At 41.4% G+C, this 144,179-nt stretch overlaps 5 protein-coding genes across 8 annotated transcripts; 1 reads left to right on the forward strand and 4 right to left on the reverse strand.

Moving 5' to 3' along the window:
• Positions 1-10,093: 10,093 nt before the first annotated feature.
• On the reverse strand, positions 10,094-18,044 carry LOC106607355 (SUMO-conjugating enzyme UBC9-B). The gene is made up of 7 exons (XM_014204249.3): positions 17,809-18,044; positions 15,869-15,948; positions 14,086-14,169; positions 13,672-13,744; positions 12,233-12,342; positions 10,914-10,993; positions 10,094-10,686 (listed from the first exon to the last, which is right to left on the reverse strand). Exons 2-7 carry the CDS (start codon positions 15,932-15,934, stop codon positions 10,626-10,628), a joined length of 474 nt encoding a protein of 157 aa, XP_014059724.1. The 5' UTR covers positions 15,935-15,948; positions 17,809-18,044; the 3' UTR covers positions 10,094-10,625.
• A 4,995-nt stretch (positions 18,045-23,039) lies between these two features.
• LOC106607354 (BTB/POZ domain-containing protein KCTD5) lies at positions 23,040-27,745 on the reverse strand. Its single transcript, XM_014204248.3, has 6 exons — positions 27,422-27,745; positions 26,087-26,195; positions 25,786-25,877; positions 25,246-25,341; positions 24,209-24,334; positions 23,040-23,532 (listed from the first exon to the last, which is right to left on the reverse strand). The coding sequence occupies exons 1-6, from the start codon at positions 27,638-27,640 to the stop codon at positions 23,503-23,505; spliced, it is 672 nt and encodes a 223-aa protein (XP_014059723.1). The 5' UTR covers positions 27,641-27,745; the 3' UTR covers positions 23,040-23,502.
• Positions 27,746-28,103: 358 nt separating this feature from the next.
• Positions 28,104-42,204, reverse strand: LOC106607353 (3-phosphoinositide-dependent protein kinase 1). Of its 2 annotated transcripts, none has more exons than XM_014204242.3 (14): positions 42,115-42,204; positions 34,045-34,236; positions 33,848-33,890; positions 33,527-33,664; positions 33,270-33,414; positions 31,959-32,056; positions 31,510-31,585; positions 31,228-31,296; positions 30,674-30,770; positions 30,388-30,561; positions 30,005-30,240; positions 29,651-29,708; positions 29,259-29,411; positions 28,104-29,160 (listed from the first exon to the last, which is right to left on the reverse strand). In XM_014204242.3, the coding sequence occupies exons 2-14, from the start codon at positions 34,132-34,134 to the stop codon at positions 29,047-29,049; spliced, it is 1,491 nt and encodes a 496-aa protein (XP_014059717.1). In that variant the 5' UTR covers positions 34,135-34,236; positions 42,115-42,204; the 3' UTR covers positions 28,104-29,046. The 2 variants fall into 2 exon arrangements, with proteins under 2 accessions (XP_014059717.1, XP_014059718.1); XM_014204243.3 differs by lacking the exon at positions 42,115-42,204 and adding an exon at positions 38,183-38,431.
• Positions 42,205-45,489: 3,285 nt separating this feature from the next.
• LOC106607352 (interleukin-21 receptor) lies at positions 45,490-106,464 on the reverse strand. 3 transcript variants are annotated; one of them, XM_014204241.3, is made up of 9 exons: positions 60,907-61,276; positions 60,466-60,585; positions 60,120-60,228; positions 59,723-59,910; positions 59,167-59,309; positions 58,887-59,058; positions 58,648-58,738; positions 57,898-57,991; positions 45,490-47,451 (listed from the first exon to the last, which is right to left on the reverse strand). In XM_014204241.3, exons 2-9 carry the CDS (start codon positions 60,521-60,523, stop codon positions 46,750-46,752), a joined length of 1,557 nt encoding a protein of 518 aa, XP_014059716.1. In that variant the 5' UTR covers positions 60,524-60,585; positions 60,907-61,276; the 3' UTR covers positions 45,490-46,749. The 3 variants fall into 3 exon arrangements, with proteins under 3 accessions (XP_014059716.1, XP_082832721.1, XP_014059715.1); XM_082976595.1 differs by lacking the exons at positions 60,466-60,585; positions 60,907-61,276 and adding an exon at positions 105,899-106,464; XM_014204240.2 differs by lacking the exon at positions 60,907-61,276 and having other exon boundaries at positions 60,466-60,898.
• On the forward strand, positions 79,123-96,444 carry LOC106607351 (ubiquitin carboxyl-terminal hydrolase 31). The gene is made up of 16 exons (XM_014204239.3): positions 79,123-80,465; positions 80,648-80,779; positions 83,334-83,428; positions 83,533-83,625; positions 84,992-85,127; positions 85,873-86,020; positions 86,183-86,363; positions 86,549-86,660; positions 88,663-88,757; positions 89,681-89,758; positions 92,071-92,200; positions 92,967-93,086; positions 93,375-93,600; positions 93,729-93,887; positions 94,083-94,238; positions 94,432-96,444. The coding sequence occupies exons 1-16, from the start codon at positions 79,902-79,904 to the stop codon at positions 95,904-95,906; spliced, it is 3,900 nt and encodes a 1,299-aa protein (XP_014059714.3). The 5' UTR covers positions 79,123-79,901; the 3' UTR covers positions 95,907-96,444.
• Positions 106,465-144,179: the final 37,715 nt, after the last annotated feature.

Consider the following 144,179-nt stretch of genomic DNA (forward strand, 5'->3'; position numbering starts at 1 on the left):
CCTTCGCTGCCTCTATCTCCTCCAGTGGGCGGCGATACTCTCCCGGCCTTGTCCACAGTCCTGCCCCATCCAGGATCTCCTCCCAGGTCCATGACTCCCTTTTACCACACTGCTTGGTCCGTTGGTGGTGGGTAGTTCTGTAACGGTTGTCTTTGGAAGAAGGAGTAGACCAAAGCGCAGCGTGGTACGTGTTCATGATGTTTATTAATAACTTGAACACTGCAACAAAAAAACAAAGTGGAACAAAACGCAACAGCTCTGTCAGGTGAACACACCAAACAGAAAACAACTACCCACACCAACCCTGTGGGAAAAGGCTACCTAAGTATGGTTCTCAATCAGAGACAACGAATGACAGCTGTCCCTGATTGAGAACCATACCCGGCCAAAACAAAGAAATACCAAAACATAGAAAAGGGAACATAGAATGCCCACCCTAGTCACACCCTGGCCTAACCAAAATAGAACGTAAAACCCTCTCTATGGCCAGGGCGTGACACTTGGGTGATGTTTTTTCCCCCCAACTCAGTTTAGCATAGCTGATGGCCACACGCTGTTAGCTACTTGGCTAATTAATAAAAGGAAAATACCATGTAAAACACATCATACTATGACACTTTCTGTATTTTTTAAGTCAGTGGTGGAAGAAGTATTCAATTGTCATACTTGAGTAAAAGTAAAGATACCTTAATAGAAAATTACTCACATAAAAGTGAAAGTCACCCAGTAAAATAGTACTTGAATAAAAGTCTAAAAGTATCTGGTTTTAAATGTACTTAAGTACAGTGATGGAAAAAGTACCCAATTGTCATACAAGAGTAAAAGTAAAAGTAAATGCTATAAATCAAATCCTTATATTTGTCATGACTCCCGCCGAAGCCGGTCCCTCTCCTTGTTTGGGCGACGTTTGGCGGTCGACGTCACCGGTCTTCTAGCCATCGCCGCTCCACCTGTCATTTTCCATTTGTTTTGTCTTGTTTTCCCGCACACCTGGTTTACACACCCTCATTACTCTATGTGTATATTATCCTCTGTTCCCCCCATGTCTGTGTGTGGTATTATTTTTTGTTACGTGTGTGTCGCTTCAGGCTGGTTTTGCACCGGATATTGTTATAACCCGTGGGTTGGTTATTTTTACCATTTTGTGTAATTTGTGCGCTATCGCTTTGTTCCTTGGGCCGGAGTGTTGTGACGCAGTTGCGTCTGGCTGTTCCTCTGCCTGAATAAAGTGTGCCTGTTCACTCGTCTCTGCTCTCCTGCACCTGACTTCCTTCGACCAGTTGCGCACACTCTGACAATATTAAGCAAACCAGACCGCACACATTTTCTTTTTATTTACAGACAGACAGGGGCACACTCCAACACTCATAGATCAATACTTGTGTTTAGTGAATCCGCCAGATCAGAGGCAATACGGATGACGACGAGTTATATTGATAGGTGCATGAATTGGACCATAATGCTGTCCTGCCTGAGCATTTGAAATGTAACGAGTACTTTTGGGTGTCAGGGACAATGTATGGAAGTACAAATTTTGTTTAGGAATGTTATCAAAAACATAAATAGTAAAGTACAGATACCCAAAAAAACGACTTAAGTAGTACATTCAAGTATTTTTACTTAAGTACTTTACACCACTGATGAAAGTTCTATATATTGAAAACTCGATTGCTAACAAGCAAAACATTTTGGGACTGTATCAATAGTGGACTAACCTGGAGCGCTGGAATTCTCTTCTGATTTCATGGATAGGTAGAATATCCCTCTTGAAAATGAATGTTTTACCTAGACTACTTAACCCAATCCAAATCATCCCGGTCTTATTTTCCAATAAAGTAATAAAATGTTTAAATGGCTGGTTAAGTTCCTTTATATGGAGAAAACACAAGCCAAGACTTAAGATGGCAATATTGCAGCTGCCAAATTCTGTAGGGGTCTTACATCTGGGGTCACACATCAAGTGGTGTGCCCACTTAAGGCATATTACTGACTGGATAACAAATGATGACTCCTCTGGTTAGATATTGAGACTTCTTTTTCAAAATACCCCTTGCAGGATCTTTTATTTTTCAGAAGCTTCAAATCTATAAAAGATAGCTGCAATAATCCCATTACACATAATACCCTCAAAACATGGAATTCAGGGAAGGCCCAAACTAACCTCTGCTCTTACCCCGATTCTTAACAACCCTGATTTTGTAACAGGATTGCTGGATGTTGGCTTTAACCTTTGGCTTAATAAGGGCATAGGCAGACTAAATTATTTATTAGCTGACAAGATTCTAATGTCATTGGAGCAGATGGTTGAGAAATATCAGCTCCCAAAGCAGGACTTTTTCCGCTTTCTACAAGTCAGACATATTTTGAAGAGCACCATCTTGGTTGGCAACCCTGATATGTCTGTCATTGAAAGAATGCATTTTTTCACACAAAGGAAATGTCTGTAAGTTCATTGTATGATGCTTTAAGGCCTTTTTCTACTGTAGACACACAAGGGGTCAAGCCAGTGTGGGAGAATGAACTGTCTGTTACTATTCGACGAGGAGATGTGGGAGGACATTTGGAGATATGCATGGTCCTTTTCCAAATTACAAAGATACTGTTCTAATGTCCTTCAAGAAATTTAACAAATTCTAGTGGTCGACCTAGAATTGGTCCCGGTTTCTTTGCTGTTAGGTCTCCCTTCCTCTACTTCTGTGGGTAAGAGAAGGTTGTAAAACATCCTTACCTTCGCAGAGAGGAAAAACATCCTCTTACATTGGATTGCTGACAAGGTCCCATCTTTTAAAGGCTGGCATAAGATACTATTTCAATGGGTTCCATTGGAATATTTGACTTGTACATTACATTCTAAAACAGATCAATTGTACAAAGTGTGGGAACCTTATCTGAATTACCAATAACCTGATTTATCAGCTATTATGCTGCAAGGATTCTCTTAGAATGGTTGTTTACTTGTCTCATGATTATACTGTACGTTCCATGTATTGGGGATAATTCCTTTATTTAAACCAAGCCTTAGTGTTCAATTTCCATCTGTTTGTTTGTTTTTTATTCTTATTTTATCTTTCTGTTTTATCTCTTAATATGGAAGAAAACTTACAATAAATGAAACAAATACCAAAAGACAGTTTTTGAGTGGTATTTTGGCTCTAGCCTAATATGGGAAGGGCTGCTACTAAACCAGACTTTGGCTCAGAAAATAACCATAGCTGGCTTCCTCCTTGTGAACCTATAACGCACTTGAAGGATGGCCCCCAATACTGCCAGCATGACTTTTAGGGTTCCGTGTTATTTGATGGTGGGCTGTATGGCGTGCTGTTGTGAATAGGCTGCAGGATATCAAATCCCATAATAGGGTAATACATGCTACACCCATCTAAGGACTGGCTCTCTTTTTCCTAGCTTTTGACAGGTTTTCAGATCAGAAGCTTTTTCCCTCTGGATTATGGAGGTTATTTCGCCTGCTTATTCAAATGCTGTCCAAGAGTCCCCGCAGGGGTTCTGAGTCACAGCATGGGTGTTACCACCTCCTGGGCACTGCTCAGAGGTGATCTGTTGAGGACATCTGTGCTGCAACCGTCTGGGCATCCATGCACACATTGTGGGGTTTTGTAATTGGATTATTACAGACTTTTAACTAGTGTACGTGGCCCCAAGCCTCTGTAAGGTCTCTCCTGTGCCTTGAGAGTGAGTATGCCACATTATTCAGTGTGATTGTAGATCATCTTCAGCCTGAGTTAAATGTATTACATGTTCTTCCCCTCAGCCAGGAAACCAAGATTTCATATTGTAATCAGACTTTTTGCAATAGGCCCACAATTACTCTTTTAGAGAAGTGATAAACTACATGAGAATATTGTCAGCAAGGAAAATGTGTTTTTCTTTCACACACAACAACAACACGATGGGAACTTGAGAGGGTCTCCTTCCCAATTCCCATGAACCAGCATGGAGTAAGTGAAATGCACCATCACCAACAACCCTTAGCTTCCCTGTCAGATACTACACATCGCTCTCTCCCTCTCTCTCGTTCTCTTTTGCGCACACATATTAATTACGCGGCTGCTGGGGTGAGGTGCCTCTCCACGTGGAGCAATTATTCCACACACAGCCGGTGAAGAAAAATCTCCAGTCAGGCACCATTTCATGGCACAGGGATGGACACTTCCCAAATAGAACCACTTAGCGCCAGCGGAAAAGCCAAGGCGCAACAGGATCTTGTGATTAGGCTGTTCACATCCATTGACCTGCTGAAGGAAAGGCGATTCAAGGGCACTTTTAATTGACTTCAGTTATGTGGACGGAATTATATTGAACGACAATATAAACACAGCATGTAAAGTGTTGGTCCCTTGTTTCATGAGCTGAAATAAAACATTCCAGAAATGTTCCATACCACAAAAACCTTATTTCTCTCAAATCTTTTCCACAAATTTGTTTACATCCATGTTAGTGAGCATTTCTCCTTTGCCAAGATAATCCATCCACCTGACAGGTGTGGCATATCAAGAAGCTGATTAAACAGCATGATCATTACACAGGTGCAGCTTGTGCTGGGGACAATAAAAGGCCACTCTAAAATGTGCAGTTTTGCCACACAACACAATATCTCAAGTTTTGAGGGAGCGTGCAACTGGCACGCTAACTGCAGGAATGTCCACCAGAGCTGTCGCCAGAGAATTTAATGTTCATTTCTCTACCATAAGCTGCCTCCAACATCATTTTAGAGAATTTGGCAGTGCGTCCAACCCGGCCTCACAACCGCAGACCACGTGTAACCACGCCAGCCCAGGACCTCCACATCCAGCTTCTTCACCTGTGGGATTGTCTGAGACCAGCCACCCGGACAGCTGATGAAACTGAGGAATATTTCTGTCTGTAATAAAGACCTTTCGTGGTGAAAAACACATTCTGATTGGCTGGGCCTGGCTCCCCAGTGGGTGGGCTGGCTCCCAAGTGGGTGGGCCTATGCCCTCCCAGGCCCACCCATGGCTGTACTCCTGCCCAGTCATGTGAAATCCATAGATTAGGGCCTAATGAATTTATTTCAATTGACTGATTTCCTTATATGAACTGTAACTCAGTAAAATCATAAAAATTGTTGCATGTTGCGATTATATATTGCTCAGTACAGTTGTTATTGCTCAGGAGCAATGTAAAGAGTTTGCCATGCCTATAGCGAAAGGAGAGAGGAAAAAAAGAGTGAAGAAGACTGTGGGCAGACAATGGCATTAACAGATGAGTTGGTTATTTTAATATTTCCTCTTTAATAATGAAAATTAATGGCCTGCCCCAGTCACTGACAATTAGAGACTCGGAGTTCAGCAAGGGTTAGACTGTGATTGGACTGTTGCCCATTTAAAGAGCCCCTCTAAACGTAATTGTTTGTCTGCTGCTAGGTGCCTTTCTTCCTAAAGAAAGGGTTCTACCTGGAACCAAAAAGGGTTCTCTAATGGGGACAGCCGAATAACCCTTTAAGAACACTGTTTTTCTCAGAGTGTGCCTGTATCGGAATACATTTTAATGGCTTGTCGCAGCACTTGGCCTCCCGGGTTCCCGGAGTCAGAAATTAGAAATGAAAGCACAGCATTGAAAGAGGATGCAACAAGTCCAGTCAACGGGTCCGCTTAGGCCTTTGAAGTTGCAGCTAGATGGAGCACCTGTACTCCCTCCTCCACCTACTCGTCAGGACAGGTTGTGACTCTCTTCCATTTGCTGATGAACCTAGTATAGTATTCCCTCTCCTGCCTAGTCCCACATCCCAGTTACCAGGTTTCAAAAAGTAAGATTGCTCCACAGCGAATAAGCATGTTTGAATGAATATGCAATTAATTTATTCCATGTTTTATCTGGTTTGTGTTCCATCATGTCAGCTATCCTAACTCTAAATCTGCAGAAGGGAACAAAGGATTGTCCTTGTTTTGTGCTTAGTGATAAGACACAGGGTGACCCTCTGGCCGCTCCGTTTCCACGGCCACATCATTAGTGCACCGCCCCAGCTGGCTGGAACTGTTTGAAGTGGCAGTGGCACAATATCTTTAAAATAACAAGCCCCTTAGTTTAGGGAATAAGGAGGGAAAAATAACTTTGGGCAAAAAATGATTAGCTTAAATCCATGTTTAATGACGCCCCATAAAGCCACCCTGCAGATAGTCATTAACAATCTTCCATTTCACCCAATTTTTGTTCTCACCCTGAAATTATTTTCAGTAGTGCTATTTGAGCTGATCCACATCCCATGTTTTATTAATGTGGGGTTGTCAAAACAGCACAAGTAGCTAACATTGACTTAACACTGACTAAATCAATAGCCATCCACAACACACCACCTTGTCACTGAGGTGTAACCAAGGTTTGTATCATGCTTTTTAACGAGTATGACACCAAGGAGATTTTCTGAAAGTGATTGCCTTAGTGGATGAACTGAGCTGATTAGAAATCTGACTTACAGAATTATGCCACTTCCACTCAAGGAACACCTTATGGCATCGGCTTGGTTCATCAACACAGCGACACTCATTTTGGTTATTATTCATGTACACAGTAAGAGTAGCAATTTGAGGCGGATCAGAGGAAACTAAGGAATAATGGACAACAAAAAAACTTGGCAGTCTGTCAATGACAATCAGACAGAAATGAGTCACTTCAAAACACACAGCCTGATAAACATGTTGGTCATGTAATATCAACACTGATTTGTGTTCCTGAGCAAATCTGGCACAAAACAGGATGTATAGCTGGTGTGCATGACGGTGACTGCACTAATGATATAATTTGCATCACAAAACCAGAAATTTGCATGATGTGTTAATTGCTAGCTGTAACCAGAATGTGAAACGCAATCATAAGGGCCCATGGGGTTAGCGTAGAATGAAGAGGATTCCCTCTTTGAAAAGGTGTGACATGCACACACACAGAAGTCAATTACTATTCCCTAGTTATATTGATTAAAGGGATAAGAACGAGATTTTGGCTATTTTGCCTTTTTCTACCTGCCCAGTCAGATGAACTCATGGATAACATATCTTAGTTGCCAAAATCTCAACGATCCCTGTGTTTAAGGGATAGTGCAACTAGATTCAGTGCGGGATGAGTTTTCCTTGAGCAGATGGTCAGGGGGCCGGAACATAACAAATATTTGCAGACCGCAAGAATCCCAAAAAGACATTTGACAAAACAATTTCAAAACTTGCTAACGATCACATCTCTATTATGCGTGGGAATACTTTGGAACAGATCTCAAATTAAAATCACTTGGAACTGATTTGTTGGTGTTTAAGTCTTATGTGCAAAAAAAATAAAAAATGTACCTAAAAGAATGAATGTAAAAAAATCACAGGCCGCCAGGATCTATAAACCTGTTACATCCACCCTTAAAAGGGTCCCTTATGTAGGGTTACTAGATTGTCTCATAGGTATGGTCTCGTTTGAACGATCCTGACAGTCAACCAAAACCTATTACTAATATAATCCAGTATCCTTACTGTGCACAAACAGCTTTAAAGGTAGACTTTGGGCACGACAAACAGTCCAACTCCTCCACTTTCTCCATTTTCAAACAGAAATGGGGTGTGCTTTTAGTGTTCATTCTGGTCATGCATGCAGAGACCGATGTACAGTTGAAATCAGAAGTTTACATACAACTCAGCCAAATACATTTAAACTCAGTTTTTCACAATTCCTGACATTTGATCCAAGTAAAAATTCCCTGTTTTAGGTCAGTTAGGATCACCACTTTATTTTAAGAATGTGAAATGTCAGAATAATAGTAGAGAATGATTTATTTCAGCTTTAATTTCTTTCATCACATTCCCAGTGGGTCAGAAGTTTACATACACTCTATTAGTATTTGGTTGCATTGCCTTAAATTGTTTAACTTGGGTCAAACGTTTCAGGTAGCCTTCCACAAGTTTCCCACAATAAGTTGGGTGAATTTTGTCCCATTCCTCCTGACAGAACTGGTGTAACGAAGTCAGGTTTGTAGGCCTCCTTGCTCGCACACGCTTTTTCAGTTCTGTCCACAAATGTTCTATAGGATTGAGGTCAAGGCTTTGTGATGGCCACTCCAATACCTTGACTTTGTTGTCCTTAAGCCATTTTGTCACAACTTTAGAAGTATGCTTGGGGTCATTGTCCATTTGGAAGACCCATTTGTGACCAAGATTTAACTTCCTGAATGATGTCTTGAGATGTTGCTTCAATATATCCACATAATTTTCCTACCTCATGATGCCATCTATTTTGTGAAGTGCACCAGTCCCTCCTGCAGCAAAGTACCCCCACAACATGATGCTGCCACCCCCATGCTTCACGGTTAGGATGGTATTCTTCGGCTTGCAAGCATCCCCCTTTTTCCTCCAAACATAATGATAGTTATTATGGCCAAACAGTTCTATTTTTGTTTCATCGGACCAGAGGACATCTTTCCAAAAAAATACAATCTTTGTCCCCACGTGCAGTTGCAAACCGTAGTCTGGCTTTTTTATGGCGGTTTTGGAGCAGTGGCTTCTTCCTTGCTGAGCGGGTTTTCAGGTTATGTTGATATAGGACTTGTTTTACTGTGGATATAGATACTTTTGTATTGTTTCCTCCAGCATCTTCACAGGGTCCGTTGCTGTTGTTCTGGGATTGATTTGCACTTTCCGCACCAAAGTACGTTCATCTCTAGGAGACAGGACACATCTGCTTCCTGAGCGGTATGACGGCTGCATGGTCCCATGGTGTTGCGTACTATTGTTTATACAGATGAACGTGGTACCTTCAGGCGTTTGGAAATTGCTCCCAAGAATGAATCAGACTTGTGGAGGTCTACAGTTTCTTTTCTGAGGTCTTGGTTGATTTCCCCATGATGTCAAGCAAAGAGCCACTGAGTTTGAAGGTTGGCCTTGAAATACATCCACAGGTACACCTCCAATTGACTCAAATGATGTCAATTAGCCTATCAGAAGCTTCTAAAGCCATGACATTTTCTGGAATTTTCCAAACTGTTTAAAGGCAGTCAACTTAGTGCATGTAAACTTCTGACCCACTGGAATTGTGATATTGAATTATAAGATAAAGTGTAAACAATTGTTGGAAAAAATACTTGTGTTATGCACTAAGTAGATGTCCTAACCGACTTGCCAAAACTATAGGTTGTTGACAAGAAATTTGTGGAGTTGTTGAAAAACTAGTTTTAATGACTCCTACCTAATAGGCTGACCACACCGCTCGCATCGCATGCACATTGCAAAATAAATTTAGAAATCTGTTATTCACTTATTGCACACACAGTGCTGGCGCTCATCAACAAGCGTCTGCGGTGCCAAGGGCTAAAATTGAACACCTTTCTATTTCTGATGCAGGCCACGCTGCAAGTTCTGCCTCTCCCATCTCATTGGTTACACCCACGTGGGTGATTGAAAGACAAACTGTTGCGGGGGTCGGTGTGGTAAAACTATGAATGTTTAGATGTCAATCACCATATAAATACAAAGATGAAAAGGCCTGGAAGGACTAGAAACGATTCTGTTGACCATTTTATGTGTGGATTGTCAGAGTAGAGGACCTTGTGCATTTCAGGTAAAATAACTCAATGTTTATATCCAAGGACAAATTAGTTAGCAATAGCAAGCTAGCTAAATAGGACAAATTAGCTAGCAAGTGCAAGCTAAGTAGCTAAATTGCCATAGATGTGTAATGCTTTTTGACCTGTTCCCAAATTAATGTAATTGGTTCTGAGGTTGTTTTGATATTTTAACCTGCGTGTCGTGATCGCGTTGTGTAGGGGGACAAAAGAAAATTATGCACGAAACTATGCACGTGCCCAGCCGGTTTGGGCTCCGTGTTAAGTTTACATAAACTGCCGACTTCAACTGTAGCTGGTTCAATGAGCCAGTAACTCGTCCAGTATGTATTGTCATTTCACAGAATTTGGTTTTTGGACAGAAGCAATTGATAAATGGCACTTATAGCCAAATCTCTTATTCAACCATTTGTTTAAGCATTAAATGACATTGAAAGACTGATTTGATCAGGTACACCGTCTGAAGCCGTTATTTTTACCCAAAGTCAACCTTCAAGAGTAACAAGCATTCAACTGGCAACACAATGCATTGGGAAAGATGGAACCAAGTCCATCGACATGTATTAACACTAGCGTTGTACAAACAGTTTTATTTAAATCTAAATATTTGGACCAAAACAACTTAACAGAGTCTGATGCAGATACACTAAACTACCTTTGAATGGATTCATTGAGGCCTGTTTCTCTATATCTTTATCAGAACATAGAATTATTTTGCCTAACATTGAATACATTAATAAAAATCAACAGAAGTGACTCCCATTTCATACAGTCTTTTCTGACAAGCGTGAGCTCTTGAAAAAGAAATACCACAGTTGGAGTAAAGAAAATCCTTTGTGGTGGCGGCGTAGTCCACCTTCAAATCCAGGACTTCCGAGTCAAAAAAAGCAAAGGGAGTATCAGTATGTGAGTGATGGACAGAAATGGCACACATTCAGTTTTAAAAACAGTCCAGCAGGAAATAGGTGAGCAATGGACATAGTTGGGAGGCAGACAAAAAGGGGGCAGAGACAAAATCCTCAGCAAACCAATTTCAATCTTGCGTAGTCTTGGAGCTTTATGGAGAAAACTTTTTGGCTTGTGCTCGAACCCTTTTTTCATATTCCACTCTGTTTTGGCTGAAATGAAAGAGATGGAGGCATGTTATGAGGAATGGGATATTTCCTAGAAATATCAAGTATCAACTAACAGTTTTTCAACAATGTTGGCAAACAGCTAGACAAACTATTGGCCAGGATGGGCACTAGCTAATGAGAAGATTTTGCCAGCAGCTGTGCGTATCCTACTCCGACTGACATTTGACAAACCTTTCACTTAATTAAAATATCTACTGGCTCAAACCCACCAGTAAATTGTATACGCCTCAGCTTGTGCAGGATCCTGGATATTTGGTTCATTTAGGAGCTCTTGGATTCCTAACAATATCTGTGGATGAAAACAAAGTATATGGCAATTTGTGTTAGCAACCTTCCATGGCTTCAAGTCAATTTCACCAAATAAGTAATCACCATGAAGCCATGCTGCCCTCTGCAGCAAAGCCGTTTACAGTGCAGCCAGAAGTCACCTGTATACATGAGTACAGTTCTTATCCACACTGACACAAAGATCTCATCTAAATGTAGCCACTCCATAAGCATTTGGACAGTAAAGCTAAAATGTTACTCTATAGCCCAGCATTTTGGATTTGAGATCAGTTAACATTTATTTAACTAGGCAAGACCGTTAAGAACAAATTCTTATTTACAATGACTGCCAACACTGGCCAAACCCAGACGATGCTGGGACAATTGTGCTCCACCCTATGGGACTCCCAATCACAGCCGGTTGTGATACAGCCTGGATTTGAACAAGGGTGTCTGTAGTGACATCTAGCACTGAGATGCAGTGCCTTAGACCGCTGCGCCACTCGGGAGACCAATGAGGTGACAGTACAGAAAGTCACCTTTTATTTAAGGATATTTTCCTACATATCCGTTTTACTGTGTATTAGTGAATAATGGTAAGTGCAGTTAGAGGCACAAAGATCTTACCTCTGAAAATTGGTAATCTCCTGTTATTGTAATGGTGAGAGTCACATGTTTTGTTGTAGCCTGACTGGAATCATTATTCATGACTTCTTAAATCATGGCATTCTCAGGATTAATTTACAAGTGTTCAAAAACCTCAACACATGTGGTATTGTGTTTAGATTGCAGATTTTTTTAAATCCATTTTAGAATAAGGCTGTAACGTAACAAAATGGACAAAGTCCAGGTGAATGCATTATCTACGGCAATTACCTCATTCCCCTGCACATCGGCTCTACTGGTACCCAATGTGTATAGCCAAGTTAGCGTTACTCATTGTGCATTTATTAATGCCTTCTATAATTTCTGGATCTTTCTCTGTATTTTTGGAAAAGGGGGTACTAGATAGAGTGCTTTCATTTCTAAATGATTAAAGCAGATCAATATGAAAATACTCAAATAAAATGTGACATTCTGTTCCGTCGCATCATATGAAACATTTGATCTCAAATCCAAAATGCTGGAGTATACAGGCAAATTTTTTATATTAGCTTCACTGTCCAAATACATACTGAGAGGAGTGTATATTACTATTCCTAGGGTTATAGGCAAAGAAAAATCTAAAACCAGAGAAGTGGTCTTGGATGAAAGCTCTTACTTGTTTGATAGTGATGGCTGGCCTCCAGTCTTTGTCCTCCTCTAAAATCGATAGACAGACTGTACCAGAGGGATATACATTTGGATGGAACAAAGGGGGCTCAAATTTGCCTGCCATGAGCGGAGAAAATATAATTATTAGCACAATATGGAAAAATTCCAGATGGCACTTATTTGCAGTTCATTAAACACCGTGATTTTCAATATACATCTCCCTCTATCCACACTGAGGTTGGAATAATACTGAACATTATGATAATGACCTTTTAGTATAAGAGCGGTTTGAAAAGTGACTGAAATTTCAGCCTGTTTTGGTGGGATGTAGTTTAAGCCTGCCTGGTAAAATGCGTTAAAAGACCAATAAGGAGAGTTCAAACAGCTGGTTTTCTGTTTGCCCCCTACCCACTCACACCACCAGTCCAAGCAAAATTGCTCGCCGCAGAAGCTATTTTGGTTTGTTTTCAATAAAAAATGGCCAACAAGGCAAGAGTAAACATGTCATCCCCACTAATGCAGCACCCCCTAGGGGCAATCACTAATTTTGTAAATGACAGATCCATTTGTCAAGATGCATCACTCACCCAAGTTGGGTCAAATAGGTCCCGTGGTGTCAGATATTGCGTGGGTTAGCTAGACCAATTTCCCTGAGCATGTGTGCCAAATTTCATCACTGAGTCAAACAGCAATAAAAACATATGCCCGTTATAGCGTCAATATGAATGCTCTTGCATATGTTGAGTATTGAGTGTTTGCAACATGCGTACCAAATTTTGTTACACTATGAACATGCTTGACTTGACCGACATGTAGTGGACCACATTCACGTAAACATTTTATTTAACTAGGCAAGTCAAGAAAAAAAGTATTTACAATGACGGCCTACTGCGGCCAACGCTGGGCCAATTGTGCGGCGCACTATGGGACTCCAATCCCGGCCGAATGTGATACAGCCTGGATTCGAACCAGGGACTGTTTGTGACGACTCTTGCACTGAGATGCAGTGCCTTAGACCGTTGCGACACTCAGGAGCCATCAATAGTGGCCATGTTTTAGGTACTAGTGTGAAAAATGTTGCATTGAGACCTTTGGCCATAGATGCCATATCATGTTTCATGGAGATCAGTCATTCGGTGCCATAAGAGTAGCACCTCAGTGGTATCACACATTTCTCAATGGCGGACCTTATGGGTCCCAGAGGCAAATTAATTCCTTATGAGGGATCCATGTAACGAATTTCATGACTTTGTCAAATGGGGTGAGGGGCATGAGCTTTTAAAGTTAGCATTTTCTTGTTATAGGTCCACCATCTGGCAATCAGTGTAATATTGTAAATGCTGGATCTATGGCAAGACGCATCATTCACCCACAGTAAGGTACTTAACTGTTAACCAGAAATTAGACAGATAACAGCTGCATTGGACTTTTAAAGAGAAAACATACACTTGGGAGGTGAAGAAGGATAGTCATCCTTGAAGAGCATTCGGAGTTTAAACAAGCCCCCCTCCCATGGGGTCTGTGGAGAGAAATACAGCAATTTGGTCAACACTCCAGTAACTGTAGAGTTGTTTATAGTGAAGCAATGAGAATGTCACACAACTTTGGTAATCAATTAACATTGGTCATCCAGCAGCTATACAGATGTTAGTATCAGCACCTCAGTGCATTTAATATTTCCTACAACCAATTAATACCCTGCTTAGTTTTATTAAAACTAAATCTGATGTCCAGTGTAAAAACACCATACAGTGCCAACTTATTAAGCTGCACAGGAAGTGATTGCTTCCTCCAGTCTGAACATAGTGGTACCTACAATACATAGAGAAAGTTCTGCTCTCACTCCAGAGAGACTCTTACCCCCTTCTTTCCAGGGATGGCACACTCCCAATTCATCAAGTTCATTGTTCCATCTGGGTTTTTTGTTGGCACAGCAACAAACCCCTAGGGAGAGGGAAGAGATATTGTTCAACACGTTAAATGTTTTTATTTATTTATTTATTTCACCTTTATTTAACCAGGTAGGCAAGTTGAGAACAAGTTCTCATTTACAATTGCGACCTGGCCAAGATAAAGCAAAGCAGTTCGACAACATACAGAAACAGAGTTACACATGGAGTAAAACATACAATCAATGATACAGTAGACAAAAATAAGACTATATACACAATGTGAGCAAATGATGTGAGATAAGGGAGGTAAAGGCAAAAAAGGCCATGGTGGCAAAGTAAAAAGTATAGCAAGTAAAACACTGGAATGGTAGAATTATAATTTGAAGTTCAAAGTTAAAATATAAATAATATGGTGCAAAGGAGCAAAATAATAAATAAAATAAATAAATACAGTAGGGGAAGAGGTAGTAGTTTGGGCTAAATTATAGATGGGCTATGTACAGGTGCAGTGATCTGGGAGCTGCTCTGATAGCTGGTGCTTAAAGCTAGTGAGGGAGATAAGTGTTTCCAGTTTCAGAGATTTTTGTAGTTCGTTCCAGTCATTGGCAGCAGAGAACTGGAAGGAGAGACGACCAAAGGAGGAGTTGGCTTTAGGGGTGACCAGAGAGATATACCTGCTGGAGCGAGTGCTACAGGTGGGTGCTGCTATGGTGACCAGTGAGCGGAGATAAGGGGGGACTTTACCTAGCAGGGTCTTGTAGATGACCTGGAGCCAATGTGTTTGGCGACGACTATGAAGCGAAGGCCAGCCAACGAGAGCGTACAGGTCGCAGTGGTGGGTAGTATATGGGGCTTTGGTGACAAAACAGATGGCACTGTGATAGACTGCATCCAGCTTGTTGAGTAGGGTATTGGAGGCTATTTTGTAATGACATCGCCGAAGTCGAGGATTGGTAGGATGGTCAGTTTTACAAGGGTATGTTTGGCAGCATGAGTGAAGGCTGCTTTGTTGCGAAATAGGAAGCCAATTCTAGATTTAACTTTGAACTTTTGATGTGAGTCTGGAAGGAGAGTTTACAGTCTAACCAGACACCTAGGTATTTGTAGTTATCCACAAATTCTAAGTCAGAACCGTCCAGAGAAGTGATGCTGGACAGGCGGGCAGGTGCAGGCAGCGATCAGTTGAAGAGCATGCATTTAGTTTTACTTGTATTTAGGAGCAGTTGGGAGACCACGGAAGGAGAGTTGTATGGCATTGAAGCTCGTCTGGAGGGTTGTTAAGTGTCCAAAGAAGTGTCTAACTCCATGAACTTGCCAACTACAGCCCTGCCCAGAATCAATCCTTAGCCCCTGACCCTCTATGGATGCCTAACTCAATGTGTTTAGTTGGCAGCGCTGCCCTGTTAATGGCTCAGTCACCTGTAACATAGGCTATTTTATTCGTTCCAACAGCCATCAGTTATGCAGTACATGTTCAGATGTAGGCCTATGCTTGTATTGTCCCCCTGTAAGAGTTATGCTGGTGACAAATCTCCCACTTGGGCTCAATAAAGTTTATTCAACCAGGCCAGGGCAGTACAGCTCTGCTTAGCATAGTGTAAAACATTAGGTGGAATAGACTATCCAGAAAACACATTTCCACAAGCAGGTCTTCCAAAATGACACATGCCCTTAAAGAACCAGCTAGGCTTCTACACAAAAGGCACTGTTGACATGAAAATGGCTTCCACCCCAAGTTCCTTGATACTCACAAAAGGATGGTCTTTCCTCCAGGCCTTTCTTTCTTGTGCAAGACGACTTAAGGCTATACCAGACATGACTTGAGGACTCCCTAAATCAAAAACAAGAGATCAACAGTGGTGTACAGCTCTATTGAAATAAACAATGCAGATGTGATGCACAAGTTCAGCCCACAGATCAGTTCAGGTGGTTTTCGTTTCTCTGGCACATGATCAATTCATTTTACTAGTCTCTGGATAACAGCACAGCCAAATGTGGTGCTCAGAAAGCTCACAATGCTGCAACCACTTCAACTAGGTCACATCCACAGGTTCCAAGGGGCACAATCAGACACCTAGCATAAATGTGTTCAATATGAACTCAGTATTTCATATTGTTTATCATTGTAATGCGGCTTGTTGCTCGTGTGTGTAGTAAAAAGGTACCACTGACTTCCATTCAGGTAGGCTCTAAGTTCTCCTACACTCTTAGTAAAGGTGCAATCTGGTTCATCAAATGTACCCATAGAAAACCCTTTTGGATCCAGGAAGAACCTGAAACCAAAGGGTTCCCCTATGGGGACAGCCGAAGAACCGTTTGAGCCCTTTTTCTCCATCTTAGTGTAATGTAAGCATTGACTGCATAAAACAACTTAAAGACCAAACAAACTGAATAATCTGGTGGATACACTGGTGAAAATATTTTACTTCACATTATCTGGGAAGCCTGGTTATTGTAGGTAGCTGGGGGCCCTGTGTGTAGAAAAGCTATAACAAATATTTTAACTAAACAAAGATGGACCACACTCAATTCCAATGGGAACCAATGAGTCATAGTGGGCAGAACAAGCAAGATGGTGGGCAGAGCAAAGCTAGCGAGATCCTATTGGCCAGTTCTAGCATACATCTGAATACTTCCGTTAGGGAACGCCTACTCAAATGCGTGTGTGCAATAACTCAATTCGACTTGCACTCCTAAACAATGCGATTTGATAAACTTTGGCTAAGGCTAAAGTCTACTGATCTTAGTCCACTCTGTTCAAAACATATTCTAGTTTTGGGAAAATACTGTTTTGAGATCAAATGTTTCATCGATGAGAAAATGTGCAGAATATAGGCCAAAATCGATTTCGTTAAATCTTCTCCCACTGCGCGCCAGTGGGCTTCCTCACTACCATATTTGGTAGAGAGGAAACGCCAAGCGATGCTTCATATTTGAAAATCCAATGTAAAATCTGTCTCATTGTTCCATCTGTAGCTATAGTATTGAAGCTTCATACCAGACTAACGCAATTCATTTTTTGAATGTGCTACTATCAATATGCTGACAAAACTGAGAGACCTAAAATATAATGACAGGAGGAACTTTGGCCTTGAGTAATAGGATTTTTTTTTTTTTAATCTCGCAACCGAGATATCTGTTGGCTGTTTAGGTTATCACTCAGCGGAATGGTACAAAGGAACAGGTAACGCTGGTTGCAAATGTAGCGAACTAGCATGTTAGCTATAGCAGCTTTTGTTGACACACATGCACCATAAAGTATGTATTGATTGGATAACTACTGCTGTAAAAGTTACAATTGTTGTCTTTCTGTTGTCCAAAGCGAATATGCAACTCTGCGCAATGTTGGCACGAAAAGCCGCTAAACAAGTATGCAACTGAGAGTGCGCAGCAGTCACATTTCGAGGCTAGGTTAACTACATAGAAGTCCAGTTTAAGATGCCTTAGCCATTTAAATACACATATCCAGCCGAGATAAGAACATGTGACGTTTAAGATTGACGTAAATGCAGGTGTTTCAGTCTTCCGTCTGAATAGTGTAGTTAGCCAGCCAACTACTTTAGCCTAGCTAATAGTAGCAAGCCTTCTGGCGTTCGCTTCATAAACCCCAAACCAAAAAAAAAAAAAAAAAAAAACTTACACCGACTACGGATAAAAAACAAAACATTCTCAGTAGGCGACAAAGACTTACCTTCAGTGTGATAAAAATCACTATCTATATTTTTAAAAGAGCACTCGTGTAGCCCAATTTTTTTTTTATCTAACTCGAGACAAATCTAGCTAGGCTAGTGAAGTTTCCCTCCTGAAAAAAAAAAATGAAATTTAGCCTAGGCTAAATAGGACCTGATTACTTGCTAGTGCCTGAAAACAATTAGCGCCAATGACTTAATATGACAATTAGTTCTCTACAAGGTGTTGCTTATAAAGTAAGAGTGGTTGTAATCAAATTTGCTACCGTCACAAATGTATTATGAGACAGCTATTTAACAAGAACAAACAAGACAAAAACATGAAACAATGAATATTCTGTGAACTATGTGGTGACACAACTAATACGATGAATGTATTATATTTTGCAGAAAATGCAAGGTACGGTGTATGTTGGTACAAATTATATGATCATTTTGAGATTTTAATCATGACTTTCAGGCAAAGCATTGGACAGCTATGCATTTAAAGAGACAGTACATCCAAAGTTAGGGACTGAGTGTAGCCAAAATATTTCGACCCTACCATTATGCTTGTTTACACTGAGCTGCACTGGGGTCTGGCTGCACTGGCTGCAGTAGCTACTGCTAGTTAGCATGAGGACAAAAAAGGGCAGTTTTTCAAAAAAACAAACAGTATTTCCTTCTTCTCGATGTATCAGTATGGATAAAGGAGTTCAGTGCTAGTAGAGCTCACCAGCTTGTAGTCCTAAAACCCGGAAATTAGTTACAATGACGGTCTACCCTGACTCCCAATCACGTCCGGATGTGATGCAGCCTGGATTCGAACCAGGTACTGCAGTGATGCCTCTTGCACTGAGATGCAGTGTCTTAGACCACTGCGCCACTCAAAAATTAGTAGGGAAAGTTTAGGGTCTTGGAATAAACGCAGAAAATAAGGTCTGAGGTGAACACTGGCTTAGGAGATATGATACGTTTTGTTCTATACGATAGTAGCAGTCCGTTAACATGACTTTTATGAATTATGAAGCCTTTGTGCTTTTTTTACAACATAAATTCTTAAACGTTTGCAAAATGTGACGTTAGCTTATAAAGATTATCTCATAGAACAAAATATATAAGATCTCCTAAGCCTGTGTTTACCACAGACCTTATTTTTGCCGTTCATCCAAAAACCCCACAAAAATGACATTTATATTCCTAATAGGCTTTGTCCAACGGGCCACGGCAGGGTTAATGACTACAAAATTACACCATTACTATTTCTCTCTATACCCCATGCCTGCATTGACGTACGTTTTCTGACCCATATCTTACTCTGGCTCAGCTGTCTTAATTTAACCATGATAGCGTTCCATCCCCAGTGCAGCTCACTGTAAAAAAGTGTAATAGTAGGGTTGGAATCTTCTGGCTAGGACTGTGCAAAATCTTAGTTTATGACAATATTTTTGGGAATCACTCGAGAGTATTTTCCTACTTAAATATTGCATTCTGTGTGGAAATAGATAATGATGCATTAATAAGCGTTATAGTAGCTGCTAAACATTATGATGACAATAATCACACTACTTCGTTTCTAACACATACAGATGATCCCTTCATAAACGAGGTTTGTTCACAAAACCTGGATCGTGTTTAGGAGGCTACAACCAGCAACCAGAACGGAACTAGAACATCTTTGGTGCATCGTAGGCTACTGAAACTTTCGTGTTAAATTGATTGACCAGAGTTCCTCGATGTGTTTCTATCTGAACGTTCTACAATGTTGTGCCACAGAGTTTCTAACCCCAGAGGCGCAACATCGCGAGACTTCCGGGAACGATTGCGAAACAGACCAAGCCGGGGTTTGAGAAGTCAATGAGAAAAGTGAAACATTCTTCCTTAGTTGTGCCTTCAGATTTCGAGAGAATGTACAACCTAGATTCGAGTCAATGTCTTAAGTAGTGGAACATGTTTTTACTCCAACCTCGTGAAAGTGACAAACTGACAAGTTAATTTACACAAAAAACAACTTGATATTGAAGGAGTGCCTTTGACAGCATGTATGTGCACAGTCTGGACCATTAGACCCGATGACATTGCCTACAAGTGTGATAGGGGATTTCTATAGAGTACCACCTGAGTGGCGCAGTGGTCTCAGGCACTGCATCTGTTCTAGAGGTGTCACTACAGACCCTGGTTCGATTCCAGGCGGTATCATAACCGGCAATGATTGGGAGTCGCTTAAGGCGGCACACAATTGGCCCAGCGTCGTCCGAGTTAGGGTTTGGCCAGGATAGGCCGTCATTGTAAATAAGAATTTGTTCTAAACTGACTTGCCTAGTTAAATAAAGGTTAAATAAAAACATTTGAAAAACACAGTATGAGTAATACCCATATAGCCTAGTGGTCAAACAGGGAAATGATTACAATTGTTTTTCCACGATTCATTTATCCCATAGGTGATTGTAGAAACACTTAAACTAAGGGCTGTGTTTCATGTAGGCGTACCCTGGCATGACATTTTGATAACAGTGTATATTTTGATAACAGTGTAAATCTCTCTAGGACAATGTTACGTTTATCAATATATTACCCCCCAAAAATGAAACGCTAATTAGCTGCTAATGTGGCTGTCATAAAGAACTGCAAATGCCATGGCGATCTGGACGAGCCTGCCGAATCCAAGCAAAAGGTAAGAATCTCTGGATTAACTATCTAATATTAGCTAAATGTAGTAATGATTAAAATTGGCTACATTTCTTTAAATGGACAATTCTGTGAACGGTCTTGTGCAAGTTTTAAATGGACACAATACCTGTTAGCTAGAGATGACGTGCAGGAGCTTGCTGGGATTTGTAGTCTTGCATGATGTCTACTTTAATGCTAATTAGCATTTTTTTCAGATCTGAGAGAAAATAAAGCTGAATATATTGATAAAAGTCACCTTATCTGAGAGATTTACATGGTTATCAGAACGTCACACCAGGGTAAGCCTTTTCAAAACACAGCCCTTATTTTAATTGTTTCTAAATTTCCCTATAGGAAAAATGAATAGTGGAAAAAACAATTGGAACCATTTATCTGTTTAACCGCTAGGTTTTATAGGTATTATGACACCTCCACTTTGGGGCTCTATGAGTAGCAGTTTCTGCACATCTTCGTACTGTACTGTTTGTGCACTACTGAATGGAGCTTTGTGTTTGAACAGTAGCTCAATATGATTTAACTCTGTGATGGACCAAACTTGAGTCTGTCATTTGATATTTATCTAACTAGGTAAGTCAGTTAAGAACAAATTCTTATTTACAATGATGGCCTACCAGTTTCTAAAGATGCTTAGTTATTACCATATTTCCTTTCAAGTGCACCCTTGCTCTATACAGTGCATCTAACATATTGATGACAGCCATGTGGTTAGTATTTCTCTATGGCTCTGCAACAGTTTGTTCAAATACAATACAAGAGTTGAATTCATTACCATTTATTGATTAAATCCACCAGGTCTAGCATCACCATAATTTCCATTATCCCCAGTCAAAACGTGCTATTACATGTATATAATATAGTATGTATACACAGTAAGCATAAAAAAATATAAAACATTTGATACTAATATAGAGGAACAGCAGTGATCAAATGGAGCAAATAACAATTGTCTGCCTCTGTTCATTTTTAAAATACATTTAACGGAAAACTGGAACAATGTCCCATTAGAAACCCATAGCAGCCTCAGAGGGATCACGTGTCTTGATAAGCATTCTAGAAAATAACGGTCAAACAGGAGCTGAAGTGTCACAGTGGAGTGAAGTGGTGTCCTGCAGAGCTGAGGGCATGGTGGAAGGTGCATCAGGCCATCCATGCAATGGCTGACACCCCCTTCTGTGTTTAAGAATCTGCTGTCAAAGGACACCACACTAGACACACATGGCCCACACTGTTCAGAATGTCTTCACTGTCACTGCAGGGTGGACACAAACAGTGAGCCCTCGTGGTTATGGGCATCACTGCAACAGATTTCACATGCACTGTGAAGCCTCAGAGGCAAAAGAGGCACTTATCACCACAAGACAACTCAGTGACCAAGAAAAACTGTCCACGGAAAATGTTGGAAAACTATCCGTCTGCGTACTAGATAAATGGCTGACAGCAACTATCTGGGATATGTAAACATAGTAATATACAGATGTTTAAACCAGCCAAATTAGAGCATTGTGTCACAAGGGCAAGGTAAGTAAGATCCGGATTATAAAACACTAGACATGTAAACTTTACCTTGACCAGGCAACAGGAGGGGTCCAATTGACCTTTACAGAGATTATTGCTTGTATTCCACTAGTTAAAGCCCGTGTGTGTGTGTGTGTGTGTGTGTGTGAGGAAGAAATAGCATACACTGATAACACATCTGAATATTATTATACTTTCTCTACGTACAACTCCTCATAGATATGCATGTAGACTACCGAATTTCCTTATCCCTGACAAAAGAAATTCAGATTAAGGTTGAAATTCAGACATTGATTTGGTCATTGAACAAAGGCAACATTTTCCAAAAGAAATGTTTTCATATACGGACAATGTTAATGTATTCAATAAGTAGCTCAACCATCTACAAATTGAACCATGGTAATGACTACATTATAATATCCAATCTTTTCATCAATACATGACCAAAGCATTTTAGCTTAGAACGTGTATGATTGAAAACTGCCCGTTTGGTATAATTTTGCTTGGTATACAGCCCTGTCAAAGTTCAATATAGTCAAACCGCAGAAGCGTAAGGATCGTGTATACACACACAAACAAGCAGATATGCACTAATTCATGCAAGAGACAAAAATGCTTTTCTTTCTCACGGAAAACAGGCCCTTCGCAACACCAGCCGATAACAGTCACTGTCATATGTCAATGTGGGAAAAATGTGCCTATCAAATGGCTCTAGGTACAATGTCCTCTAAAACATAACAACGTGTTCCAGTTCCACAGTGGCTGCCTAACAGGTAACCCAACTAAAACCTGCCAGAGTCCAGGGATGGAAGACAAGTTTTAGTCCTTTAACATCTGGCATTCCCTAACATCACCTCAACCTCATTATCATACAGTAACCCTGGTAGAAGTAGTTATAACAATGTCCTCCTTCCCAAAAAAACTGATAATGTGCAGGTTGAATGGATATTTGGAAAGGGCCATAAATAAATCGGTTTAAAGATATGTAAAAAATAAATAAACTGTCAATACAGTCTTCGCCTCTAACAAGACAGTATGAATCTATACAACTCCATATAAATAGTCTTAAATATTTAACTTTTAAAACATGCTTGCCTATTAATTTCTCAGAGGTTTGATTTTTCTATGTGAAGGACTGGCATAATGTAGTACGCACAGATGTTTGAACTAATGTCCCACCAGACAGTGCACACCTAATGCATCTTCCCCAAAACTATTAGAGACCCTGAGTAAACGATGGACCAAGTATAAATGCTGTGGACAATATGATAAGTGTTAAGGCCCTTCTCTCTGTGTGAAGATCTACAGTCCAGTTTAACTATGTAGGCCCAAAAACTGAGTAACGCTATCGATTGCACATTTTGATTTGATGTCTGAAAGAAAAATGGTGTGTAGACTGCAGTTAGCCAGCTTCTTCAGCGTGCCATAACGCTCCTCAGAATGTGATGTAGTTTGTGTCTTTATATCTGGACATCATAGCAGGACGCAATCCTAAGGACTGAACAGTCTCTTCACATTCGAGAGCCTTGTTCTTGAAGAATCTGCAAAAAAAAATGGTCAGAGCAAAATAAGATGTTTAGGCCTATTTCATACTAAACAGTATGTTCCAAAAAACCTTTGACAAAAAGTATTATGAGTTAGCATTTAACAGGCAGGACGAAGCCTAAAATGTTCGTTTTTTGTTGTTGTTGAGGAACGGATTTTTTTTAACCAGGAGACTGGAAAGCGGGGAGACTAAGGCTATGGAGAATTCCATGAACTGCAGAAGCTAGTGACAGGAGGTCATTAAATATTAAAGTAGTTTAAATCATTATCGAGGCATTACTCTTGTCTAGATGATGATTAGCGGGATGCTCTCTAGGTAATGGGCTCATAGGGATGAAGGGGCACTTGGAGAAAGGTTTAAGACCACAATGGCAGGGGTCTAAGCAAAATCTCACCCATTGTCCCCTTACATTCAAAGGTAGATACAGTCATTGGCAAAATGTTTCTAAAAATCCTTGTATTTGTCCTCTGCAGGAAATGCAGCATGCAGAGAAAGGAATTGCAGGATCCATGACCAATAAAAATATTATGCGTGCATTTATGTTAGACAAAGCCATGTGAGACAACATGTATACCAAACTCGGTGTAACTCACAATACATGGTTGTAACAATGGTCAGGACGTTGATGAAAGACATGAAAGATGTTTTTGTTGCAGTGCTGGGATACTCACCTTGGCCTTTTCACTTGGTTCACTGCTTGTGCCGTATGATTGGTTATGTAGCTCCTTAGAGACAACACACAGGAACTCTGCCTGGTCTTCGTTTCCATAGTTATATGAGGAGCCAATACTGACCAACTGAGGAGAAAGAAAAAAGGGGGGAACCAATGAGAAGGGAAATGTTTCTAAGGGACTATAGGAAGCATGCACACATGGGAAATCTAATATTTCTAACAGCTTGCCAGGCACAGTCAAAACAATGTAACAGATTACAGTAGACAATTTCTATTCTACTTAAGGATCATTTTTAAATAAAATGTCAAAGTAACAAACACTGACTTTTATCTAGGACACCTGAGCACTTTGAGCTGTTACATTGCTCATGAATGTTTAGTATCCCTTGGATTAGACCGCAGGGTGAAATCTGTCATTAAGGTGGTAGCTAATTCAAATAAACAGACTCCACTATACAGTAGGCTCCCATTTTCACAAAGCTGCCACAAGCAGAATGCCTAACATTCTGTCACCTTGCTGGCTCCCAAAAAAGGAAACGTGAGTAGCAGCCTGAGCCCACTCATGAGTTCTCTCTGAGGGGAAGACCCTAACACCCTGCAAGGTCTAGAGAGAGGGGGCTAGTAACAGAAATGCACCCAGTACAGGGTGTCCTCCTGAATGAACAGAAACAGCGACATCCCCTTTATCTGCTGTTCCATAAAGATCAGACAAAATCTAACTCTGGCAACCTGGCCTCTGACAGAAACTAGTGTCTGTTTGAACCAGACACAGCCATAGCTCCTTTCGCAAATGGTCAGACTTTCACAAAAAGAAATACAGTACCACAATAACAGCTATGTAACCAAATTATGCTACAAGGTTGTATTTCACAAGGACTACAAATGAGGACAATTATAGTATTTATGTTATACACTGAACTCCGCATCATCCGTGGACAGTTAATCAACTAACACAAGTCTAAGTGCAGCCAAAAGGAACATTTCTGAAAATAGGAGGCAGAACACTCCCCAATCTCTTCCTTTTAAGATAATTACCTGCTCAAACTTCCAACCATCTGACATGGTGGAAACCATTTGTGTTAGCTCCTCTTCTTGGCACTGCAAGACTCTGTAGACATGTTTTATAGGGAGCTGTGGAGAGAGAGAAAGAGGCAATGTTAATTCACATGCAACAGAGCAGCAAGTGCTCTCAATAGGCTACATACGAATCACACACACACACCCCCCCCCCCACAGCAAAGCATAGCCAGTATGTGCCAATTCCTGACCTCATCTACCTGGCAAGGGTAAGGATACTCTGGACTAATGCCAATACATCAACAAGATCTGGAAATCCCAGTAGCTAAGCGGAGCTTGTGCCCAGAGTCATTGCCGTATTAGACCATGTAAACAGAGGTGATCCTTGGGAGGGAGCTTGCTAAGGATGTGCCTCTGGCCAGTAGTTAGAGGGCCTTAGAGGCCCCCCCACTGCCCCTTTAATATCTAGAGCTCTGTATTAGTGATTACAACAGGACAGTCTCAGGGAAGAAAGAAATCACCCAGATAGCAATGGCAATTTTAGTCAAGCCCACACACCTGAACTGTTTTGCAGTCCCTCTCCCTGATTTTGTCTTTAATAAGCCTGATCAAAGAAGGGATATTGTAGAATTCAGCCTCTTCCAGTACACCTTGAGGGGAACAGAATGTATTTAACCAGTTATTAAAACCCCAATCATAGAAAACAACTATGTATGCTAATGAGAACTGCTGTGGTGTTAAATGTAATACGTGTGATTGTTAGCGTGTGACGTGTTGGAGCGAAACGGCAACAAAGATGACAGAATGGCACAACCCTTCAGACACGTCTCAGCATATCCCCAAGACATTATCATCATACCTTCCTCTGCAAGGCCTCTATTGAGCACCAGTTTCCCATGCCTCAGGTAGTTGAGCACTGGACCAAAGTACATTGGGTCCCGGTCTATCAAATAGGCACCCGTTTCATCCTGAAGAAAGAGAAGTCGATAACAATGAGAAAAGCAGACAATCAATAACAAAATCAGGGGAGATACCATTGACGATTTTTGTACAGTGACAAACATCGAAACAGAACTGTGGAATCGCATAGTAAGCCCATAGCCAATCCATGGATACAACAGCTCTGTGTCCAGATCTTGGAGCAGCGCCAACATGGGGTAACTGACATTTAGCAGGTCTCATTATCCCTGAAGAATCACCACAGTGGCCTTGCTCAAGCCTTCACACACACCATCATTAGCAAGAATCAATACAGAGGGCAGAGATACAGCTCCTTACCACATTTCATGTGCCCAGTGTAGACTACAGACATTGGAGACTTTCCCCTCAAATTCAAATGAGGAATGCTAATCAGCATAGTTTCGTAAATATCCTAGATAACTATGGGATGAAACTATTCTGCTGGGATACTGTGATCATTGCAACGGCATCTGTATGACCGAGCCAACTTGTCTTGTAAGGTCTTTTGCCAGCTTTTAAATGTCATTCTCCTGTTAAATGATGCATGGTGACCTTTGAGGGTTGGAAATCAGGATGGTAAACACGTTCAACATGTGGATTATCATACTTTCTCTTACAAGGGCAACGCTCCTTTTCCGGGGGGGCTCATTTGCACAATTGTATATTATAAGCCCATTTATATATATATATATATATATATATATATATATATATATATATATATATATATATATATATATATATATATGTGGTTGGCTAGATAACTAACTTGCCTGTTAGCGAGCTGACAGATACTAGTACTGTACGATATACTACGAGTAGAAACGTGCTGTCTTCCAAATTAATATTTGTTAGTTAGCTACTGTAGATCTGTAGTCAGGAGGGTTATCCAGATTAAAAACAGGAAAACAAACTAACGTTGACTAACTAGCTAAATAACGTTACGTTCTTTGGGAGTTAACGTTGGCCAGCTGAACTAGCTAGCCTGTACTAGTAACGACATTAGTAACGTTAGCTAACGTTGACCATCTAAATTAGCTATCCGTTTGGCTTACTTCCTAGCTAAACAACTAAAATAACTAGCTAACTAGTTAGTAAATCGGTCTAGATATGCTAGCTAGGTAACGTAAGTTAACGTTAGAACATTCACATGGTGTGTAAAACAGACAAAGGTTAGCTAGTTAACATTAGCCAACTAGATAGTAACGTTAGCTTGCCAGACAGATATCCGTACCTTGTCAGAGTCGAGGTCGGGGTCGGCCTGGCACAGACGGTACAGGAACGATTTTGAGTCTCGGCACAACGTTTGCCTCGTTGTGAGAAAGTATGTCCCACCGACATTCAGACGAACCCATTTGGATGCTCCGATCCCAGGTGATTGCATTCTCTGTTCCGGAGACAGGGCGGGACACTGGTCAACTGAGCCGCTGAAGTCAGGGCTCTTCTCCGCCATCCCAGCTCCTCTAACCTGGATGCGTCGCTAGCTAAAGTTACAGGAACTGAGTTGAAGCGGGCCGGGAAACTGGGCCAGGCATCGTTATGAAGTACGGCAATCCAAGTTTGACAACCCCCACCCACCGGTTTCCAGTTTTTATTATACATCCGTCAGATTCCACAGTCAAAATTGGCTACAAATGTTTTATTTTTTGCTCTTAATTTAAGGTTAGGGTCAGGCATAAATTTCGCAGTGTGGTTAAAGTTAAACTTAACTTTAAAATGACATTTTAAGATAATAAATTGTAGAAATGGGCGGAGTTTATAACTTTGTGGCTACTGAAGCTAGTGATGACCACTCCCTGCATCCTTCTCATAATAATCATTTTTGCAGTTGGGACTCCATGACTTAGAAAAAGGTTTGGTCCCCAAATAATCATACTGAGCCTTCACCCAAGCTAAGTATAAATAAACACAGGACGTTTGCCAAAATCCCACATGCTTTTATTACCAAGCCACCTTATATATATATATATGCTGCATTCTTCCAATTATCAATTTGAAACTTGCACACAACAAAATAGGCCAGGCCCACATATATTTATGTAAAACATAACCATGTCACCATCCATAAATAAAATATAGATTACAACAAAAAGTAGCAAAATATCATAATTTACCATTATCAACTATTTACATTCAATTGATTTACATTTAAATTATGTAAACATGGAGCTGGGACATTATCCAAATGATTACCACATTTGAACTGTTTGGATAACATGAGGATGAATCAGCAAAGGATAGAAGCCTAAAACAAATACAAAATATACATCTTACACTTTACTTGCATCCCATTTTGTACATCACAGCAATGGTCGGTAGAATAGACTAACAAAATATCTGTCTAACATTTACAATCAACTTCTCCCAGAACTGAGAACAGCCAAAACAGGCTACAACATCCTCCTTTGCAATTTTGATGAACTGTTCAACCAACATCCAAGTCAACTCCTCATTTCTAAAGCAGCACCAGCCCATGTGGTTTGACCAAAGTTTATTCTCTGCTACAGAAGACAAATAGCTTAAGAGTACCAAGGCCACCATGTCAGACATGAGACCATCCAAGCCTAAGAAATCATCAGTTAGAATAGTTGCAATAGCCATTCTACTTCCTTGAATAATAGGGCCTTTCTATACCAGAATGGCTTTAGATCCAGCTGAATGTATCAAATTCTGCATTACAATGGAACATGCCCTGAACCTGCTGCCCTACAAGAAATTAAATGTGTGGAGTAATAGGGAAACCGACTTGTAAGCTACATTACAGCTAGGTGTTTTAATTCATTTATGAATTAACGCCTTCATTCTCTGTCTCCTGTCATAACAGGGTAAGACCTGTCTTCAAAAGATAGTGCACCCAACCTACATGCATGAGTTAAAATGCGTGTTATAGATCTTTTGCCACACTTCTTGAATTTTGTTGCACCATTTGTCAGCATTCCCGCACGGGTCCATCAGATAGTATGTTCTGTTTGGCTGCAAAGAGGAAGATAGGTCACTGTTACTGATAGTTTTATAAAGAGAGTTTTGTTAGCTAAGGGTGAGCTATTAGTTGCAATAGACTAATTCATTACTGTATGGACAAAGAAGGTCTTGAAGTTCTTGGCCTCTGGGCGCAGTGCGGGGGACCAGGGGATCTCTCCTTTCAAAACCTTGTTAACTGGGTCCACATAGTAAAGGTGTGGTCCCTCAGTCAACAATAGCTGGCGCCGACGTGCAAACAGCCCCTGTAAAAGCAGAGAGCGATTCTCAGACATAAAAAATAAATCCCTTGCCTGTAGGTAAAGTCAGTATAGTTCAAGATGTCCCAAATTGATTCCTGGCAGCAATTGCAAACTACTGCCAGAGGAGGGCAGTATGTTGCTTTAGGGTTGGAAGAGTACAGTATCAAGACATTCACTCCTCCCCTTCAAACTGAAAAATAGAACATTACTGTACAGTATTTTAGGATTACATAAATCCTTACCTTCCTTTTGTCCACTGGTCCCATCTTGAGGATCAAATTATTCTCCACAAACTGATTCCTTAATAGATAAAAAAAAGTGAATTCCCCAAATCTTTCTTGATACAGTTCACAGTATATCATATTATTGTTGGCGTTGTATTGTCTTTAGGTAAAGTGCTTCATGTTTACAAGATATCAAACATAGAATTGTGTAAATATTGTAAGTACACATAGGAATCCCAACAGATGAGCATGAGATCATCAACTACAATATGTGTCAATATTATGGTGAGATAATATTGACAGTTAATCAGTCTTCTGACACTCTGTCCACAAAAACATGTTTTGCTCGCAAGGACATCGCTGCAGGCCTACCAGGGGTTTCTGCTTGTCTGCTTCTCAAGCAGTAGCCGCTTCACCTCAGTGGAAAACCGCAGGTCCAGCTCAAAGGAGTTGTTGTCCAGGTCATGAATGTACTGCTCGATGTTGCTGTTGGGCCTTTGTGCAGGGTTGGAGTTGGGGATGGGACTGGGGTTGGCCACAAACAGTGGTTGAAAGGAGCTGGACTGGACAACCTGCATGTTGCTGAACTGGCTGAGGAGGTCATCATACTGTGGATGGAACCATGTCATGATCAGGGTGTTTTCAGTACAGATTACAAAACAAGGACACGCCAACTTGACATATTGGGGAAACAATATGTCAACAAGGATTTGTGTCACCCTTTAATCATAATATGTCAAGAGGGAAAAACCTACGTTTCCATAATAGTCCTCATCATCCTCAGCCATGGCTGGCAGGTAGGGGGTGAGTTTTGGGGGTGTCTGTAGGTGAAGGTTCTCCCATGTGACGGCCTCAAAGAAAAAATGGGCTCTGAGAGGGTTGTACCCACCCATCTCCTCACAACCTAATCGGTTGGAGGGATCCAAGCACTACCACAAAAATAAAGCAATGCTTAGTTAATAATGAGACTCATTGGGTCTTAGTATGAAACTGAGGAACAACATCCGAATGTATTTTAATAATTCATATGATTAGACTCACTAGAAGCTGTTCCACTAGATCCTTCGCATTAGGAAAGAATTGATCAGGAAATTCATACTCCAGTTTAATAATCTTCTGGAATTTCAGGTAGTCATTCCTGGTGAGCAAATAACATCATCAACCACATGGACAGACAGAAGATCATATGAGAGTGCAAGGCACATGTTAGAACTTGTGTCATAATGATGTCTTCTTTGGGGCTTGATTGCCTGGAAGTGGCAGATGCATACAGTATACACAACTGTCACTGTACTTGGCTTTGAAAGGACTTTGAGGTAAATGTGTTGGTTTATTGTTGAACCATGAAGCTGCTGCCATGTGACAGTGTGACTGGGGTTTCTTCAAGCCTCCAGGCACTCAATGCACAAACAAGTCATAAACACCACAGCCATAACTTCCTGTTATTTCACACAGTGTTTTTAGACAGCGATAACAAATAGACTAAATTGTTTACCAAATCACAAAGTGCGCTTCTGCAATGCCCCTGACAATGATGCTTCTCAAATATTTTACCTGAATAAAAGGAAAATAATAATGTATGACACGCAACTTACCCAGCTCTAAATGGCGGCAATCCTGCAACCAACTGGTAGATGATACAGCCTAAACCCCAAAGGTCAGAGCTAAAAGACACCAGAAAACATGACAGAATCAGTTAACTTTTTTCAGTGTTGAGTTTTATCATAGTGATGTAAACATGGCCAGAAATACACGAGTCTTGTTCCCAGCTGCATAAAGCATGGCAAGCGAGGCTAGAAGTGATACAGTAACAGAGAACTACACAGATAACTTGAATATTGGATTCATATCAGGGTACTGAATTCGAGTCAAACTACCTTTTGCAGGCAGATTTCTGAGTCAGTAGCTCTGGAGAAACATACTCAGCTGTTCCAACAAAGGAATTTGCTCTGTCTGCAAAATAAAACAATCATATGAACTATAAGTATGGACAAATTATTCACATGACACATTTGGTACCTTCACTGAAGATATCTTGAGTAAATTGTGCTTAAAATGGCACTATTGACTCATACCTATTCAAATGATATTCTGAGCACTATATAACTAGCAATTTGCTATAATTTGCTTCCATATCTATGAAGTCCAGAGACCATTGTGCATGTTCCTATAAATAACAAAAACACGTTTGTTAGCCTTTAGAGAGGTATAGATAGATAAGTTAACCGCAATACGATAAGGGGTAAACAAACCAATGTACTGTACTTAGTCTATCAACAAACTGGAGGAAAATTACACAAAGACAAAGCAATATGTGTTAAATTACTTTGTGTACTATCTGATGAGAGTTGTTTTGCAGTTCCAAAGTCTGTTATTTGAATGTGCATGTCCTCATTCAGTAAAATATTCTCTGGTTTGAGGTCCCTGTAAAGAAAAAGCCACACCATTTAAAACCTTCAAATAAAATTCATATCATGACATTTTAACAAACATAATGCAGTGGTAAATCTAAGCGCTGGCGATAGCGCTATAGGTTCAGGGGTGTGTCAGAAATATTTTTGCCATTTTCACAGACGGAATTATAACTACAATAGCTGGCAGTGGCGCAAAAGGGCTAGGTTTTGATGAATGAACAAGTTGTAGGTGTGACGAGGGCTTGGCCACTCACTGGCCAATCAATGCGTTCCATGGCTTAATGCTGCATGCGTTTGTCTCAAGTTCTGTTGGTTATTGACAGTCTTTGTGTTGTCATCACTTCCAATTCAGCTGGAGGCACAGAATATTCTTTCGTCCTGGTCCATTTTGGATTGATACTAAAGTTTATTAAATAGCATAGGCTACAGTAACGAGTCTGCTCAATAGCCTGTTTGGAGTGTTGGAAGTCAACGTTGTTGTAATTGGTTTCAACGAGCCTAGCCTAGCTTATATGTCTTTATGCGTCAAACTTTTCCTGAATAAAAGAAATACAAGGCTCCTGTAAATTGTATTGTATGTGTGAGGCACATCCTCAATAAGCAAAATATAGCTTAGGCCTACCATTGATACTGCATTATAGGACTGAATAATTTAAATACGTTTGGAGGAGTGCGTCTTTGGTAACCAGATGAGAGGCACTCTTTGGAGCTGGGGATCGATACTTGAACAAGTGAAATCAAGTACGCAGGTCGGCATATGTGTGCATGTTTTAGGATGTGCAGTATATTTTCAATTCAAGTGTCTTTACCCATAACATTTGCACGTCTATTCAATACTAGGTTCCTGTCGATTGTATCGTTATCTATGTGCTAGGCAGATTCTCCAAAATGTTTATATAGTATGCAAGTATGTGAATTGTGAATAATGAAAAAGCAGAGGGCAAAAACCTCAAATGTTTACTCAGCGCAAGTGAGCTGATGTTAGATAGGTAAATTGCCGAACCTGGCATTAGGTCTGGAAAATGCCAGTGTGCCAGTTTTTACATGACAAAATTGCAAACTAACGTGCGTTTGACACTTGCGCCTCCTTAGCGGCAGCCGAAAACAGAGCCCACAATTTCTAATCAAGGAACATTATAAAACTTCCATAAAAAAATGATACAAAAATATCAAATAAATTAATGTTTGTCAAACTTAATAATACATTGTGAAATTGGTCTTACCTGTGAATTATGCCTTTAGAATGCAAATACTGTAATGCACATACTATTTCAGCAGAGTAGAATCTAGTGCACGTCTCATCGAATGAGCCTATTTTGCGAATGTATTTCAGTAATTCCCCATTTCTTGCATAGCTTATGCCAAAATCTAACAGCAGGCAGTTAAGGATAATGGTATTAAGATCACAAAATAGATGAGACCAGATATTATTATGCAGAAGTCTTGAAGTAGGCCATGTTCTGATTATTTCAAAGGATACACAACCTTTTCACATCTTGAAATGTGAAGTAGAGCTTGACGATAAATGGATGGTCTAAGCTTGACATGATATCCCTCTCTCGCGTCACGCAATGTGCCTTGTTCTCCTTCCGGATGTGCATCTTCTCCAGAATCTTCACTGAAACACAATTCAAACCGATATGCTTCACTCTGTGTTTATGACTGAATCAAATTCCAGTTTCCTCACTTCAAAGAGCATTATTGTTTAGCACAAATGCATTTAAGTTATAAGAATCCAGGACAGTCACTTGAGGATCATCAGCATCATGCAACAAGAGAAAACATATTTGTAGTGTCTTACTAGCATATTCCTTCCCTGTGGCCTGTTCTCTTGCCAGCACAACCTGAAACAAGTTTGCAATCAACAAAGATTTTTTTTAACAATCCATCAACCCTTTACCAACAATAGAAAATAAAAAGTAATTAATATGACTGCAACTGTAATCTGTAAGCCCCACACACAAAATACAACACCATAGAAAATGTACGAGGACTTACTGTTGAATAGGAGCCTTCTCCTAGAATTCGACCAAATTTAAAGTCCTCTGGCTGCTTTCCAAGCTTTGGGGAGGCTTGAGGGCCCTCCATTCTTAGGTGGAGGAACAAATTGGAGTCCAGGTGATTCTTACCATAGAAGGTGGAGGGGAGGAACACAGGATGATGCTGGACAGAATAGGAACGGCATCATACCTTAAAGGATGTACAGAGACAGAAAAACAACAGTCGCATAACAAAAAAAACGACGCTACACCACACTTTCCCTCCCCTCTCTCTCTCACACACACACACACACACACACACACACACACACACACACAACCACCATACAGCGAGTAACCCACAGCTGATAAACTAGCATGCTGCTTCCGCACAGGGAGGGTTCTTGTTTATGGGTTTTTTTCACGCATGACTACAGGTGCTGTTCCAATTCCTTATAATTACCATTTCATTATTCAAGTAAGACTCCAAGAGAGAAAGGGTCTTTAATATCTGAGATATCTACTGCAGCCCTCATCCTCTACATACAACACATTCTGTCAAAGGTCCCCAAAGCACACACATCCCTGGGTCACTCCTCTTTTCAGTTCGCTGCAGCTAGCGACTGGATCCAGCTGCAACAAACACTCAAACTGGACAGTTTTATCTCAATCTCTTCATTCAAAGACTCAATATGGACACTCTTACTGACAGTTGTGGCTGCTTTGCGTGATGTATTGTTGTCTCTACCGTCTTCCCCTTTGTGCTGTTGTCTGTGCCCAAGAATGTTTGTACCCTGTTTTGTGCTGCTACCATATTGTGCTGCTGCCATGTTGTTTTGCTACCACATTGTTGTCATGTTGTGTTGCTACCATGCTGTGTTGTCATGTGTTGCTGCCATGCTTCTTTATTTAACTAGGCAAGTCAGTTTTAAGAACAAATTCTTATTTACAATAACGGCCTACCAAATGGCAAAATGCCTCCTGCGGGGACGGGGGCTGGGATTAAAAATAAATTAAATAAAAATATAGGACAAAATACACATCACGACAAGAGACAACACAACACTACATAAAGAGAGACTTAAGACAACAACATAGCATGGGGTGGCAGGCAGCCTAGTGGTTAGAGCATTGGGCCAGTAACCGAAAGGTTGCTAGATTGAATCCCCGAGCTGACAAGGTAAAAATCTGTCGTTCTGCCCCTTAACAAGGCAGTTAACCTTAACCCACTGTTCCTAGGCCGTCATTTTAAATAGGAATTTGTTCTTAACTGACTTGCCTAGTTAAATAAATAAATATATATATATATATATATATATATATTTTTTTTTTAAACATTAATAGCTGTTGTTTATCTTATAGAATATTAACCTGGGACAATCATGAAGTTATGGTAGCAAGTTACTTTCATTAATTACTTTTATTAGGCTAAGTGATCGTCGACTTAAGCTACAACAGAACACACAAGGTTTAGAGACACTGGTGAATGAGTCCATTGAGAGAAGCAACCATCAAAACAATAGAAACACAAGCAGCATGGCGCCCATATCTAGCAGCACCTATCCAGTTTTTTTGTGTAGGGCAGGGTTCCCCAACTGGCGGCCCATGGGCCTAATTTGGCCTGCATTTCATTTTATTTGCCCCACCCCCAAGTTTTCTGAGCAAAACCCTCCCCCCAAAATATATATATTTAATTGTTGGACATAAAAGACTAATAACAACAGCAAATCAGCTCCAAGTGATTTTTAATTTTGTAAATCTGTTCCAATAGTATTCCCACCCATAATAGAGATAATGTATATTTCATCGTATACAAAATGTAAGCAATGTTTGAAATGATGTTGTATTGAAATATACAGTACCAGCCAAAGGTTTGGACACACCTACTCATTCAAGAAGTTTCTTTATTTATACTATTTTCTACATTGTAGAATAATAGTCAAGACATCAAGTATGAAATGTTTTTCTAAATGTTTTACAATTTAACCTTTATTTAACTAGGCAAGTCAGTTAAGAACAAATGTTTATTTACAATGACGGCCTACACCGTGATACAGCCTGGAATCGAACCAGGGTGTCTGTAGTGACGCCTGAAGCACTGAGATGCAGTACCTTAGACCGCTGCATCACTCGGGAGCCTGGTTATTTGTGGAAATAACACATATGGAATCATGTAGTAACCAAAAAAGTGTTAAACAAATCAAAATATAACTTCTATTTTAGATTCTTCAAAGTAGCCACCCTTTGCCTTGATGACAGCTTTGCACACTCTTGACATTCTCTCAACCAGCTTCATGAGGTAGTCACCTGGAATGCATTTCAATTAACTGGTGTGCCTTGTTAAAAGTTAATTTGTGGAATTTCTTTCCTTCTTAATGCATTTGCGCCAATCAGTTGTGTTGTGACAAGGTAGGGGTGGTATACAAGAGATAGCCCTATTTGGTAAAAGACCATAAGTTCATATTATATCAAGAACAGCTCAAATAAGCAGAGAAATTACAGTCCATCATTACTTTAAGACATGAAGGTCAGTCAATGCAGAACATTTCAAGAACTTTGAAAGTTTCTTCAAATGTAAAAACCATCAAGCTCTATGATGAAAATGGCTCTCATGAGGACCGCCACAGGAAAGAAAGACCCAGAGTTAACTCTGCTGCAGAGGATAAGTTCATTAGACTTAACTGCACCTCCGATTGCAGGCCAAATAAATGCTTCTCAGAGTTCAAGTAACAGACACATCTCAACATCGACTGTTCAGAGGAGACTGCGTGAATTAGGCCTTCATGGTCGAAATGCTGCAAAGAAACCCCATCTGAAGGACACCAATAAGAAGAAGACTTGCTTGGGCCAAGAAACACAAGAAATGGACATTAGACCGGTAGAAATCTGTCCTTTGGTCTGATGAGTCCAAATTTGAGATTTTTGGTTCCAACTGCCGTGTTGTTGTGAGACGCAGAGTAGGTGAATGGATGATCTTCGCATGTGTGGTTCCCACTGTGGAGCATGGAGGAGGTGGTGTGATGGTGCTTTGCTGGAGACACTGTCAGTGATTTATTTAGAATTCAAGGCACACTTAACCATCATGGCTACTACAGCATTCTGCAGCGATATGCCATCACATCTGGTTTACGCTTAGTGGGACTATCATTTGTTTTTAAACAGGAAAATGACTCAACACACCTCCAGGATTTGTAAGGGCTATTTGACCAAGAAGGAGAGTGATGGAGTGCTGCATCAGATGACCTGGCCTCCACAATCACCCGACCTCAACCAAAATGAGATGGTTTGGGACGAGTTGGACCACAGAGTGAATGAAAAGCAGCCAACAAGTGCTCAGGATATGTGGGGACTCCTTCAAGATTGTTGGAAAAGTATTCCAGGTGAAGCTGGTTGAGAGAACGCCAAGCGTGTCCAAAGCTGTCATCAAGGCAAAGGGTGGCTACTTTGAAGAATCTCAAATATTATATTTATTAAACACTTTTTTGATTACTACATGATTCCTTATGTGTTATTTCATAGTTTTGATGTCTTCACTATTATTCTACAATGTAGAAAATAGTAAAAATAAAGAAAAACCCTTGAATGAGTAGGTGTGTCCAAACCTTTGACTGGTACTGTATATTTGAATAAAACATAATAATTTCAATGTTTGGGCTTCTTGCGGTACATTTTTAGTCTACAAATAATCACATAACAATAATACATTACTGAAAATAAACTCTTTAATCCCACCCCTCAGCCACGCTCAGCCCATCCCACCTATCACCATAGACCACTCTTGTTTGGTTTCCATGTGCCATATATTTTTCAATTGTGCTGTGATGTTTTACATACATTTTGAACCTTTCTTATCGTATAGTATCCACAGACTGTGAGCCAAATATGAAAACCTTTCCTACGAGTGTTATTATATTATTTATTGACTGACTGGTTAAATAAATCAATTGTGCGCCAGTTTTTACATGACGAAATTGCAAACGAACACTTACTAACATGCTTTTGACACTTGCAACTCCTTAGCGCCAGCTGAAAATAGAGCCTACAATTTCTAAACAAGGAACATATAACTTCCATTAAAAGTTATTCAAAGATACAAAAATATCAAATAAATTAACGTTTATCTCAAACTTAATAATACCTTTTGAAATTGGTCTTACCTGTGAATTATACCTTTAGAATGCAAATACTGTAATGCACATACTATTTCAGCAGAGTAGAATCTAGTGCACAAATGATTTGTTATTATTTTCCAACCTCTGACCATCCACTCAAGAAAAAAACAAAAACAGCCTGTGACTGAATCTAGTTGATAATCCCTGGTGTAGGGTACTTTCCACTCCAGACACCTGCCACAGAAAGCAGTGCTACAACAACACCATGACACAACTATAAACCACAGAAACCAGAAGGGTATGTCCCTTTGCACATAGAAATGTACAATTTAGAAGAAAACAGCTCTTACTGTAAAAACAAAAAAGTTAATAATTAACTGGGACAATCAAAGCCATCTGTCCTAGAGACAGGAAATCATAGCCTAGTCTGGCAGTAAACAAGCCAATAAAAGTAAATTACCTGTGTTCTAGGAAACTTAAACACAAGGTCATGAATCTGTATTTTTAAACAACATTATTTTATGAACGGATTAAGATCATTGTGGTTTCCTGTTGTGACACGTCTTGCCTAGGTGAGAAAGAGAGCTTCCTTAAATGTTTGTGTTTAAGCTTATCCATAGAGCCCCACAGTGGAGGTGTCATAATAGCCATAAAACCTAGCGGTCAAAAATGGAAATGGTTAGAATCGTATTCTACCATTCATTTTTCCCATAAGGGATTTTAGAAACACTTAAAATAAGGGCTGTGTTTCGTGTAGGCTTACCCTGGCGTGATGTTTTGATAACCATGTAAATCTCTCTTGGACAAGGTGACTTTTATCAATATATACACTACCATTCAAAAGTTTGGGGTCACTTAGAAATGTCCTTGTTTTTGAAAATTGTCCATTAAAACAACATCAAATTGATCAGAAATACAATGTAGACATTGTTAATGATGCAAATGACTATTGTAGCTGGAAATGGTAGATTTTTTATGGAATATCTACATAGGCGTACAGAGGCCCATTATCAGCAACCATCACTCCTGTGTACCAATGGCACGTTGTGTTGGCCTTCTTTAGACGAGTTGAGTATCTGGAGCATCAGCATTTGTGGGTTCAATTACAGGCTCAAAATGGCCAGAAACAAAGAACCTTCTTCTGAAACTCATCAGTCTATTCCATGCGAGAAATTGCCAAGAAACTGAAGATCTCGTACAACGCTGTGTACTACTCCCGTCACAGAACAGCACAAACTGGCTCTAACCAGAATAGAAAGAGGAGTGGGAGGTGAGGCCCTGTTGCACAACTGAGCAAGAAGACAAGTACATTAGAGTGTCTAGTTTGAGAAACAGACACCTCACAAGTCCTGAACTGGCAGCTTCATTAAATAGTATGGGCAAAACACCAGTCTCAACGTCAACAGTGAAGAGGCGACTCCGGGATGCTGGCCTTCTAGGCAGAGTTGCAAAGAAAAAGCCATATCTCAGACTGGCCAATAAAAATAAAAGATTAAGATGGGCAAAAGAACACAGACACTGGGCAGAGGAAGATTGGAAAAAAGTGTTATGGACAGATGAATCTAAGTTTGAGGTGTTCGGATCAAAGAACATTCGTGAGATGCAGAAAAAAATGAAAAGATGCTGGAGGAGTGCTTTACGCCATCTGTCAAGCATGGTGGAGGCAATGTGATGGTCTGGGGGTGCTTTGGTGATGGTAAAGTGGGAGATTTGTACAGGGTAAAAGGGATCTTGAAGAAGGAAGGCTATCACTCCATTTAGCAACGCCATGCCATACCCTGTGGACGGCGCTTAATTGTAGACAATTTCCTCCTACAGCAGGACAATGACCCAAAGCACAGCTCCAAACTATGCAAGAACTATTTAGGGAGGAAGCAGTCAGCTGGTATTCTGTCTATAATGGAGCGGCCAGCACAGTCACCAGATCCCAACCCTATTGAGCTGTTGTGGGAGCATCTTGACCGTATGGTACGTAAGAAGTGCCCATCAAGCCAATCCAATTTGTGGGAGGTGCTTCAGAAAGCATGGGGTGAAATCTCTTCAGATTACCTCAACAAATTGACAACTAGAATGCCAAATTTTGCAAGGCTGTAATTGCTGCAAATGGAGGATTCTTTGATGAAAGCAAAGTTTGAAGGATACAATTATTATTTCAATTAAAAATCATTATTTATAACCTTGTCAACATCTTGACTACATTTCCTATTCATTTTGCAACTCATTTCATGTATGTTTTCATGGAAAACAAGGACATTTCTAAGTTACCCCAAACTTTTGAACGGTAGTGTATTTTTGGCTCTATTTACTCTCATATTAAAAAATGCTAATTAGCATCAAAGTATACATGCAAAACTACAAATCCGTGAAAGGTCCTACACGTCATCTCTAGCTGACACCTTTGCTAACAAGTCAATTTAAAACTTGCACAGTTCACAGAATTGTCAATTGAAAGAAATGTAGCCAATTTATTCATTACTACGTTTAACTAACATTAGATAGGTAATCCAGAGATTCTTAACTTCGCCTCAATTTGGTAGTCTCGCCCAGATCATCATGGCATTTGTAGTTCTTTATGATAGCCACATTAGCAGCTAATTTGCATTTCAATTTTTTTGGGGGGGGGGGTTAATCCAGGCGAATATATTGATAAATCACCTTGTCCTAGACCTAGAGAGATTGACACGGTTATCAAAACCTCACGCCAGGGTAAGCCTACATGAAACAAAGCCCTTATTTTAAGTGTTTCTAAAATCCCCTGTGTGAAGAATGAATGGTGGAAAAACTATTCGAACCGTCTCTCTGTTTGACCGCTAGGTTTTATGGGTATAATGACTGTGGTACTCTATGACCCTATAATATTACAGCTCTCAGAAGGACTGTAGCCTTCTGTATGTGTGTGGGTAATTGGTCTCCATCAGGGAACTAGATTCAGTAGCGGGCTGTTTTCTTTCTTGTGCGTATGGTCAGGTGGCTGAGACATAATTACAAACAATTCGTAGACTAAAAAGTGACCGCAAGAAGCCCAAACTGACATATTTAACTCAAACAGAATCCTTTCAAACCTTGCTGACATTTATATACGATCAAATACAGTGTATCTTAAATTAAAATAACTTGGAGCTGATTTGCTTTTGTTTTAACAGTCTTTTATGTCCAACAATAAAAAATAAAAAAAACATTTTAAATAAGTTTTTCTTACTCAGAAAACTGGGAACGGGGGGCAAATAAAAATCAAATGTGGGCCAAATTCGGCCAGGAGGCCGCCAGTTAGGGAACCCTGGCCTACATCCTCTGCCAAGAGAACTGACCTTTATGGCACAGGTCGGTGGTAATACTCTAGCAGATAACCAAAACCAACATCATTACTATGTTAAATGAACAATCCTTCTAGCCGACTAAACTCAACGATTTATGATCTATTTGAGCCCTGACTAACGTTAGCGTGGGCAGACTGCAGCTCCGACGTCACATAAAATAACGTTATTTTTTTTTTTTTAACTACGGATTTCAGCACCCAAGAATAGCCCGAATTTACACAGGACAATGTCATTTGTAAATGGGGACTATTCTTTGGATGCTGAAATCCGTAATTAACATTTTTTTTTAACTGACCTCGGAACTCCAGTCCGCCCACAACTAAACGCTGCTCAACTCCATCATCGTTGAGTTTAGTAAGCTAGTGCTGCCACAGTGTGAAAAATGTTGGTCTGTCAATCAATTTAAATTAGACATCTTTGCAAGCCAAATTTGCGAAGACATCTGCACACACGGATGTGCTAAGGTAGCAATATAGCTAACGTTAGCTAGTACCAGTGCTAGCTGCTGACTGTGTTAGACCGAACATGAAAGTGAATCTTACCCGCACAAGCTAAGCTGCCTAGCTAACTGTTAACGTTAGTAGTATAAGATCACCATTGCCTGACTTTCACCATTCCCACAACCAACTGACAGGTAATGCAACACAGGCAGATACTCACTATCTGGCCAGTGGTTGCTTGCTGACATGGATGGAAGTCCTCAAGCAAGCTAGCTACGTACTGGGTTCTTTTCCGAAACGTGACGTCATATCACAACAACACATTTTACTCACGTTCATTTGTAGCACGCGCGTATGTTTTGAAATTGCACCAAGAATGAAAGATGAAGCAAGTTGAAGACCATTGGTGGGCTATACATATATATTGTTGCAATTGCCTCTACTGATAACTATAGCTACTTATCCACTGTTTTGCGAAATAGAAAACGATACATATAAACCATACCAATGTATTATTGTATTTACAATAGCGAACAAGTAAGTAATACAAGACAAATCAAAGGACATAGTAATTACAGGATTATTAAACTACTTTCAAAATATTACATATAGCTGCAATTGTCATCCAAGAAACTGCACCTCGCCAATTTCTCCTATAGATAGTAGCAAGTGTTGAGTCGCAGCATCCTCTGGTGGTTAACTCACATACTGAAGGATCAATGGCTCTAGTGGTGCCATCAGTGCAGACAAATTCTGAAATGAACTGGTCCAAAATAGCTATTTAAGCTATCACACAATTGATATAGTAATTTAAAAAATGTACATTATTTCAAACAGACAAAACACATTTCATTACAGTATAGTATACACAATTCTACATCAGAATTACAAATAAGAAACTGCAAATGATCGTAAGACAACATTATGTAATTTAGGCAATTATAAAGACTATAACACCCCTTGCTCAGTACATTTTCACAACCCAAGAGGTAGGCCGTCTGTGTCCTATTGGCATATGATGTAACATTTGGTAACTTCACTCAGTGGCACAGGTTTCCTCCTTACCTGGTCCCTCTATGCAATAACTCTTCAAGGGATGAGTAGAGACCTCTTTGGGCACAACGGTGGGGATAAAACCTTTAGAGGTTTCGTGTAGGATACAGTAATCAGTGCAGGTGCATTCTGGCTCACTAGATACAGGACTATTAGGCAAGCTGCTGTCAGGGCTGAGTGTTAAGTCCTCGCATCCAGAGTCCCCCTCGCAGGCGACCGAAGGGTCCTTAGAGAAAGAGGTGACCATCGCTCCAAACTGGAGCTCCAGGGGAGAGCAGGGCAGCTGGGTGTAAGGGATGTCCCCTGGACCATTTCCATTTGGACTGTGACTGCAGACTCAGTCCATCTCTGAGGGACCAACATAGGGAGTGTGAACTTGTGCTAGGGGATATGGGGTTGTAGCTGAGCAGTCCTGGTCCTCTGCTATAGGTTTGGCCTCAATAATCAAAGTATCGATGGTCAGGAACTCTTCTGTTTTGTATGTTGGTATCATATTGCACTCTGACTCAAGCCAGTCCTATAGAGAAAAAAATTATTAAAATATTAACTTTATCCCAGGGACCATTTTGAAGACGTTATGAGGACCACTTTGGGGAAATAATTAATTAATTAGTAGACTTTACCTGGAAATGTTTGTTATAATCTTTGTAGAGAGTTTGGAAAAAAGGGGCTTGGCACATCATAGAACGTTTTTATCTTCATTCTATGGCCCAAACGATTATAAATGATTTGTGTTTGTGTGCTTACAAATCAGCCTCGCTCTCTCATGACACAATTTTTAAGTTGTAAAATACAAACAACAGAACTCCAGCAATCACACAAACTGGAAATACAAACTTGCTGAGGACAAGGACTATAGTTGGTTCTGCTGAAGGAGAAACATAGTATATGCATCAATGGCTGTGTTTAGAGAAGCAGTCAAATTCTAATATTTTTTTCCACTAATTGGCCTGTCTAAACGCAGCCTAAATGGTTTCTCCATGGCATATTTTGGGACAATAACAAAGAGGAGATAGGTAAGAGTGGTATATGATTTAACTAGTTTGTCTCCAAAGCAGATCTCTCTCACCTTCCTTTGCATCAGTCCTCAATTGCACCAATGCACTCCACGGACTCCACTGTCCTTTATATTCAGAGGACTTATATAGCTCAGATCTCACTTTCAGAACATATGTGGTATCTGGCTTAAGTCCAGATCTATCAATTAAAAGAGATTTGTTTTGAGGGGACACACAAAACACCTGAGAAAAAAATCCGGGAAACAATTTATCAAACAACCATTGACTTTAACAAGACATTGAAGCATGACTTTATTACAATACACTTTACCTCGCCCTTATCGCCATGGTATTTGTAGAAGCAGAGTTGTTAATGGAAGGAACTCTGTTATATATGGATGGTGTTCATATCCACTCTGCCAAGTGCATTTGTAACCCTCTGAAGTCCACTGGACAGCGAGATGACTTGGAGCTGTTGGTTGAACTGATGACAGAGAGTTAGACATTACACTTATTTGTCAGCTATAGAAAAATATATTTTGCACAATCATAATTATTTCATGCAATTTCCCATGAATTGCAAATCAATATAATCTTCACAGGGAACTTACTATTTCTGGATGGTTCGAAGTCTGTCAAGTTATCATAGTTTGATTGGCAGTCAATGTTGTAACAAAGACGTACATTGAAACAGTCTACGCTATTAAATGAAGCGTTGTTAAACCTTACATTCTCATCAAAATCGGCCACAAATGTGCAACCATAACTGTTCCCCATCTCCACCAGTGGACATTTGTTCCTGTGGAAAAATGTTCATGATTTTTGTGATTCAAATGATATTAGTAATTATTTATCCTCAGCATAATCTTTTTTTTTTTTCATTTAATGTTGCGTATTCATCTCTCCACTTCATGCAATGGACAGAACCAAGAGATTCATAACATAAGAATCCATTATCATCACACAATAAGGCTCACACAGCTTCATCAGGCCTGATGAAATTCAACCAGTAGTGGGTGTTGTTGACATCTGCAGGCTTGTCAGTGATGTTCAAAGTACAGGTAATTGTAAACCAATAATCAGATACACAGGCGAGTCGATCTGTCATTTCTGTGAAGAAACACACCCTTTTTTCACAACTCATGTCACCTATGTTATGATCTTTTACTCCTGTACATGAATCTGAACATTAACAAAATGGACAGTACAATGGAATATTGTACAGTACTTCCAGAAGAACAGCTCTCTGATAGTTGGATGATGTTCCAAACTGCACAAAGTGCCAGTAGAAGCTTCATCTTAGCATGAGTCTGTAGGGCTAAACATGCATAAGTCATGTATAATGTGCAAATTATGCATTTTAAATGTAATGTGGAAAGTACACAATGGAAAACATTTCTAATTACTATCTAATTGCTCAAATTAACCCATCATAATATTTTTTATGAACATATGTCTAATATTTTCTATTTCACATTGCACTCTTGCAATAAAAAAAAAAGGTGTTTTGTGTTGGTGTATAAGTCACAGTCAAGCATCATGAATAGAATGAACTAAGTTATAGTTTATTATAATATTCCTCAAAATTCATATAAAAATATGTTTTATCATACTCTTCAGTGCAGTCAAATACATCTGTTTCACCCTTCTCAAAGATTGTTAACGGAAACTAGACAGTTGTTCAACTCATTGTGATAACAGTGCAACGGCAATATCTAGATTATAGAATTCGATACCTAGTGGCGAGTCTATTTATCAGATGTAGCCTACCGCTGCCAAGCTTTTTTTTTACTACCACACATATCTATAATTTCTTATCAGCAAATTAAAATTGTAAAGAGAAATGGTCTTTTTCATTTGCATACAATGACAGAACTGCATTAAAGCAGACCTAAATCTGTGTTCTGATGCATTTTTGTATCGTACAGAAAAAGGACACTAATATCTGAATGTTGGAACGCTCCCATTACTTAATAAGATTGTTTTGACCACTGTGGGACTTCATCATGCATATGAGAATTTTTTTAAACTTTAAATGGGCAATCGTTAGTTGAAACAATAACAAAGCCACCAGCCTCTGTTTTGGTAATAGCTGAGGGATGGGCCTGGAGAAATGTAACCACTCATAAATTCATAGGCAGTGCTATTGATGCAATGAATGACCATCCAATATATCGACATTTTAAGTATATTTTGAGGCTATACAGTTTTTGTTTCCACTTACAATGTTTACAAACATTGGAGTAAAACAAGCTTATATTTTGGGTTCTGATTGGGTACGACAGTTGAACTAAGCTCATGAGGCATTTAAAAGTTATATTCTTCAAGAATAAATGAGTTTATATAATTAATTTATAAGTAAAAAATTGATCTAGCAATTGCGGATTGTCCCTTTAAAGAATTAACAAGCGATTGAAAATGAATGCAAACTCCTCAATTGGATCCATTGTCACAAACATAAGAAACATTAGAAGACAAACATGATATAAAAACAATACCCTTTCTACAGGGAATTTGCATGAGAAATGAAGCCGTAAAAAATGATTAATTACACGAAGGCCAAAATCTAGGCCTGGGAAGGCCAAAATGACTTATCTACATCTATTCACATAACGCAACATGACAACTATTGTCAAACAATATTATTGTATTACTACGATAAACCATTTTTATGTTTGGAAGAAATCATTCGTACTCCACTTTAAAAAAAAACATGATGACAATATGAACAATATACCTATGCCAGGGAAAGTAAGGAATTTTACAAATATGCTGGAGCACTGTCAGTGACAGAGGTGGTGACATCACATCGTCCTGTTCTGTCCTGAATTGGTTGAGTCCTCTTGCATAGTGTTACCCCTCACCCACTGTTTGACATATTCAGAAGGGGAACTGCCTACCCCACTCAGTAAACCAGAGTCTATCTGCTCCTCAGACTCAAAGTTAGAGTTCACAGGGCTGCTACAGTCAGACTCAACAAAGACTCCACTGTCAATGGTGTCCACACTGTCCAGATCCAACACCAAGGGAGGGTAGCCGTCCTCTGAGTCCAATGAAATCTGCTCTGGTTGATGGTTGCGGGCCTGTAGCTGGAGCTGCCACTTCATAGCAGGCAGGCCCGTTGATGTCCGTCTTCCACTCTGCCCAGATAACCCTCCTTCCTCTTCTGCCCCAGCACCAAGAGGCCCCTCCGCCTCACTGTCCATACCTCCTCTGCTGCCTCCAGTATATTGGGAGAAGCTTTCCCCACCTTGGCTGCACTTGTATGTCACCCAAGAACTCCCTGACAAAGCTCCTTCCTCCCCAGACACCATCACAGTATCGATGGAGATGTGTCCAGCGGAGTGACAGGTGCCCTGGTCCCCACTGCTGCTGCTGCTGTCTTCCTCCACACTCAGCCTGGACAGCCCGAGGATGTCTAGCTGCTTCTCAGTCATCATCTGTGTAGATGGGTTTTTCTCCAAGGGATCCAGCTCACTGAGGACGAAGACAGGTCCAACCCATTTCTGCAAAATATAATGATAAAATGGATGATTAAGGAGCAATAGGTACACTTGAGGTGAAAGGTAGGCTCGCCCGGTCCAGAAACAAACCCTTGCCCCTATAGGCTCATACAGTATATATATATATATATACTGTATATATACTGTATATACAGCATGCCATTTAGCAGATGCTTTTATCCAAAGCGACTTAGTCATGCATGTTTAAATTGTTCATGTATTGGTCAACCTCGAATTGCAAGCTCCATGCTCCACCAACTGAGCTATACTTGAATGCAAAAGGCTGAATGAGAGCTTATCACCTCGGTCGTCAATATGAAGATCAATCACAGAAAGAATTACCTTTTTTATTTTTTAACATTTAGAAATGTTTATGAAACTGATGGCAGTTATTTTGTACAACTCTGAACCCTTCCAGAGCAAGATGTTGCCCACAGATATGAATGGACAAGCTTTTTCACGAGAATACCTTATCTGGGGGAAGAGCAATTCAGCAGAATCTAATCACTGTTTTTAATCTGAAAAGACAGCAGTAAGTGGCCATACTGCACCACTAACAGCTGTCAGAGAGCTAAAGAGAGAGGGCATTTAAAAAACATCTACCTGACTCTGCTTATCATATATTGACAGAATGCTTTCTTTATATAATGTAATTTGCTGTGAAGTAATTTTTATACTATATAATCAGGGACTTTATGTGCGTTCATCACTGACATTGAGCTTATGCTATAAGACATCTACCTGACTGTCGTTAGTATACCTGACTACCTGACTGTAGTTAGCATAGTTATTACAGCTATGTCATGCTCCTCAACTATAACCAAACCCTGTGGACATCCTCATGACTATGAACTTCTCACAGAACATCTGTGCAGTTCAGAGAAATGTATACTGCTTAGTGAAAGGGCAACATAGAGTAAGTACATCCTTTATATAAACGGATTAGTTTAGGTTTACATTGGGTTGAGCAGGGATACGATCTAATGTGTCTCATGTGTGACAGAGAAGTGAAGATACCGATCTACAGTTCTTGTAGTGCGTGCAAGATCAGTGTCTTATATCTGTGGGCTGCTGCAAGAGGATGTTTTCACAGGTTCCAGTAACTCTGGTTTATCTTTCAGTAGCTTTTTCCTGCCTACTAAATCTTTTGAAATGATGTGACTGTCATGGACATGGCCATAATTACATATGAGGACACTGAAGCAAATTCAGGGTGTAGCCCCAACTGGGACTCAAACCCTGGTCCAGCAACTGTCAAGCCAACACCTTAACTAATACACCAAGAGGTCCAAACCTCTTGATGAGGTCGCTAGGTGTTGGGTTAAGGTCACTACATTACCAATTACCTTCAGGAGAGTGTGTCTCCACGCATCTCAATACCAAATTCCTCACGTGTACACTGCTTTCTGATGGCCACCCTTGCTCCATCCCACTTCTGACACCAGTGTAGCAAATTTGGGGGTGTAGCCCCAACGGGGACTCGAACATAGGTCCAGCGACTGTCAAGCCAACACCTTAACCATTACCATTTGGGCTCCCGAGTGGCGCAGTGGTCTAAGGCACTGCATCTCAGTGCTAGAGGCATCACTACAGACTCCGGTTTGATTCCAGGCTGTATCACAACCGGCCGTGATTGGGAGTCCCATAGGGCAGTGCACAATTGGCCCAGTGTAGTTAGGGTTTGCCCGGGGTAGAGTGTCATTGTAAATAAGAATTTGTTTTTAACTGACTTGCCTAGTTAAATAAAATAATATGCCAATAGGTCCAAACCTTTTGGCTAGGTTTTGGGTGAAGGTCGCTACAATATAATTTGTACACAATAAAGAAACTAAATTATGAGTCAACATCTAAATATTGCTCCCAGCGTTGATGCGAGCTCAGTTAATAGAGTATGGCGATTGCAACATCAGGGTTATGGGTTCGATTCCCACGGGGGACCAGTACGCAGAAGAGGAAAACAAGTTTGAAATGTATGCACTCACTACTGTAAGTCGCTCTGGATAAGAGCGTCTGCTAAATGACAAAAATGAAGACGATTATATTCTTGATCTGACCGAGTTCTAATCGCGCACGCCTCTTTGCCAACGAATTGTTCGTTATGTTCACCTTCGTCCCCCGGATTAGCCTTTTTAGTAGCACATTCACCACTCCCTCAAACGGTTAACTCCACCCTCTCGCGGAACAGGTCGGTCATGAGACGTGAAACGAGCTAACTAAACTCGGAGTCGGCTCATTGAATAGGTAGGCAAAACTAGAGATGCTGCTCGGCTTCAGACAGTGTTTGCGAGATGCCGTACAAAAGGCGATTTTAACAACCGTCCCGAGACTCCTGCCGTGTCTACAGACATCCCCAAAACAAACAAAAACCGACTTTCGGGGGAATGAGAGCACAACTGGTAAATAGTCAGTCAGGTGGCTAGCTGCCAGTAGAGACTTCTATTGCAGTAACTTTGAAGAGTCAATGCTATTCGGAATCCTTGTGACGTCCCTAACGCATTACAGTTTAAATGTAAAATCGTTACGGTAAGGATTTAGGTTAGGGTAGGATAGCACTAACCAACGTTGAAGTGCTCTGGCTAGTATTATTTAGCCAGATTGAAGGATGAAGTAAGAAGCTAACGTTAAACGGAGCCTACCTCAGCAGGAGCAACATATAGGCTACTAAGTTCTCATAACAACTTTGCTTAACAGAGAGTATGCTACTGAGACACTGGTGTGGTGATCGAGGCTGAATGCAGAGGAGAGAGGGGAAGCTAGCCGAGAGAGAGGTTTGTACAGTGGTTCCCAAAGTTGGGGTCTCGGCCCCATATTTGTACTAGTCTTATCAAACAAAGTAGGAACTTAAAAAGAAGATATGTTTCAATATGAACATCTCGACATGGCCTACATTAAAATGCAAACAATACAGTTATACTTTTTCGTTTATTGGGGAATGTTCATCTTATCCATTACCCATTTTTTTTTTTACCACTACATCACTGATATAAATACATAATAATTCATGTGAAATGTGATATGATTATATCTGTGTGCAGTGGTGGAAAAATTACCCAATTGTAATACTTGAGTAAAAGTAAAGATACCTTAATAGCAAATGACTCAAGTAAAAGTCACCCAGTAAAATACTACTTGAATAAAAGTCTAAAAGTATTTGGTTTTAAATTCCTTATTTTACACAAACCAGATGGCACAATTTTCTAGTTTTTTTAATTTATTTTTGGATAGCCAGGGGCACACTCCAACACTCAGACATAATTTACAAACGAAGCATGTGTGCTTAGTGAGTCCACCAGATCAGAGGCAGTAGGGATGACCAGGGATGTTCTCTTGATAAGTGTGTGAATTGGACCATTTTCCTGTCCTGCTAAGCTTACAAAATGTAACGAGTACTTTTGGGTGTCAGGGAAAATACCTGGAGAAAAAGTAGATTATTTTCTTTCGGAATGTAGTGGAGTTAAAATAAAAGTTGTCAAAAATATAAATAGTAAAGTAAAGATACCCCCAAAAACGACTTAAGTAGTACTTAAGTTTTTGTACTTCAGTACTTTACACCACTGTCTGTGTGCTCCAGTTGGATGTCTGTTTGTGCGGAGCTTGATTCGTAATGCCTAGGAACACAAACTGAACACTATCCACTGAGTGTACAAAACATTTGGAACACCTGCTCTTTCCATGACAGACTGACCAGGTGAAAGCTATGATCCCTTATTGATGTCACCTGTTAAATCCACTTCAAATCAGTGTAGATGAAAGAGAGGAGACATGTTAAAGAAAGATTTTTAAGCCTTGTGACAATTGAGACATGGATTTGTGTATGTGTGCCATTCAGAGGGTGAATGGGCAAGACAAAAGATTTAAGTGCCTTTGAACGGGGTATGGTAGTAGGTGCCAGGCGCACCGGTTTGAGTATGTCAAGAACTGCAACGCTGCTGGGTTTTTCACGGTTAACAGTTTCCCGTGTGTATCAAGAATGGTCCACCACCCAAAGGACATCCAGCCAACTTGACACAACTCTGTGAAGCATTGGAACGCATTTGACATCTTGTAGTCCCGAAAACTTGAGGCTGTTCTGGGGGCATAAGTGGGTGCAACTCAATATTAGGAAGGTGTTCCTAATGTTTCACAAAGACTCAGTGTACGTCATTTGAGGAAAGCGATATCTACAGTATGTAAAGAGTTGATGATTGTATCATTACAAATGACTGAACAATCGCTGATGCTACATGTCAGTGAGAATCATTTCTCATATTTTCCCCCTTTCAGGGCTATAACATTACAACTGTATTGCTAATAGGCTATGTGTTTGTAGATCGATTGAGGTGAATGAACCTACAGCAGCCAAGGTGATAATGGCTGGGGCTGCATTTTTGCTGTTCTCCGAATAGCATTTGAAAGTTTTTTAATTGCATAGAAATGCAGTAAATAAGCTTCAACTTAATTTTTTTTAATCTGACCCCAATTTAACTCAAACCTAGTTACGACCCAGGTCACGGACACATCTTGGAGTCTTTTTCTGAGACCTTTCTTAAAATAATTTCAAAGGACAACTTGCAAGATTGTGGTTTAGCAACTGGTGTTCTGTCAGACACTCTGCAGCCACAGAGGAAGTAAAAGATTTCAGCGCTCTTTTCAAATACTTGCATTTTCACACTTTTATGTGCAAAGATTATCTACATCTACCCATAAATGATTTACCATCTTTTTTTTTTTTTTTTTTTTTTTTGTGTGTGTGTGTGTTTGTGTGTGTGTGTGTGTGTGTGTGTGTGTGTGTGTGTGTGTGTGTGTGTGTGTGTGTGTGTGTGTGTGTGTGTGTGTGTGTGTGTGTAATAGTTATACTCTGGATAATACGAAAAGGGATCTTTCGGACTGATCTCAGAACAAGTCCACATTGTGCCCCACCAAAGCCCAGCCCAGTACAAATTGATAATGGCATTCTGAATAGGCACTTGTTTTGACACCATGGGTTGTTCACTGACTTCAGACACAGAATCTATGTCTCTCTCTACACATATTCTTTCAATGTTGGCCTATCTCAAATGTTTTTTTTTTAATGCATGGCTTTAATTTTCCAATGGACATCACTTCCCCCTACTGGATATTGATGTAACTGTAGTTGAGAAACCAGCAGGGGCCTCATTTATCAAAGGTACGTATGCACACAAAAGACTCTTTCGTGCGCCACAAGGGAATTTAAATAATGGTTGGCTAATAAAAACATAGCCGAGTGTTAAAACAGATGCATTTGCCGTCGGCAAGGAGATAGTCTACATGCTGCTATGCTATGTTTCTTTGACTTTTATTATATGGGCTTGAATCATAATCGTATTTGGAGGTAGGATGGAGACATGTTAGCTGGGTGGGGTCAGGGGAATGGGATGGGAGGGTGGGGGTGGTTTTTGGAGGCCCACTTCTTTTTTGTATTCTTTTCCTGTACATTCTGAATTTATTATTACTTAAACTGTAATATGATACAAATTATGTTTGTTTTTCTTCCGGAGTGGCAGCCCACAGGTACAACACAAAAATATATGTGTGAAATAATGAATGGGAAACATATGAACAGAATATTAAATTATATGAATATTGTACCTGTAGCCCTACCCCAACTATAAAAATGTAAAAAAAGACAACAAAAAGAAAAGTGGTCCAAAAAATAAAAACAAAAAGAGTACACCTGGTTTGTATGAACGTTGAGGCTTGGGCACTGGGGTAGACCTGTTTTATTTGAGTGTGCCCATGGATTTACTTCGTTTTTATGAGTAATGGGGTGTAGGGATACACAAGGCTCATACAGGCAATGGGTCTCGATGGATGTCTATTTGCCTATTAAAATCTTTTCTGGCAGCAAGTTTGTGGTAGGAATAAAAGTGAGTGGGGTTTTGGCACGTGTTATACCACTGTATTATGAGTTTATCTATGAAATGATTAGTGGAATACTTGGGGAATACAGGCCTAGGCAAAGTGGGGAACAGGGCTGTGATAAGCAGGTAACAGGGATGAGGTATTTTGGCAAAGGAACTGAGGTCTTGGGGTAAGAAATAGGGCTTATAGGGCAAGGATACATGTTAATCGGGATTTAATTGTATCAATATTAGGGTATTGGCATGTGGGTCTTAGGGTAAGGGCATTGGGGTAACAGGGCCGGGGTGTGTGGGTAACTGGGTGTAGGGTTAGTGGGTTGAGGTACATAGATATCGGGGCTGAGCAATAGGCGTTAATGTCTTAATTTTATTATAGGCATAGCACTGTATGTTTCCATAAAACATACTTTTTCACAAACAGAAATTATTCATATCCCTTGATTTATTCCACATTTTGTTGTTACAACCTGAATTCAAAATTGATAAAATATGTTTTACTCAACCATCTACACATAATGCCTCATAATGAAAAAGTTCAAACACGTTTTCAGAAGATTTTTTTTTTAAATGTATAAATTAAACACACAAATATCTCATTTACACTCCTGAGTTAATACTGTAATCGCCACCAAAGGTGCTTCTATCATCAGGGGCCTCATTTATCAACTGTGTGATTACAGCTGTGAGTCTTTCCACACCTGGATTGCGCAACATTTTCCCATTATTATTTTCAAAATTCTTTAAGCTCTGTCAAATTGGTTATTGGTCATTGCTAGACAACCATTTTCAGGTCTTGCCATAGATTTAAGTAGATTTAAGTCACAATTTTAACTTGGCCACCCAGGAACATTCACTGCCTTCTTGGTAAGCAACTCCAGTGTAGATTTAGCCTTGTGTTTTAGGTTATTGTCCTGCTGAACAGTGAATTTATCTCCCAGTGTCAAAAAGTGAATTGCTTTGCCAATTGTTTTGCAGTATTACTTTAGTGCCTTGTTGCAAACATGATGCATGTTTTGGAATATTTTTATTCTGTACAGGCTTCCTTCTTTTCACTTTGTCAATTAGGCTAGTATTGTGGAGTATACAATGTTGTTGATCCATCCTCAGTTTTGTCCCATCACAGCCATTAAACTCTGTAATTGTTTTAAAGTCACCATTGGCCTCATGGTGAAATCCCTGACCTGTATCTTTCCTCTCCTGCAACTGAGTTAGGAAGGATACCTGTATCTTTGATGTGACTGGGTGTATTGATACACCGTCCAAAGTGTAATTAATAACTTCACCATGCTCAGAGGGATATTTAATGTCTGCCTTTTTTTTTTACCCATCTAACAAGAGGTGCCTTTTGCGAGGCATTGGAAAACCTCCCTATATATCTGTGTTTGAAATTCACTGCTCACTGAGGGACCTTACAGGTCTTATATGTTTGGGGTACAGAGACAATCGAAAATCATGTTAAACACTACTGAGTCCATGCAACTTATTATGTGACTTGTTAAGCACATCGTTACTCCTGAACTTATTTAGGCTTGTCATAACAAGTAGGTTGAATACTTATTGACTCAAGACATTTCAGCTTTTCATTTTGAAATAATTTGTAAAAAGAAAAAGAAAATCGAAAAACATCATTCCACTTTGATATTATGGGTTATTGTGTGTAGGCCAGTGAAGAAAAATCTCTCCATTTAATCAATTTTAAATTCTGACACAACAAAATGTGTAAAAAGTCAAGGCCTGTGAATATTTTCTGAAGGCACTGTACTTTTCACAATACAATAATAATAAAAAAGCAATATGGATTGCACTAAGGGTTACTAATGGCATAAGATTTGCATAGTGGCATGTCTTGGAAGTTAAAACATTCTGCCCACACCTCCACAGAAATGTTATCAAATGTGCTAATGCGCTTTCTTGTAGAAACGGACATGACCCAGTTACAACATTTCCAAATCATACAGTAAATTGTGGTATTGTCCAGGTGGGATTGTAGCGCTCGTTCCCGAGTTCACAAATATAGTATGGCTCTGATTTATCAATGAAAACATGCGTATATTTTGTTGCATAAACAAATCCTAGAACCTCCACGTCTGCATTAATTTAGTAAGAAATGTACACAGTTGATAAATGAGGTCCCTGATGATAAACGGTACTGGGTGTACACTTTAGACCTAGATGACAGAGGCTGTTGAACTTTTTAATGTTTTACCAACACATTTGTTTCCTTCATCAGGATATAATTATAGTAATGGGTGAAAGTAAGTCGCCATGATCCGGTACAGAGTACCAGCAAAATAAATAGTGGCATTACGCCATACCGGTAAAACATGAGCCCATCACAATAATTGAAATGAAGATGGCAAGAAAACTGTAGGCTAGTACACCACAATTTATCGTTGCCGCCTGTCAGTCGCAATAGAAATTAGCGAATTTACTTAAAAACGTGTGGTATACGCTCCAAAATGCTGTGTGGTTCGATGTGAACAATGACATTTTGCCAAGGCAGAGATGACTGGCCAAGGCCGAGACAGAAACGCGCGTGGGTAGCAAGACGCATCAGGCTACAAGAGTAGACCTGAAATGACAATCCCTAAATGTCATTGTACTTTTTGGTGTTTTGTAGCCTAACAGATGTCTCTTTCCATTTTCAAATGGCGGGGGCACAGTGCACTGCTTGGATGCTGGGATTATTTTTGTGGACAAACGTGCACAAGTAGCATATCTTTTGAAGAAATTGGCAACAGATCTTAATGCGAATATCAAAGAATCCGCATAAAACAAATATGCGCATTTTCCCGCTAGAGATGTGTTTCCATCAACTTGACTTGTTACATATAAAAGGATGTGCGTGATGGTGTAATGCACATAAAAATAACGTTAAAATGGGTTGCCATCGCATTTTCAACTCATGGTTTTCTCACAAAATAATGTGTGTGATAATTTGTGCCAGGTAGCCTAGCAGTTAAGAGCGTTGGGCCAGTAGCAGAAAAGTTACTGGTTCGAATCCCCAAATCTTCTACTTGAAAAATCGGTCGATGTACCCTTGAGTAACGCACTTAGCCATAATTGCTCCTGTAAATAACTCTGGATAAGAGTGTCTGCTAAATGACAAAAATGTAAATATCGTTCTAGCCAAGGGGTTCCCAAAGGTTTTCACTCAGTGCCCCACCCCATCCAGCATTGGGGAACATCCCGCGCCCCCCACCTATATTTCTTTGGGCACAAGCACTGTTTATGACACAAACTGTTCATACCCGTCTTTATTTCCTGAAATTCTACACATTTTGTCATGGGTTGCAGAGAGCATTTAGCAGTTTTAAAGCTAATTTTCTTGCAATTCTCTACATTTTGCCATGTCTAATATGTATGCATGTGATATTTGAGTGACTCGAACATTGCTACAAATTATATGGGCTAAAAAAAATACCTAAACAACGTTAGCTGACATGGGCTAGTTTATATGGACATTTATAACACGTTATAAATAGCTCTCTAAGGTATGCAATTACTGACATGACAAGAGGAAAACTGATGATGCACTACCCATTTTGGAAATGATTCCTTGTGCATTCTACTATTACAGCTTTCAAGAGTAAATTGAAAGTCGGACTGAGTTCGCCCACAGTTTGGGAACTACTCACCGCGCTGTTAGCTAGAGCGCACCTATAGCCTACATGATGAGATTATATGGAGAAAAGAGCGAGATTTAAAAAAAAAAAAAGCACTTTCACCACCATGTGAAGTTAATCATAATGTATTTAATCTGTAGTTTAATAAACTAAACTGCATGTTTTCTAAACTGCAAGTCATAGTGGGAGGAACGCACAACATGTCATCGCGTGACTCCAAGTTTACTTCGAAATTATGGTTATTATATCAATATTTGCACATAAAAGCGTTTCCACCGACATTTCTCGCACAAAAAGATCTCACCTTGTCTAGCATATTTTGTTTAGTCGACATTTGGAAAGTTTAGCGTTTCCATCATGCCTGTCATTACATTTTTATCTGACGTACTTTACCCGCATAAAAACGTTGGATACAAACCTGGTTAATCAGATGAAAACATCATGACTGGTTGTATTCATGTCAAATTAAAAGGCAATACATTTTACATTTAAAAATGACATGTTTTTACTATTCACTAAGCATAGTGGATATGACCCCTTCATAAGAGTGTCAATTGTTTTGTAAATAATAGAAATAGAAAAAACAAATCTAAAAAGATAAGTGGTTACCTTTCTGGAATATTGGCGGAAAATATTTAAATATAACCCTAGCAAACGTCTGAGTTTAGATTTCTACCTGCGGTATTTTCCATTAGGGGGGTGAACTGCTCTGATGTAGTACGTCAGTTCAATGTCTACTGAGCATCTACCCACATATGAGTTGAAAAACAAGCCCTTGAAGCCCCTGCAGACTGAGTCATTATAATGCCCCCCTCTTATGTGTAGTCATTGTGGGATTTGATTATGGGAAAGTCCCATTGTTGGCCATGCTGAAGTTCCCCCTATAGGCAACACCTGCTGGAGGGGTTTAGAACAAGTCCCACAGATGCAAGGAGTTATTTTTGCTTTGCCTGTATTTTTACCTTAAAATCCCCTCCATATGTGTGGTAGAGAGGCTTGAAAAAGTCCTCTGGGCTTGGGGAATAGTTCATCAAGTGTAGCCTCTTCGGCCACAATCTGCAGGGAAAAGATGTAGAGGCAAAGTGACAAACAGGTTGTTTTCACAAAGGAAATGATATGTGAATGTAATCTATGACATAAGTGACATAAGCAGAACTATTCAGGTCTTCACAAATACTCTTTCACTTTTCATTTCTGGGAAGATGGAATTTTTCTCTATGCAGGTGTTATAATATGTTTTATAGGGTAAGTGGTTTAATAATGTAGAAGCAAAACTAACCTAACTATCATTGGGTTAGGTTTGGTATAATAATAATGTAGAAGCAGCTCTGACTTCCTGTGCCTTCTCACCCGTATATCTACATTGTGTATCTGCAAGTAAAGAGCATCAGCTGTGGTTTCTGTGTATGTGGGAGGTTATGCCAGGAAAGTGTATAGTGTATTCACACTTTCTGTAAAAACACCAAGAGGCTGAACATTCCTAGCCTGGCCGCAGATCAATTTGTGCTTTAGCCAACTGTTGTGTTTGTTCAAGGCATCTGACGAAAGTCAGAGAAGTTGGATGTAACACATATGATAGTGACCAGGCTAGAACATTTCATTTATTGGCAGACCTGAATAAATTGAGGATACAAGTTGGTGTCTGATCAAAAATGCTTAGCAAACACTAACACTTACTGTTACCTGAATGATCATAAATAAGGCATACTCACATTTTAAAGAGGTAGCACAGGCAGCACAGGATCAAACAGGGGAGAATGGTCAGTAAAACGGGCCACTGCCACCATAACTTATCATCCCCTTCTGTAAAAATACACATAGTGTTTAGAGAGAGAGAGACATTTTACTCCATTTTATACATTACTGTAACCTGAAAAATGAAGTCCCAATCCAATATATCCAGGAAAAGCATGTAATGCAGATCAGTCAAATCTAAACTGCATTGATGTACCTGTAGTCCTCCATTCTACGGTGGAGCTCCATTCACTCCAGGGACCTTGGTAGTTACTCACAGGGTTCACTGAGGCCTGGACATTTGCCACATACTCAGTTCCTGGTTGCAGTTGAAGGCTGTTTAGCACTAGGTACCTCTGGTCCTCTCTTACAGGGTAATAGACTGGATCCTGTAGGTCAAAAGAAAAACTTCTATTTAACACTTTGGGGAACCTGGTCTTTCACATACTGTAATATTTTATTGGAAACATGTAACATAGCAAATATATTTTGTTTACCTTTAAATTGTTATTATTTGTTGTAATCCGCACCCTGTACATGAAATATTCATCAAGGTAAATGCTTTCATCCATCTGCCAAGTGACGTTGTAGCTGTCAATGTTCTCTGTCACTTGTACATTGACTGGATGGTGCGGCTTCACTATTGAAGAAAAGGCAGAGAAGCTTGGGTTGGAACCATTAAATGAAAAAGGCATGGATTCAAGTGCACAAAGCTCAATCATTTGTACCATATTAGCTTTCAAATGCGGGTGATACATAAGAACCCAGGACACACAGTCCACATCACACAATAATCCTCATTGGAAAGACTCTTCAATACTGTCACTTCAAAGCTGTGCAAAGTTCAAAACTGCTGATAAAAATGTGTCACAGCAGAATAGGTCTTAATAAGACACCATACTCAATCCAGTAATTGGCTGATAAGTGGCTGATAAGATGACCTTACTGCTAATGATAAACACTTCTTTTTCATGCCATATCTTGTCACTGAATCAGAGGCAATGTTCAGGGGAAAGTACAAACCATCCTAAGACGTAGGTCGACTCCACTTACCTAATTTATACAATTTCCAGTCAGTTGAGTCATCTGTTTTCATTTTGTCTTCTTTTCCTGTGTGCTTTACTCTTGCAGTGCACTTAGTGTTAACGGATATTATATCGAAAAAATCTTCTGGTTGTATTATACACCAGCTTTGTGAGGGTGTTATTTCACAGCTATCATTCACTTGGTCTTCAAAATCTCTGAAAAGAGAGAAGAGTGATTAAAATATTCAAATACAGCTTTTGTGAAGAAAAACAAAACCAAATACGAAAATGTTTATGTAACATTCAGATGTTTTTCTTAAAATGATATGTTTAAACGTTACAGTACATAAATATGTATAAATGTGATCTCTTAAATCGATCGGTGCAAGGCCAGAAACACAGCAGTGAAAGAGAACAGTGTGTACCTGCACTCTGCCTCGATGAGAATGGGAGATGAGGGCACTGTGCCTGAGCAGGAACAGTTCAGGGATGTATTGTAGTCTGTGGTGCAGGTGACATTGCAGGAACATGCAACTGTGAATGCAGGAAAAAAGGATGATGTGGTCAGTGTGATGCCAGTGCCATGGTACCCAGACTCATAGTCTATATAAGGCTCTGCTGGTACCCTGATGTGATAAAACATTTCCTGCAAATCTAACCAATTACCACTCATAGGAGATAACTATCTAGATATGTGTTTGAGAAAATACATCACTTGAAAATCAATACAATATATAGCACAAAAAGTAGATGAGAAAAAGTTAAACGTACCATATTGAATCAGGTAACACAACACCAGTGAGCTGATTAGCTGCTGTTTTACAGCCATGAGGGCAACAATGGACAGTAGTCTGTTCTGCTCACTATCTGAGATCAATGGCACCTGAAAGCCTGACAAACAATAAATCACATATGTCCTTGTGTTGGAGTTCATTATTTGAAGTAAAATAACCATTACTGGAAGTGTATGAAACAAATATATAGTATTGTGCTGGAGTCGAGAAGAAGGAGAAAGTTTAATTTAAGACTATCACTTTCATGTCAAGCAAAGGTTAAGTCCAGAAATGTAAGCTACAAATGCGTTTACAAAAACACCAAACCCCACACAAAGAAATCTAACAATGGTAGACAACGCTAACGATAGAATAAAGATATTGTACTTCAATGTTATTCATGTTATTCAGAAAAATACTATTCAGATAGTATTCTTACCTTATTGGTTCTGATAGATTCTGCTAACCATGCCACATGGCATCATCGTTCGAGTAGTTCTAAAGCCAAAAGAATTCATTAATCTCTGTCACAGACTGTGTGATCAAGTTCAGTGCATAATGACATATCTGACATATTGAAAGTTGTCATCTGCTGCAGTGTCACTGAGGATGTGGTTGTTTTGTGGCTACCCTGTGAGCAATGTAGGAGGTCCCTTCCTACCCTTGCTTCTGTTTCGCGAGATAATCCATCTGTGAGAACAACGTTTGAGACCTACTCTATATATACAGAAGTATGTGGACACCCCTTCAAATGAATGGATTTGGTTATTTCAGCCACACCCATTGCTGACAGGTGTATAAAAATCGAGCACGCAGCCATGCAATCTCCATGGACAAATATTGGCAGTAGAATGGCCCGTACTGAAGAGCTCAGTGACTTTAAACGTGGCACCGTCATAGGATGCCACCTTTCCAACAAGTTAGTTTGTCAAATTTCTACTAAGCTATATGGAATTGTTTAAAGAAGGTCATAACAAGGATCATTTTGATATGTGATTTAGAATTTTAACAACCCTTGAAGTATTAAAGAAAATAAAAAAAAATATTTGATGAAACTTTATTTTTGGCCTAACTACTATTAGCCGATACATGGAAAAACAGATTCCCTAAAAAATCAAAAATAAATACAAAAAATTATTAATACATGGAACGACAGATACTCCCCCCCAAAAAATTCGAAAGGATATTTGTTCTGAAGTGTCTGTCCTCAGTATATCTGAGCGATATAAGACAGATCAAGAAACATTTGTAATTCAATTGTACATGTATTTAACTACTTATTTTTGGCACTAAACAGTCTCCATATTTACAGTGCCAGTCAAAAGTTTGGACAGACCTACTCATCCAAGGGTTTTTCTTTATTGTTAATATTTTCCACATTGTAGAATAATAGTGAAGACATCAAAACTGTGAAATAACACATGGAATCACGTAGTAACCAAAAAAGTGTTAAACAAATCAAAATATATTTTATATTTGAGATTCTTCAAAGTAGCCAGCCTTTGACTTGACAGATTTGCACACAATTGGCATTCTCTCAACCAACTTCATGAGGTAGTCTCCTGGAATGCATTTCAATTAACAGGTGTGCCTTGTTAAAAGTTAATTTGTGTGTAGAATTTCTTTCCTTCTTAATGCTTTTGAGCCAATCAGTTGTGTTGTGACAAGGTAGTGGTGGTATACAGAGATAGCCCTATTTGGTAAATGACCAAGTCCATATTATGGCAAGAACAGCTCAAATAAGCAAAGAGAAACAACAGTCCATCATTACTTCAAAGACATGAAGGTCATTCAATATGGAACATTTCAAGAACTTTGAAAGAGTCTTTAAGTGCGGTCGTAAAAACCATCAAGCGCTATGATCAAATCAAATCAAAGTTTATTTGTCACGTGCGCCGAATACAACAGGTGAAGACCTTACAGTGAAATGCTTACTTACAGTCTCTAACCAATAGTGCGAAAAAAAGGTGTGTGTGTGTGTGTGTGTGTGTGTGTGTGGGTAAGTAAAGAAATGAAACAACAGTAAAAAGACATTTGAAAATAACAGAAGCAAGGCTATATACAGACACCGGTTAGTCAGGCTTATTGAGGCAGTATGTACATGTAGGTATGCGTTAAAGTGACTATGCATATATGATGAACAGAGAGTAGCAGTAGCGTAAAAAGAGGGGTTGGCGGGTGGTGGGACACAATGCAGATAGCCCGGTTAGCCAATGTGCGGGAGCACTGGTTGGTCGGCCCAATTGAGGTGATATGTACATGAATGTATAGTTAAAGTGACTATGCATATATGATAAACAGAGAGTAGCAGCAACGTAAAAGAGGGGTTGGGGGGGGGGCACACAATGCAAAAGGTCCGGGTAGCCATTTGATTACCTGTTCAGGAGTCTTATGGCTTGGGGGTAAAAACTGTTGAGAAGCCTTTTTGTCCTAGACTTGGTACTCCAGTACCACTTGCCATGCGGTAATAGAGAGAACAGTCTATGACTGGGGTGGCTGGGGTCTTTGACCATTTTTAGGGCCTTCCTCTGACACCGCCTGGTGTAGAGGTCCTGGATGGCTGGCAGCTTTGCCCCAGTGATGTACTGGGCCGTACGCACTACCCTTTGTAGTGCCTTGCGGTCGGAGGCCGAGCAATTGCCGTACCAGGCAGTGATGCAACCGGTCAGGATGCTCTCGATGTTGCAGCTGTAGAACCTTTTGAGGATCTCAGGACCCATGTCAAATCTTTTTAGTTTCCTGAGGGGGAATAGGCTTTGTCGTGCCCTCTTCACAACTGTCTTGGTGTGTTTGGACCATTCTAGTTTGTTGTTGATGTGGACACCAAGGAACTTGAAGCTCTCAACCTGTTCCACTACAGCCCCGTCGATGAGAATGGGGGCGTGCTCGGTGATCCTTTTCCTGTAGTCCACAATCATCTCCTTAGTGTTGGTTATGTTGAGGGATAGGTTATTATTCTGGCACCACCCGGCCAGGTCTCTGACCTCCTCCCTATAGGCTGTCTCGTTGTTGTCAGTGATCAGGCATACCACTGTTGTGTCGTCTGGAAACTTAATGATGGTGTTGGAGTCGTGCCTGGCCATGCAGTTGTGGGTGAACAGAGAGTACAGGAGGGGACTGAGCACGCACCCCTGGGGAGCTCCAGTGTTGAGGATCAGCGTGGCAGATGTGTTTCTACCTACCCTCACCACCTGAGGGCGGCCCGTCAGAAAGTCCAGGATCCAGTTGCAGAGGGAGGTGTTTAGTCCCAGGTTCCTTAGCTTAGTGATGAGCTTTGAGGGTACTATGGTGTTGAACACTGAGCTGTAGTCAATGAATAGCATTCTCACATAGGTGTTCCTTTTGTCCAGGTGGGAAAGGGCAGTGTGGAGTGCATTGGAGATTGCATCATCTGTTGATCTGTTTGGGCGGTATGCAAATTGGAGTGGGTCAAGGGTTTCTGGGATAATGGTGTTGATGTGAGCCATTACCAGCCTTTCAAAGCACTTCATTCCTATGGACGTGAGTGCTACGGGTCTGTAGTCATTTAGGCACGTTGCCTTTGTGTTCTTGGGCACAGGGACTATGGTGGTCTGCTTGAAACATGTTGGTATTACAGACTCAATCAGGGGCATGTTGAAAATTTCAGTGAAGACACCTGCCAGTTGGTCAGCACATGTCCGGAGCACACGTTCTGGTAATCCGTCTGGCCCCGCAGCATTGTGTATGGTGACCTGTTTAAAGGTCTTACTCACGTCGGCTACGGAGAGTGTGATCACACAGTTGTCCGGAACAGCTGATGCTCTCATGCATGCCTCAGTGTTGCTTGCCTCGAAGCGAGCATTGAAGTGATTTAGCTCGTCTGGTAGGCTCGTGTAGTCTGTAATAGTTTGCAAGCCCTGCCACATCCGACGAGCGTCGTAGCCGGTGTAGTATGACTCAATCTTAGCCCTGTATTGACGCTTTGCCTGTTTGATGGTTCGTTGCAGGGCATAGTGGGATTTCTTGTAAGTTTCCGGGTTAGAGTCCCGCACCTTCAAAGCGGCAGCTCTACCCTTTTGCTCAGTGCGAATGTTGCCTGTAATCCATGGCTTTTGGTTGGGGTAGGTACGCACAGTCACTGTGGGATGACGTCCTCGATGCACTTATTGATAAATCCAGTGACTGATGTGGTGTATTCCTCAATGTCATCGGAAGAATCCCAGAACATGTTCCAATCTGTGCTAGCAAAACATTCCTGTAGTTTAGCATCTGCTTCATCTGACCACTTTTTTAAAGACCGAGTCACTGGTGCTTCCTGCTTTAATTTTTGCTTGTAAGCAGGAATCAGGAGGATAGAGTTGTGGTCGGATTTACCAAATGGAGGGCGAGGGAGAGCTTTGTATGCGTCTCTGTGTGTGGAGTACAGGTGATCTAGAATTTATTTTCCCTCTGGTTGCACATTTAACATGTTGATAGAGATTTGGGAGAACTGATTTAAGTGACCCTGCATTAAAGTCTCCGGCCACTAGGAGCGCCGCCTCTGGGTTAGTGGTTTCCTGTTTGCTTATTTCCTTATACAGCTGATTGAGTGCGGTCTTAGTGCCAGCATCTGTTTGTGGTGGTAAATAAACAGCCACGAAAAGTATAGCTGACAACTCTCTAGGCAAATAGTGTGGCCTGCAATTTATCACAAAATACTCTAATTCAGGCAAGCAAAATCTAGAGACTTCTTTTGAATTCGTGCACCAGCTGTTGTTTAAAAATATGCACAGACCGCCCCCCCCCCGTCTTACCGGAGTGTGCTGTTCTATCTTGCCGGTGCAGCGTATATCCCGCTAGCTGAATATCCATGTCATCATTCAGCCACGATTCCGTGAAACATAGGATATTACGGTTTTCGATGTCCCGTTGGTAGGATATTCGTCTAATTTATTGTCCAATGATTGCACGTTGGCGAGTAATACTGACGGTAACGGCAGCTTTCCTGCTCGCCTTCTGCGGGTCCTGACGAGGCATCCGGCTCTTCGTCCTTTGTACCTGCATCGCTTCCTCTTGCGAATAACTGGGATGTTGGCCCTGCCGGGTGTTTGGAAAATATCATGTGAGTCTTGCTTGTTGTTGAAAAAATCTTTGTCTAATCCGAGGTGAGTGATCGCTGTCCTGATATCCAGAAGCTCTTTTCTGCCGTAAGATACGGTTACAGAAACATTATGTACAAAATAAGTTACAAATAACGCGAAAAACCCCCACATAATAGCACAATTGGTTAGGTGCCCGTAAAAGTGCTGCCATTTCTTCCGGCGCCATTTTGGAAATGAATCTGGCTCTCACGAGGACCACCACAGGAAAGGAAGACCCAGAGTTACCTCTGCTGCAGAGGATAAGTTCATTTGAGTTACCAGCCTCAGAAATTGCAACCGAAATAAATGCTTCACAAAGTTCAAGTAACAGACACATCTCAACATCAACTGTTCAGAGGAGACTGCTTGAATCAGGCCTTCATGGTCGAATTGCTTCAAAGAAACCACTACTAAAGGACACCAATTAGAAGAAGAGACTTGCTTGGGCCAAGAAACACAAACAATGGACATTAGACCGGTGGAAATCTATCCTTTGGTCTGATGAGTCCAAATTTGAGATTTTGGTTATTATGTAGGGCGGAATTTGAGACAGAATATCCAAAGGAACATATTATCGGTCCAATGACGTTTTTATCTTCATATCAAATCCTTTCTGGGTAACAATTATGTACCTAACAATGATTGTTTTCAATTAAAATGGTCAAATAGTAACAAAAATAGCTTCTTAGCAAAGGGCAATTTCTCAAGCAAGAGTTTTGCTAGGACTGTCTGGGGGTGGCCTGAGAAATTAGCTGCTATTGGCAGAGGTTTGGAGCTCTCTTTTGTATTGGTATATAATTCACCACATGGTGATGTCACCATGGAAGGTGTCGTGGAAATTCTAATCAAAAGGAAGAAAGACTGCAGATTCTTCAAAACAACAACTTTTTATTATAAGATTTGCAAATCTGGAGCTGGTTAACAATCCACTCAACAGTGCAGCGTTAAGAGCCCAACAAATAAGAGTTGGGTCTCAGCCTTTATAGGAAAATACAACCTCTGTCTATGTGGCAGTTTAGCAGGTGTGTGAGATCATGGTGGGAACATAGCGCACAAAGAAGTGATAACGGCAGTTTTGTTACTCATTTCTGCTGATAGAATTGTCGCTGCTGCTCAAGTTAGCCACTGTTCTCTTCATATCTTCACACAGCTGTGCCCTTGAAAGATCCGAAAAGAAATGGCAGGTAATCCATAGAAGAAGACGAGTAGGTGGCCGGTATGTTGCAATAAACTGCAATAAAAGAATACATATGGTTGCCACGGTAATTTCCCTGCTGACCGGATGGGCGTTGGAGTGGGCTACGGCCGTCTGGGAGAGAGGAGAAGAGGAGCTGGGTTCCTATGAGAGGTTCATGGCTCTCTTCAGGGCAGTCATCGACCGTTCTCCAGAGGGCAGAGGGGGAGGTGAGCGACTTTTACAACTCCAGCAGGGTGCTCAAACCGCTTCGTAGTACACCCTCACCTTACAGACTGTGACAGCCTCCAGAGGATGGAATGAGCTGGGATTCCACACTCCATTCCACAGTGGACTGTGTGAAGAGGTCCAGATGGAGTTGGTATGTCAGGATGACAACATACCCTTGGACACTCTCATCGGAATGGCCATCGGTCTGGATAATCTTCTTCTGGAGCGCCGGTGTCAACCTCGCCACTCACCTCCCACCTTTGGCTGTCTTGAGGCAGAACCTGAACCCGTGGAGGTAGGGGCCACACACCTCTCCGTGGCAGAGTGGCGTCGCCGGAGACAGCTGGAGCTCTGTCCCTATTGCGGCCAGGAGGGGCACCAGCTTCAGTGGTGTCCGGTACGTCACAACCCGGGGTCCACTAGAGAAGAGGGGCAGCCCCGTGTCCTTCCGTCTCCCAGAGTAGGCGTGACTATTCCATTATCATCATTTTCCACCAAACCCTTCTATTCCCACTTCACTGGCTGGCTGTCCCTCGACTGTTGACTCTACAGCTTTAGTGGATTCCGGTGCCGCGGGGAACTTTATCGACCAAGCCCTCGCCTCCTCCCTGAACTTAACTTCATACCCACACTCCTCTCCTTTTCCTGTCCAAGCCATGGATATGTAACCATTGGGATCCGGCACAATTATTAGTGAAATAATTTTATGTGGTATAATTCCAACCTCATAGTGTGGAAATATTTCTAAAACCTTTTGACTGCACTGGGCCTTTCCAACCATGGGTCTGCTGCAGGTGCCTGACATATCACTTCCTCTCTGCTTCACCTCATGTCAAAAAGTCCTGCACATGTGCTATATGTGCGCAAGCAAGCGCTAACTTGTGGGCGACTTTTATTTTGACAGAGGAAGAAGGTCTGCAGACCAACGTTTGGAAAGTCAGTTTATGAATTAATGGGTCATTCCACTAATTCGGTGCCTTTTGAGAAGTGTAACTTGGTAAAAAAAAGTTTTATTCTCAACTTCATAAAGTTCTAACATGTTCATCTTCATAAACATGTTGTCCCATCTCAAGAGGTTAAATAAAAAAGCAAAAATACTATAGTAAGTGCCTATTAAGTGCTAAATAAAGTAACAGGGTTGACGATTTCTTCTTAAATCAGCCATAAATCCACTTGTGACAGGGGGAATGGAAGCTTGTTGTGTGAAACAGGGAGTGGCAATTGAATGCAAGCTTCACAATGATTCTTTTTTTTATGAGAGGTTCATGGCTAGCCTGTCTATCTATGGGTTACAGGGTTGACGTGTTATGCTCCACCCACTCACTTTTCCACCACCAAACACCAGAAAATTGACAGAAAGAATAGAAACAGCTCAGCTGGTTTAACTCTATGATTTGACTATTAGATGTTCAATATTCCTTTTGAAAAAAAATATTTTAAAAGGAATAATTTCGCAATATTAAAACGAGAGTTCAGTTCACATAATAGGGTTGACCTTAAAATGAGGGACACACGTAAATGAATCACTAAATGAATAATCTTCAGAAATTACTTTGTCAAAGCAACAAAATAATTACGGCTTTACAATGATGGTGAAACTTTACTTTACCTTTTACTTGACGATACTGTCTTCATTCTCATTTCGGAAGGGACCTGTATCTTGTAAACGTATTTGTCCAGTTGCAGGTGGAACTCAGATAACGAGGACATATTCAGAAAGACATTAAATCCACTTTTTGTACCGATTTAGAAATGGCATCGTGTGTGTGTGTGTGTGTGTGTGTGTGTGTGTGTGTGTGTGTGTGTGTGTGTGTGTGTGTGTGTGTGTGTGTGTGTGCAAATCTTTGTGTTTGGCTCGCACTGTGGCTGCAGTACTGAGAAATGACGTGTTCCTGCAAAGATGCTCGGAAATGCGAATTATGGCTATCACAAGCTAAAATTTTATTTCATTTGATATCAGCTACCTCCTCCCATCTTTCCCGTCTTTTCAAAACAGTAGGCTACTACTGTATCTCTTTAATAAAGCTCAATAAATGCAAAAGGAGTGGCAGTCCCACTACTTTAAAAAAGATGTAGACTATAGGCTGGAGAATGTTTTATGTATGAGCCCGTCTGATATGAATGACAGTCATCCAATATGCTGTAATAGAAATAAGGCCATGCTGATAAATAAATAAATTGTCCTTCAAAATCTTAAACGGCACCGACCGCCACTGATGTACCTTGAGGCAACCAACCTGGTGACACACTCCATTTAGTATGATATGTCACAGTACGTTTCGTATGGTATGTATTCATTTGTGGATGTCCATCACCAATTTCATATGATATGTTATGAATGACAATTGGTATTATATGTTACGAATTTGATAAACATACAATATGTTACGAATTTGCTCAATGAACTATATGTCTCAAATTTGCAAAACGTATGATATGTTACGAGTTTTAGCTAGGTGCTAATGTTAGCTAGACTAGGGGTTAGGATTTAGGGTTAAGGTTAGGTTTAAGTTTAGGAGTTAGGTTAAAGGGTTAGGGGAAGTGTTAACTAAAAGGGTTAGGGTTAGGGGAAGGGTTAAGGCTAGGGTTAGAGGAAGGGTTAGCTAACATGCTAAGTAGTTGCAAAATAGATAAAAAGTAGTAAGTAGTTAAAAAGTTGCTAATCAGCTAAAATGCCAAAGTTGTCCGTGATGAGATTTGAACTCACAACCTTTGCGTTGCTAGTTGTTCACGTTATAGCCTAAACCTATGGATGTTACATTGAGCTGGTGAATGGAATATGAATGACAGTCATCCAATATGCTGTAATAGAAGTAAGACCCTGCTAAAAAATAAATCGTCCTCCCTAATCTTAAACGGCACCAACCACCACCGATGTACCTTGAGGCACCCCCTGGGCAACCAACCTGGTCTCAGAGCAATTCATTATATTCTGTACTCTCCATTTATACTGAACAAAAATATAAATGCAACATGCAACAATTTCAACTATTTTCCTGCGTTACAATTCATATAAGGAAAGCCGTCAATCGAAACTAATTCATTAGGCCCTAACCTATGGATTTCACATGACTTGGCAGGGGAACCACCATGGGTGGGCCTGGGAGGGCCTAATGAATTAGGCCCACCCACTTGGGAGCCAGGCCCAGCCAATCAGAATTCGTTTTTCCCCACAAAAGGGCTTTATTACAGACAGAAATACTCCTCAGTTTCATCAGCTGTCCGGGTGGCTGGTCTCAGACGAACCCACAGGTGAAGAAGCTGCATGTGGAGGTCCTGGGCTGGCGTAGTTATGGGGTCTGCAGTTGTGAGGCTGGTTGGACGCACTGCCAAATTCTCTAAAACAACATTGGAGCCGGTTTGTGTTGTGTGACAAAACTGCACATTTTAGAGTGGCCTTTTATTGTCCCCAGCACAAGGTGCACCTGTGTATTGATCATACTGTTTAATCAGCTTCTTGATATGCCACACCTGTCAGGGGGATGGATTATCTTGGCAAAGGAGAAATGCTCACTAACAGGGATGTAAACAAATTTGTGCACAACATTTTTAAGAAATAAGCTTTTTGTGCATGTGGAAAACATTTATTTCAGCTCATGAAGCCAACACTTTACATATTGCGTTGATGTTTTTGTTCGATATAGAAGATATGTTACGTTTCGTATGGTGTGTATTAATTTGTGGGTGTCCATCACCCATTTCGTATAATATGTTATGAAATACAATAGGTTAAAGGGTTTTAAGCTTAGGGGAAGGGTTAGCTAAAAGGGTTAAGCTTAGTGTTAGAGGAAGGGTTAGCTAACATGCTAAGTAGGTAAAAAGTAGTAAGTTATCCATTAGCTAAAATGCTAAAGTTGTCCGTGAGGACATTTGAACTCGCATTACATGCCCATCCATCCACCTCGACCAACCACCCTACTTTCGTTTTTTCTTTAAGTAACCATATGTCTTATGTAACCATACCAAATGTAAAATATCATACTAATTTGGGTATAGCAGATTTAAATGTACTATGTTACGTCTAGTCTATGAGACCAGGCTGGGGCAGATGCTCAGTAGAAATTGAGATTATGTAGGCCTACTACATCAGAGCAGTTCTCCCCCCAATGGAAAATACCACGGGTTAAAATCTCAATTCAGATGTTTGCTAGGGTTATGTTTAAATATTTTCCGTTTAGAGGAGTGTTTTGAACTATTCCAGGAAGTCAGAAAGGTTTGGGTAACCACTTATCTTTTTAGATTTGTCTTTTTAATTGATTATTTACAAAATTGAAATGTATGAAGGGGTCATATCCACTATGCTTAGTGAATAGTAAAAACAGGTCATTTTTTACTGTAAACATGTACTGACTTTTAATGTGGCATGAACACAACCAGTCATGATGTTTTCATCTGATTGTCAAACAAATTACTTGAAAAAGTAGGCTACCTGCGCACATTCATCCACTAAAATAATCCCAGCATCCAAACAGTTCATTGTTACAAACAGCAAAAAGTGTATGAAAATTATGGGATTGTCATAATAGGTCTACTTTTGTAGCCCAAATTGATTGATGAGTCTTGTTGCCCACGCGTGTCTTGGCCAATCATCTCTGCCTTTGCAAATGTGTGTTAACTTCGAACCACACCGCATAATACCTATAGCACACGTTTAAATCCATTCGCTCATTTCTATTGCGACTGACAGGCGGTAATGATACATTGTGGTGTAATAGCCTACAGTTTTCATGCCATCTTTGATTAAATTATTGTGATGCGCTCAAGCTTTACCGGTATGGCGTAATGCCACTATTTATTTTGCTGGTACTCTGTACCAGGAAACACCCTAACTTCAACAAGCAGGGTTGAACATGAACAATTAACTGGTTAAAACAAATTTTTATAGCTGAAAGCTCAAATAAACGTTGAAGCAGACTATCATACCATCACATAATATTCACACGCCTTTCTCAATCAAACCGGTATACATTTTCAATCTCATAAAGCAAAATAATAAAATGACAGAACCTGCAGTGAAAAGGGGCGCACAGTTCTCGATAGTAAGCCGGTGACCAGTGCTCTGGCTTTTGTTACCTGCTGATTTGAAGAGCTTCCTACTAGTTATCATAGTCGTATCGTAGACGGGAGCAACGTGGATTGTTTTTTCTCTCACATGATTTTATTTCAGGTAGGAGAGCAGTCTACACAATAAATAACTAATATTGATAACCATCTAGATGTCACCTTGATACATGGGAAATAGCGTGGGAAATTGTTACCTAGTAGCCAATATCAGGGTGACAGTCACAGTAAGCACACACATACGACACATGAAGCAACAGTACACCCATCATCAATACTGGCAATGCACAATTATTTGTTGAAAAACTATTATTTGTTGTAAAAATCTATGAAATACAACTCAGTGTAACGCCCTGGCCATAGAGAGGGGTTTTTGTTCTTTATTTTGGTTAGGCCAGGGTGTTACATTGTGTGGGCGTTCTATGTTCATTTTTCTATGTTTTTGTATTTCTTTGTTTTGGGTCGTGTGTGGCTCCCAATCAGGCACAGCTGTAATTCGTTGTTGCTGATTGGGAGTCACACATAAGTAGCCTGTTTTTCCTTTGGGTTTTTTTTGGGGGGGGGGGGGATTGTTTTCTGTTCCGTTGTTAGTACCTGACAGAACTGTCGGCTGTCATTTTGTTTATTTTGTCAAGTGTTCTCTGTTTGTATTAAAATTCATTCAAGATGAACACATCCTCCGCTGCGCCTTGGTCTTTCTCTAACGACGGCCGTTATACTCAGACTCATCCTCTGGCTTCAAAACAGAAGTCCAAACTCTCGCGGTACTGTATCTCAATGTATGGTAGTGGCGTGGTAAGAAAAAAAACACAGCTCAATCAAAACCGTCTAACCTAAAGCAGAGAGCTTTTGACACACCCACTCCTTTCCACATGCCCACTACTTTCCGTTTGACACACCCACTCGCCTATACTCCGGTCGCCATATTGGAATGCAGCTACCTCCTTCTCAACCAGAAGGTGTTATCGGACAGCTAGATATACCTACTCACATTTTGGAAGCTAATAGATTGCATTTATTTAAAAGATGAACCATAATAATTATAATCAGAAGATGATATTAACATGTACATTTATTGACAACAGAATAATTAGCATAATATCTTCAGATTATGCTGTAAATAATGCTGTAATTGATAATTGCACACCCAATGTAGGCTACTGCCCCTTTAAGAGCTAGCGTTGATTTTGTACCCTATGTTGTGACCAAATATGTTGTCGTTTCACACTATTCAAACCCACAATGGAATAAAAAGTTTTTGAAGCTCACTTAGCCGAAAGATCACATATTGCAAACTAACAATCTAAACATTGCAGTACAAAACTCCACATATATTTTGTAATGTCTGTGCATCCTTCACAATCGCTAATCAATATTCAAAAACAGCACATCATCATCTTCTTTCTTTTGTGGCAATGTGAGGGGTTATGGCAGGGGAAACAGTGCTGCAGTAGTCTAGTGCAGGGGTAGCTCTTACCCTACCAGGTCCAGAGTCTGCTGGTTTTCTGTTCTACATGATAATTAATTGCACCCATCTGGTGTCCCGTGTCTAAATCAGTCCCTGATTAGAGGGGAACAATGGAAAAAATGCAGTGGAACTGGCTTTGAGGTCCCGAGTTGAGTTTGAGGGGAGTGTGTGGTGCGGGAATAATGACAAGTGAACCTGGGAGCTTTGTGTTCACATTGCCCTTAAAAAGGGAACCAGACTGTGGAATTCAAGCGAACCGAACAGACCACCACTCGAGATGGCCTCAGTTCGGTTCACTTCTGGGGATCTTTTGAGGGGTCTGAGTTCCATTGGAGTGTTCACACTGCACAAGCAATTAAGAGAACTGCACTTAGTTCACAAAAGTTGTCTGAAAGGGACCAAGTGTAGTCTACAGCGCATTTTCTATATTTGCAGGTAAGGGTCAGGTGCATGCCTCAGATTTTCCCTTTATCACATATAGTCAGGTGGTTGGGGATGGGTTATTAGCAATTGTGGGTGGGGGTGGGTAAACAAACAGCTGACCTGCACACCACTATCAGACAAGTCTGTGGGCATGCTTCATAGTGCAGATGTGCTTGAGCAGAGATCCATGAAGCTGCAACAGGAACAAGACTAGTCACAAAACGTGGCGAGGCTTTCAATTGTGTAGGCAACGCCATGCACATTTACATAGATAAAACCCTAAACATCCCTTGTCTGTCACAAATGTTGGACTCATCAGACAGCATTCTGCAGTGATGCGCCATCCCATCTGGTTTACGCTTAATAGAACTATCATTTGTTTTTCAACAAGACAATGACAACACACCTCCAGGCTGTGTAAGGGCTATTTGGCCAAGAAGGAGAGTGAGTGATGGAGTGTCACATCAGATGACCTGGCTTCCACAATCACCCAACCTCAACCCAATTGAGATGGTTTGGGATGAGTTGTACCGCAGAGTGAAGGAAAAGCAGCCAACAAGTGCTCAGCATATGTGGGAACTCCTTCAAGACTGTTGGAAAAGCATTCCAGGTGAAGCTGGTTGAGAGAATGCCAAGCGTGTGCAAAGCTGTCATCAAGGCAAAAGGTGTCTACTTTGAGGAATCTAAAATATATTTTGATTTGTTAGGTTACTACATGACTCCATATGTGTTATTTCATATATAATATACACACTACCGTTAAAAAGTTTGGGGTCACTTAGAAATGTCCTTGTTTTTGAAAGAAAACCACATTTTTGGTCCATTAAAATAACATCAAATTGATCAGAAATACAGTGTAGACATTGTTAATGTTGTAAATGACTATTGTAGCTGGAAACGGCTGATTTTTAATGGAATATCTACATAGGCGTACAGAGGCCCATTATCAGTAACCATAACTCCTGTGATCCAATGGCACGTTGTGTTAGCTAATCCAAGTTGATCATTTTAAAAGGCAAATTGATCATTAGAAAACCCTTTTGCAATTATGTTAGCACAGCTGAAAACTGTTGTCCTGATTAAAGAAGCAATAAAACTGGCCTTCTTTAGACGAGTTGAGTATCTGGACCATCAGCATTTGTGGGTTCAATTACAGGCTCAAAATGGCCAGAAACAAAGAACTTTCTTCTGAAACTTGTCAGTCTGTTCTTGTTCTGAGAAATGAAGGCTATTCCATGCGAGAAATTGCCAAGAAACTGAATATCTCGTACAACGCTGTGTACTACTCCCTTCACAGAACAGCACAAACTGGCGCTAACCAGAATAGAAAGAGGAGTGGGAGGTCCCAGTGCACAACTGAGCAAGAGGACAAGTACATTAGAGTGTCTAGTTTGAGAAACAGACGCCTCACAAGTCCTCAACTGGCAGCTTCATTAAATAGTACCCGCAAAACACCAGTCTCAACGTCAATAGTGAAGAGGCGACTCCGGGATGCTGGCCTTCTAGGCAGAGTTGCAAAGAAAAAGCCATATGTCAGACTGGCCAATAAAAAGAAAAGATTAAGATGGGCAAAAGAACACAGACACTGGACAGAGGAACTCAGCATCCCGGAGTGGACTCTTCACTGTTGACATTGAGACTGGTGTTTTGCTGGTACTGTTTGTTTTTAGTCCTGTCCTTCAATCTATCCCATGACCCTCAATCTATCCCATCTATTTCGGATGTCCATCCAGTGTGAGTTTCTATTTGCCATATATTTTTAACTGTGCTTTTTCACAAAAGTTTTGAATTTATATAAATTTTTCGTACACAGTATATATTAGTTATCTTGTTATTAGTCCCACCCTTCAGCTCCATTTAACACCTCCCATCTATCTCTTAACACCATCCATATTGGATTTCTATTTTCCATATATTTTTCAACTGTGCTGTGATGTTTAACAAAAGTTCTGAACATTTCTATTCTCATAGTTTCTACAGATTGTAAATTAAAGATAAACATTTTTGCTAAAAGTATTATTATATTTTTGATTGATTGACTATGACCTTTCAAATCACCCAGTAGTGCTATCTGCATAGTTAGCTCCAGGTTTAATGTTGCAATTCTTCAGCCATTTCTGGAACTGTGACAAAAAACAAGCTACAGTACCAAAATATATGATCGAATGACTCTGTCTCTTCACAGCAAAATCTGCAGAGCTGAGAAGGTTGTATCCCCCTTAATAATAACATTCTATTGGTTCCAAGAATTTTGTATAATTATTTAAATTGAAAATACAAAGTTTTGAATCTGGCGTTGTTTTGTATATCAGTTTATAAACCATGTGCCATGGAATTGGTACATCGAAAATCTATTCCCAACTATTTTGCAATCTGCACTACCGGTCAAAAGTTTTAGAACAATTCAAGGGTTTTTCTTTATTTTTACTAACAAAAATGTCCATATATTTTTGCTAGCTGCATGTTTGACATACTTTAACTCCACCAGTCCTATTTATGATATAATTTACAAAGATTATACCTTTTTTTTATAATGTATTTTTAATCAATTAGTATACTTGAGTTGAATTTGTTGTATTATTTGTTCTGTCTTTTCTGGTGGATTAAACTGAAATTGCAACCAACTTTCTATGGCTTGTTTTAAAAATAGCGATATTTTGGAAATGATTTCATAAAAATAAAAAAAACAAAAGTGAGAGATTATAATCTGAATAAAGGGAAAAAGGTCATTCTTGAACATGGGGTGAGACATTCTTACTAATTTGCTAGAGAACCAGTTTGGATTTAAGTATAAGTGTTGTATGACTGACACCTTTAGTGAGAGGTCTAATGCTTTAATATTTAATCATTTCTGCCCTTCGAATTCATATTCATTATATATATATATATATATATATATATATATATATAGGCCCTTTTAATTTTGTCTGGCTTGCCATCCCAAATAAAATGGAAATCAATCTTCCAAATCAAGATGTGTTTGCTCATGACCTAAGGCACTTGCACAACACGGAAGTACATGCATGTGATGCATTTATACTCCAATTTTACATGGTTTTGCGCATGTGCCAGGTGATATAAATGTCAACTTCAGTACTGGCGCTCTAAATGTATGGTAAACAATACCCACTGGGCACACACTGACTGAATCAATGTTGTTTCCACATCATTTCAATGAAATACATGGAACCAACGTGGAATAGACTTTGAATTGACATCCGTGCCCAGTGGATTATTTTCCTGTGTATGTTTTGTCTTACATTTTGAGCATTTTACTTCATTTCAATCACAGATAACTGGGGCACTTGCTAGCAATAAGGGGAGTATTTAGCAGTGTGGGCCTACATGTTTAAAAGTGGATCTAGGCCTAAAAGTAAGCCTATTGGCGCGAGTGTGTGCACAGGCATGCATTTTGCCGTCACAAAATGATCAAATGAATCAAACCATTCTATAAAACCACACTGTAGGTCATATTAGGCATACATGTGGGGATTTTTAAATAATCATTTGTCTGTAGCTAAATTAATCTTTGCCGCTCAAATCTATGGAGATTTTTCTCATTATGTGGTGTGGGGGTGCTAATTTCCAAGAAATGTAGTCTACACTGCAGTGGAAATAATTCATTATTTTCAAAATCTTACTTGGTGGCTGACTTCCTTTCTCCAAACAGCAGAGGGCAGTAGTCACATGGCTGAATCTTATATAATTTTGTAGAAAATAGAAGCTTATTTCTTGGCATTAAATTTTGCGTTAAATAGTTTGCTCTAACATGTACAATACAGAGGCACTGAACACCAGGATAAGATAGAATGAAGGAAATCAATGTAATGATATCATCATACAATGTTTCCCAGTAAAATGCATGGTCTACACACCCTTCTTTTATGTAAGGTCTATGGTTTGCACTCTAGTCTGAGCTACTTGGGAGAGATGTAATTGGATAGATATCCTAATGATGAGAGGTGCTGCTGGGATGCACAGTATCTAGTCACTGTGTGTGCTGAGGTCAGCTTAAAAGAACAGGAAATTAAGCCATACCCGAGCATATGGGAACTAAATGATCTGGGCATGTTGAGGCAGCATATGGATTAATCTGTACCTCTAGGATCTTTATCTAGGTAACCTACTTTTACCTTACTTCTAAGTTCCACCAACCCAATAGCTAGCTAAAGGTCCAAGAAAGATATTGATGAGGAAAGTGACTCATGGGATTATAATTAAAAACACACATTTACTCACCACATCCTTGCATTTTTAGGTCGGCATCATTTGTAGGTGTCAAACCCGTACTACGTTCAGTGTAAAACAATAAGGGAAATGCATGAACCATTAGGCCTACATCATTTAATGTTTGACATTGTGTCTGATGTCTGAAAGTAGGCTATATATTACAAAGCTCGCTGTAAGAGAATATAAAGGACAAATTGCATTAGGCTAATTTCGTTCTGTGTTATACGACAGAAGACATGCTGATTGGTGGGTAAGGAGTAGGAGGCGGGCACAATGAAGACTCAAATTACAATTGGTTTTATGCTGGTGACCTTGACTGCTGATTCCCTCATCAGACTGATTCTCTTTCCTCTAACATCAATCTAAAATATATATTGTTTTACTATGTCTCTGTGTTTTGCGTTTTAGTAGATCAGGGAGCTAAATGTTGTATTTTGATAGGCTAATATGTTTATGTGATAGGTTACATAAAATTCAATAAAGCTAAATCCATCACTGTATGATATAGGCTATATGGTAAGGCCATTCAGCCAAGACGTGGCCGTCACAGATTGATTCCACCATCCTATTTGTTGTACATTTTGTATGTTGTGGTGCATTAAAATACCAGTAGACCAACTTGATGTCAGACTGGATCTCAGTGGGAACTGAAACATACCACCTCTCAGATTTCATTAACCCCATTATCATAGGGCCCCACCCTGTACTATAGGAGACCCCCCCCCCCCCCCCCCCGAAAAAAGCTATTATTTATGTCAGTCTTACAATCAATATTTTTTTGGACTGTCCATAGATCAGGAAGTATTTCCTTAATTGTCAACTGCATGATTATGGATAGGCTTACAATTGGAGAAAAAAAAACATTTTCTTTATTTTTCAATAGTGCACATTTTTAAACTTTGATACAAAACGTTTGATTTATGGGAAAAAAAGGCACAGTGGAACCCCTCTCTCCCCCAGTTGTATTTTGGCGTTGACTCTGTTACGTCAGCTGTTTCGCTGTTGTCCTGCAGTGTCCGTATTTGTGTAGCTGAAAGTGTGAAAAACGGACTCCCTTGCAATGGAAAATCGGATTTAGGAGAACACTTCAGCTTGGAAAGCATAGGAAATTTTACAATCCCACTCAAATTAACCAAGGACACGGAGTTAAACGTCTCTGCTTGGTAACTACATTTTTATTTTGGATGGGATGGAAGGACACTTCTGCGCAAGGGACTCATTTATGCAGTGGCTAGATATCTGACTAGCAAAGCCAGCTAATGTGCAAATGCTAACTATAAAAACAATCAGCTAGCGACAAGAAACGATTTGCATGAACGTCAGCGAATAAGCTGACTTGTTTAGTATATACAAATGCATTCCGACAGTTTATTGTAATTTGTGTATTTTACTAAATCCAATCACTTAAGATGGATTAATGCATAGTTTACAAGCTAGCTAGCCAATTTAGCTAACTAGCTAGCTATGGATTGTTGCTGTTCTTGTGTTAGCTGACACGCTAAGGTTAGCTATCCAATTAGATCAACATAACACTTGTCTTTGAAAATGTGTTGACTCGTATTTAATGGTAGTCAATACTATACCCCTAGTATGGGAAATACATCCCAGCAAGCTACTGTTAGCTAACGTTAGCTAACTAGCTAGTTGATGGGTTGAGATGTAACTTGACTTCCCAATTAAGATGTAGCACGAGACCGCTGAAAGTTAGTTTGCTTGCTAGCTCAGCTCATTCCTCACAGGAAAGATTGTATTTTGACATTTATTGCATGAGGGGGTGCCCAACAAGTCAGGCAATCATGTCTAGTCAAGTGACGATTAAAGAGAAGAAATCTGGTAGCTTCAGCAAGAAACTCTTCAGACGAGGCTCTGTGCGCTCTGTGGGTAGTTTTATGGGCAGAGTCCTCAGGACCCTGTCAACCTTGTCCCATTTTGGATCAGATGGGCATGCTATTGAAGGTGACAAAGACGACGGGGGGTTCACATTATTTAAAACTGGAGGCAAAAATTCACCAGCTTTGGATGATAGTGACCGTTTCCTCGGAGAGAAGGTCCCTGGAGTGTCTGGTCTCAAAAACCATGGTAACACTTGTTTCATGAATGCCATCCTCCAGTGCCTGAGTAACACTGAACTCTTTGCTGAGTATTTGGCACTGGAACAATACCGGGGAGTCGAGGAAACGGATGAGGAGAAGGAGAAACCGAAGACAAACGGTGTGCATTTGGGGAGGAAGGACCCTCATGACAAAGGCGAGGTGACAGAGCAGCTGTCTGGACTGGTCCGGGCCCTGTGGACATTTGAATATACCCCACAGCACAGCAGGGAGTTCAAAGTAAGTTGGTACAATGTATCATAAAGCAAGACTGCTTCTCTCACAGAACTGCATTTGGCCCGCAAAATCAGCTTATACTACACGTCTTTGAAATGGTCAAATACATTTAGGCTACATCATACTTCTGAGACTAGGCTATCACCAGAATTTTCAAGCAGTGTTGCTTGTGCTGTTTGTTGCAGAATGCCGTCTCAAGGAGCGCTTTGCAGTATAAAGGCAATGCTCAGCATGACGCCCAGGAGTTTCTGCTCTGGCTTCTGGACAGGGTACATGAAGACCTCAACAACCATCCCAACAACAGGCCTTCCATTAAGGTAAACTTTTGTTTGCGCATCATACTACTAATGCAACTTCAGGAACAGTGGTAGTGGCCAGGTTAGCACAACGAGACAGTTAGTGATGTGACCTCGAGCTAGCAGTGAATGGAGCTATACCTGAGGTGAGTCAGCAGTCTGAGTGGACGAGGTGACAGGAGGTGGCTGACTAATTGTGATGTCCTTTGAAGCCTCATTCAGACATTCCAAACGGAATAACATTTGAGCGAGGGTAAGGGCCTGGCATCCTGCAGGGCAGATTTACCGACCTAACCCATTTCTGAACGCAGAGTCCCTTATCAGGCATCAATCTTCCAGAGCACTGGAACAAACAAATTAGGGGAGAGAGCTCACTTCCCTACTTTACGGTGTGCTGACGGATTCATCTCCTGTGGGAGAATGAACAGGAAGTGATGGTGTTCTGTGTCCTCTTCCTGGATTGCTTCCCATCTGGAACAGTTCGTGCATATATTATGGTAACATTTTGTTTGTTTTGGTCTTAGGCAAGGGTTTTTCAGCTGTTCGTGCTGACATTTTATCTCGAGGCAAGCCAAAATTTGTGGCCTAAGTCTACGCCCCTTTGTTGGTGATTGGTCAACAGTAGGGATTATTCAATATACAGTCATGGCCAAAGGTTTTGAGAATGACACAAATATTAATTTTCACCAAGTCTGCTACATCATGTCAGTGATTCTCTCGTTAACACAGGTGTGAGTGTTGACGAGGACAAGGCTGGAGGTCACTCTGTCATGCTGATTGAGTTCGAATAACAGACCGGAAGCTTCAAAAGGAGGGTGGCGCTTGGACTCATTGTTTTTCCTCTGTTAAGCATGGTTACCTGCAAGGAAACACGTGCCGTCATCATTGCTTTGCACAAAAAGGGCTTCACAGGCAAGGATATTGCTGGCAGTAAGATTGCACCTAAATCAACCATTTATCGGATCATCAAGAACTTCAAGGAGAGCGGTTCAATTGTTGTGAAGAAGGCTTCAGGGCGCCCAAGAAAGTCCAGCAAGTGCCAGGACCATCTCCTAAAGTTGATTCAGCTGCGGGATCGGGGCACCACCAGTACAGAGCTTGCTCAGGAATGGCAGCAGGCAGGTGTGAGTGGATCTGCACGCACAGTGATGCGAAGACTTTTGGAGGATGGCCTGGTGTCAAGAAGGGCAGCAAAGAAGCCACTTCTCTCCAGGAAAAAATATCAGGGACAGACTGATACTCTGCAAAAGGTACAGGGATTGGACTGCTGAGGACTGGGGTAAAGTCATTTTCTCTGATGAATCCCCTATCTGATTGTTTGGGGCATCTGCAAAAAAGCTTGTCCGGAGAAGACAAGGTGAGCGCTACCATCAGTCCTGTGTCATGCCAACAGTAAAGCATCCTGAGACCATTCATGTGTGGAGTTGCTTCTCAGCCAAGGGAGTGGGCTCACTCACATTTTTGCCTAAGAACACAACCATGAATAAAGAATGGTACCAACACATCCTCCGAGAGCAACTTCTCCCAACCATCCAGGAACAGTTTGATGACGAACAATACCTTTTCCAGCATGATGGAGCACCTTGCCATAAGGCAAAAGTAATAACTAAGTGGATCGGGGAACAAAACATCAATATTTTGCGTCCATGGCCAGGAAACTCCCCAGACCCTAATCCCATTGAGACTTGTGGTCAATCATCAAGAGGCGGGTGGATAAACAAAACCCACAAACTCCAAGCATTGATTATGCAAGAATGGGCTGCCATCAGTCAGGATGTGGCCCAGAAGTTAATTGACAGCATGCCAGGGCGGATTGCAGAGGTCTTGAAAAAGAAGGGTCAACACTGCAAATATTGACTCTTTGCATCAAATTCATGTAATTGTCAATAAAAGCCTTTGACACTTGTAATTATACTTCAGTATTCCATAGTAACATCTGACAAAAATATCTAAAGACACTGAAGCAGCAAACTATGTGGAAATTAATATTTGGTCATTCTCAAAACTTTTTGCCATGACTGTAGAGTTTGTCATCACAAATCGTCTTCATTCAAAAGAAATTCACTTGAAAAGTAAAATTGTGCGACTTAGATCTCCTCGGCAAAAACGTCAAAATTAATGACAGATTTCTTGAGTTATCTTAGATGAATTCTCACTATGTTGAGGAACTTTATACTGTGTCTTAAGATGGACAAATGGTACTATTGTCGCTTTCTCATTTTTCAAGTAAAGGTCTTTTTAAGGGAGTATGCGAGTACATTCGTTTGGATCGCCTTAGGCGCCAGCCGAACCGAAGCATGAAGAAGACTTTAGACATGCAGAGTGAGAGACGTGAACTGAATAGACCCCACAGAGCTTTGTTGATTAGTCTGCCTTGTCAAATGCTCATAGTTCCTTGAGGATAAGTCAGAGGAGCTGCAGCGTCACAGATAGTTTTGTATTTTGGTCTCTTATCCTTTCGATGTCTTTCAGACTGCTTTGGATGTTCATTGACCTAGTGAATAGAATACAGCCTCAATATCCTACACCGTCTAATATGCAGTAAGAGCTCATCCACTCTGTTTTGTCCTATTAGCCACCAGTGGAAGAGGATGATGGGGGCCTAGAGGGGCCTTCTCTTCCACTCTCTACCGGTTCATTTGTGCAAGAGCTATTTCAGGCCCAGTACAGGTAGGTCATATTTGATGTTTACCCCTGAGGAGTTTTATATTCTCTTCTCTGTTTATTCCTCATGACTTCTTCTAAGACAAATTAGTTCCCTTTCTTACCAACAGGTCATCGCTCACCTGCCCGCATTGCCAAAAACAGAGCAACACCTTTGATCCTTTCCTCTGCATCTCCCTGCCCATCCTCTTACCTCACACAAGGTGAGTACACACCTCTGCTGTGTTCCATCATTGGGTCTGGTGGGAGGAACAAGACTGTTGACAAGTGTTGAAATGTACATCTTGAGACTACTTGAGACTGCGGTTCATTTCAATTTCCCAGGGATGCAGAAGCAAAGTAAATAAGAAGGAATGTCGTTTGGGGCCAAAGTCTCCAAAATGGCATATATCTGCAGACCAAACCAAGCCAGTAATTATGGGACTATTCTATTTCTAAAGTCAATTTAAGGGCTACATGCCCAGAAAACACTAAATGGCTAAAGTAAAAAGGGAAATGGACTTACTTTTAAATCTGAAATGAAGATGTAGGCCTATGACTTTTTAGAAATATGTTGGGTTCTTCTCTGTCATAGTTTTAGTATTTTGAGTTTCATTATTTGTGCCTAGCAGTCAAAACCACCTTTATGCTCATTCAGCTGAAGATTCATAATGCTCCTAAACTGAGGTACCTGGGGCACGCATGGCCTTTTTTGTCCTCATGATACAGTGATGCTATTTTTACAGTGGTGTTATGCTGTCACATCAAGGAGAGAGCGCCTGTTTGATGCAGATTATTTTTTAAGCCACTAAATTCATTGCTGTTCATGCATTATTAAAGATGGGAAGAATGAGGTGAAATTAGGAGAAACGCAGTGGCAAATGATGTCCCATTAGTCCTCCAGCTGTCATCTGATTGATAACAGAATAATGGTCCTCCAGACCAAGGCTCAGTGGCTCACCGCTCTGCCTTCACTACTACTACTTCTTCCTTATCCTCCCAGAAACACAATCCTGTTACTCAACTTTGGGTTATCAGTTATCACTAGTCTGAAGCGTCTAGTTTATTTCTCTGAATAAAAATGTTCTGCTAAGCCTGTTATGCCACTGTTTCTGGCCATAGTTGAGCTGATGTTAAGACAGATCCCACATAACTGAAGTTGAAATGACAGAGAAACTCAAAAATGGAAACCATCTTAGAAATGAGGGTTCTCCAGAATGTGGGGTATCTCAAACTGAACTCCTGAAAGAGCTGCGTTGCTGTGCCTGCTGGCTGTGTTCTTAGTGTCAGCTTAGAGTAGCACTGATCCACACAGTCACCAGAGGAATCCTGCTCAGTGCTCTCACAGAGTAATTACAAATTAGTAGTCCCTAGACAGTGTTGTAGCAGCATTACTAGAGGAGGTGGAAACGTGTCCTCTCCTAGGAGGTTGATTATTGGACTTAATTGTGTTTAATTTGGCGAAAGTTGAGTTTGTCCGTTCTGTTATTTCCTGGCCTTTGTCAGTGGTTTTTATCTGGTGTTTTGTAATTCCTTATATGGTGCCAATATTTGATCCCTGTCATTCCCATGTTTCCTCTCTCTTCCCAGGCCTCTGTATGTGACAGTGGTCTACCAGGGGAAGTACTCTCACTGTATGAGGATCGGAGTGGCCGTGCCCCTGAACAGCACCGTGTCCAGACTCCGAGATGCTGTGTCACGTGAGACCAAGATCCCCCAGGACCAGGTGCTGCATCCTTCCTACTCTCTTATCCCTAGCAGCCTCGGCTCTGTCTTACTAGGTTACATACACACAGAAGTTAACTTGAATGCTTTATGTTCTGGTGGTACTGAGCTACTAAGGATTTCAGAGGAATGTTATCTGAAAAGAACATTAAAGGAGTACCCTACTTTTTCCTTTAATGATTCATCCCAGGGTACTCGACTGATTGTACCAGCAGGTGTGCCCATTTCAGTATTAATAGCTGCTTTACAGTGTTGTCGTAAGTACTATTAGGCTAGTGCATCATAGCCTCTTTAACCACGATGAAGGGATCACTGGAACAGAGCCCATTGTATCCAAGAACAACAGAACTGATGCCTTGGGTTTGATGTGGCTGAAACGTTCATACAGTGCTGTCATTGGATTACATTAAGCAGAACACTAGTGTGTGTGGAATCCTGGTCTGAATAAGAGAAGTTGTCATGATTGAAGGATAGGGCATGGACTCCAGGAGAAAGGGAGGGGGTTTTCAGTCATAGTGTGTAGCCTTCCATATTTACCATTGTTCTGTATTTGCAGAAGAGGTAGGCCTATACACTGTAGAGAATGTTGATGCCGTTTATTTATGTTCTGTAATTCATTCACTGAAATGGGCATGGCCTAACTCTAATCTGTTTCACCATCTTATCTGAATAAAAGGTTTCAGTGTTGACTAAATGGCAGCGGCGTATTGATTTGTTTTGGCCTTCTCCGCTTGCCTCTGATTCAGTTTGTTTTGACGGAGATGTACTACGACGGTTTCCACCGCTCCTTCTGTGATGACGACGACGATCTCGATATCATTCAGGAGAGCGATTCCATCTTTGCCTTTGAGACGCCTGAGACCTTCAGACTAGAGAACATTCGAACCAAGAGAGGTACCTCTTCACTATTCATCTACTGTTGGTATCACATTATTCAATACGTTTTGGGCATTTCTCAATTAAAGTTTTTTTGGTAGTGTACTTGTCATGCATTTTGTATAATGTATATTGAAGTATTGACTGACTATCAATGACCGATTGGGATTTGAAATCCAGGGAGTCTCCTTGCCAACCTGAATCAGAACAACTTAAAGTTTGGGAGTGAGATGAGCAGGACTCCATCTTTCATGCAAGGAGCTGTGAATCCTGCCACTGCATCGACCAATAGGAACACAGGGGCCGACAAGATGGTCCTGCTGATCTGTAACCGAGCCTGCACCGGTCACCAAGGGAGGAGGTACTATAGAGATGTAATATTAATAATATTGACTGCAATGTTGGAATTTTATTTCTATGGGTACTACAGCCCAGTGTTTCCCACTGTCCTCTGAAACCGTTACATCATGCAGGTCATATGATATTTGTTATATTAATGTGTACTTGGAGTCTGTTAACAGGAGAATATCATTCCCTCTGTTCCAGGTTTGGTCTTCCATTTGTACTGTACATGGATCGCACTGTGACCTGGGATATCCTGCAGAAGGAGATCCTGGAGAAGATGCATCACCTGCTCAGGCCAGGAGTTTACATTCAGGTGGGTGGAGGAGAGTGAATGGAAACACAATCCCACAGAATGCAGGTCAAAAAAAGTAAATAATGATATGGCAAAAGAGTCTGAATTACAACCTGTGCAGGCTTTCACTAGTAGGCACTGTGGTTTACTGCATTTAACCCCCCAGAGTCGATAAATAACAAAACAAAAAAATCCATAAAAATCCGTCAGTTTAAGCTAGAGATGTTTTTTTTGCGTTGGATGCCTCTCAATCCACTGCATCCACCAGTGTCGCACTTCCGCATCTGCGGTTAAAGGCGGCAGAGCCAGAGCGGTGTTTGTCAGACCATGAGACATCGCGAATATCGTTCTTCTCGCGAAAACGTCTGTAGCATCCGAAGAGTTTGACCTAGAAACTATTATGACCACTCTATGCAAAGTTAAGACTCCCACAAACTCCGTTTTGCTCTATGACCCCCACAAGTGTCTCAGGACTCTTGTGGGAATGGAAGTATGACGGACTTTTGTGCCTACCCAAAAAAGGGGTTAAATATGTGTAAAAAAATATATGTACACTACCGTTCAAAAGTTTGGGTCACTTAGGGTCACTTTTCCTTGTTTTCCATGAAAACATACATGAAATGAGTTGCAAAATGAATAGGAAATATAGTCAAGACGTTGACAAGGTTATAAATAATGATTTTTAATTGAAATAATAATTGTATCCTTCAAACTTTGCTTTCGCCAAAGAATCCATTTGCAGCAATTACAACCTTGCAGACCTTTGGCATTCTTGTTGTCAATTTGTTGAGGTAATTTGAAGAGATTTCACCCCATGCTTCCTAAAGCACCTCACACTAGTTTGATTGGCTTGATGGGCACTTCTTACGTACCATACGGTCAAGATGCTCCCACAACAGCTCAATATGGTTGAGATCCGGTGACTGTGCTGGCCACTCCATTATAGACAGAATAGCAGCTGACTGCTTCTTCCCTAAATAGTTCTAGCATAGTTTAGAGATGTGCTTTGGGTCATTGTCCTGCTGTAGGAGGAAATTGTCTACAATTAAGCGCCGTCCACAGGGTATGGCATGGCGTTGCTAAATGGAGTGATAGCCTTCCTTCTTCAAGATCCCTTTTACCCTGTACAAATCTCCCACTTTACCACCACCAAATCACCCCCAGACCATCACATTGCCTCCATCATGCTTGACAGATGGCGTCAAGCACTCCTCCAGCATCTTTTCATATATTCTGCATCTCACGAATGTTCTTTGTGTTCCGAACACCTCAAACTTAGATTCGTCTGTCCATAACACTTTTTTCCAATCTTAGCTAACACAACGTGCCATTGGAACACAGGAGTGATGGTTGCTGATAATGGGCCTATGTAGATATTCCATAACAAAGCTGCTGTTTCCAGCTACAATAGTCATTTACAACATTAACAATGTCTACACAGTATTTCTGATCAATTTGATGTTATTTTAATGGACCAAAAATGTGGTTTTCTTTCAAAAACAAGGACATTTCTAAGTGACCCCAAACTTTTGAACGGTAGTGTATATTTCCTGGTTTTTTTTTTAAGTCCGAGATTTAGGACAGACACTTCAAAACCTTGTTTCTTTTGATTTATTTTTGGACTGTCCTTTTTGCCATTCTTGAATGTGTTATTCAATGTATTTCTATGGCTTTAGTAGTTAAGGCCAAAATCAATATTTTATCAGATACATTTTTTATATATTTTTTTGTACCTAAAAGGGTCCTAAAATTCAAAATAAAGTAGCTAAATGATCCATAGTATGACCATGTTAAAACAATTCCATATATCAGTTTAGCACCCCCTATCCTCCAATGTCTTAGACTCTAAATAAATAAACAGTTGATTCCCATGTAATGGCATGTTCGACGTTTAAGTTGCCTCATCGGATAGAATGCTGTTGGTCTGGTTTGAAAAGCACGGCCGTGGCAACATGTCTATACGTTGCAGTCAGGTGGTGGGAATAGGGACAGTGAGTAACTAAAGTCCTGGTATTATCTGCAGGTGGGGCCCTTCAGCCTACGAGTGGTTGGTGTGGTCGGCATCACGTACCTCCTGCCCCAAGAGGAGCAGCCTCTCTGTCACCCAACAGTGGAAAGGTCAGTCTCCTTGTTCTTCCTGGTCCTCTGTAGCTCAGTTGGTGGAGCATGGCGCGTGCAACTCCAGGATAGTGTGTTCGATTCCCGGGACCCCCAATACAGATGTGATATCTTCATTTGACCAGTTTCTATATTATGTGGATCTTAATTAATGGACATTTTTGTAGGGGTTGATACATTTTTCATTAAACCTCGAATGCAATAAGTTTTCATTTCCTGTTGTGCATGAAAATTCTCTGTGACAACAGAGTGATCAAATTGAGAAAACACATCTGTATGTAAAGAATGTATGCATGCATGACGGTAAGTTGATTTGGATAAAAGTGTCTGCTAAATGGCATATTTTATATTATCATTCAACTGTAGCTCTCAACCAGGGTCATGTTCAGTAGGTCACATAGCAAAATGTTTCTCACCAGAAAAAGATCATTTGTGTTCAGGTAGTATCTCCCCTTTTTCAAAATGTTTTCTTCCTACTGAACACCACCTCCTCTCACCAATTCACAATGTTGTTTACAGTTCACTGCCTCCTTGTAATCCTCTAACCACACTTGAATGCCAGATCAGATGCTCTGTCACCAGAACCGTTAAATGGCGTGCCTTTACATGTTTTGCAATCTGTTTCTTCACACACTGCTTGCTCAGCAGGTTTGGTTTATAGTTTGTCCCAGTTGCTGATTCAAATGAATAGAATGGAAGTTTGTTGAATAGAATGGTAGTTTGTCACACAGTACACACACTAAAAAGCTGGGTAGATATGTGTACAGCAGGCAAAAAGACAGCCACACGGGTAATGTAAATCCAATTCATTTAGATTTGTAATGTTTTGTAGATAAGAGGAATACAGCTTGTTGGTTGATATGTGTTTAAGTTGTGAAACTGGTTTATTCTCATTTTTCTTCAACATAATCTTTCCTTGGCAGAGCATACAAGTCCTGTGGCCAGGGGGGACCGCCGCACGTCAAGATAGTGGTGGAGTGGGACAAAGAGACCAAGGATTAGTGAGTGAACGCTGCACAACAATATTGCTGGTGCTCTGCATCTCTTTGATAAACGCCATGTTTCTGGACGTTAGTGGTGAGATTTATCTTGCAGGGAAATACAGGACCGTGAATTATCCCCATAAAGCCACTAGGGATGGGGACGGTTATTAGAATATCCAAACGGACGTTAGTATTCCATTACTTGCGAGGGTATTCATAAAAATAAAAATAAATTCTATATAGATAGATAATTACATTTTAGACAGCCTTTTCATTAAAATAGGCCTAGCCTATCTATCTATGTGACATTGCTACATACAAGGATAGACCATGACATAGACATTTGAATAAAACAACAGTTTTTCTGAGTGCGCTCCATTTTAAAAAAGGCGTACTGGTAGCCTACACACTTTTCACGAGTGTAGCTTGTTATTGTCGGTCAATCAAAGCCACACTACCATCAAAGGCTCCATGCGTACCAAGTGAAGTTGGAGATTTCTAATCAATGCAAAATGGAATTACAATTTAAGGAAATGAAGTTAGCTAAATGTAAGTAAGTAGGCTACAATGATCAACCAACAGGTAGGCTGTTGTTTAATTTGAATGGAGTTGTTGTAGACAAGGACTTGGGGGGCACTGCTGGCGTAATTAGTCTCGCTAGTTGGCTAACTAAGTTAGCTGGGTCATTCCTACTAAGCGGTACATTTTGGACCTCATAACTTTTGGAAAAAATCTATACTGAACAAAAATATAAACGCAACATGTAAATTGTTGGTCCCATGTTTAATGAGCTCAAATGAAAGATCCCAGAAATGTTCTATATGCACAAAAAACTTTCTCTCAAATGTTGTGCACAGTGTGACCATTACACAGGTGCACCTTGTGCCAGGAAAAATAAAAGACCACTCTAAACTTTGCAGTTTTGTCACACAAGACAACGCCACAGATGTCTCAAGTTTTGACGGAGTGTGCAATTGGCATACTGACTGCAGGAATGTACCCCAAAGCTGTTGCCAGAGAGTTTAATGTTAATTTCTCCGCTATAAGCCGCATCCATCGTTGTTTTAGAGAATTTGGCAGTACGTCCAACTGGCCTCACAACCACAGACCACGTGTAACCATGCCAGCCCGGGACCTCCACTTACGGCTTTTTCACCTGCTGGAACGTCTGAGACCAGCCACCTAGACAGCTGATGAAACTAAGGAGTATTTGTCTCTAATAAAGCCCTTTTGTCGGGGACAAACTCATTCTGATTGGCTGGGCCAGGCTCCCAAGTGGGTGGGTCTATGCCCTCCCAGGTCCACTCTTGGCTGTGCCCCTGCCCAGTCATGTGAAATTTTAGATTAGGGCCTAATGAATTCATTTCAATTGACTGATTTCCTTATATGAACTATAATGTACTAAAATCTTTTAAATTGTTGCATGTTACGTTTTTCTTTAAAACGTGTGCATTTTCACTATCCGGATTTTCGAATAGTGAAATAATTTCAAATGCCCATCACTTAAAATAGATTGTTTGTCTAAAGACAGGGGCGAGAGAGTATAGCAGACGAGGCACTTTGATGTTTGTTTTTGCTTTTTTAAGGCAAAACTCTGCATGCTCAGTTCGGCGAGCGCCTTACCGAACTCGGCTTGGCAAACCGAACGAGTGTGCTTGCATACTCTCTTAAAATACCTTCGCTTGATAAATATGAAAAAAAACGGCAATAGTACTGTTTGTCCATTTTGAGACGCAGTAGCTAGTATAAACTTCCACAAAATAGTCAGAATGAGTCGAAGATAACTCAAGAAATCTGTCATTAATTTTGACATTTTTGAAGAGGGGTTCATAGTCGCGCAATTTTATATTTAACTAAGATGTCTGGTGCAGTATTTATTTCTGAATAAAAAAATGTGCATGAAAACAAGCCATCTCTCGTTGAATGACAAAGGCTCTATTGAAGAATCCCTACTGTTGACCAATCACCGACGAAGGGGTGTAGACTTCGCCTACCGACTTCGGCTCAGTTCGCCTACCGACGTCGGCTCAGTTCGGCTAATGTGCCCGAACAGCCGAAAAAACCCTTACCGAACTCCAAAACGAACAGAAACGTCACATAATGCCGTCATTATATATGCACAAACTCTTAGGAACTGTTTCGGCTGGGAAGCATGCGGGTGCCTTTAGACATTTGGAGACAGGATAACATAAAGGAATGAAATCCTTAAGTATTACACTACCTAAGCAATACCCACTTATTGGGAAGTGTCATATTTAGTATTGTGTGTTAGGATAGGAGGCAGTGTGTTGAGTGATTGATTGGCTGACTGTGATTCTCCTTCCATGCAGTCTGTTTGGGCTCACTGAGGAAGAGTACATCCCTGATGCTGAGAGTGTGTATCTGCACAGAGAGCAACACCATCAGCCCCAGGCCTGCACCCTCGCTCAGTGCCTCCAGCTCTACACCAAAGAGGAGCAGGTAACACTGGAGCACACACACATTGTGTTGGTACCACAAGGCCACACACACACACACACACACACACACACACACACACACACACACACACACACACACACACACACACACACACACATTGTTGGTATCACAAGGCCACACACGCATTGTGTTGGTATCACAAGACCACACACACATTGTTGGTATCACAAGGCCACACACATTGTGTTGGTATCACAAGACCACACACACACACATTGTGCTGAAACCACAAGGCCACATGCACACACATTGTGTTGGTATCACAAGGCCACACACAATGTCTGTCGATGCATTTGTATGCTGTTGTATTTAAACAAGAAAAGAGACTTGGAAAAAGGAACATTCTCTTCTTACCAGAGGGTTTGTTTATTATTCCACAGCTGAATATCCAATAGCCTTTCATTTGGTTGAAATGCTGAGGGTGCTGGATATTTTGCCCCTAATGCTAGGTTTGAAATACAGCATTTTTATAATGGTTTCTCTCTGTCTGGAAGGACACCAGATAGACTCTGAATATACACTGTGGTTAGCAGAGGCTGGAGGTGGTCACTTTAAGAACTGGCACTGGTCACAGAAATGAGGGTGCTGTGAAAACATGGAGTAGACTAGTCCGGAACTCCCTCTGTGAGTGAGACTGATTTAAAGGCACTGCGGTGGGGAGCTTTTCCTTGATGGCTGCGTGTGTGTGTGTGTGTGTGTGTGTGTGTGTGTGTGCGTGCGCGCGGATGGGCTGTCTCTGTTCCAGCTGGCCCCGGATGATGCCTGGCGCTGCCCCCACTGCAAGCAGCTGCAGCAAGGCCACATCAAGCTCAGCCTGTGGACCCTGCCTGATGTGCTCATACTGCACCTCAAGAGGTTCAGACAGGTACTGCAGCAGCAACACAGCATTCAGCACCCCCCTCCAATTTCCCCCACTGAGAATTATGTCCAATAATTCCTGTTTTGTTTTAGTAACGGTAGTTTCTCATGCTTTGGGCGGCCCGACCGGTTCCTATTCTTGGTTTGCCTTCAGTCAGTGTTGCTTGTTCTGTCTTGTCCATGTTCAGTCACTGCCACTCAGTCTTACCCGGTGACCAATCTCCTGCCTGTCTAAGAGGCAGGTGTAGCGCCAGTTCAGCTGACTGGGTACTGTGTTTACTGCTGTGTCCTGTAGGAGGCTGACAGGAGGGTGAAGATGCAGAACATGGTGCGGTTCCCTCTGATTGGCATGGACATGGCTCCTCACATGGTGAAGAGGTCCCAGAGCAGCTGGAGCCTGCCCTCTCACTGGTCACCGTGGAGACGACCCTACGGCCTGGGGCGTAACCCTGACGACTACCTGTACGACCTGTACGCCGTCTGCAATCACCACGGAAACATGCATGGAGGCCACTACACAGGTAAGACCGGTGGTTTAGCAGTAAGCTGGTAGTAGTCACTGACTGGAGGTAGATGGATAGGAAAATAACACTACAGTATGACAGTATCTTCACCATCACCCTAAATCTCTTGTTCGTCTAACCCCCAGCTTACTGTAAGAACTCTGTTGACGGCCAGTGGTACTGCTTTGACGACAGTGAGGTCCAGCCCGTCGCTGATGATGATGTGTGTCAGCAGACGGCCTACATCTTGTTCTACCAGAGGAGGAACACCATCCCCTCCTGGTCTGCCAACAGCTCCGTAGCAGGTCAGTGGTGACCTGGAGGGTGGGATTTTCCTGACACTAATGTTTCGTTAAGATGGTATATTACGTGGTTCTACAGGAGAAATGCCCTTAAGTGACATTAAAACTGTTTGTCCACTCTTAGTTGGACAGTAGCATCAACATCTTGGTTATCTTTGAGAGACCTGAGGGGTTGATTGTCGTCTCCATCTGTGCCAGGCTCCACCAGCTCATCTCTGTGTGACCACTGGGTGAACCGTCTCCAAGGCAGCAGGCCGGCCAGCCTGGCTTCCGGGGCCTCGTCCAGACGCGCCTCTCTGGCCTCCCTGGGCGAGTCGGTGGAGTTCACCACAGGGGACCGCAGCGAAGATGACGGTGAGATACACTGGGTTTCTCTGTCTTCTTTCTCCATCTTCAGCTCTTTTGCCCTCCTCTCTCCCTCCTTTAGCTAGTTATTTCTAACCTTACAGGATCTGTTACTATGCCCAGTTGAGAAAAAAGAGCATTAAATGATCCTTTCATTGAGTCTAGTGCATTAGTGTAAACTCATTTATTTGTATCTGTTTAGGTGGGTTTTCGACCCGTCCCTTTGTTCGGAGCATACAGCGTCAGAGCTTGTCTTCCAGGTCATCCATCGCCAGTCCTCTGGCCTTCAGTGATAACAGCATGAAGCCCTCCTGGTCCCTCTCTGCCAAGCTCCATATGAGGTCCAACTCCCCCTCACGCTTCTCCCTGGACTCACGCTCCTCTCCCCCCTTGGAGAGGATAGGAGAAAGGGGAGAGGCCTGTAATGACAAGGTATCCACATCTTGCTTCGGTAGCTACAGCCGGCACGAGCGCTACCCTGGTGGCAGGGCCCCCTTGTCCATGATGGAGGGGAACAGCACCGACCAGGACCATGGCAGGAGGATCCTAGACGAAGTCTACTGCAGGGCCCCCACGCCGGCCGATAAGAAGAGCTCCAAGAGTGACCCGACGGACAACAACAACCAGATAACAGCCCTGGACCAAAATGCACAAGCCCCCCTGTCGAAAGAGCAGAAACGCAAGAGCAGCACCGCCGGATCTGCCCCGAAGTTAGAGAGCGCCGGGTCCAAAAAGAGTTCCATCAAGTCTGAGCCAGAGAAAAACTCCAAGAAGCGCCAGTGTTCATCCTCCACCCCCAAATCCTCTCCATCCCAAATGTCTTCCAGCCCTGTGGTGAAGGGCCCCAAGGTGACCAACTCTAAAGACAAGGCCACCAGCAGCAGCACCGCTACGCCCACCAGGACCCCGTCCAAAAAGAAAGAGTCTTTGTCTTCCAAGGGTCCTGACTCGGCAGATGGAACCTCCCAGCGCAAGCAGCGCGTCTCCACGCCGCAGTCCTCCGCTTCCCCCTCCCCCACCGTAAAGAAGAGTGCCTCTGGCCTTGAGAAGACAACCTCTGGTCGGAAGAAGCTGCTGGAGAGGAGCTGCAGTCGGGACTCAGGGTTGGTAAGCCCTCTGGTTGATAGACCACGCTGGGGCAGCAACGCTGCAGCCAGGACCCCCACCAAGACCGCTGCGGAGGGGATCCGTCCAGAGAGGAGGTTTTTGCGGAGTTCCATCAGCAGCTCCTCTGTCACCAGCCTGCGCTCCCCCAGCGTCTCCTGTAGGGACCCTAGGCACAGCAGCAAGTCAGAGGACAAGGGCCTGTCGTTCTTCAAGAACGCCCTGCGCCAGAGAGAGTCTCGCCGGTCGGCCGATCTGGGTAAGACCAGCATCCTGGCCAAGAAGGCCTCTGAGAGGACAGCCAGGCTGAGCGTTCAGGAGGGGGATGGGTCGGCCAGTGCCTCAGAGCATCATGTGAACGAGGTTGTCACTGAGGTAAAGGAGTCCTCCAAGCCCTCCACCCCAGTCAGACGCTCTCTGTTACCTGTTATAGGCAAATCCAAGTCTTCCACTTCTGAATCCAGTCTTAATTCTCCCCCCAATGGGAAAAAGCCTCTTGAGAAGCAGGCGTCCTCCAGAAAGCTTTCTGCCAGCATGCAATCTTCTGCACGCCCAACACAGAAGCCTCAATGACATCATATATCGATAGCAGTCTCATTGTTTTATGTACGCAGCAATTTTTTTCTCCATGTGCCTAAGATATAAATATATATAGATTGAGAGAGTATATAATATATATATGTACTTGTATTTTTCTTTTCATAAGCAAGATGTAAATGATCAAAAGCGCCTTTCTATCCTGTCATGGAACCAAATCATTGCCTTTGGCAAAGTATGGTATTAGTCTACTACTGTACGCAAAACTGAATAGGAATGTTTTAAGATAGCACTTTGTAAATACAGTATGGAATATTTTTCTCCAGAACAACGCTATACAGTAACTTAGTAAACAAAAAATCTATTACTGTCAATTTTTATGTATTACTTTTACATGGTTTAAAAAGGTCACGTGAAATTAGAGTAACGGGTCTAGGACTTGACATTTAAGGCTGTAAGGGTACACTAGTCTTAAGATAGTTTGTGGAGTAGTCTAAAATGTTACTCCTTTTCTACACCTGGTGCTGTTCAAAGGGCAATACTGGCACTGTTTGAAATATTTAAAATGCTGAGGTTCTGAAATATTTAAAAAACGTTCAATGTCAGGGGTCGGCAACAGGCGTCCTGTGGCGCAAAACCGTCCAGGAAGTGATTTTTTTTTGGGGGGGGGTTGTGGGACTGCCTAAAGTTTTTAGTATAAACAAATATATGTATATTTTGGGAATTAAGTTTTTGGTCAAAAAATTGTTTAGTTTAGGAACTCTGTTCCCAAGTATTTTCTTGAAAAGAAAAAAAGGGACGTGATCATGTCTCAATGTAGTCAAGATATGAAATGATTGTTCTCAAATACAATCTGTTTTTTGGGCTTAGTTGTGGTCAATTTGCAGTGTACAAATTATTCTAATTATGTTCCCCCCCCCAACCATCCGCGGCTGAATCTAGTTGCCTGCCCCTGATCTATGTGTTACCAGTCCTGGTAGCACCTCTCAACCTGTGGTACCTCATGAGAGATGAACATTTCTGCCATGTATGGAATAGCAAACAGAGGCTGCTGTATAGTACTGATAAAATCCATAACGGCTCATTTAAGTTGAACATTTGTGCTTATTTGCCTTTGTCCGGTCTTCAGATGAAGTCAATTCATTCTAAATAACGCACACTGCACTGAACGTTTTGCTATTCTTTGCTGTTTACTTGAAGCATACCTACATAACTGTACAACTGTCAGGCCCTGCGTAGGATGTTCTCCTTAGTTGAATGATAGTTTGACGAGTCATTTAAGTCAGATCTGGTGCCACCCCCATATTTGCAAAGCTTTTCTAGCTGTAGCTTTGACCTGTTACTGAACTCTCCCTGTGTCTTGCTGTAACCCATTTAGTAATCTACCATGCCCAAGCCTTTCAGTGCAATAGTTCTCAACTGTTCATGCAGTCGTTCTCAAGACTGTTCGTCAGTCTTACCTTATATGATAACTTTAATTATGATTCAAAATACCAGGGTAAACATTTTTGCTGGTCTGGTTGTAACATATTGAAATCTTCAGATACCCTTCTACTGAAATGTAATTTAACATATTTTGTAATATTTCATATTTCGCTTGCTGACAATGTAAGAGACCCAGTTTCTCCAGGATCTTGAGATTTGATATCTCTAACCTACCGCACCAAGTTTAATATTAAACCACTGCAGACATTTTGCTGCCTATAGCTACAGTCTGTCTGAAAGTGAAACCCCCCCACTGTTACATATGAACTATTAACACATTAATGATTGTCTAAGGGTTCAGCAACAGTCTGACAACCTGTCACTTGTTATTGTTGCCCAAGGCTACGCTGTCATTAAGTGAGCTGCTGCTACAAACACTGTTGAAATGGTGGGCTTTTGAACAAATAGCAGCGCTAGTTCACTGAATTACTTTGCCTTGACCTGAGGGGTAGACTACAAAGCAGAATCGATGAGTTAGCCAGCTAACTTTGATAAGCAACCAGAAATAACTGTTGATTTTATGGTTAATTAAATCAATTAGAGCATACCCATTTCAAACGTAACTTTTTATTTTGTAGAAAGATATCAGAATATTAATGCAAGTTAGCTGGCTAACTCCATGATCCTGCTTTGTAGTTTACCCTTCTGAAGGCTTGTGTTGACTTCCAGATGTAATGTCTTGGCCTAAGCTCTGGTTTATCATGATCCTGAGTCTCACTGATGACCCGGGTTCCAATCCTGTTCGGTTACATTCCCCTGTTGCCATGTTACGAATACATTTAACCACATCTCTCACATCTTTCACAAAATGGCCATTCAAAATATTCTCAACGTTTAGGTTATGAAAAGCTTTGTTATTTTATGGCCCGTCCTCATCTTTGAATATATATTTTATTAGTGAAATCTGCTTTCACAGAGAAATCAGCTGCCTGCAACAATATTATCCTTTTTGGCTTTTAAGTAGATGGTTGTGCCACTGTGTTGTCAATCGATGGAAACAACCATTTCAACTCTGTGGAAAGCAGTATTGCATGATAACTCTAACGCATGCATGTCCTTAACTATGCAATGATTGTTGCTATGTGAACCAGAGAGTAAATGTACAATTTATCATATCTTCCAAATGCCAGCAATGGAGAGCATGTTTAGTGACTTCCATTGCTTTAATTGCACATGTATATTTTAGGGTTTTCATTCCTTTTTTTATTTATTTTTTTACATGCAAGAATGTTACCACATTGCGAAACGGATGTAACCCAAAATCTTTAAGATGCTGAACATTTTGTATTTGTCTTGTTATTTTCTAACTTAAGTTTACACTAAATTGATTTTGTCTTATGATTGTTTTAAGGGATTGTCTCAACTTTTTTTTTTTTTACATTCATGTTCATTGTGTCAATATATGTTCATTGTTTTCCACTATGCTGGAGTACGTGTTCAAAGGGTGCTCTCTTTTTAAAGAGCAGATTGTCACCCTTCTCCTTGCCCTCTTGTTCACCAGCAAGGACTTCATTATTAACACTACAGAAACTACAGACTGACTCCATCTGTAGCTCAGTCATCTCATATGTTGCCTGTGCACTCTGCTCTCATTTCACTTTTCTATGAACTGGTTGACTGTTAGATTTAGGTATGAAAGGCATGTCAGTTAATGGATGAATGTCATTATTAAACAATGGGAGTGTTTTCAAATTTTTTTAAAGAACACTTTTGGTCTCGTAGTTGCCATAAAGACACCTGTTGTGGCAGACTACTAGAGTAAATATAGGGTCTAGGGCAGGTCTAGGGCAGGGCTCTCCAACCCTGTTCCTGGAGAGCTAACCTCCATGTAGGTTTCTGCTTCAACCTCAGTTGTAACCTGATTCTGCTTATCAACCAGCTAATTATTAGATTCAGGTGTGCTAGATGAGGGTTGGAGGGAAAACCTACAGGATGGTAGCTCTCCAGGAACAGGGTTGGAGAACCCTGGTCTAGGACATCTGATGTAGTTAGTGGTAGCTAATTAGATAGTCTTTATACTATGTCATTAATCAGTCATATGGAATTTGATTCTTCTCTCCTTGATTGATACACTGGACTTTAGATACTGATTAGCTAATAGTACCAGGCAGCAGCCCACGTTTCTACAATACTACAATAACGCTATCTTAGTGGTTATCTGTACAGTAGTCTTCTGGAAGTAGTTCAAAATGAGTCCAGGGAAATATTTGACGATGAAATATGTTTGGGAAAGTGCATGAGACTGCGTCAAACCTTTTATGTTAATTTATTTGTATGTTTTGTTTATGACGTATATGCACTTAAAATGCTTTTTTTTTCTCTTTTTATTTTATAAAGAATGCATTTCTTCGAAAGAGAGACATTATGTTGGTTTACCAATGCAAGAACAACATGTAAAATGTAATAAAAAAAATATGTAAAGCAATATGTTGTATTGTACATGGTTTCTTTTAATACACATATTTTACATATCTCCAGTATTATGAAATAATGTTGTCCACTGTGACCCACTAGAGGGAGCTTGTCTCCTGTGAATGTTTTTGCTTTGCACAGTAAAGCCAGTTGATTTGACATCAGTTGTCCAACTGAATAGCATAAAACGAGTAGAATTTATTTGGTATAATTCTACTGACTGTCATGTAATTAGCCTACTACTTAATTGTGGGATTATTTACATAATTAGGTTTTTTTTCTCATTGTGAGGGTATAACTGGTTAATTCCTCCACCCCTGACCCCGCCTTACATTGCATTAGGACAAATCAAATGCATGTACTGCAATTAATTTGAATTATTAAGTCAGCCATTAAGTCAAAAAACCCTGAGCCTTTAGCAGGGTGCTGACTGCTAAATATTTACAGTACTGCCTGATGTTTGCAAGGAGTTACATTTCCAGCCAGATCGGCAGGATTGTCTACACTCCTGCAGCAATCCAGAGCCTATGCATTTTGTTACTCAGAACCCAACAGTCAACATTGCCAGCATGAACAGCATTTGATGGTGTTCTTTGCGTGATATATATATTTTTTATACATATCTTCCATCCTCCCCCCTTCCATTAAAGATGATGTTGGGTGGTGGTGGTGTATGGATGTGGTGAGTGTGAGCGATCACAAGTCAATGCCTCATGCTCTTACAGATACAAGATGGTGCTATGTTCCAAGTCTGGAGTAGCTATTTCTGAAGCTTATTATCGCAAGCAGCGAATAGGGAAGTGTCAGGGCTTGAGGGGCTTGTAAATGTGTTTTTATCAGTGTTTTTTGCATGTCTTTTCAATTTGCACATTGCAGAAAATGGTACCACTTTCATCTCATCACACATTAACACGTGTGTTTTAGCAGAACGATTACATGTTTTATTGAGTCTTGGGAGGATGTTTTCTCACAGATATTCTCTGCTCAGAGAATGTTTGGCATCTTACTTAAACACTTTTTTTACTGAATATATTTCAGAAGTTCATAATTTGATGACTTCTTCATCACTTCTGTTCATTGTTTTGCAATAGGTCCTCCACTCCAAACTGGACTGACATTTCAATCTTACACTCTGTGTGTGTGTGTGTTAATCAATCTCCAGTCAGGTCCTAAATTATTGGCACCCTTGATAAAGATGAGCAAAAAATACTATAAAAGAAATAATACATACTGAGCTATATTGTATGCTCAAAAACATTTGAAAATGACTTATACTAATACAATTGCTCAGAGAAAGAGATTATGATTAACAAGTAATATTTTTTTCTCTCAAAAAGATGGTTAAAATGATTGGCACCCCTATTTTCCATACCTTTAAATACCTCACCTTCCAAGGATAATGGCACTGAGCCTTTTTGAAAAGTGTTTTGAGATTGGAAACACATTGGGAGGGATCGTAGACCGCGCTCTTCAATTCAAACCACAGGTTTTCAATGGGGTTCAAGTCCGGAGAGATGGCCATTGCAAAATGTTGATTTTGTGGTTAATAATTAACCATTCATTTGTGGGTTTTGATATGTGCTTGGGCTTATTGTCTTGCTGGAAAATCCACTTGCGGCCAAGTTTCAGCCTCCTGGCAGAGGCAACCAGGTCTTTTTGGCTAAAATGTCTTGGTACTGGGTGAAGTTCATGATGCGGTTGACCTTGACAAGGGTCCCAGGACCAGTGGAAGCAAAATAGCCACATAATATCAAAGATCCACCAGCATATTTTACAGTAGTTATGGGGTTCTTTTCTGCATATGCATCTTTCTTTAGATGCAAAACCCATAACGTTGGCGTGGCTAAAGACCTATTTTCACGTCATCCAACACATTTAAACGCCCGAGGGGTATACTACCAATGAAACTAGATCTACTCAGGCTTTTATAAAGCAAGCCAGCTTCAGTTAGCTTCACATTCCATCTCAGGCTTCATTCGTACTATGACGGTGGATATTGCTTGTCTGCCTGCCTCTAACTCTAGCAGGCTTGTAACTGCGCGTGCATGTCGCAAGTGGCTGGTCAAAGACCAAACTGTTTGTTGAGACAATGCTGAAACCATCAAACCATTTTTGTCGAAATCAACATGAAAGATAAGTTACAGTATCTTGCAAATCCAGCAGGCTATGATGTGAAATAAGCTAGAAGTTTATTTTATTTACGTATTGTTAATGCTGTCTTTGATGTGCTTTGGCGTGCTAATCAATGCACACGATAATCTTTTTTCCCGCTCCTATTTGGATAGTCCAGTAACATTTCAACGAAGTATCTACTAACCCTAATCTTAAACTATTACCCTAACCTTAACCCTTACACAAATCCTTATTATGACCCTAACTGTAACCTTAGCAAGCAGTTGCTTATAAACAGATCGTTTGTTGATATTATGGTCATCTGTAGAGCAGGTCCAGATGGAAAATCTGAGCTGTCCAAATAAAGTGTGACCAATAATTTTTGTCATAGAAAAGCTTTACTGTGCATGATCTTTAAAATGTATCCTGTCATTACTCAATGTGTAATGTGATAGGTATTTTAATGTTTATTTTTTATTTTTAACAAAACACTTTTGATTAATATAATATTTAACCAGTCATCTTTCTCAAATGAAGGAGATGGTGAGTGAGGGAATCTGGTTTCATTGGTGCACAACACGCGGCACAGTCATCTCATTCAGGGTAAGTGAGTTAGCCTGCCCTGGAGAAGGTTAGTTCTGAAGCATCTGTTGCCATAGAAATGGCTGGCTAAAAGGTGAGCCACTTTCGTATGACAGTTAGCAGACGCTCTTATCCAGAGCGACTTACAGTAGTGAATGCATACATTCAATACATTATTTTCCATACTGGTCCCCCGTGGGAATCAAACCCACAACCCTGGCATCACAAACACCATGCTCTACCAACTAAGCCACACGGGTTGACCGAAGTTACCTCCGAACTCAAACTTTGGTGTTATGTAGGCCGGCCCCCTTCTTCTTTTCTCACCAGCTCTGCTCACTGAGACTTCTCCCTACAGGGCAGTCAGATGCCAGCCCTCTCTACCTTTCAGCCAGTATAAACTTGTAGTTAATGATGTCAGTCCATGGCCAGAGCTTCTGTTGAAGTAATCTACAGACCATTAGGGCTGAGCCTAGCAGGCCAGATGATCTGTCAACCTCCTCCCACCACCCGCTGTGTTCCTGTCCTCTGTCTGGCAGCTCTACATGCCCCTGGAACACAAAACCACATCCCTTTCATGTACTGGGAGTACCTGTAGAGATATTACACATTTTCCCCCCACAACACATCCACCACCACTTCCATTGTCAGCCATTCCAGGTTGTGAGGATGCATTTAAACTGAAGTCAGTGTCTGAGATTCCAGCTGTAGGCATGAGAGAGAATCAGGATGGATGTTCTTTAACGGTGACGCCAGGGGAGAAAAAAAGTGTGAATGGAAATGTTGTTTGAACAATATGTGCTGTGAACGAGTCCCACTCCCACAAGTGCCAGACCCCATCGAAATAAAAGCCCAGTAATCTAATCTAATCACTGTGTTGACAAAAAAAAAATCTGTCGTGCTGGGTTTTTTATCCAAGGGCGGACGAACGTTGAAACTCAGAAAAATGAGTTGAATATTGATCAATGGAGGCCCTCCCCAGGGTGCTTGTTGCCCTCTAGCTGAGATTGCTGGAAGAGAAATGGCACACTAGTTTCATTAGCATTTTGCAATAAACAACGTGTGGGTTGCCAAAACCATGGCAGAGTGAAGCCAGATGAGTATAAGAAGAGCCCTTCCTGGTTGTCTTTGCACAGGCATATCTGCCTGCATTTCTGTACGCCATGTCATACCATGCCATAAAAAGGGATTTGTGGCTTGGCAGAGCTCCAGAAAGCAAGCCATTTAAAATGTCCCCACACTTAGCAGAGGATGCCATTTACTCACATTCTCTGTGCTTTGAAGCAGAGTGGAAGCGACGTCCTCCTCTTCGCACTCAATAATATCAGTCTCCCACAGTAAAGGGCGAGTTACTTTAGTAATTCACATGCGGTTTTATCTCCTTTGTCCCGTATTTTGACTCTGCCCTAGAGAGTGCGGGGAACTTTGTAAGAAAATCGATAGTAATTGATTCTTGAGGGCTGGAGTAGCAGGTTGGAATTCACGGTAAGAGCTCTGGGAAGACGTAGACAGAGAGGCAGTAGTGAAGGAGTGCAAGAACCTGGGCTTAATATGCATGTGGCAGCTCAGCTAAAGGTCAGCAACATCAACCTGTCTGTAGCTACAGATTATTAAAGACGGTCACCGCACTGGCGCACAGTTACTAAGGGCCCAGAGGTAAGCCAAGTTAGAAATAAAAAGTAACCATTTTCTTCTTATTGGATTCCCAAGTGTCTTGCTCATAGCTGGTCGGAAGTACAGTAACACTTTGTAAAGCAGATTATCTATAGAGATGATCTACTGTAGGGAATGTAGTTTTGAATAAAAATGTATGATTTTAGGAAGCATGTGCCACCCTGGGTACAATCAAGTTTTTCTTCAGTCTTGAACGCTCTGCTCATTTCTCTCTAAGGAGTCTTTCTTTGTTTCCTCCCTCATCTCCACTATCCATAGCAATGCTTGTCATTGCTAGTTAGTCCACATCAATCTGTCACATCAATGTCAGGATATTCTCTCTGTCTCCTCTCGTACTTTCTCACACTACTTGTTTGTTAGCCTCTCTTCCCCAACACTAGTCAATCAGCCCTTCACAGGCTGACTTTCAGAGCAAGATGGCTATAGACACTGGCCATTGAAAACGTCACCATGGAGAGAGGGACTGTTTCTCTGTGACGGGGTCCAGCAGGTCACAGCTGACAGCTCCCAGATTGATGGCTGACATCCTCCTTGCTGCTGCTGTGTGTGTGTGTGTGTGTGTGTGTGTGTGTGTGTGTGTGTGTGTGTGTGTGTGTGTGTGTGTGTGTGTGTGTGGTGGGAAAATATTCCCAGTGGTGGTGTGGAACCCCTGGCTGAAGGCCATATGATATCCCTAATCATGACCACTGAATGGCACTCAGCGTGGTGAGGCCCTCGTCTTAACCTCCAACCTGGACTCAGGGGTAGACGTAACATAGTAAACGAAAATACGGAATTCTCAAATTAGGATGATATGTTACTTATGGTATGAATTAATTTGTAGATGTCTATCATCCATTTCGTATGATATGTAACAAATTACAATTAATATGATATGTTGTGAATTACAATTACTGTATGTTACGAAATGCAATTCTTATACGTTACGAAATCCAATTTGTTGTGACTAACGTTAGCTAGGTGACTAATGCCAACTTTAGCTAGGTGGCTAACATTAGCTAGGCTAGGGATTAAATTTAGGGTTAAGGTTAGGAGTTAGGTTAAATGGTTATGGTTAGGTTAACCTGTTGGGGCTACAGGTTAGCAATGAACCCCGAGACGGAATTGCTAACAAGGCTGGAAATTCAAAACATCAAAAATCTAATAATTTCAATTTCTCAAACAATCAACTATTTTACACCATTTAAAAGATAAACATCTCCTTATTCCAACCACATTGTTCGATTTTCAAAGAGGCTTTACGGCAAAAGCATAAAGTTAGATTATGTTAGGACAGTACATAGCCACAAAAGTACAAACATCCATTTTCAATTCAAGGTCAGGCGTCACCAAAAGCAGAAACCAGCTAAAATTATGCACTAACCTTTGGCAATCTCCATCAGATGACACTCCTAGGACATTATCTTATACAATACATGCATTTTTTGTTCCATCAAGTTCATATTTATATCCAAAAACAGCATTTTACAGTAGCGGTGAAATTCAGATTTTTTTCTTCTCTGAAATGCTTCCGGTGAACAACGTTACAATTTACAAAATTACTATTCGAAAACATTGGTAAATTATAATATTGTCATTCAAATAATTATATTTTAACATTTCGTAAATGCTACTGTATTGCCAGATTTCAAAATAACTTTACTGGGAAATCACAAGTTGCAATAAACCGGGTGCTGTGCTAAGAACAATAGGCTAGGCTATATAGGTTAGCATCATCTTGTAACCATCTAATATCAATAATACTATCGTCAATAATCCCTTACCTTTGATTATCTTCATCCATTGGCACTTCCAGGTATCCCAGGTCCACTACAAATGTGGTTTCTTTTGACAAAGTTCATAATTGATGTCCAAATAACTCCAAGTTGTTCCATGTTGTTAGCGCTTCGGTGGCTACTCAAAAGTAGCGCGGGCGGGGGGGTGGGAAGTCACGGCGAAAAGTTTAAAAAGTAAAAAAAATAATCTATTTACGTTCGTTCAAACATGTCAAACGTTGTTTAGCATCAATCTTTAGAGCCATTTTTAACGTGAAACATCAGTAATGTTTCAACCCGACCGCTCCTGTGTCTTGAAAAACGTATTTGAAAATTGTCTCGCGTCACATGATTGAGCAGGTGCAGGCAATAATGGAAGTGACGACATCCCAGGGAGGTCAACTTCCCTTCCTTGTCATCCGGTCTCTGTTGATCATAGACGCTTCAAACAACTTTATAAAGATCGCTGACATCTAGTGGAAGCCGTAGGAGTTGCGAAATGAATCCTTTCTCACTGTGGTATCTATTAAACAATGATTAAAAAAAATAGTACAGCCACAAAATTCTTTTTTTTTCTCAGGTTTTCTCAGGTTTTTGCCTGCCATATGAGTTTTGTTATACTTACAGACACCATTCAAACAGTTTTAGAAAATTCAGAGTGTTTTCTATCCAAATCTGGTAATAATATGCATATCCTAGCTTCTGAGTTGGTGTAGGTGGCAGTTAAAAATGGGCACATATTTTTTTCAAAATTCTCAATACTGCCCCCTAGCCCCAACAGGTTAAAGTGTTAAGGTTTTGGTTAGGAGAAGGGTTAGCTAACATGCTAAGTAGTTGCAAAGTATCTAAAAAGCAGTAAGTAATTGCAAAGTTGCAAATTAGCTAAAGTTGTTCATGATGCAATTTGAACATGCAATCTTTGGGTTGCTAGACGCGTTATACGCGTTATACGCCCACCCAACCACCCTACTTTTGTTTTTGCCATAAGTAACCTTCTGTCTTAGGTTACGTTTGGTACGGTTACATATCATACTAATTTGAGTGTCTAGTCTGATTCTCGTTTACCATGTTACGTCTACGTCTAGTCTCAGAAGCTCTATACCACCTGAAAAAGAGCTACCACACTAGCAAAAACAACATGTAACATTATCATTTTGATAATGCCCTGGTACAATTTCCTTCACAAGTCTATCTGGTGTTATCTGAAGAAACAAATACACAAAGATTAACCCAGCGTAGAGACATAGACAGACTGTTTGTTACTGACTGCTATCTTTACCATCCAAACCATGGACTGATTTTAATATAGATTTGCTGGCACATGAACAGGCCAAATAGCAATGCCATCGTGTTCTACTTTCAAGAGGTTTGTTTTTGAGATAACACGCTCGCCAAAGAAAATAATCTGTTCACACACAAATTTGCAATAATCCCAAATGTCACTTCAATTTACATTTCTCAAAGAGTAAGATTACATTTCAGCCAGTACATATCTTATATATTCAAATGTAATGAACCGTGTGTATGCATTAATTATGTGTAAAAAATCTAATCAAATCTTATTTGTCACATGCGCCGAATACAACAGATGTAGACTAGTCTACCGGGGAATGCTTACTTATGAGCCCTTTGCCAACAATGCCAAGTTAAAAAGTATGAAAATTAACAAATACAAATAGAAAATAGTAACTCAATAAATTACAAGGAGTACTGGTACTGAGTCAATGTGCAGGGGTATGAGATAGTTTAGGTAATATGTACATGTGGGTAGGGGTAAAAGTGACTAGACAATCAGGATAGATATTCCTGTATTGAAGTTTACCCTTTAACCTAACACCTAACCTTAACTCTAACCCCTAGCCTAGCTAATGTTAGCCAGCTAGCTAATGTTAGCCACAACACATTGGAATTCGTAACATATCATACGTTTTGCAAATTTGTAACATATCATACGAAATGGATGATGGACATCCACAAATGAATAGACTATACGAAATGTAACATATCATACTAAATGGAGGGTCTCGGATTTACGTTCAGAATAACACAAAATGTTCTGAGACCAGGTTTGTATTTTGTCAGTGTATTACTAAGGCTTACCTCACCTACTCTCCTGCACACAGGTCTGCTGTATGGTGATCAATCAGGGATACCTACCAGGCCTCCCCAGTCTAGTGGAGCAACCAAGTGGTGTGGTAGATAGCGCTTCAGAGGTTCTTTCTGGTGTTCACTACCACCACCAACTTAGACAGTCATACACAGTGAGCATATTGAATTGATTCTGCTGCTGGGTACACACAACGTGGGATTAATGTTCCATGTTTCTCTTCCTGCTGTGTTGGTAGTGAGCATGCTGCCTGTGCTGCTGAGCGATCAACCAGGTATGATAACCCTCAATAACACAGCTCAGCGGATGCAGATCTCCACAGATGGGATGCTCAGTAGGTTTTCAATTGCTCAGACATCAGGTTTCAACAGCTTTGACAGCCGTGTGAGATGCTCTCACTCACGGCGATAAGATTTACCTGGACCTGCCAATCAGACGAGGCGAGGTCAGCGCCTCTGTGTGAGATTTGTTTATGACAACAGAGTTCATGTTCTGACAATAACGTAACAGCACACCCAATGTGGCTGTTGGCTTGGCAACTTTCCCACTCCGTCACATCGTTAGAGGCTTTTTTTGCCCATTATATTACATGTATGGGGATGTTATTTCTTTGTGAATTTGCAGACAAGTCTGTCTTTGAGATTCACAACAAATGCACTGTCTTGATGGATTAATATTTACTTGTAAACAAATCAACATTTAGCACATACCAAAATAGTAGTGTTTCACTGAAAGGTTAGTATGCAAGGCAAGGGTAGAGCAAGAGAACAATCCTTATCTACAGTATGAAAGGATAGCACTATACAGTATGTACCCTGACAACCACTGTCGCTGCACTGCAAATACAGACTGAGGCTAATGAAAAACTAATAGAAAGAAGCAGCCATTGATTTGATCAACCATTGCCTAATGAATGATGTCATTTCTAAGTTCTCTGGTCGTGCTCTCAAGGCTCATACCTCGACCCTCCTCCTCCATTGTTGTTCCAGAGGAATGGAAAACCATATTTTAGAATAACTGCTGTGCCGTATTGCCTCCATGAATCCTTTTTATCATGATACATTGCTGTAGGAGTGCAGCAGCTAATACAAATATGAAGCCAGATGCCCTCCTCATCAACTGTTCCACCATTATTTATTTATAAATGTATATTCTCCGACTGTGCTAATATTTCTCAGGGCTTAGGAGAATGAGCTAATGTATTTGTAATTCCTTGTCTCGGTTGCTTTATTATTACGTGTCAACGAATAAAGGTGTTACTAAATCATATTTTTATTTCTGTCTTTCCCATTCCTCCATGACTACTGTAATTGGAGAATTCCCCCTAAATATGAGCAGCAGAATTCCACACTGGTTAGAGTAAAGGTGTCAAACTCATGCCCCAGGGGCCGTATTCAGTCTTCAGCGAGGTTTGAATGTCCGCACTGAAAATTGGTTATATTTCCTCGCCATCAAAATCTGCCCAAAAATTCCTCTATCCATAGTTTGGGAATTTCCGATGCTCCCTGACTGTCTAGCTTTCATTTTGGTGATTATTAGCAAACTGGACACAGTCAAGAAACTGTATGAATGTAGGTCCATTATCATTTGTCACGATTTTAGCAATGAGAATAGGAACTGGTAAGACAGCAGAAACAGATCTGTTGTTAATTATCCAATATAAAATCAATTCAACTATCAAAGTGGCTGGGGGCCTATGCAAGATGAATGCCAAATCAGCTGGCAGGTCAGGCGGGCATAAGGTAACCAAGATGGGCAACACGCACCAAGCACACACCAAACAATTCACCTGAAGACATTTCTTAGCCTTCCCTGTGGCTCAGTTGGTAGAGCATGGTGTTTGCAACGCCAGGGTTGTGGGTTCAATTCCCACAGGGGGCCAGTACAGAAAAAAAAATGCATGTAATGAAATATATGTATTCGCTACTGTAAGTCGCTCTGGATAAGAGCGTCTGCTAAATGACTAAAATGTAAATGTTGGTCTTAGACCAAAAGTGAGTTTGTATTTTATACATATATATATATACATTTTGTTCACTGTGTATTTGATTTCTTTCATAGTCTACTCATTTATCAGATGATCTGTTTGAACCTTACTTTTGATGTTTTACTGCTCTATTTTTAGCCTAAGCTATTAGCATTTAGTATATTCTATCTGCTACCAACATGTTTTGTTGTTAACCTATGTTAGGTCACAGGGCAACTGAAACCAACTGCTTTTATGTTTGTTGATTATGTGGATTATATACACTACATGATCAAAATTATGTGGATTTCCCTTCACTGGAACTAAGGGGCCTAGGCCGAACCATGAAAACAGCCCCAGACCATTATTCCTCCTCCACCAAACTTGACAGTTGGTACTATGCATTGGGGCAAGTAGTGTCTTCTTGGCATCCGCCAAACCCAGATGGTGAAGTGTGATTCATCACTCCAGAGAACGAGTTTCCACTGCTCCAGAGTTCAATGGCGGCGAGCTTAACACCACTCCAGCTGACGCTTGGCATTGATTTTAGGCTTGTGTATATATAGTGTAACTGCCACCTGTTTCTATCTGCCCACAGGACTATACTAGGTCACTAAATGCTGTTACCTGAAACCAGTCTGAGCCAGATTATGTTGATGTTGTCACGGGAAGATAGAGCTCTCTGTCAGTGGTGGAGGATGTTGATGGTAAGAAGATGTTCAGTTTGTCATCCAGCCTCCATAAACAGAGACACTCAACATTCAAATGCTCAATGTGCTCCTTGTTAATGACCCAGTCGTAAACACTAACTCCCCCTCACACATTTGCATCTTAAACATAACCTACAGCAGGCTTGGCCAGTAAATTGGTACTTCAATACATTTGTCAGTAAGAGGCATTTTCTCATTACTTTTATGAAGATGCAGCTGCTGGCTCGCTGCAGCACAACAAGGAGGAACAAGAGGAAGTGACCCGCAGGAAGTTGTGATAAATCAGAACATATTAATACTGTCAAAGTAACCTCTCACTGAAAGCAAATCAAAGTTTATTGGTTGCAAACATAGTTTTGCAGATGTTTTTGTAGATGCAGTGAAATGCTTATGTTTCTAGCTCCAACAGTGCAGTAATACCTAACAATACAATAACAATACACGCATGATCCAAAAAGTTTAAACATATCAGAAATATCAAAACGAGCAATATCAGAAAAAGCAATGTCTGCGTCCAGATTATAAATACAGTTGAAGTCGAAAGTTTACATACACTTTGGTTGGAGTCATTATAACTCGTTTTTCAACCACTCCACAAATTTCTTGTTAACAAACTATAGTTTTGGCAAGTCTGTTAGGACATTTACTTTGTGCATGACACAAGTCATTATTCCAACAATTGTGTACAGACAAATTATTTCACTTATAATTCACTGTATCACAATTCCAGTGGGTCAGAAGTTACACTAAGTTGACTGTGCCTTTAAACAGCTTGGAAAATTCCAGAAAATGATGTCATGGCTTTAGAAGCTTTTGATAGGCTAATTGACATCATTTGAGTGGATGTATTTCAAGGCCTAACTTCAAACTCAGTGCCTCTTTGCTTGACATCATGGGATAATCAAAAGAAATCAGCCAAGACCCCAGAAAAAGAATTGTGGACCTCCACAAGTCTGGTTCATCCTTGGGAGCAATTTCCAAACGCCTGAAGGTACCACGTTCATCTGTACAAACAATAGTACGCAAGTATAAACACATGGGACCACGCAGCCATCATACCGCTCAGGAAGGAGACGCGTTCTGTCTCCTAGAGATGAACGTACTTTGGTGCGAAAAGTGCAAATCAATCCCAGAACAACAGCAAAGGACCTTGTGAAGATGCTGGAGGAAACAGGTACAAAAGTATCTATATCCACAGTAAAACGAGTCCTATATCGACATAACCTGAAAGGCTGCTCAGCAAAGAAGAAACCATTGCTCCAAAACCACCATAAAAAAGCCAGACTACGGTTTGCAACTGCACATGGGGCCTAAGATCGTACTTTTTGGAGAAATGTCCTCTGGTCTGATGAAACAAAAATAGAACTGTTTGGCCATAATGACCAAACAGTTATGTTTGGAGGAATAAGGAGGAGGCTTGCAAGCCGAAGAACACCATCCCAACTGTTAAGCACGGGGGTGGCAGCATCATGTTGTGGGGGTGCTTTGCTGCAGGAGGGACTGGTGCACTTCACAAAATTGATGTCATCATGAGGTAGGAAAATTATGTGGATATATTAATGCAACATCTCAAGACATCAGTCAGGAAGTTAGAGCTTGGTCACAAATGTGTCTTCCAAATGGACAATAACCCCAAGCATACTTCCAAAGTTGTGGTAAAATGGCATAAGGACAACAAAGTCAAGGTGGAGTGGCCATCACAAAGCCCTGACCACAATCCTGTAGAACATTTGTGGGCAGAACTGGAAAAGCGTGTGCGAGCAAGGAGGCCTACAAACCTGACTCAGTTACACCAGCTCTGTCAGGAGGAATGGGATGAAATTCACCCAACTTATTGTGGAAGCTTGTGGAAGGCTACCCGAAACGTTTGACCCAAGTGAAACAATTTAAAGGCAATGCAACCAAATACTAATTGAGTGTATGTAAACTTCTGACCCACTGGGAATGTGATGAAAGAAATAAAATCTAAAATAAATCATTCTCTCTACTATTATTCTGACATTTCACATTCTTAAAATAAAGTGGTGATCCTAACTGACCTAAAACAGGGAATTTTAACTAGGATTAAATGTCAGGAATTGTGAAAAACTGAGTTTAAATGTATTTGGCTAAGGTGTATATGTAAACTTCCAACTTCAACTGTATGTATGTCACTTTATACAAACTGTTATAGAAAACACTGTGTTGTCACTCAAGCCAAAAAGGAAACCATAAAGATTACAAGGAAATCTTCATAGAAATGTTTTTGTTCTGCTGTAGTTTATGTATTTATGCTCTATATGCTTTTGAATACAAAAACAACTACCAGCATGTAAATGTAAGTTGCCCCAAGTTCTACACAAGTAGTCTACCGAGTAAGAAGTAAACAACACATTAACAGTAACTTGTTACTGTGAGGAAATACGTGTGGAGTATATTATCCTTCATACATTATTCACATCATGTAAGTATGTGTTTATCTTGGTAAAAAAAGCCTGTCATCAACCATAACTATCTCTGTCTCTGGTTGTTTACATTATTAATGAAATATACGGTTTCGTCTCATGAACCTCTCAAGTCTCTATGGAGAGATGATCAAATAAAATGTTATTTGTCACATGCGCCAAATACATCAGAAGTAGACCTTACAGTGAAATGCTTACTTACAAGCCCTTAACCAACAATGCAGTTAAGAAAAATGGGTAGCCATTTGAATAGGTTGTTGTGCCCTCTTCACAACTGTCTTGGTGTACTTGGACCATGTTAGTTTGTTGGTGATGTGGACACCAAGGAACTTGAAGCTCTCAACCTGCTCCACTACAGCCCCGTCGATGAGAATGAGGGCGTGCTTGGTCCTCCTTTTCCTGTAGTCCACAATCATCTCCTTTGTCTTGATCACATTGAGAGAGCGGTTGTTGTCCTTGCACCACACGGTCAGGTCTCTGACCTCCTCCCTATAGGCTGTCTCATCGTTGTCGGTAATCAGGCCTACCACTGTTTTGTCATTGGCAAACTTAATGATAGTATTGGAGTCGTGCCTGGCCGTGCAGTCATGAGTGGACAGAGAGTACAAGAGGAGACTGAGCACGTACCCATGATGGGCCCCCGTGTTCAGGATCAGCGTGGCGGATGTGTTGTTACCTACCCTTACCACCTGGGGGCGGCCCATCAGGAAGTCCAGGATCCAGTTGCAGAGGGAGGTGTTTAGTCCCAGGGTCCTTAGCTTAGTGATGAGCTTTGAGGGCACTATGGTGCTTCGGCTTCGGTGTATCCACTTCAAACACCTACACATACTGTAGGCATATTGGCCTTTACATTGCCACAGTTTGAGTAAATCGGAGAGAAGTGTTAGCTCTCACCCAATTATAGCAGAACCTTAAAACTTGACAGTTGGCCCCAATATAAGAACCCAGAGGATAAACCAACCTGCGTTGCCTTTCCTTATCAAGTTGTTGCCAAAAGCAAATATTCTAATAGACTATGGGTTAACAGTGGGACAGAGAGGTAGGCAGGTAGCCTAGCGGTTAAGAGCTTTGGACCAGTAACTGAAAGGTTGCCTGTTTGATTCCCTGAGCCGCATCTGTCGATGTACCATTGAGCAAGACACTTAACCCTAATTGCTCCTTTCAGTCGGTCTGGATAACAATGTCTGGTAAATGTAAAATATGCTGTGTTCATTATTTGATGACAATTCTGTGCTCTCTCTCACAGATGGGTGTTCTGGGGCCCTGCACTGTAGCCAAGGAGATAAACATGTTGCTTTGTGTCATACATAAGCACACCCATTGAGCAGATGTTATCCAGTAAAGCCATACAATCTACCCACCAGACAGCATCAAATCAAATCACATTTTATTTGTCACATGCGCCGAATACAACCTTACAGTGAAATGCTTACTGACAAGCCCTTAACCAACAATGGCGTTTTAAGACAAATAAGTGTTAAGTATTTACTAAAATAAACTGAAGTAAAAAAGAAAAAAGAAAAATAACAAATAATTAAAGCGCAACAATAAAATAACAGTAACGAGGCTATATATAGGGGGTACCGGTACAGATTCAATGTGCAGGGGCACAGGTTAGTCAAGGTAATTGAGGTAATACATGTAGGTAGAGGTAAAGTGACTATGCATAGATAAAAACAGAGAGTAGCAGCAAATGGCTGTTCAGCAGTGTTATGGCTTGGGGGTAGAAACTGTTAAGAAGCCTTTTGGACCTAGACTTCGCACTCCGGTACCGCTTGCCGTGCGGTAGCAGAGAGAAGTCTATGAATAGGATGGCTGGAGTCTTTGGCAATTTTTAGGGCCTTCCTCTGACACCGCCTGGTGTAGAGGTCCTGGATGGCAGGAAGCTTGGCCCCAGTGATGTACTGGGCGGTACGCATTACCCTCTGTAGTGCCTTGCGGTTGGAGGCTGAGCAGTTGCCATACCAGGCGGTGATGCAACCAGTCAGGATGCTCTCAATGGTGCAGCTGTATAACTTTTCATGTATCATTCATACTGATGCTCAGCCCGGGCTTAGCCCTCTCTAGTCTCTATACAGCAGACACAGCGAGACGAACTTAGCTTTTCGTGTTGGTGGGATACTCTCAGAAATGTACAGCCACTTCAAAGGTGTCGCGAGATAGTCAGCCAAGAACAGGGAAAGAGAGATTAAGAGTGAGTAAGAATGCATAGAACCTTGCTGGCAGAGACGAGGGTAAAATAAATATTCATATGCCATGTCTCTTACATCTTAATCCTATGTACTACATTAATATACATCAGGGACATTAACTGTAAAATACTGGACTTTTATCCTTTTTAACATTTTATCCTTTTTGTTCCTTTATATTTCTCACTCTCTCTCTTAACAGCTGAGTTACAGTTACATTTGAACCTGAGGCACCTGGCTGTTCATTGGTAGAAAAGGAGAAGAGATGACAGATGTTTGTTACCTAGCTACACTCTTAGAAAAAAGGGTTCTAAAAGGGTTCTTCGCCTCTCCCCATAGGAGAACCCTTTTTGGTTTCAGGAAGAACACTTTTGGGTTCCATGTAGAACCCTCTGTGGAAAGGGTTCTACATGGAACCCAAAAGGGTTCGACCTGGAGACAAAAAGGGTTATTCAAAAGGTAATAATATGGGGACAGTCGAAGAACCCTTAAAGGTTCTAGATAGCACCTTTCATCAATCAGCACATCATTCTCAATCAGCACTTCTGGAATATTTAATTGCAAATCACTATTGTACCATAAGGAGCGATTGGTGACATGATGTGAGATGGGCATACATGTTGATTGGCCTATAGACTCTGATAAAGTGGGGCTCGCTTCTCTCTTATTGAACACAGTGAAAGCAAAGCTTTATGAAACACTGGGATTTCACTGTGTTTACCACACTGCATGTTTTAGCATTCCTTTCTCCTCCTCCTGCTGTGGGACATTTAAATGCTTGACTTTTAATCTTTTGTGTATGGATTCTGTAGAGCGGATTTAAATCAATAAATGTCTGCAATTAAACTTAAGCACTAGTTCCAGTCGATTTTGCTCTTCCCGCTCAGGGCCATATTTCATGCCACATTCATCCCATTTGGGTTTAATGTTGGCAACAACAGAAAAGACCTTCCGATTCCAGTCTTGGTTGTAATGCTGTCTGCAACACATTGACTAACAGCAGGCCTTATCACTTTACATCAATACATATTTCATGTCTGAAACATTGTGGGCTTGTAATTCATTTTCCAATATTTATGGGTATTCACAAAAATCGGATTACAATTTGCATGAGCTATGATATGCCATAAAAACTGAAAAGCTTACACATACTAAGTGAAACAAGCATCTATTATCTTATGGAAATCCAACTTGGAACCCCTTCAGTCGGGACTATGGAAACCTGGCAGATAAGATTGTGTTTGGGTTCTGAAACTCATATTTCTTTCAACTCGACAACATCCTTCATGGGGAATACATCATGACCGTATTGTGGTTGTGGTCTTTTTATTGGCAATAAAGATCAGAGCCATGCTGGACCATGCATTTATTACCTATAACCAGCATCATCTCATGACGGAGACCTGACACGCATCATACGCAATAGAGTGATAGTCCTTCTCTAACAAGGTGGTTTGTATGTTTCACGAGGCTAAACTTATCACAGTGACTAACTCATCTCTGCAACAGATCTGCCACAATGGGAAGACACTACCTTTGACGATAGCAAACATATAAGTCTCTTGAATAACCATGACAGTCTTCAGGTGTCATGATCATTTAAGCAATGCATTGTCACTGTACACCCTAAATCACAAAAATCACGCCATAGCGGCTTTGTGATATGTAATTTCCCCTGCCCTCATTCCTCGTTCTGTGTGCAAAAATCAGGTTGATGACACAAATTCCCAGCTTGCCTGCCGGGAGCCCTGCTGTCCTTGCTCAGCCCCTTTTCCCTCAGAGAGGAGAGAGACTATACAGCACAGGTCCAACGTGTGCTGTATAGTCCCAACACATCTAGTGCTGCTAGTCCCAACACATCTCAGCCTGACCCTGATAGACCCATATAGACTCCATTTCAACAATTCAACAACATTTCATCTCTATGCGCTGTCCCCTTGCCATAAATCATCATTAATTACACATCAGGCAAATCTGTGGAGCTCTAGAGTTACCGGCTCCAGAAACTGGAGTTACAGAAACTGGAGCCCGGAGGTACTCTGTCACAGTTATTCCAGCAGCTTTTTAGATTGCCAGCAGCCACCGGATTGCCAGTCTACCAGCCATATTTCATACTTCATACTAAGTACCGATATACCAATTTGCAACATCAATGCTGACTTTACCCATCCCACTAATAAGCATCTTCAACTTGGAAGGTGGAAAAAACCAAGCCACCTTCACAACACATTAGAGAGAGGGGTAACTGGACATAATGAAAGCTGATTCCAGGCATACAGATGTAGGATCTTAATTTGAGCTGGTTTGCTACAACAGGAAAATAATCCTACAGCAATAAGGAATGTGAATTATTTTGTGGATTATAATTAATGTACATTTTCTTATGGGTTGATACATTTTTTTGTAAGGGAAAGTCAAGTCTTAAATTTCAAAATGGAAATGACAAACTTCAAAATCCTTTTAAAATTCAAATACAAGTTTTACATTTCCTGCATTGCAGGAATGTTCTCTGGCATTAGTGTGATCAAGTACACCCAAAGAAGGGCACTGCGTTCATCCACCTCTGGCCTGCTAGCCCCCCACCTCTGCAGAAGCACAGTTCCCACTTAGCCCAGTCAAAACTGTTCGCTGCTCCGGCACCCCAATGGTGGAACAAGCTCCCTCACGACGCCAGGACAGCGGAGTCAATCACCACCTTCCGTAGACACCTGAAACCCCACCTCTTTAAGGAATATCTGGGATAGGATTAAGTAATCCTTCTAACCCCCCCCCCCCCCCCCCAAAAAAGATATAGATGTACTATTGTAAAGTGGTTGTTCCACTGGATATCATAAGGTGAATGCACCAATTTGTAAGTCGCTCTGGATAAGAGTGTCTGCTAAATGACGTAAATGTAAATGTAAGTAAAAATTCTACATCTGTAGTGTACTGTAGTTGATGGTGAAAAGGCAGCAGATTGGCCCTTTGATTCCTGTTGCTGTGCGTCTCCTCTCAGCCACTACAGCTCACCTCTCTCCCGCTGAGAGACAGAGTACTCATGGGTTGCCAGGCTAGCCAGGGGTGTAGTGGACCTTTTCTACACTTATTTCAATAGATCCACATCAACAAGTGGCTGGGCAAAACATGGGTGGCAAATTCCATTCCTGCATGAGCCAACTTGTGTTACCAGTGTAATATCTGGAGGTTGCGTTGCAGCATAATTAATACATTCCAATAAAAAAATACATAGTTAGTCACTTATGTGACGTATTACTTGTACGTTGCATATGTGATGTATTAGGGGAAAGGAGATACCTAGACAGTTGCACAACTGAACGCATTCAACCAAAATGTGTCTTCCGCATTTAACCCAAATCCTCTGAATCAGAGAGGTGCGGGGGGCTGCCTTAATCGATGTCCATGTCATTAGAGCCCGGGGAGCAGTTGTTGTTGGGGGTTAACTGCCTTGCTCAAGGGCAAAACAGCAGATTTGAACGAACAACCTTTTGGTTACTGGCCCAACACTCTTAATCGCTAGGCTATCTGCCAAGGAACAGAAACGGAACATGGAACGAAAGTAATCCATACTGTTCCGGAACAGAACCGCTATTTTAAATGCATGGGAACCGGTTAATAACGTTCTAGGCATTTCTTTCTGTCCCACAAAAAAACTCAACAAAGTGCCTATGCAAAGCCCTCACTCGGTCACTCAGAAAACTTATTCCAGTGTCTGCCTGCCAGCTGAAAATCTTTGCCAGTGTGTGTGCGTGTTTAGGCTATTTGCCCCTCTCCCCTTCGAAGCACAGGCTACCGTACTGATGTTACCACGGGCTACCACCGGCTACCGTACTGACGTTACCACAGGCTACCATACTGACGTTACCACGGGCTACTGTACTGACGTTCCCACGGGCTTCCGTACTGACGTTACCACAGGCTACCATACTGACGTTACCACAAGCTACTGTACTGATGTTACCACATGCTACTGGACTGATGTTACCACATGCTACTGTACTGGCTTTACAATCGTGATTCAGAAGATAGGGAGAGAGATTTTTAATTAGCTAGAGAAGAATGGATTCACTTTTTCAATTCTAGTTAAGGATACTATAGGCCTACTATATGTCAGTCACATCTTGCGCCATAGGCTACACTTGTCTGTCCATCATAATTTAATGATAAGCTATATGTAAAAAGCTGTTGATTTCACAGGTTAAAAAATGAACAGAAAGGAATGATATGACTGGTTCAGAACTTTATTTTGCTGGTTGGAAACAGTGTAATGGAATGAAAAAAAATGTGGTTCTGTTCAGAACGAAACAAATGGAAAATAATTTTGGTACCAACCCCTGCTTATTACTTATAAAACACCCTCCTATAGCATATCCCTTGTCCTTCCCCTGAATGTCAGAGTGAACCTGTCTAAGAGACAAGAGTATGAGGTGATTAAATTCCTCCCTTCAACCACACAGCCTCAACACACAGGGGAGATCACAAGTCAAGGTCACCACACACACACACTCCAAAGCCCAGCTCTGCTCTGCTCTAGGGCACGTTTGTGCGTGTGCGCGTGTGCGTGCGTACGTGCGTGTGTGTTTATCTCATGGTCTCCTGTAACCGCAATATGAAGTTTGACAGGTGATGGTGGGAAAAGAAAGGAGAAGGAAGGATAGGTTGGAAAACATCAGCATGTCAGCCCGTAATCTATTTCAATGACACTCGGTAGGATGAAAAGCAATGAGCTGCTGACTGCTTAATAAACAGGGAGCTTACACTGCAGTATGGTCTTAACTATGATTCATTACTGTCTCTGGGATCCTCTAGGAAAATAAAAGAGGAGCCCGAGGAAGAGTCTGCTGGATTCCAGCCCTGCTAAATTGCTGTAAATTGCCTCTGCATTACACGTCAAGACTTTGTGTGGAGTTCACTTTCTGTCTGTCTTTTTTTTTTACTACCAATTAAAAATATATTAAAGGAAGAACTTTAAAATCGTCCTGGGTAGCTGTACGGTTTTTAAGTTTACATATCGGTGATGTAGGTTGATTTTATTAATTAGTTTGTTTCTTTTCTTCACAAACATAATTAGAAAGGTAGATATCAATGGCTTATCTCAAAGTCACGGTAGGTACATCTCATTTTATGACATCTGCTGGTGAAAATGTTCTCTTTCTCTGAAAGACTACACATACAAAGATTTGATAAAGGAGTCAATGGAACGTCCAGATTGGGCACATTCAACAAATCTGATCCAACAAAGTGGATATTCGTCAAATCCTTAATGATTTATGTATTGTCTCTTTTTTCGCTGCATAACATGTAGAAGTTCAGAGGAAGTGACTGCTAAATGCTCACAACCATTCGTATTAGCTGGGTAGCATAGCTAGCGTACAAAAATCGGTGGTGGTAGTTAAATTCATTTTAAACTGTAATGCAGTTGATTAGTAATGATGACATGAAGATGTGTTGGGGTTGACTTCCATACAATCATTATACTCCATTTTATACCTCTACATAGTGTGAAATACAAACATAAACCATACCCTAAATCAGGGATGAGCAACTCCAGTTTCCAGGGGCCTGATTGGTGTCACACTTTTGATCCAAGCTGAGCTAACAAACCAGACTCCAATAATCAACTAATCATGATCTTCAGTTTAGAATGCAATTATACTGAACAAAAATATAAACTCAGCATGTAACAATTTCAAAGAGTTGACTGTTACAATTCATGTGGAAATCAGTCAATTGAAATAAATTCATTAGGCCCTAATCTATGGATTTCATATGACTGGGAATACATATATGCATCTGTTGGTTACAGATAACTTAAAAGAAATGGGCCTCACAATAGGCCTCAGGATCTCGTTGCGATATTTTTGTGCATTCAAATTGCCAATCGATAAAATTAAATTGTGTTCGTTGTGCGTAGCTTATGCCTGCCTGCCCATACCATAACCCCACCGCCACCACGGGGCACTCTGTTCACAATGTTGACATCAGCAAACCGCTTGTCCACATGACACCATACACGTGATCTGCGGTTGTGAGGCTGGTTGGACGTACTGCCAAATTCTCTAAAATGACATTGGAGGCGGCTTATGGTAGAGAAATTAACAATCAATTCTGGTGGACATTCCTGCAGTCAGCATGCCAATAGCGCGCTCCCTCAAAACTTGAGACATCTGTGGCATTGTGTTCTGTAACAATACTGCACATTTTATAGAGGCCATTTATTGTCCCCAGCACAAGGTGCACCTGTGTAAAGCTGTTTAATCAGCTTCTTGATATACCACACCTGTCAGGTGGATGGATTTCCTTGGCAAAGGAGAAATGCTCACTAACAAGGATATTAACAACATTTGAGTGAAATAAGCTTTTTGTGCACATGGAAAATCTCTGGGATCTTTTATTTCAGCTCCTGAAACATGGGACCAACACTTTACATGTTGCATTTATATTTTTGTTCAGTGTAGTTTAATCAGCTAGGGATTTGGAGACAGTGTGACACCACTCTGGCCCCCAAGGACTGGGGTTTCCCATCCCTGGCCTAACAACCCATAATATCACACGCCATTTTATTGCTGAGAGCCTTTATGAGCCACGTATCCATGGCATCTTCTGGAATGTCTCAAGTATTTCTAATTATCGCAAAAAGGAAGTTGGCGCTATATTTGCTCTTTAATTGGTAACATTAAAAAGCAAAGGGCGGTGCATGTCAACTGAGAAAAGCCAGCTGGGTAAGGCCAGCTGGGGAATTGTGAGGAGAATGAAGGAGAAAGCTTGATACATACAGGGCATACTACACTACTGCACCATGATTAGGGCATTGGGGCGGGAATAATTAGGAAGGAATTGTTGGGTAACTCCTTGTCTTACAGTAGTGTGTCCCTTCATTACACCCTATTAGATCAAAGGTAAATGCCCACAGAAACGGACCTCGTAATAAAGCTCTCACATTATTCCTCTGAGTATATATGAGATAATCTATTATTCATTCTGCTGGCTGGCCTGAATATTATTCTCATTCGTGTTAGCTAAAGGAGCAGAATAGAGTTTGGGGGTAGTGATAGATAGGGCTTCCTCTCACTGTTAATTAGTGAGGGAAGGTTGGAGGAGAGGAGGGATATTTAACTTGTCATGGACATGCCACAAGGCCATCATATAGGTGAAGAGAAAATATGACTTCCTTGTTGATCTTGGAGTTATAGTACGAGCAACCAAAGCTAGAAACAATATCATGACAGTGGTAATAGCAACTGCAAATTGACAACACACAATCATATCAAAACAACCCTGAACCTTGTTTTAAAATCTAAGATAAAATACCCTTGCTTTACCTTCTCCTTTTACAGCCTAACCTTGCAAACAGAATCTAATGTGCACAATCTGAATATAATTCCCGAAAGAAAGGCAAACACACCAATTAAAAGTGTTATTTTTTCCTTGAATCAGACTAAGTGGAGAGGGTCAAAAGCCTCAAGTTCCTTGGCATGCACATCACCAAGGCAAGGACCTGAAGCAACAGCGCCTCTTCACCCTCAGAAGGCTTAAGAAATTCATCATGGCCCATAAGACCCTCACGAACCTCTACAGATGCACCATTGAGAGCATTCTGTCGGGCTGCATCACCACCTGGTATGACAACTGCAACGCCATCAACCGCATGGCTCTCCAGAGGATGGTTTGGTCAGCCCAACGCATCACCGGGGGCACATTGTCTGGCTTCCAGGACATCTTCAGCACCATAAGTCATAGGAAGACCAAGAAGATCATCAAGGGCCTCAGCCACCAGAGCCATGGCCTGTTCACCTTGCTACCATCTAGCAGATGGAGACAGTACAGGTGTATCAAAGCCGGAACTGACAGACTTTAAAACAGCTTCTATCTCCAGATCATCAGACTGTTCAACAGCCATCACTAGCCAGCCACCTCCCGGTACTCTGCCCGGCTAGTGACACTGTCCGTAACCAGCTAACGCTTGGTACTCCGCCCTGTACCTTAGAGACCTCTGCCCCATGTATAGAGCGACATTGAACACTGGTCCCTTTAAGAATGTTTATATACTTTTTTACCCACTTTTAATGTATATAATTTATTCTAGTCATGGCTCATCTTCTATAAATACTGCTGTACACACCTTTTCGATTCATATACTGTACTGTCCAAACTGTCTATACAAGTGATTCTCAAACCTCTCCTCAGGGACCCCCAGCAATTCCATGTATGTGATATATTCCAGCGCTAGCACACCTAGCTTTAAGCACCAGCTGTCAGAGCAGCTCACAGATCACTGCACCTGTACATAGCCCATCTGTAAACAGCCCATCTACCTACCTCATCCCCATACTGTATTTATTTATTTATCTTGCTCCTTTGCACCCCAGTATCTCTACTTGCACATTCATCTTCTGCACATCTACCATTCCAGTGTTTAATTGCTATATTGTAGTTACTTTGCCACCATGGCCTATTTATTGCCTTAACTTACCTCATTTGCACTCACTGTATATAGACTTTTTGTTTTCTTTTGTTCTACTGTATTATTGACTGTATGTTTTGTTTATTCCATGTATAACTCTGTGTTGTTGTATGTGTCGAATTGCTATGCTTTATCTTGGCCAGGTCGCAGTTGCAAATGAGAACTTGTTCTCAACTAGCCTACCTGGTTAAATAAAGGTGAAATAAAAATAAATTCAACTGGTCAACTAATCATCAAGCCCTTGACTAGTTGAATCAGGTGAGATAGTTCCGGGCTACGAGAAAATTGTGAAACGTCTGGGCGTCCAAGAGGAGAGGTTTGAGAACCACTGGTCTATACACACAAAATCAAATCAAATCAAATGTATTTATATACATGTAGCCCTTCTTACATCAGCTGATATCTCAAAGTGCTGTACAGAAACCCAGCCTAAAACCCCAAACAGCAAGAAATGCAGGTGTAGAAGCACGGTGGCTAGGAAAAACTCCCTAGAAAGGCCAAAACCTAGGAAGAAACCTAGAGAGGAACCAGGCTATGAGGGGTGGCCAGTCCTTTTCTGGCTGTGCCGGGTGGAGATTATAACAGAACATGGCCAAGATGTTCAAATGTTCATAAATGACCAGCATGGTCAAATAATAATAATCACAGTTGTCGAGGGAGCAACAAGTCAGCACCTCAAGAGTAAATGTCAGTTGGCTTTTCATAGCCGATCATTGAGAGTATCTCTACCGCTCCTGCTGTCTCTAGAGAGTTGAAAACAGCAGGTCTGGGACAGGTAGCACGTCCGATGAACAGGTCAGGGTTCCATAGCCGCAGGCAGAACAGTTGAAACTGGAGCAGCAGCACGGCCAGGTGGACTGGGGACAGCAATAAGTCATCATGTCAGGTAGTCCTGAGGCATGGTCCTAGGGCTCAAGTCCGAGAGAGAGAGAGAAAGAGAGAATTAGAGAGAGCATACTTAAATTCACACAGGACACCGGATAAGACAGGAGAAATACTCCAGATATAACAGACTGACCCTAGCCCCCCGACACATAAACTACTGCAGCATAAATACTGGAGGCTGAGACAGCAGGGGTCAGGAGACACTGTGGCCCCATCCGACGATACCCCCGGACAGGGCCAAACAGGAAGGATATAACCCCACCCACTTTGCCAAAGCACAACCCCCAACCACCAACTTACCATCCTTAGACAAGGCCGAGTATAGCCCACAAAGATCTCCGCCACGGCACAACCCAAGGGGGGGGGGGGGGCGTTTATATACACCAGGGGTGTCAAACTCATTCCATGGAGGGCCTTGTGTCTGCAGGTTTTAGATGTTTCTTTTCTATGAAGCCCAAGAAAACCAGGTGTGGGGAGTTCCTTATTAATTAGAGATCTTAATTTATCAATCAAGTACAAGGGAGGAGCGAAAACCTGCAGACACTCTGCCCTCCGTGGAATGAGTTTGACACCTGGATTGAGACAATTGGGACATGGATTGTGTATGTGTGCCATTCAGAGGGTGAATGAGCAAGACAACATATTTAAGTGACTTTGAACAAGGTAGGTGCCAGAAGCACCGGTTTGAGTGTGTCAAGAACTGCAATGCTGCTGGGTTTTTCACGCTCAACAGTTTCCCAGGTGTATAAAGAATCGTTCTCACCCAAATGACATCCAGCCAACGGCTGCCAGCAGTCGAAAACGGGTCATTGATGAAAGAGGACAAAGGAGGCTGACACGAATTGTGCAGAGCAACAGATGGGTTACAGTTAGTCAACTGACAGTCCAGTACAACATTGGTGCCCAAAGACCCATAAAAGAATGCACAACATGACGTACCTTGACACGAATGGGGTATGGCAGCTGACTAGCTTACAGATTTCCACTTCTTTCAGGAAAAACAAGAAACTGCGGTTGCAGTGGGCAAAGGAACAAAAACACTGGACACTGGAGAATAGGAGAAACCTTGCCTGGTCTGATGAATCCCGGTTCCTGCTGTTTCAAGCTGACGGGAGGACTAGGTTATGGAGAAAACCACATGAGTACATGCATCCATCATGTCACGTGTCAACATTGCAGGCTGGTGGTGTGATGGTGTGGGGGTTGTTTTCATTACTCACATTGGGCCCCTTGACTAAAGTGGAGCAACGTTTGAATGCCACAGGATATCTGAATATCATTGCCCATCAGGTGCATCCCTTAATGGCAGCAGTATATCCACCTGCTAATGATTTATTTCAGCAGGATAAAGCCCCATGCCACAGGGCTAGGACTGTCCATGAATGGTTCCATGAACATGACTGTGAATTCAGCTTACTGCAGTGGCCTGCCCAGTCACCAGATCTCAATCCAATTGATAATCTGTGGGATGAGATGGAACAAGCTATTCGGAGTAGAGAGCCAACTTGACACAACTGTGGGAAGCATTGGAGTCAACATGGGCCAGCATCCCTGTGGAACGTTTTCTAAACCTTATAGAGTCCATGTCCCTGACGAATTGAGGCTGTTCTGAGCGCGAAAGGGGGTGCAACTCAATATTAGGAAGGTGTTCCTTTTTGTTTTGTACATTCAGTGTACAGTGAGGGAAAAAAGTATTTAATCCCCTGCTGATTTTTTACGTTTGCCCACTGACAAAGAAATGATCAGTCTATAATTTTAATGGTAGGTTTATTTGAACAGTGAGAGACAGAATAACAACAAAAAATTCAGAAAAACGTATGTCAAAAATGTTATAAATTGATTTGCATTTTAATGAGGGAAATAAGTATTTGACCCCCTCTCAATCAGAAAGATTTCTGGCTCCCAGGTGTCTTTTATACAGGTAATGAGCTGAGATTAGGAGCACACTCTTAAAGGGAGTGCTCCTAATCTCAGTTTGTTACCTGTATAAAAGACACCTGTCCACAGAAGCAATCAATCAATCAGATTCCAAACTCTCCACAATGGCCAAGACCAAAGAGCTCTCCAAGGATGTCAGGGACAAGATTGTAGACCTATACAAGGCTGGAATGGGCTACAAGACCATCGCCAAGCAGCTTGGTGAGAAGGTGACAACAGTTGGTGCGATTATTCGCAAATGGAAGAAACACAAAAGAACTGTCAATCTCCCTCGGCCTGGGGCTCCATGCAAGATCTCACCTCGTGGAGTTGCAATGATCATGAGAACGGTGAGGAATATGCCCAGAACTACATGGGAGGATCTTGTCAATGATCTCAAGGCAGCTGGGACCATAGTCACCAAGAAAACAATTGGTAACACACTACGCCATGAAGGACTGAAATCCTGCAGCGCCCACAAGGTCCCCCTGCTCAAGAAAGCACATATACATGCCCGTCTGAAGTTTGCCAATGAACATCTGAATGATTCAGAGGACAACTGGGTGAAAGTGTTGTGGTCAGATGAGACCAAAATGGAGCTCTTTGGCATCAACTCAACACGCCGTTTTTGGAGGAGGAGGAATGCTGCCTATTACCCCAAGAAAACCATCCCCACCGTCAAACATGGAGGTAGAAACATTATGCTTTGGGGGTGTTTTTCTGCTAAGGGGACAGGACAACTTCACCGCATCAAAGGAACGATGGACGGGGCCATGTACCGTCAAATCTTGGGTGAGAACCTCCTTCCCTCAGCCAGGGCATTGAAAATGGGTCGTGGATGGGTATTCCAGCATGACAATGACCCAAAACACACAGCCAAGGCAACAAAGGAGTGGCTCAAGAAGAAGCACATTAAGGTCCTGGAGTGGCCTAGCCAGTCTCCAGACCTTAATCCCATAGAAAATCTGTGGAGGGAGCTGAAGGTTCGAGTTGCCAAACGTCAACCTCGAAACCTTAATGACTTGGAGAAGATCTGCAAAGAGGAGTGGGACAAAATCCCTCCTGAGATGTGTGCAAACCTGGTGGCCAACTACAAGAAACGTCTGACCTCTGTGATTGCCAACAAGGGTTTTGCCACCAAGTACTAAGTCATGTTTTGCAGAGGGGTCAAATACTTATTTCCCTCATTAAAATGAAAAAAAATGTATAACATTTTTGACATGCGTTTTTCTGGATTTTTGTTGTTGTTATTCTGTCTCTCACTGTTCAAATAAACCTACCATTAAAATTATAGCCTGATCATTTCTTTGTCAGTGGGCAAACGTACAAAATCAGCACGGGCTCAAATACTTTTTTCTCTCACTGTATATATACAGTTGAAGTCGGAAGTTTACATACACCTTAGCCAAATACATTTAAACTCAGTTTTTCACAATTCCTGACATTTAACCTAGTAAAAATAGGATCAATACTTTATTTTAAGAATGTGAAATGTCAGAATAATAGCAGGGAGTGATATATTTCAGCTTTTATTTCTTTCATCACATTCCCAGTGGGTCAGAAGTTTACATGCACTCAATTAGTATTTGGTTCCATTGCCTTAAAATTTTGTAGCATGGGTCAAACATTTCAGGTAGCCTTCCACAAGCTTCCCACCATAAGTTGGGTGAATTTTGGCCAATTCCTCCTGACAGAGCTGGTGTAACTGAGTCAGGTTTGTAGGCCTCCATGCTTGCACACGCTTTTTCAGTTCTGCCCACAAATTTTCTATAGGATTGAGGTCAGGGCTTTGTGATGGCCACTCCAATACCTTGACTTTGCTGTCCTTAAGCGATTTTGGAAGTACTTTGGAAGTATGCTTGGGGTCATTGTTCATTTGGAAGACCCATTTGCGACCAAGCTTTAACCTCCTGATTGAAGTCTTGAGATGTTGCTTCAATATATCCACATCATTTTCCTACCTCATGATGCCATATATACTTTGTGAAGTGCACCAGTCCCTCCTGCAGCAAAGCACCCCCACAACATGATGCTGCCACCCCCTTGCTTCACGGTTGGGATGGTGTTCTTCGGCTTGCAAGCCTCCCCCTTTTTCCTCCAAACATAATGATGGTCATTATGGCCAAACAGTTCTATTTTTGTTTCATCAGACCAGAGGACATTTCTCCAAAAAGTACGATCTTTGGCCCCATGTGCAGTTGCGAACCGTAGTCTGGCTTTTTTATGGCGGTTTTGGATCAGTGGTTTCTTCCTTGCTGAGCGGCCTTTCAGGTTATGTCGATATAGGACTCGTTTTACTGTGGATATAGATACATTTGTACCTGTTTCCTCCAGCATCTTCACAAGGTCCTTTGCTGTTGTTCTGGGATTGATTTGCACTTTTCGCACCAAAGTACATTAATCTCTAGGAGACAGAACGCGTCTCCTTCCTGAGCGGTATGATGGCTGCGTGGTCCCATGGTGTTTATACTTGCGTACTATTGTTTGTACAGAAGAACGTCGTACCTTCAGGTGTTTGGAAATTGCTCCCAAGGATGAACCAGACTTGTGGAGGTCTCCAATTTATTTTCTGAGGTCTTGGCTGATTTCTTTAGATTATCCCATGATGTCAAGCAAAGAGGCACTGAGTTTGAAGGTAGGCCTTGAAATACATCCACAGATACACCTCCAATTGACTCAAATTATGTCAATTAGCCTATCAAAAGCTTCTAAAGCCATGACATCATTTTCTGGAATTTTCCAAGCTGTTTAAAGGCACAGTCAATTTAGTGTATGTAAACTTCTGACCCACTGGAATTGTGATACAGTGAATTATAAGTGAAATAATCTGTCTGTAAACAATTTTTGGAAAAATTACTTGTGTCTCTGTCACAAAAAGAGCCGTGTTGAATAGACCAAACTGCAGCGGGAATATGGATGCTCATGTTTTAATTCAAAAAAGGAGTAACGCATCCACTGGAAAACAATATACACGACAGGAACAGTTTTGCAGGCACACAACACGCAGTGCAAAAACAACTACCCACGAAAACCAAACAAACACACACCTACTTATGGGACTCCCAATCAGAGGCAACTAGAAACACCTGCCTCCAATTGAGAGTCCAGCACCCAAAACTACACATAGAAAAACAAACCTAGAACCTATACCAAACTAATACACCCCACTACACCACACACAAAACCCCATAATACAAAACAAATATACCTCTGCCACGTCCTGACCAAATATAATAGAAATAATACCTAAATATTGGTCAGGACGTGACATTACCCCCCCCTAAAGGTGCAGACCCCGGAATGCACCTTAAAAGAAAACACAAAAAATCCCCATTACCCCAACAAAACCAAAAAGCAATACCCCCTAAACAATAAGGGAGGGAAGGGAGGGTGGCTGCCGTCAACGACGGCACTGTGCTGCACCCTCCCTCCCCAACCCACCTATCCTGGAGGTGGCTCCGGTGCAGGACGTGGACCCTGCTCCACCCTCGCCGTCGCCCACTTCGGTGGAGCCGATAGCTGCGCCAGGTAGACGGACCCCTCGGGCTGGGCCGGAGGACAGGAGGGCCCCTCGGGCTGGGCCGGGGGACAGGAGGGCCCCTCGGGCTGGGCCGGGGGACAGGAGGGCCCCTCGGGCTGGGCCGGGGGACAGGAGGGCCCCTCGGGCTGGGCCGGGGGACAGGAGGGCCCCTCGGGCTGGGCCGGAGAGCAGGAGGGCCCCTCGGGCTGGGCCGGAGAGCAGGAGGGCCCCTCGGGCTGGGCCGGAGAGCAGGAGGGCCCCTCGGGCTGGGCCGGAGAGCAGGAGGGCCCCTCGGGCTGGGCCGGAGGACAGGAGGGCCACTCGGGCTGGGCCGGAGGACAGGAGGGCCACTCGGGCTGGGCCGGAGGACAGGAGGGCCACTCGGGCTGGGCCGGAGGACAGGAGGGCCACTCGGGCCGATCCTGACAGGCAGGGCACCCTGGCAGATCCGGGCAGGCGGGCACCTCTGGCAGAACCGGGCAGTCTGGCCACTCTGGCAGAACCGGGCAGTCTGGCCAGCCCGGCAGTTCAGGGCAGTCTGGCCACCCTGGCAGTTCAGGGCAGTCTGGCCACCCTGGCAGTTCAGGGCAGTCTGGCCACCCTGGCAGTTCAGGGCAGTCTGGCCACCCTGGCAGTTCAGGGCAGTCTGGCCACCCTGGCAGTTCAGGGCAGTCTGGCCACCCTGGCAGTTCAGGGCAGTCTGGCCACCCTGGCAGTTCAGGGCAGTCTGTCCACCCTGGCAGGTCAGGGCAGTCGGGCCACTCTGGCAGTTCAGGGCAGTCGGGCCACTCTGGCAGTTCAGGGCAGTCGGGCCACTCTGGCAGTTCAGGGCAGTCTGGCCACTCTGGCAGTTCAGGGCAGTCTGGCCACTCTGGCAGTTCAGGGCAGTCTGGCCACTCCGGCAGTTCAGGGCAGTCTGGCCACTCCGGCAGTTCAGGGCAGTCTGGCCACTCCGGCAGTTCAGGGCAGTCTGGCCTCTCCGGCAGTTCAGGGCAGTCTGACCTCTCTGACGACTGTTGACTGGCGGGCAGCTCTGACGACTGTTGACTGGCGGGCAGCTCTGACGACTGTTGACTGGCGGGCAGCTCTGACGACTGTTGACTGGCGGGCAGCTCTGACGACTGTTGACTGGCGGACAGCTCTGACGACTGTTGACTGGCGGGCAGCTCTGACGACTGTTGACTGGCGGGCAGCTCTGACGACTGTTGACTGGCGGGCAGCACTGACGACTGTTGACTGGCGGGCAGCTCTGGTGACTGTTGACTGGCGAGGCTGGGTTGACACACTAGACTCCTGATGCGTGGGGCTGGTATAGGACGTGCCAGCCTGGAGACACGCACCTCCATGCTAGTGCGTCTGGCGGGAAACACCGGACCGAAAGGGCGCACTGGCGGTCTTGAGCGCAGGGTTGGCATCACCCCTTCCGGCTCGATGCCTACTTCGCCCTGGCACATGCGGGGCGCTGGTACCTTGCCTACCGGCCTGAAAATCCCAGGCCTCACCACAGCCCCAACCCCAAAGCACGGGACCTGTCCAGTCTGCCCTACAAGGGTACGGGGAGCTGGCCTGGGGCTGTAATCTCGCCCCGCCAAATAGCCCTTGTGCCCCCCCCTAAAAAATTCTTGGGGCTGCCTCCAACATTCCTCCCTCACTTGCCTCTGTCCTCTTCTCCGCTGCTTGGTCCTTTGGTGGTGGGTAGTTCTGTCACAAAAAGAGCCGTGTTGAATAGACCAAACTGCAGCGGGAATATGGATGCTCATGTTTTAATTCAAATATACACGACAGGAACAGTTTTGCAGGCACACAACACGCAGTGCAAAAACAACTACCCACGAAAACCAAACAAACACACACCTACTTATGGGACTCCCAATCAGAGGCAACTAGAAACACCTGCCTCCAATTGAGAGTCCAGCACCCAAAACTACACATAGAAAAACAAACCTAGAACCTATACCAAACTAATACACCCCACTACACCACACACAAAACCCCATAATACAAAACAAATATACCTCTGCCACGTCCTGACCAAATATAATAGAAATAATACCTAAATATTGGTCAGGACGTGACAGTCACGCACACAATAGATGTCCTAACCGACTTGCCAAAACTATAGTTTGTTAACAAGAAATTTGTGAAGTGGTTGAAAAACAAGTTTTAGTGACGCCAACCTAAGTGTATGGAAACTTCCGCCTTCAACTTTAAGTATTTTTGATTACCCTCTGTTCAAAGTGGCAACAGTCTGTAGCTATAAAGTGGCTTATAAAGTGTAATTGGCCTCCTCACTCGTTTGTGTTGCTGGAGAGAGAATCAAATCAGCTTTGATGTGCTTTATGGGAGCCAGATGAGACATTAACCATGGGTTGCCTCTGTTATTTATTGAAATGATGAAGATCATCACGCTCAATAATGAATAAGGAGTGGGGCTCGGACCCATGAGGTTGTGATATGAATTAGAAGGTGCCTCTAGTCTTTTCATCTGCCCTGGTGAATGAGCCTCGCTCTGCAGTATCATCAAAGTTTTATAACTCTGTTTTATGCACTGGCCTATTGTCTAAAATAATGGAAAATAGCTCTAGTTTTCATGAGACCTTTTAGGGTAGGGAGCCTAAAGTATTATTTAGATGGACACCATGCATTGTGATGCACAAGTTATTTTCAAGCGAAATACTCTTTGACTTGTGTTTGATGTCATGATTAATAATATCATATTAATTGATTTCATCTGCCTGATTAATGAAAGCTACTCTTACTGAAACTAACCCTGCTGAAAAAAACAGCATAGACCAGCATACATTTCAAGCTGTTTCATGCTGGTTTATCCTCTATGGGCTAGGCGGGACGTAATCGTCCCACCTACGTAACAGCCAGTGTAATCCAGTGGCGCGATTTTCAAATACCTTAAAAATCCTATTACTTCAATTTCTCAAACATATGACTATTTTACAGCTATTTAAAGACAAGACTCTCGTTAATCTAACCACACTGTCCGATTTCAAAAAGGCTTTACAACGAAAGCAAAACATTAGATTATGTCCGCAGAGTACCCAGCCAGAAATAATCAGACACCCATTTTTCAAGCTAGCATATAATGTCACAAAAACCCAGAAGACAGCTAAATGCAGCACTAACCTTTGATGATCTTCTTCAGATGACAACCCTAGGACATTATGTTATGCAATACATGCATGTTTTGTTCAATCAAGTTTATATTTATATCAAAAAACAGCTTTTTACATTAGCATGTGACGTTCAGAACTAGCATACCCCCCGCAAACTTCCGGGGAATTTACTAACAATTTACTAAATTACTCACGATAAACGTTCACAAAAAGCATAACAATTATTTTAAGAATTATAGATACAGAACTCCTCTATGCACTCGATATGTCCGATTTTAAAATAGCTTTTTGGTGAAAGCACATTTTGCAATATTCTAAGTACATAGCCCAGCCATCACGGGCTAGCTATTTAGACACCCGGCAAGTTTAGCCTTCACCAAAATCAGATTTACTATAACAAAAATGTTATTACCTTTGTTGTCTTCGTCAGAAAGCACTCCCAGGACTTCTACTTCAATAACAAATGTTGGTTTGGTCCCAAATAATCCATCGTTATATCCAAATAGCGGCGTTTTGTTCGTGCGTTCCAGAAACTATCCGAAATGGTAAATCAGGGTCGCGCGCATGGCGCAATTCGTGACAAAAAATGTCTAAATATTCCATTACCGTACTTCGAAGCATGTCAACCGCTGTTTAAAATAAAATGTTATGCAATTTAACTCGTAAAAAAGCGATAATATTCCGACCGGGAATCTCCTTTTTGGCAAACAGAGGAAAAAACACAAAGACGGGGGCGGCCAGTGCACGCGCCTAAGCCCACAGTCCCTTGATCGGCCACTTGAGAAAGGCGATAATGTGTTTCAGCCTGGGGCTGGAATAACGACATTCAGGTTTTTCCCGGGCTCTGAGAGCCTATTGGAGCCGTGGGAAGTGTCACGTTACCGCAGAGATCCTTTGTAATGGAATGAGATGTCAAAGAAAGACAATAGTCAGACAGGCCACTTCCTGTAAAGGAATCTCTCAGGTTTTGACCTGCCATTTGAGTTCTGTTATACTCACAGACACCATTCAAACAGTTTTAGAAACTTTGGAGTGTTTTCTATCCAAAGCCAATAATTATATGCATATTATAGTTACTGGGCAGGAGTAGTAACCAGATTAAATCGGGTACGTTTTTTATCCAGCCGTGTCAATACTGCCCCCTAGCCCTAACAGGCTGGTCAGTGCAGGTCTGATGCTGGTCAAGCTGGGCTGACAAGCATGGTCTAGCTTAGGGATGGGCAACTTTGATGGGGGTGGGTGCCACAAAAAATATGAACTCATCATTACAGGCCGGATTGGCTTTTGCCATGGGTTATACAGAAAATGTAGCAGTTTTAAAGCAAGTTTGCTGCAATCCTACACATTTTGCAATTGTGTAACTAGTTTCATGCAATTCTACTCATTTTGCCATGGGGCAGAGAGAAATGTTTTCAGTTTTTAATATATCTGAGTGAGAGTGACTAATAAAATCAATGGGGCCTCCCCGGTCGGTAATTCGACCATGAATACTACAAGTTTACATAGCTGGACGCTAGACTTACCAATCTAAAACATTTTAGCTGGCATGGGCTAATTGAGTGACTGTCAGTGACTGAGATAACAAGAGAAAAACTGCTGATGAACAACCACATTTTGAAATTGCACCTTGTCTATTCTATTATTCTAACTCTCAACAGTAACTGAGTGGGGTCTCGACGGGCCTCCGAAAGGGCGTTATCATATTTCTTAGCATGCTCTTCTGCAGTTGATTTCAAAATAATCATGTTTGTTTCAATATCTTTTTTGTTTGCTGTGTTGTTGCATGTACATTGATTGATTAATTAATATTATGCTAAATAACATATATTTCTCTAAACTAATCCAATTTGTTAGTTGGACTTATTGCACCCGTTACTGAAATGGTTGTTCCAGTTTAGATGGCTTAGGAAGTCTCATTTATACATTTTTCTAACCTTGGCATCATTCTGAATTCATATTGTGGATAAAGAAAAGTTATAATTGTTGGATATCCCCACTTTGGCTGGATTCCAATAGGAATTAAATGTCACTTTGCAAGCCAGCATTACGTGACTTGATGCTGTTCACCAGTGTCCAAAACACAGCGAGGGCTGGTCACCAGCAAAAACACAGCGAAGGCTGTTCACTACAAAAACACAGCGCAGGTACCAGCAAAAACGTAGCGAAGGCACCAGCAAAAACGCAGAGAAGGCACCAGCAAAAACACAGCAAATGATGGTCACCAGAAAAAACAACACCTATGCTGGACCAGCATATGTATCACATTTCAGGGAAGACCCAGATGCAGACAGCGTCGAAGTAACAAGAGTATATTACTAGAAAAGGGGGCAGGCAAAACGTCAGGTCAAGGCAGGCAGAGGTCAGTAATCCAGATCGGAGTCCAAAAGGCACAGAATGGCAGGCAGGTTCAGGGTCAGGGCAGGCAGAATGGTCAAAACCGGGAAAATTTGAAAACATAAACTGGCAACAGACAAACAGAGAACACAGGTATAAATACACTGGGGATAATGAGGAAGATGGGCGACACCTGGAGGGGGGTGGAGACATGCACAAATGCTGTTTTTTTCAGCAGGGAAATTGAATATATATATACTGTGTGTGTGCAGTCCACATGAGCCGTGCTGTAATTATTGAGGTAATCCTGTTTAAAGCATTTACTTTAGCTCTTCTCTCTGGATTTATACTGACACCTAAACAGCCTGCATACTTTGAATGAAATGATCCCAGCCAAAAGGGCTCTTGGCTCACTGGACAGAGCTCGTGTATGTTTTTTTTTTGCATGTTTGTGTCCGTGTGTGTGTGTGAGGGACTGTTTTTGGCAGCCTCTAGCTAGTCTAGCGCAAACAATATTTCCGTTCCATTTGTCGTGCTGAGAGCAACTCCTATCTCTGGCCTCGTAAAAGTTATAGAACACGACCATTACCAGCATCGTCAATCTATCAATTTACAGTCACCAAGACCCTTTGTAAATCAATGGTTTGTATCAAGTCCTTCTAAAACCTTGCCACTTACATCCAGTAATTGAACATGTCTCATAGAGACGTGCAGAAATGTTTACATCTCTTAATATACAGTATATGACCTTCTGAACGTCAAACTAGCATGTCTATTCAGTGTAATAACTGGCGACAAGTTACACGACTGTTTCCTTTTTGAGATATCTCTTTCATCAAGTCTTCAACAACAAAACTGTGGCATATACAACATCTTCACTTCATTTCCTATTCACCCCACGCCATGACTAGATAAACAAATATACAACTAGATCACACAGAAAAATAGATGGACAGGGAGGGAGGCAGCGGCGCTTTCTCCAGAGAATGGTGAAATCCTGGATTTTCAAGTGGGAAACCTTACTGTTTTTCAGTGTTTGTGAAATCACCAACATGGAGTAGTCTTATTTCACGTCTTTTTTCCTCTGCTTTTTGCATAGAGCACCTATACAAAGCCCCACCTGGTTCCTCACTGTACCCTATGTGACAGAGCGGAGAGGGTGGAGGAGTAAGGTACATGTTTGAGTTAGTAAGACGTCACTGGCTGCGCCCTTTCACCTGAGGCAGTGCCATGAAAAACACGTTATTTACTGGACAATTACCGACTCTTAAACGCACCAGTAGTGCAGGACTCCCATTGGGTCAGTGACGTGGCAGGAACACTACAGTTCTCCCACCAGCACGGCTTCTTCAAGTCCTGTACTCCTCACAGGCTGTTATCTTCATCCAGTTCAAAACACATTCAGTCATACAGTATTTTGTCCATCCTTAAGCTGCAGGTATAGGCAGTGAAGAAGTGACTAGCCCAACTGTGGTGTATGTCACCTCTGCCATGAGACTTAGTGGGAGGGAAAGTGATAATAATTCTTTGATCAGAATGACATATCTCATGGCCTAACGATCCCACCTAAATAAAGGCTCTGTGACATGCACAGGAACAGCTGAGATTTTTTTGCATTACTGAAATTGGCCCATGTGTCAAGGTTTCATTTCCTAGCCTTGTTTCTGTCTCAACCTTTTATTTGGGGCGCTGAAGCATCATTGTTCAACGAGTCACACACTGCCTGCAGCACAATATCAGTAATTGGGTTTGACCTTTTTTCTGGAATACAAAAGCAAACAAATGAAATTCAAACAGTTTCAATAATGACGTTTTCGTAGGTGGGGGCTGGGAGATTTACAATGCCACAGCTGTAACAGTGTCTCAGTGCCCCGGGTAAGAGAATAATAAACATAAATGTAGGTGCCTGTATCACAAATACAACAGGGATAAATGGGACTGCTACATCTGGGTTCACTTCCATGTGCTCCCTCTTTTCTAGGATCAACTATCACAATGTCATCACACTTGGGACTAAGAATATCATGCACTTACAAGAGCAAGAACACATTTGTCTAAATCATCTTTTCGATAAGAACATGTAATGTGTACATACAGAGTGCTTATACTTTGAGACAGGAAGCACTATGACATCTAAGAGTAACTGTGAACATTAACATATGAATAAGAATATCTCATCCATGCATGAATGACAGTGGATGCTTTGGGCTAAAAGATTCAGATGAAGACAGAATGAGTAATATGTTGTGGTTAGCTGTACTGTATTATTCATAGTTGTTTTAGAAGACATCCTCGGAATATTCGTATCAGTCAATATGATTTAGATCTGCAGTATTTACAGATTGCTGTATTGTGCATATTCTCAAATGAATCTAATAGAAAAGCAATCAATACACTTGCATTTCTGTGTGAAATAGTTTAGAGAATCAAATCGTTTATACAAAAGCATTAATAGGTGTTTTTAGTCTTGATTGAATAGTTTTCTACTAACATGTCTTTTATATCCATCCTAACATAAATCCGTCCTGCAATCTATTCTTGAAGGTTATCATATTTCTCTTGACATGTTGAATGTGGAGTGCGTCTGCTGGCCATGGTACAGTGGTGTGTAAAAGGCTGTTTGTTTGATGGATGTCTCAATAGGAGTGAATAAGGGGAAAGTTAACATGATATTTATAGTCCCTTTTGTGCTTGTAATACAGTTGTAATGGTTATAAATGCGTCACTGGGAGTCATGTGCCTGCTTGATTGAGTTCAGTCAGTCACTCGTGACATAGATTTCACAGGGAAGTAAAGCACTCCCTTCCAGCTCCAAACGTTTAGTGGTATGAAATTGTTCCAATACATTTTAAGTAGGTTAAATCTAAGTTAGGTAATATTTCCCCCAAAGCACTTTCTTTTGATAATATGAAAAAGGGACCCTGAATGTAACCAATGATCCTAGTACAATGAAAAGGTCTGTAAATTGTTGCAACATTTCTTTGCCCAGTACTTCCACTCCAATGTCGATAATGAGGATACATTGAACTCAATTTTCATCATCATCATCACAATCTACAGCAACCATTGCAAGAAACAGATGCTTACAGTATTAAGCATCAGCACGTCCCACATCTTAACAAAATGCACGATTGATCAATAACCTGCCTGAGATCCATATTACTGGAGGGCATGTACAGTATACTGCATACAATAGTGGTCTGACCCGTCTGTACCTAACCTCTGTATGGTGCCTATTCTCCTCTGTCTGTGCTGTGCATGGTGCGGCAGTCCGGGAGCTTTCCATGGTGCTGAATCTCCACCATGAAAACCTTGCTGTAGCCTTCAACTGCATAGTCTCTCACTCACATCACACCCTATGAAGGGCCAAGGACAGACAATTCAGGTTTGCTGGAGAAAAGGAGAATAATGAGAAATTTAGTGAGTGCATTATATTTCTATCCTCCACTCGTCTCTTGAGGTTTAGAATAAGCTGTTAAGAGAGGTATTTGACCCCCCAGACTATTACCTTAGCCAGTTATCTAACGTTCTCTCTCTGGAACAGTTATCTATCTCTGGAATGATCAACCCTCATTAGATGTCGTATAGATACAGACTTCATTACGAACATTGGATCCTCATCTGTTGATTGTGGCAGTGAATGCTTACCACAGGAGGGCGATAGAGAGCTTCAGAGGCATTGGCGGTGGACAGTATGTTTGAGATCTTTTGAATACCCCCTATTGATTAGTAAACAGTATTTAATATCCTATCAAATCCACTCAGTGATGCTGAATTTTTTCTTAATATAATAGTATTTAACCATATTTTCTCTCTTAATAGAAAATAGCATAAGGCAACCCAATTACCAATATGACATTCTGGATGCTAAATTTAAGACAGCATAATTGACCCCTCTCTATTCCCTAAAAAAAGCTACAATGTATTTCCCTTTAAATGCCTGACAACATGGCATTATAATCATGCAATATATCCATAAAACCACAAAGTACATGATACACTGGTCTATCAGTGAAGTGTGGGGGCAGACAGATAGGGAGAATCTACATTGTGATGCGAGTGCTGGCTGGCTGCTTTCATTACCTGTCACACAACAGACCAGATGTTGAAACCAAGCGTGAAAATAATTCCACCCACTCCTGACCCTGCAGGCCCCAGGGCTCACACGCTTGGTAAGTGTCTCCCCGCTGGAGATGTTACGCAAAATAGGATGGAGGGCTGAGGGTGGAGAGGCAGGAGCTCTGCTACTCGACCCGAGCCCGATGGGCCCCGACATTATACATCGAGGTAGGGCTGGGTAGGGCCTGTTTTTGATTAATAACTAGGGTACGGGTAGGGATTAGGTATCACTAAATGGAGTTTTGTCATGGTGGGGTTTAGAGTGATGAAAAGTTGTTTAAAAGCTAGCTGTTCTCTGTCTCGTCATGGAGCAGAACAGCAGAGCAGAGGCATTTCTATCTATACTCACACAAGCAGAACCATGCACAGAGCGCATGCAGAGCGAGCAGCGCAGGGAGCGAGGGACAGACAGACGAGCTGCTAATGAATTTACTAATGGAGGAAGTTATTTCTGATTTCCGGCAGGGCCGGGCTTTAAACTTGGCAGAAGCAATCGGGCCTGGGTAGGGTAGGACCTGCATGTCACGGGCATGGGTAGGGCTTAAATTGTATGCCCGTGTAGGGCTCTGGGAGGGGCTGGTGCCAGGGGTTGTAGGTCAGTGTCACTGGTGGTCTGTGGGTACTGTGACCAAAAGGGACACTGCTGCATGAGGAAAAGTCCCTGAGGTGTCTTCAAAGCATCCTTGGAATGGTCCACCGAATACACCTCATCCTTGGAATCTCCCTCTTCCCAGACAGCACACCTACTGTATGTGAGAATGGTTACTTACAACCCCCACTCACTGAAAGGAAAAACAAGTGGAATACAAAACAGTTGGAAAGACAAGGAACCGTATTTACCACACTGAACTCAATTGTGTGAAGTTACAAAGTAATTACTACACTATTATATAACAGCATATAAGTACGATCTTGTCTCTACAGTAATTAGTGTTACAGTTACTTGTACAAGGGGAAAGTGTTACCACACAGGGATATAACGGAGCAAACCCTGGTACAAATAAACTGTGAATATCCATCAGACCTGTTGCAATTCACATCACTCGTCCAATCAGATGAGCGGAGTGAGTGCTAGTGGAAGGGATGGTGTGCAGCCAGGTTCTGCTTTCAGAGGGTAACAATGCTATTTTCTAATCCCAAATGCAATTCCCTCTGATTGTTTTTAGAGGTCTTTCTATTGTTCTGTGTCAGACATGCATATTCAATTACCTCAGATGAGCAGTGTTCTTCGTTACTTGATTCAGTCCGGAATTTAGAAACAGACCAGGTTTCAGGTATCAATCTTTTCTCAGGTGTAAGTATGTATTTGTTTGTGTGTGCGAGTGTTTGCGTGCGCCTGAGTGTTCGCCTGCGTGTGTGTGTGTTTGTGAGCGCCTGCAAGTGTGTGTGTTTGTGTATGTGGTGGGAGATGGTAAAATACTAATTCCTCTGATCCCAAGCAGCAGTCATTTCTTGTGAGGATGCAGACATTGTAAGCTGGGAAGGTTACTACAGAATTGGATTTCACTCCGACATATGGAAACTTTTTCAATCAAAGCTTTTGAAAGTTGGCTGTGGTACAGTTTATCAGTCAGAGGTAAGGGTAAGGACTGGGGATAACACAAAGGGAGAAAAAAGATCATGTCAAACAAGTGGCAGAAAATGAAGTTGAAAGGCAAGGCCTAAGGCTTCTTAAAAGTATCCCGCTTTCCAAGAATGGGTTGAAGTCACGCTTTGCCTCCATTCACAGTGTTTAATTAGTATATTATTGATTTAAAGCTGCTATTATTAGAGGTAATATTATTAAATGTATTGGTGGTGTATATCACAGTTTATGGAACATTTAGATTTGAATGCACTGAGGCCCAAGGGCAAATTAGATTCACATGAATTCCCAACTGCATTTCAACAATTCTATTTATCCTGTTCATTGGATTTGAAGTCAAGTTCAGTCAAAACATAATCAAGATTGCATGAGGGTGTTGTTTATCAGACCATGCGGACAAAATGAACTACAAATGACTCTGTCTTTGACAGCAGTGAGCACCATAATAATAACCTCAATTCAAAAAGTTAACACATCTTTCCTCTACGTAATTAAATTAATAATATATTTTTCAGATTCTCAGAACCGCTTATCACTTTTATGGGGGCATTGCTGGAGGCAGTCCAATGCTTGAATACAAAAAAGAGAATTACAAATAGGTCTGCCTTTGGATAATCTATGTATTCGATAAGGATACCATAGAAGCTTAACACATATTTCAGTGTCACGGAGCTCTGATGTTTTAAATACAAAATCAGTTGTTGTTGCATAGACTTTCAATAATTAATTTAGCTACTGGCTTGCAGTGCCTATAGTAATAACATTAGAGTCCATTATCCTCTGCCACTCTGGTCTGTAGTAAACTTTATTTGTTATCAGTAGAGCTGTAGCCTGAGCTGCATTGCTCAGCAAATATCCTCGTAGGATTTTGTAGCTGGTGATAAATCCAAACATAAATCTCATTAGAGATTGTAAAGTTAATCGTTCCTATCCACCATGACATTGATAACACAATCACACACTCCATGGCAGGCACGCTGCGTGGAATGTTCCACAGGAAAGCCTGGAGCAAGGGATGGAGAAAAAAATAATAGTTAAGCATAAATATTATTTGAAGACCAAAGATCAATTGTCTCCAGTGATCAAAAAGGACACCGCTGGACTGATTCACTTTGAAGCTGAAGGCACTTCTGCTGAAGCCTCCTGAATTCGAGCATTGCTGATTCAGTGACACGTTTGACCCTTTAAACTGCATTGGAGTGTCCAATCCATTTTATACTTAGTAGATGACACATAGAAAACTTTTTTTGGGGTGTGGCTTGAGACCCCCTTTTTTTCTACTGCAGAACTTCAAGTACATCGGGACGTCAGTTGATATTGAATGGCTAAACTGCCCTTGGCAAATACTGTTTGGTATTCTTCTCAAATTCTCACAAATGCGAGTAGACAAATGCACATACCAGAGAGAGAATCTCCATAACCCCTTGACACATTATATGTCTGTCTCTGTGTAGATATGGAATACTTGGAGCTGGAGGGTTTTAAATTACACTGTTCGTTCCAACTGATGCTGTTTGAGGATAACCTTTTTTATATTCTGTCCGCTTGCAAACTGAGGAATGACAATGTCAGCATTCCAGTATGTGACACCATGCTAAATAACAGCGCTTTGCTTTCAGGTCTTATTTGAGGCTGTGTTGGCAGGCTTACCAAACAGAGATAAATTACTAATACAACATCTTCTACGAAAAAAGGCAAGATGCTTCACTGAATAAATCAGACCTCTGCATAGCTGGAAAAGGAAGATGTGTTTCTAAACAGTGTTCTAGGAACGATCGTCTAGATGACCAGGTGCCCTTCCGTCTTAATGATGGGATGAAGATGATGATGTATTTTAATTAGGAAATCTTGATATCGATGATGGCTTTTAGACCAGTGATGACGCAATACATACTAACGTGAAACTGCACGTGCACTGTAGCACTTTTGTACTTTGTATGGTGTAATTCATGATCTCAAGGATGATATCTGTCTGATGGGGTTTAATGTCTGTTTCCATGTTGCGAAGCCAAAGACAAATTTCCATTTCCACATTGTGTGGACAATAAAGTTTTTCTAATTCAAATTCTAATTCAGAATGATCTGAAAACCCAATTTCGAAACCTGTATTAAGATATAGCTTCTCTCTCCTCACCACTGTCTCCAGATTCTTGTCAATGCTTCCTTACAGTATGTGTGACCTTTCTGTGATGAATTGTTGGGGACATGAGTTCTGACATGTCGCTTTGTCTTGGGAATGTCTGGCAGTGGAGAAGGTTCAGCCCTCCTCGGTGCAAGGACGCATGACAGAAACCTGGGGTATCCCAAAGGCCACTATCTGTCTTTAGTAAATTTGCCAAGCATAGCATTTAAAGGGAAATGTATTCATCATCTCCTGCACTACCCGAACATCAGCGTGGTGAAAATGGCGCGTTTCTATGTTTTGTAGTTAAAAAAGATTGAGGAAGAAACGTTTTTCCAATGGCATCATCTGGCATCGTGACTTAAATCCACATGAAATCACAAATCACATGATGCACACCAGATGATGCAATTGAATTAAAACATAATAATCTCTCCAACACTAAAAGAGCCAAGTGAGTGATTTTGACTCAATATGAATTTAAATTTGAAATATATTTTTAATTCATGCCCCCCTCAGTCTTCGACATTTCCTAAATACATCTATTTCACACACGTATGTTAGAATTTCAATAACACAAACATAATTTGGGTTATACGCAGTTTTAAGAGGACACCAAAAAGTGACTATTTCAAATCCTCCTACAGAGTCACATGCAGGTAAGACATTTTTATTCATATTTAGTATCAGAAAGAGCAGATTCTGAGGTTTCCAAAACACTTACCATTGCCAAATGACTCTCAAAATAGAACTTTTTCCAAGAATAACCACTGTTCCGGGCGCTACACATTTCAGCACATGGC

Source organism: Salmo salar, chromosome 06 (genome assembly GCF_965601325.2).
Source record: "Salmo salar chromosome 06, fSalSal1, whole genome shotgun sequence".
In the NCBI taxonomy this organism is placed as follows: Eukaryota; Metazoa; Chordata; class Actinopteri; order Salmoniformes; family Salmonidae; genus Salmo; species Salmo salar.

What these genes read in the sequence shown, in the direction of transcription:
- LOC106607355 (XM_014204249.3), bottom strand. Translation starts at nt 15,934, where the DNA reads ATGTCTGGTATAGCCTTAAGTCGTCTTGCACAAGAAAGAAAGGCCTGG. An exon ending in CAGCCATCACTATCAAACAA is followed by an intron (nt 10,994 to 12,232) that starts GTAAGAGCTTTC and finishes TTTCATCCACAG; the next exon opens with ATATTGTTAGGAATCCAAGA. An exon ending in GAGGCGTATACAATTTACTG is followed by an intron (nt 10,687 to 10,913) that starts GTGGGTTTGAGC and finishes CTTTCATTTCAG; the next exon opens with CCAAAACAGAGTGGAATATG.
- LOC106607354 (XM_014204248.3), bottom strand. Translation starts at nt 27,640, where the DNA reads ATGGCGGAGAAGAGCCCTGACTTCAGCGGCTCAGTTGACCAGTGTCCC. An exon ending in TAGAGGCCTTGCAGAGGAAG is followed by an intron (nt 25,878 to 26,086) that starts GTATGATGATAA and finishes GTTCCCCTCAAG; the next exon opens with GTGTACTGGAAGAGGCTGAA. An exon ending in GGGACTGCAAAACAGTTCAG is followed by an intron (nt 25,342 to 25,785) that starts GTGTGTGGGCTT and finishes CTCTCTCCACAG; the next exon opens with CTCCCTATAAAACATGTCTA.
- LOC106607353 (XM_014204242.3), bottom strand. Translation starts at nt 34,134, where the DNA reads ATGGAGGGCCCTCAAGCCTCCCCAAAGCTTGGAAAGCAGCCAGAGGAC. An exon ending in CAGAAATCTGCCTGCAAAAG is followed by an intron (nt 31,297 to 31,509) that starts GTAGTTTGACTC and finishes GGTGTCTTTTAG; the next exon opens with CTCTGACCTTTGGGGTTTAG. An exon ending in AGACCTTCTTTGTCCATACA is followed by an intron (nt 29,161 to 29,258) that starts GTAATGAATTAG and finishes TCCTCTTTGCAG; the next exon opens with CCAAACAGAACATACTATCT.
- LOC106607352 (XM_014204240.2), bottom strand. Translation starts at nt 60,649, where the DNA reads ATGGTTATTTTACTTCAAATAATGAACTCCAACACAAGGACATATGTG. An exon ending in CTCATCGAGGCAGAGTGCAG is followed by an intron (nt 59,911 to 60,119) that starts GTACACACTGTT and finishes CTCTCTTTTCAG; the next exon opens with AGATTTTGAAGACCAAGTGA. An exon ending in CATATGGAGGGGATTTTAAG is followed by an intron (nt 47,452 to 57,897) that starts GTAAAAATACAG and finishes TATATTTTGCAG; the next exon opens with AAATGGGTTGGACCTGTCTT.
- LOC106607351 (XM_014204239.3), top strand. Translation starts at nt 79,902, where the DNA reads ATGAGGGGGTGCCCAACAAGTCAGGCAATCATGTCTAGTCAAGTGACG. An exon ending in AGCACAGCAGGGAGTTCAAA is followed by an intron (nt 80,466 to 80,647) that starts GTAAGTTGGTAC and finishes TGTTTGTTGCAG; the next exon opens with AATGCCGTCTCAAGGAGCGC. An exon ending in ATCCTCTTACCTCACACAAG is followed by an intron (nt 83,626 to 84,991) that starts GTGAGTACACAC and finishes CTCTCTTCCCAG; the next exon opens with GCCTCTGTATGTGACAGTGG.